The sequence below is a fragment of the Numenius arquata genome, chromosome 6, assembly GCF_964106895.1.
Source record: "Numenius arquata chromosome 6, bNumArq3.hap1.1, whole genome shotgun sequence".
In the NCBI taxonomy this organism is placed as follows: domain Eukaryota; kingdom Metazoa; phylum Chordata; class Aves; order Charadriiformes; family Scolopacidae; genus Numenius; species Numenius arquata.
Genome location: NC_133581.1, coordinates 15,106,614 through 15,235,837, shown reverse-complemented (window position 1 = coordinate 15,235,837; position 129,224 = coordinate 15,106,614). Strand labels below are relative to the sequence as shown.

Here is a 129,224-nt window from a genome sequence, read left to right as displayed (position 1 = left end):
CTAACCTTTGAGAGAGATGCTAAACTAGGATTCTCTGCCCTCCACTGTGGCAATTCAGATGTACACCTGAACATTAACACTGAAACCATAATTTATGTCTTCCAAAAGCCTAAGAAAGTTTGGATCTGGATCACACTCTTTTCTCTTACCTCTGCTTACAGACTAGGCTTTGCATGTTCTGCATTTGTGGCAGGCAAGGATCTGTTATTTTATAATACATGGACAAGACCATGTGTCTAGTAAAAATGAAGTGTTGGGAGTTGAGGGAAGATAGCCCAGTACAGGAACAATGAACTGAGAACAAGGGAGAAGGAATTGGGTGATATACATCCAGTGTTGAGTAAGTTGCTGTAGAAGGTGGTATGAAGTTGTGAACATATAAAGAGAAGCTGAACTGTGGTCCTTATATATAAGACCTTCTTGTTCTCAGGCCAAGCCTCTGCTCTGCTAGATATGTAATTACAGAGCAAAATATTTCTCTCTGCCACAAAGGTCTTGCAACCAAAGAACAAAACAATAGACAGCAAATCAGGCTGTGGATGGCACGCAAGTAATAGTGGAAAATAAAAAAATAAATGTGGAAAATGGTCTGAGTTAAAAACAAGTGCAAAAGCTAGAAAGCTTGGAACCAGGCTATAGTGCAACTGTTATGTGGAATATGCACAGAGGATAACTCTTTGAGTAAATATTAGCAAAGAATTACTGCAGATACTTATCCAGGTCCAATGAAAGTGGACATGTGTGTGAAATCAGCTGATAGTTTTAGCCACTACACACCTGTTTTCTTGGAGGCATTCCTTCAACTGGAAGGAGCAAGGGCAAGACTGAAATGCCAAAACACCCTGCCACAGCCCGTTCTGCCAGGCTCACAACATTGCATAAGACGCTCATAAAAGCAGAAACTCATGAAACTGCATGCAAAATGAAAATACCCTGCAGGAAAAACGTCTGCCCCCTCTGAACATTTACCTCTAAGATGTTACAGTTAAGGCTGGGACCAGGTCAAGGGGAGAAATGAGTAGCATTTAAATCTCTTTACCCTCCAGTTATTTGTGTTCAGTCAGTCACCCACAGCTAACGTTTCTCCTTTTTTTTTCCTCTCTCTGTTCTGACAGATCTTAGCTAGACAAGACATGTACCATTCGTAGAATCAGTCCTTCAGTGAATGAGAAGGTCCATGAGGACCTCCTTCAAGATGTATTCAATGTGTCATGGTGCTGATGGAAGAGGCTCTCAACCAGCTCTCACACCGATAGCCACTGTTTATCGCTGCTTCAACAACCATGTCAACAGAGAGCAACGTTCACAATGGATAATGGTCTTGATAATGGCATTCTTTTTTTAAAATCTTTTTTTTTGCAATAATGCTCTTAAGATTTGACAGTGTCACACAGATCACCAGTTCCCAACAAGTTTGCAGTGTCAACAGAAAAGATGAGATTTGGAGCAGGGAACAATCTCAACATCAACACTTCTAGTCTTCTCAGTGCAGGCTGGGAGGTTGACCCCAGGCTTCCCGGAATTTCTGCTGCAGTGAGTTTGCAGAGGTCAGAGGAGCAGGGGGAGTGTTGGGCTCAGGGGAAGATAGCCAGGTGAGAGGGAAGAAGGAAGCAGTGACTGGGTTGGAAGGAGTAAGAAGAAGGAGAAGAATGTAGCAGCAATGAAAAAGGTTGGAAAATAGCTGCTTTTGTACTGAGGTAGGAAAAGTGATGTGATTTAAGAAAAATAACAGAAAAATCGCTAGTTTTTTTAAGTGTAGTGGGATTGACTGATATGTCTTTAAACATTCAGTTAGAACGTCAGATGAAAATAAGAATTCAAAAGCTACAATGAAAATGAAATTGCTGTTTTTCCATGTAAGGTTGTTTGAAGAGTTGTGAACATGTGGCAAACAGGTGAAAATCTTTTGGAGAAGCTCTGAATAAGTTGCTGAAAAGCTCTTGGATATTGCCGGTTAGCAGTCTGAAACAGCAACTGGAACATTGCTGAACATGAGTTCAGTTCAGGTAAAAAAGATAACAGTATCTGATTTTTTTTTTTATTATCATTTTAAAGGCCTGCAGATTAGAACTCTATAATGCTGAACACCACACACCTAGAGTGAAATTTAGTCCCTCCCTAGTCCAACTCACACTCTGAATAGATATGAATACTAAGAAACAGCAGTCATGTAGTATTTTCTTTACCCTCTTTGTCTGTGGTGGAATTCGGGAGGGACTGCAGACCTCCTAGAGTGGTTACCACCACTAGTTTGCATAATTTTCCAAATTTTTTCTCCTTACTTATGTCCTAGTCCATTTTTCTCATACTATAAAAAAAAAAGAAAGAGGAAAAGTTCTAGTGTTAGGAAGGCTTTATGATTAATTTCTAAAGTTTGGTGCATTACTAATATTTAAGCAGATCTTACTTCAAATTATTGTTGCCCTTCCTAATTACATCTTTAAATATTTCAAAATCACAGATCTTTGGCTAGCAATCAACTACATTTCTGACTGGCTTGAGACTAGTATTCAGCTAGTTGTCCCCAGGCATAAGCCTTGCATATTAAGTTTATGTGTTCCTTTCTGGAGCCCAGTTACACAGCATAATTCTCATTTCAAACTAACAAACAAAAAAACCCTGATATTTCAGAACAAAGCTCACAGGAAAATGTTTGGAGTTCTCAGTATGTATTATAGATCAATAGATCATGAAAGTAATAGACAAGAATTGGCACATATCTTTCCTCTCTTCCCCAGCTTTTTTTATGGTCCCTAGAACTAATCTCAAGACATCTCCTCAAGACATGACTTATCATTTCCCCTCCTAGTCCAGAATTTTTGTGGCAATAACTTCTTTAACAGAGAAGTTTAACAGAGTCTTAGCACTGCTAACTTTGGTTCAGCATTTGCACTCAGCTCCTTCATATGCAATGATCTTGTTCACTGGTGACCAGTCAGCTCTGACAGTACCTTTTGATGGTAAAGAGTAATTATGAGAATGGCTCATAAAGAAATAACTGTTCTCCACCTGTATACAGAGCTACAGTCAGAGGTCACCAATTAACTGCCTGGGATCCTTGTTCTGCTCAGTGGCTTCCTGAAATAACATTATATCAGTTCTAGGATTAAATAAGAATCCATACTCCATGTCAAAACAGGTCTTTATCTTCCTATTAGTGCCATGCATATGGAATTGTGTGGTGGATCATATGCAGATCTCAGAGAGGAAGCTGAGCTTCTGGAAGTGGTTTATCCCTTTAGAATTTGCACTAATCAGCCGTCCCCAAGTAATGCTCTATGGAACAAAAAGAATCATAGACCTTAACAGATGTAACACACCCCAGTTAAGTCCCTGTGATTTCATAGTTGCATTTCTCAAAATCAGAGTCTGTTAGCCAGTAGCTCCTCCCAAAATTCAAATCCAAAGCCCAAAGCTATTGGATAAAACAGTTTACATTCCCAAGGAATCAAGGCTGTACTGTATTTTTGTATTTACTGTGCAGAGGAGCAGAAGCAACACTTCAGCCTCTTAGCTGGCACAGCATCTACTGCTGTCCTAGAGGCTGTGGAGCTTATGCATAACTGCTCCCCATCCAGGCCTACTGCTTGGATTCTGTGTGTATGTCCAGGGTGGAGGGATGGCTGCATCACCAGTATTGGGAAGGCACAAAGCAGGAAAAACCTTAAAGCATGTAAGCCCTCCATGGAACACTTTTTCTTGCTGATGTGCTAAAATAACTCTGAAAAGATAAAAGTCATGCTGTCTACTAACTATGGTTGTTTCACCTGATTTTTGGGAATCAATTGATGATTGTATGACTATCTGCATGTTAAAATTGCATGTTAGAAAACCAGAAGAGACCGGCATGGACACTTCATAGATAATTATAATGGGATACAATATAGAGAAAAAAATTGTCAACTTTTTTTAAGAAACATGTAGACCTGTTTCTTCATATTTTCTTTTTATTTTCTGATATACTTAATATCTAATAAAAACAAACTCATTTCCTCTTCCCTTTGACACACTAATGTGCCAAAGTAAAACTCATATTCTCTATCTAGCCAATGAAAATGTTAGCAGTATGTGGAAAAATAAAGAGGGAGGTACATTTCTTTAAAGAGAACATAAAAAAGGTATAAAGAAAGTAGAGTACACATATATGAAATCAATAAATGTTACAATAAAGGGCTTGAGACAGGTATATGTATATCAGAAGAAAGCAAGCCAGAAGCTCATACAAAGACAAAGGGGCTTATAATGAAGATGGAAAAAAATTAATTGGCATTAGCCTAGAAAATATCAAGTAGGAAGTTGCCTGGTTTAGAATAAATTAAAAAAACAAATATATTTTTTTTTAAAGGCAAAATATGAACATAGGAAAGAAAAAGGATAAAAGAAGCAGAAATAAAGTTTAATTTGAAATAAATTCCTTTGGGAACAAAACTAATGGTAGTAGCTTGTAAAAGACATTATTTTCATATTAACAGGAAGCAGAGAAAAACTAAAAACAAATATATAAAAATAATGTACAGGAGCAGAGATGGTAGTTATAATTATGGTTATTTTTATTTTATAGACTTAAACAATCCCCCATTTATCTACCTCTTTCACCTGATTATTTTTGAAGTACGTAATCATTTTTTTCATTTTCATTTTCATTTTCAATGCTACCATAATGTAGTGCAAGCATGTGCAAGCGCTTCTCCAAATGCCCACTACTGGTAACTCTAACTGTAGTGCTGTGTAGCATTAAAAATGGACTTCACCACCCACTTGGAACTTACACGTCTCAACCTGCTACTCATTTCATGTGCAACATTTCAGTGTACCTGTAACTGCCAAATTCTTTGGCTTTACATCTGAGTTAGATGAGGTGTTGTTCAAGGAAGTATTTAGACTGAGAGCATCCCTGAAAGTCCCCTTTATAGGTTCAAAAGAATGAATATTCACAGCCAATACCAAATAGAGTTTTCCTCCCCATCAATGGAATATGCTTTCTTGCTCTAGGATGTGAATTATTTCCTTTGAAGTCAGGAAACATCAACCATTTACGGTCTGAAAAGGTAGGTGAATGCTGAAACAACAACCTCAAATAAACGTAAACTCTCCCATGGACTGGGAGATCCTGGTTTAATGACTCAACACAATCTTGGCTTCCATGACAGCTTAGTAAGGTAGGTGATATAGGTTGTTTTGCAGGCATGATAGAAAAATGTGTAATCCTCTCTTCACCTCTGTGGCACTTTCCACTTGAAGCTCTGCTCACTTTAAAGTAGGAATCACTGCTGTAAGAAAAACTGTAGTAGAAAGCATGGTGGAAAATCACCTTTCCACCAGATATGTAATAAAGATGTGTAAAGGGTGTCGAATTAACATTTTCCGTACTTTCTTTTCCCTGACCTTTCAGATGTTTATGAAAATGAGAATGGAAAAAAGTAATTTCTCTTGAGTTTTTTAATTTCATTTGGAGTTGGTTTGTTTGTTGGGGTTTTTTTTAAAGTGAATTCATGTTTACTCTAAGAGCCATTTTTATCCTTAAAACTGATTCTGATGAGAAATCTTTGGACTACATTATTGTATGTTATACCTAGAAAAGTAAATGAAGTAGAATTTTTTCCTGTTCTGTCATTTATTTTGTATCTTTTGATCTTGTCTCTGTCCTGGAGATGGTATTACTGTGACAAGTCTGTGGTAAATCACCAGGGTGAGAAAGAAGCTTAGCTCTTGGAATTGAAATTTGTGTTACACCCTCTGTGATCCGATAACAACAAATTTAACATGCAAACCACCACAGAGACATACACATGCGGGTAATCCACTTATTTGCAGACTTGAACAAATATTGACAGAATCAGCATACCTGTGGATAATGACCCACCACACTGATGACAGATCACAGCCCTAACTAGAGCTTGTGCATGAAAATACTGGATGTACAGGGCTTAGCTCTGTTTTTCCAGCAGTATAATGTATTTTCTTCTTTTGGGTTAAAATTGATCAAGCCAAAGGAGCGACAGTAAACTTCCTGGGTCAGGTTTCAGAGGCTACTTCTGAATGCTGCTTTAATCATGTTTGCTACAGAATGGTAACTTCAGGTGTAGCTGTACTATATCTTCCAGTCAGATTTTAGGTGGGCTGAATGACACCCTGGGGGTGCCTCTCTCCACTGTTAATATTAATTACTATTGTTGCATTTTTGCTATATAGAGAAGTTTAAAAATGTAGCACTAATGTTTTTGTAATGGCAATGGTCTGAAGATCTTTCTAAGGTAAATTTTTGGGGAAGCATGGGAAAAAGACAGACATAAGGATAAAAATTTTTAGGTTGGACAGCCCTCTTTCAGTTGGGAGCATTTTGGATACTTGCAGGTTCCTAAATTTCTTATAGTATCTTCCTGCTTTCAGTCTTACTTTTCATCCTGGATGTCCAGCCCCCAAAAAAAGATGTTAAGTCTGAGATGGACCAGTATCGTCATAGTTCAACAGAGGAAAAGAAAGGGAAACTGTTCTGTTATTTTTAGAAGAGAAACTGACCTACCACGCATTCACCAACTGCTCCTTCCTCGGTGTATCTTGCATGCCTGCTTGATGAGGAACCACAGGCTTCAGTGTATCTGGTTTTGAAAGAGTGTATTTTGTAGGTGTGATGCCAATGTGCAGCTATGTACTCAGCATACCACATCTCAAAGCATGGGACTTTCTGAGTCTCTTGCTGAGCATGTCTAAGTTGCTAGATTCCTATTAATACAAGGGCTGCTACTAGAAGAACTGATCAGGAACATAATGCCAGCATAATTTTGCTGATAAGATCTTTCTAGCAAGCAATCCACTCCAAAAAAGAAACAACTCTTCCCCCTCCATCCCCACACCCCAGCCAAAAAAAACACCTCTCCGTCTGCTTGCTTGGAAGGCTCATTTTTTGCCTGCAAAGAACCTTAATGTCAAAGCCAGCAAGCAAAGATACTACAGGTTGATACCCTCCCCAATATATTTTCACTTTTTTTTTTCATCCAAATTTGGGGTGAAAATTTCCTCCAAGCTCATTATATCTTTTTCTTTTAATCTCTAATTATGTTTCGTAGCTTGGTGAAGCGAAGCTAAAATGTCACCTTTCATGATGACAGTGATTCAACTTTTCTACCTATTTGGGTGGATTTGAAGGCCTGTATCCTCCTGATGCCGTTGGCTGAGGACTGCTAAAGGAAGTCTGTGAAGGAAAGTCTTCTCTTATCACATGGCATTTCTGACTTACTAATCTGATTTCAAAGAAGAATTGTTTATAGGAGTTCCTGGTTCATATCCTCTTCCTTGCTAAAGTTGATGTCAAAGCACGTGCAACCATAACCAGATGAGCAAGTTAAGCTTGCTGAGTTCAGATCCAGATATGCTAACAATTTACTGATTTAGCAGCTCTCAGATGCCAACCTCTTCAAAGTTACTGAATCCGACAATCTGACTTCTTCCTGTACTGGTGCCAAAAATCATGTCTGGGTGATGTTCCAACTCAACAAATCTCTGAGTCAATCATTATGTTTATCTGATATCCCTGGCTAGATGAACTGATAAAAAAAACAGCCTGTGTTTTCAACCCTCCACCCGCCCCCACTTCCCATTGCTACTTACATGGTTTTATTACCCACACTGTCTGTCTCTTGCAGCATAGTCCGATCAAGCAAGTGATGTGATGAAAGAGAAATGCAACTCAGACTACCTTTTGTGTGCCCATTCAGCCTCTTCCTGTTAGCAAGGGGGAAGTATCAGCAATGGTAATCTGTTCTCAGACACATCAGAGAAAATACCTGCTTGGGCAAATCCGGGGGGGCGGGGGAGGAGCTATATCGTACCTTTTACAAGATCAAGTGGTATAGTTACAGAAGCTGCAAGCCCACCACACTTTGGATAGAATAATTAGCCATTTCCAGATGTTTTCCTTGTGCCCCAAATCAAGTTTCCAGTTCAGTTTTTATAAGTTCCTGACAACATATAAAGTGTATTACAGGAAATAGACATCTGTGGACACAAAAAGAAGAAAAAATTTTTCATTAGTTTTCTTTTTTTTTTTTTTTTTTTTAACCAGCTATATAAAATCAGTTCCCTAAAATGTTGACTTGACTTGTTCAAGAAAGAGAGGTCTTGGGAAAGTCAATAATAGGACTCTTACTTATTCTTATTTAGTCCAAAGTAGCAAAAGCTCCACCTTCATGATGCCTTTAGTGACTCTATCCAAGCAGTAAGAATCTTTGCGTTTATAACCCTTGGGCATGCCCACTAACAGAAAGCTCCCATCACTCAGGGTTAACAGGGAGGTGAAAATCTTTTGGGAGTCTACAGGATTCAATTCTGCATGGCTGGTGTCAGCACTCAGAGCCCATGGGGTCAGTTGGTCAGCTTGTCTGCTCCCATGGCCATTGGCAAGCCATATTCCTTTATTGTAACACTGACTGTATATCAGTTCCCTGCAAAAAAAAATAAAAATTGTTTCCCTGGAGATGGGCCACTTGCATCCTGTTGGCACAGTCCACATTCACGGTTGTTCCTATTTGGCTCCATTCCCTTGAGAAGACGAGGAGCAGCTGTGCAGGAAATGATGCCCACACTACCTAATGTTTCCTCCTGTACAAACAACTGGTGAGTTAAACAGCCAGGTGCAAGAAATGCACAGTATTGCTGGAATCAATTCTCCTCATGTGTATGACCACATGACACCAAATGAAGGTTGCCACAAATGGTGGGCAGGCTGGAGATGTCCCATAGCTGGGATATGAGCTCCACAGGTGCCAATATTGCAGACATTTCTGAATGACAACTTGACATATCCACCTCTTAGGCAGCAGCCCCACAGAGCAAGAAAAAAAAAAAGGGGTGGGGGAAGGCTGTTATTATCTGAAAATAGGGTTAGTTCCAGTTTTCTACAAAAATGTCAAAAGATTTCAGTTACTTTAATTCCATTGTAAAAACTTTTTATTCATAGAATTGTTTAGGTTGGAAAAGACCATAAAGATCATTGAGTCCAACTGTAAACTCAACACTTCCAAGTACACCACAAAACCATCTCCCTAAGCACTGCATATACACAGATTTTAAATCTCTCCAGGGACAGGTATTCAACCAGTTCCCTGGACAGCCTGTTCCAGTGCTTGACAACACTTTCCGTGAAGAAATTTTTCCTAATATCCAATCTAAACCTCCCCTGGCGCAACTTGAGGCCATTGCCTCTTGTCTTATCACCTGTTACTTGGGAGAAAAGACTGACACTCACCTCACTACAACCTCCTTTCAGGTAGTTGTAGAGAGTGATAAGGTCTCCCCTCAGCCTCCTCTTCTCTGGACTAAACAACCCCAGTTCCTTCAGCCACTCCTCAAGACTTGTGCTCTAGACCCTTTGCCAGCTTTGTTGCTCTTTGGATATGCTCCAGCACCTCAATGTCTTTCTTGTAGTGAGAGACTCAAAACTGAACACAGTATTCAAGGTGTGCCCTCACCAGTGCTGAGTACAGGGGGATGATAACTTCCCTAGTCCTGCTGGCCATACTATTTCTGATACAAGCCATGGTGCTGTTGGCCTTCTTGGCCACCCGGACACACTGCTGGCTCATATTCAGCCGGCTGTCAACCAACACCCCTAGCTACTCTTCCACCAAGCAGTTTTCCAGCCACTCTTCCCCAAGACTGTAGTGTTGCATGGGCTTGTGACCCAGGTGCAGGACCTGGCACTTGGCCTTGTTGAACCTCATTCAATTGGCCTTATCCCATCGATCCAGCCTGTCCGGATCCCTCTGTAGAGCCTTCCTACCCTCAAGCACATCAACACTCCTGCCCAGCTTGGTGTCATCTGCAAACTTACCAAGCGTGCACTTGATCCCCTCATCCAGATCGTTAATAAAGGTATCAAATAGAACTGACTCCAATACTGAACCCTGGGGAACACCACTTGTGACTGGCTGCCACCTGAATTTAACTCCGTTCTCCACAACTCTTTGGGACTGGCCATCTAGCCAGTTTTTCACTCAGTAAAGAGTATTCCCACCTAAGCCACAAGCAGCCAGTTTATCCAGGAGAATGCTATGGGAAATGGTGTCAAAAGCCTTAATAAAGTCCAAGTAACCAACATCCACAGCCTTTTCCTCACCCACTATGCAGGTCACCTTGTCATAGAAGGAGATCAGGTTTGTCAAGCAGGACCTGCCTTTCCTAAACCCATGCTGACTGGGCCTGATCACCTGGCTGTCCTGTATGTGCCGTGTGATGGCACTTGAGGTGATCTGCTCCATAACCTTCCCCAGCACTGAGGTCAGACTGACACGCCTGTAGTTCCCTGAATCCTCCTTCTGGCCCTTCTTATATATGGACGTCACATTTGCTAATCTCCAGTCAACTGGGACCTCCCTGTTTAGCCATGACTGCTGATAAATGATGGAAAGCACCTTGGTGAGCACTTATGCCAGCTCCCTCTTTACCCTTAGGTGGATCCCATCTGGCCCCATACACTTGTGTGCGCCTAAGTGGTGTAGTAGCTCACTAACCATTTCCCCTTGTATTAGGTGGAGTTCATTCTACTCCCTGTCCCTGTCTTTGAGCTCAGGGGGCTGGCTTCCCGGAGAACAACTGGTCTTACTATTAAAGACTAGGACAAAGTAAGCATTAAGTACCTCACCCTTTTCCTCAGCCTTTGTCACTATGGTTTCCCCTGCATCCAATAGAGAATGGAGATTCTCCTTAGCCCTCCTTTTGTTGCTAACGTATTTATAGAAACATTTTTTATTGTCTTTTATGGTAGTAGCCAGATTAAGTGCTAGTTGGCCTTTAGCCCTTATAATTTTCTCCCTCCATAACCTCACAACCTCCTGAGTTGCCTGCCTTTTCTTCAAAAGGTCATAAACTCTCTTTTTTTCCCCTGAGTTCCAGCCAAAGCTCTCTGTTCAACCAGGCCGGTCTTCTTCCCCACCTGCTCATCTTTCGGTACCTGGGGACAGCCTACTCCTGTGCCTTTAGGATTTCCTTCTTGAACAATGTCCATCCTTCTTGGACTCCTTTGCCCTTCAGGACTGCCTCCCATGGGACTCTGTCAACCAGTCTCTTAAACAGGCCAATATCTGTCCTCTGGAAGTCCATGGTAGCAGTTCTGCTGACACTGCTCACCCTCCCACTCCCCCCCTCTCAGCCCCACCCCTTGCCCCCTCTTAACTTCTCCAAGAATCAAAAACTCTGTCATTTTGTGGTCACTATGCCCAAGACAGCTTCCAAACAACACATCCCACAACAAAGCCCTTCTCTGTTCACAAACAACAGGTCCAGCAGGGCATCTTCCCTAGTTGGCTCCCTCACAGGCTGTGTCAGGAAATTATCTTCCACACACTCCAGGAACCTCCTGTTTCTGTTCTGCTGTATTGTATTTCCAGCAGACATCTGGTAAGTTGAAGTCCCCCACAAGAACAAGTGGTAGTGATTGTGAGATTTCTCCCAGCTGCTTATAGAATATTTCGTCTGCCTCTTTCTCCTGGTTAGGTGGTCTATAACAGACTCCCCCATGATATCTGCCTTGTTGGCCTTCCCCTGATTCATATCCATAAACACTCAACTCTGTCATCATCATCATCTAGACAATCAAATACTCCCTAACAGACAGGACTACCCCATCACGTCTCCTTCCTTGCCTATCCCTTCTGAACAGCCTGTAGTGATCAATAGCCGCACTCCAGTTGCAGGATTCGTCCCACCAAGTTTCAGTAATGACAACTGGGTAGTAGCTTTCTAGCAGCACAGTGGCGTCCAACACCTCCCATTTGTTGCCCTTTTCCACTGATTAGTCTGAAATTAATTATATGTGGGGTTGTTTCTTTATTGATTTTTCCATTTGCCACTTATCAGAATTTTCAAAAGGAAAGTGAAACTCCTGCTGTGCCACATCACTATGCCAACACTGAGCAGAAAAGTATCAGGATATAAACCCAAAAGTAGAAGTGAAAATACGAAAGTAAAAGAATCTCTGTCTTCTAATTATTTTTATCCTACAGACATAAAGGCTTGGAGATGTGGAAAGGAAGGGAAAGAATTCAAAGGAGGAAACAAAAATCTGATCACCTGAAACACTCAAATGAATATTTTCTAAGTATGCTTGAAGGAATGAAAGTATGTTGGACTTCTGTGTAAAACAATTGCAGACATCTTATTTTTGATAGGCTTGTATGTGCATGTGTGTGTGCATATTTAAAGCTGTAGAGATTAATATATAAAAAAGTTAATTATTTGGCTCTAGAGAATCAAAAACTAATATAAGATGCCAAGTTTTAGCTGTGTGATTATTATAGAAGGGAGTGAAATTATTTTGTAATAATATAAAACACCATACTATGCCTTCACAGCCAAAGGCATCATCCAAAAAAACTCTGACTGCCAAGACTAGTTTCCTCTGGAGTAGACTGACCACATTCATATTGGGAAGCTGTTGACCTGGATTTATTCTGGGTGCTATATGGAGCACTAAACACAATTATTCTGTGTTTGGTTTAGGCCTTTTTTAGTCTAAAATGCACAAATCAATGAGAGGGGAGAAGGGTGTCTTAAAGCATGATGCCAACCACTTAGTTATGAATGTTGGGCATGGGACTAGGACATTTGATGACTTAAGACCTGGTTGAATAATGCTAAAGGACTATGTATGTCAAAGGGAGTCCTAGCATGGGCTTCTCCATTCTGCCTCAGGAGGGAAGTTCCCAGACGGAGTTATCCCTCAACTCCAAGTTACATGCTGGGTGGAGTTAGTCTGTTTCTGAAAGGAGCCTGGGAGTAAACTGGCATATATGCATCATGAGTGAGCAATTGAAACCAGGATTTAGGAATGAATATGACCGTGTAGAAACTCAGTTAGATTTCTTGTAAGGGAGGAACTAATGTCTGACTTCCCAGGTTCATGGCACCAGGGACATGGAGTAATTAGACTTGCCAATATAGATTTTCAACATTACTTTTTTTCCCTTTCTGTGTTGAATTTTTTGGCAGACTGCCCACCTGCCAACTTTGTTGGCCTGTAGAGTCATATTTGTCTTTAGGCTGAACTGTAATTAAGGGCTTTTCAAATCCATGGGTAGATTTTGTCCAGGCGACAAACACACTGAACCATTAAATGCAGTCTTGTTTATTGCAGTACCTGTCTGCCTGGAAATCTCCATTTCTTTTTGGTCAAACTATGAGCCAATATTTGAAGTAATGTGAAAATTAGATGTTATAGATTCTTACAACAGTTTGCTGCTCTGAATCACAGTTAGTAAAGAAACATACACTGCTTTACTCAAAAAAGGTTGGGTAGTTTTCATCATAAAGTATACGAGATGTGAAGTAGCAAATAGGGAGATATTTTGTAAGATCCAGTTTACTTTACAGTCCGCATACCTGTAGTTTTTTCTAGTGGCTGCAGATGTGGAAAAACATACTAACTCACTAACACAACAGTTTTCAAATGATCAGTTGTCATTCCCAGTCATTTACAAGTTCTTTTCTTTAACTTGCCTGCAAGCTGACCTGAAAACAAGAGGAAATTATTTTTCTTTAATGAGAATGTTCATTTTACTACTTCATGTTAATTTCAATCGTGAGGTGTTTGCAATGTTCATGACTGACAGTGGATTTCAGTCTTTATTTTAGAGATGAGAAAAGTCCATAGTCAGATCCAGCAACCAATTAACCCAAGATGATATACATGAACATGGGATTAAAGACCTCACTGAAATGTGGATAGGTTTCTAAAAGCTGAAGCTATTGCATTTTGGTGAAATATTTCTTGGATTGATCTTTAAAAAACCATTGCATTTCACATAGAGATGGGAATCCTGGCTTTGTTTTATGTGACTGGCTTTTCTGATGATACAGTAGATCGTTACGGTTCCAAGAGCAAGTAAATTGCCTTATCACCACATCAGAAGGTGTTGTCACAGAGTGGTTACATGGAGTTCATGAGATCTTTTTCCATAAAGAAGAGAATAAACACAGACAGGGGAAAAATAACAAGCTAGTGAAAAATAGTTATAGATTCATAAAATGTGACTTCCTTCTTAAAATACACTTACAAGAGTCAGTCTAAAAGAAAACATTGCATTTTATTCACCAACACAGAGAATTTAAAGCACTAGTGGCCAGCTGAAGGTTCTCTCATTTGGAAAATGTCTGTAGTGTAGAAAAGGCAGATCTAAAAGTAAGGTAGAATTCAGAATGACATTAATTGCCCAGCTATATGGACAACAAATGTGTCTTCAGATCTGTTAGGTAAGCTATATACATAATATTTCAGCACATCTGTTAATTGTTAATTGACAGGAATTAGATAGAAACTTAGACTGTGGTTGAGCTATTTTTCACTTGGCTGATGTGAGATTTTTTGCACCAGGGTGTTGAATTTGTTAGACTCTGTAGTAGCTCCTAGCTACCTAACAGTGTAAATTTTAATATACACCAAAGAATAGAAAAGATACTTCAATTTTGTTTATTTCCTGTAATATTAAAATGGAAAAAAAAGAGGCTTCAAGAATGAAACACTGTATAGTCTTAGATTCTTGGTGTAAGAGAAGGAAAAAGGTATTGCTTGTCAGTTTTCTTTTAATGAATAATTGTTTATCATTTAATTTTGCAAGCCTATTTATGTAGATACAATTTATGTATGTTTTCATGGGATAATTACAATAGACCATGGATACTATGGCCATTCTGTCAGGGCCTATAGAAGTAGTTTCCCAGACTGTACAGGGAGTGGGCTTGTACTTACAATGAGAATTCAAGCTCAACAAGTATGAGCCATTGACATAGCCTGCCCAAGTCAAAGTGGATTTCAAAGCCCATGGAAACTCACTGTGTTTGCACACCTAATATCTCCCAGTGAGGTAGAATACCAAGGGCAGGATTTCTCCTCTTGCTGCACCCTCTAGTGCAGCAAGTATGGTGCCATAAAAGTATAAATATTCAGCAACAATAATTTATATTTGGTATGCATCTTAGCAAGCATGCAGGAAGGATATTACATGTTACTATTCTGAAAAAAAAAGGTAGTGCCAGTTTCATTCTTCAAGAATGCTCCCTTTTAATCTTTGACAAATGCATAAAAAAACCCCAACTCTCTTGATGTATCTTTTTAATGACTCTGTACTTGTGACTACCAATAACTTAGGCTTGGAATTTTAGGCTGTTATTGTCTATACGGCTTGAAAATAGTAGCTGGAATTTTCCATGGGCTCTGTTGACAATGGGTCAGATGAGATAGGTCTTGGATGGATGACGGTCCATTTTTATGGTTATAGATAATTCATCACATCATATTTTTCCTTTACATTTTTGTGCATTCTTGTGCCTGTTCTCATTTCCAAATAGGCCTGAAGGTGGAACATGTTATCACTCAAGAAAACTACTTGATATATTAGCAAGGAGTTTTTACTTAAGAATGAGAACAAATGTTTCCTCATTCAGCACTTTGTTATCCTTTTGCATCTGGGAGCACTGGGGACTCCCAGGCACAGCCTGGTTTTGGACATCCTTCTTTAGACCCCAGAAGTAGGATTTAGTTGCCTAAATATAGGGCCAATGAAAAAGCCTTGTGGCCCTTTAAATGGCCTAGGCTACCTGAGAAGCATGAACAGGGAATTTGTGCCCTTATACTTCTGCAACTACTGGTGATACCAGATACTTGAGAAAGGCACCAGGTGCCTGTGTTCGTGTAACTGTATCTCTCCTCTTCCACTGCTAGGGGAGAATAGCAGGATGCTAAGTTTGATGTTGTAAATATTCCCCTGGAGGATCTTGATTCCCTCCATTGACTTTAGAGGGAATGTGGTCTTCCACCTCAGGTGTCTGACTTGCAATCATGAAGTTGAGTTTTGTGACTATTCACTGCTGCTGCAGTGTTTGCCAGTTGGGAGAAGGCAGCAAACCTAGAACCTCATGATCGCTACTGCTGTGCAACCAAGCCAGCTACACCATTGCCATAGCATTCAGCAATGGCTCACTTTGTCCCATTGATGGTGAGGGAAGAATTCAAGCCTGTGGAATGAGGAGGTGAAAGAGAGATTGAATGGGTTGTTTGCTCTTGTCTTACCTTGGTATCACCTGTATTATTTAGCACTGCAAGGGCTATTAACACAGGTTGTAGGACTTCCAGCCAGGCAATGAGCTCAAAATCTGCTTGAAATTCTCCAAAAACACACCCATTGCTTCCCTACTGGCGTAAAGATGCTATCATAAGTATCTGTGGGTTGAGTACCTCTCTCAGTGTAATCTTCTGCATACAGCTTAAGCAACATACCTAAAAGGCTGATCTGCATTCACCTCCTTGGAAACCTGGAAGTTAGGTCATTCTACATGACCATATAAAGAGCTGCCTTTCTGGAATGCTGTTAGCAATGTTGTGGTTTGATGGCAGTTCTCCTAATAGGAAGCCACTGACCTACAGCATAGGTTGAACCATACCATGTAGCAGTCAGGAGATGGTAGATAGCAATTAATGGAGCTAAGGCTCAGAGTTGCCTCAGTGTTGGTAGAAATAAGACTTTACATTTCAGTATTAACTCTCTAAGCCATTCAGTACCTGTACTTCATTATCAGCATAAACCTGGGTAACCTGAGACTGTCCAACTGTCTTTTGGACAATATACTCTTATTTATTATCTCATATACACCAACTAAGTGAAATAATCCTCTTTAAAAATTATTACTACACTGGTCTCTAGTATGACACACTCAGTGATACAATGAACTCCTATGCATATGTCATGAAACAGGGAATTGATTTCCAGCTTTGCTGGAGTGCCTGTGTAAGGACACCGGAGCTTTGAAATCTAAGAAGTAACATTCAAATTAAACTTTTGGATTCTTAGCTGAATGATCTCTATTTTTACTGCACACAATCTTTTAATCAATAATGTCAATGTTGACTTAAGCAGTGCTCCACTACCTGGTCTGTTGAGGGCAGTATGCACAGAATGGGTCTAATGGCAATAAGGTGATAGTTTGGATTCATTACTGTCTAGGAGGGTAGACATTTGTTCAACATAACCTTAAGCTGTTCAAAGCCAGTGGCAGAGAGAAGCTCTTTGCCTAGGGTTTCTGATTCTCCTAAGACAATTCAGTTTCTCTGGTAATACAGTTAGGGATCTGAGGCAGCTGTGTTAACACTGGAGGCTTCCTTTGTAGTGTTTTGGCTTTAGGAGTTTGTGGGATGGTCTTTTGTAGATTTTCACCTTACTTGAAGCTGAAGCTTCAGGTCATTTTGTAGGGGAAGGTTTTTTCCTTGCAAATTTATAATGAACATAATTCATTTAATCTTTAGAATTTATTAATTTCCTGTGTCAGCTGATACCTTCTGTTCTTCTGGTCATTCTTGTTGCTTTGCTGCTTGGAGGCATTTCCCTGTTGCTGTTGCTCCTTTTTAACAGAGCAGTTATTTATCCATTGAACATAAAGTTTAACAACATTTCTGGCGTAAGACAAAACATTACCCTTGATGTGGTTGACCAGACTATTGCATTAAATAACTAAGTGGGAAGAAAGGTGCGAGAAGTCATAGTCTCAGTGTGCCCATCAAACCAGCCTCTGAGGATGTTCAGAATGAACAGTGAAGTACTCTATATGTTAGGGATGCTGTACAATGAAACCCAGCACACTGTAACAACAAGCTGCACACTTCTGCCCTGTGTGTGTTTGGCAGGTTGAAATTAATTCCTGAAAGATGGGTATCTAATTATCAGCACCGGTGAATTAGACACTGATAAGTTGGACCTAATGAGCCTTATGGGTCCCTTCCAACTTGACATATTCTCTGATAAGAAGAATCCCCTTTCTTTCTGCCTTTTATATTTGCATAATTCTATGTTTAAAAGCATTATTAAGGGCTTGAAAGTGAAACAAAACATTTCTAATATGTACACAAGGTGTTGTAACCAACTTAAAAGTTTTTGGTTTGGTTTAAAAAATAATTTCATAAAGAAAATTATTTGCATGCTGATCTTGTGACTGGCTCTTGTAACACAATGTCTTGTTTTCTCTGACTTAAAGCATTAGTAGCTAGATGATGGCACTAGTATGAAAGTATTCTTTTATGAGTGGACTTTGCTAGGATCTTCCTGATGTGTTCAGAGAATGCATTCAGCTTTGCTAAATCAAAATCTCAGCTATGTGGCAATTGAAAATCAGTGGAACTGCAGTTGTTTATGAGAAATTAGGTCCTGGGTTCAAAATGTCACACGTTGCCAAGGCAACAATATCAAATCACGATTAGCAAAATTACTCTGAGCAGTAGACATAGCTTAAAATGAGGTTAAAACAGCTTTTTCTGAAGGTCGAAGAGGGCCACAATACTCACTGGTTGCCTTTAAGTAAACAGCACCTACAATACTTACAATATCTTTAGCCTCTATAATGCATAGCATTGCCTTTGTGCTAGATATCCTATTGACTCTGTGTGACTCAGATTTTATGACCTCACCAATGAGATAACACCCTCATTCGATAAAAGGCTATATCAATTAAGAAAAGCCCTGCTGCCTGATAACCTGATTAAGAGCTGAGTACTCAGGGTGGTGTCGTGAGACATTTAATTTCTAATCACTTCTGGCTTCTCATTGAGCAGCTTTATGGAATTATCCAGCCTTTGGCAAACTTTCGTATGATGCTTATTGCACCTGAAGATAAATTATTCTTTATTTGTTCAATTTGCTGCAAGGTGGGGCCCATCTGCTTGTAGTGATCAGTTTTCTAAAGACTTGGTATCAGAAGGTTCATTTTCCATTTGAGTGTCCTTAGGACTTTTGTATTTTTGCCACCCTTAGAACTCAAAAGAAGGAAAAGAAAAAGTCGAAGTAATGTAGAAACTTGAGTTTTAGGATCACAGATGGTGGTTTATAAGGTTCTGGTTTATAAGTTCTCTGACCAGAAATGTCAGGGATTTATATAAAATTTGAGGAAAAATTCCCAAGTCCAGAAATGGAAGCAAGGTTTTCTTTGTTTACGTAATCTAGTAACTGTAGATCATAAAATATGTTCATTATTCCCATAACTTGGCCAAGCCCTTCCCTCTGTGAAACTGTAGTCACACATCACTATCGCAAAGTAATGGAAAATTTGATATGTATTGTACAACATACTGTTAAGGCTAACGTTCTCTTTTCCAAGGGTGGAAACATCTATGGGGAAAATGCCATGTAGTTTACTTCATAGTTTGGTTCTCCTTTTGGATGTCTAATCTTAGGATCAGTGTTGAACTTGTACTAACACGGCCCTTAACAAAGCACCTGTGTAGGAAGGAGATGTGTCCCTTTTTTTCTGTTTCGGTTTAAAAAAGAAAAGTTTCTGATAGCACTGATGTAGATAGCAGTGAGGTTTTGCTCCTTGGTAACCAGCAGTGTTTTGTGGAGTCAGCAGGAGCTCCAGGTGATTCTGAAGGCCATTGGTGGAGCACTGGGGCTCAGGTTAAGCCTGCCTAACAACATGCAGCCAAACTGGAAAGCAGAGTGCTTCCCACCCCCCCATAAGATTCAAGCCCATTCTGTTTAAAACCTTCCTGTTACTGAGCTGGATTTTGCTGTAAGCATGAGTACAGTTTTACTTCATGAGCTGAGAATCACTTTAGGGAGTGTTTTATCTGATAGCAACCTTTCACAACTATTTTAGAAGCTACTAAACAACATCCCCTCTCTTAAGGAAAGACTGTTGGATCAAAATTTAGTACTTCCAGGACCTCCCTAGTCAATCCAAGTTCTGTGTCTGTTCTTAGGTTAAGTGTGAATTGTTGTTTACAGACAAGTAGCAGTTATAAAAATATATATACAACATTATATAAAATTATACAATAATCTTTAAATATTCTTTGTTCAGACATCAATCATGCCTCAGTAAAATGTTTGAACAGTACATAATTTTATAATAGCCTTCAGAATAATTTACGTGAGAGCCTGAAGACATAAAAGCTGATAGTGCCAGCAGGCCATGAAGGAAAAAAGTGCCTAGAAAAAGCACTTGCAGTGTGTGGAGAGCATGATGTCAGATACAAACTACAATCTAGGTAGACCAGGCAGGGATGGGATCAAAACAGCCACTTGCCATTGCTCCAGAAGTGCAGACCAAGGGAACACTTCTGGGATCTCCAGAAGTGGAACTTACACCACAAATACAGACAGTATGATGCAACAAATATTCTACTGAAAATTTAAGCACCTAAGAAGTGTGAATAACTGGATGAATAGCAGAAGATGCTTACAGAATATTGTGGCTGTTTGCTGAACCTGCTCCAATAGCTCCATAACTCTCTAGTATTGAGGAGCCCAGAACTGCACACAGCACTCTGGATGTGCCTCACCAGTGCTGACTAAAGGGGAAGGATCCCTCTCCCTCTCAACCAGCTGGCAACACTCTCCCTGATGGAGCGCAGGAGGTTGGGAAGACGTAAATTCTACTGGCAGAACATGGATAGGTGAGACAATGTACAATAAAAACATTCTGAGACAGTGGGCAAATGCAGTTGAAAGATAATGAGATAGCTCACATTGCCCCTTCTGGAAGAGACTACCAACCATTTTCTGGACTTTTGGACAATTTCAGTCAAATTTGGCAGATGGCTAGATGTCTCAAGTTTCTGTAAGGCTAGAAAGATTAGTTAGCCAAGTAAAAGAGAAACTTTATTATGCTATCTCTGTTAAAGATCTTCCATTGCAGGAGAAGCTTCAGTATTAATTTACCCTTTATTGCACAGGGAATCAACATGAGAGCTTAATATCGAAATGCTTATACGTTGGAAACAAGGCTTCATAGCCCCACACCTTAAAAAACCTCTGACTTGATGGGTGGATTTTGTGATACTGACTGAAAGCTGTCACATTCATAACATTCTTAGCTTGGATTAATAATGTTGGTGTTCAATTAAAATTCCATTTAGTGTAGCTCAATTAAAGTTTCAGCCGACCAAGAAGACAGAACCCTCTAGGAAACCAGACTTCATTAGGTGCAATGTTTGTGGAACTACTGTTCAGCAGATCTTTTGTCCTGGTGCTGAATGAATCCAGTGTGGTCATCCCACTGTGTGCTACTGTTCTGAGAGGAATGAATGAGCTCCCCTTTTAGCTGTAAAAAAAAGATGTACTTTTTTATGCAATCATGTACTTTCCCATTGTTGTGAGTCATGAAGGCACTTTCAGGTCTCCTGCCCTTTCTTCACCGTTCTTCCCTCTCTCCAAGACTGAGAGCATCCTTGTTGCCCAAACTAGCTCTTGTGTTCTGTTCTACCATTTCTATGTACCAGGATAATGTTCTTGCTTGTCTGTGACTTTGAGAGCTTCACTCTGCTTTCAGATCTTTGTTCCTGGTACTTTAGTTGAACTGTTATTCCCCCTTTATATGTTCAGTCTGAACTTCAAATTTTTCTCGTTTGGCAAACTCTTGTTAATTCTTAATCTTAATTTCAAAATTGTTTCTTCAGTATGCAGTAAGTTCTTCTGCAGTTTTGTCTTTAGGTCACAAGCTTAAAACCAGTGTGTTTAGGAAATTATCATGAGGATACAAAACTTGAAGAATCTTGAAAAAAAAAATACAGTTTCATTTGTTTCTATTTTTTTTCACTATGCATCTTATTTGGGAAACGGTTCAAACCTAAATGCAGTTAAGTTCAGAGTGACTCTTGACAACTGAATAGAGGCATCTGCCATTCCCCTTTTTGGCTTTTTTGTTTGTTAAGCCATGTGTTGAAAAGTGCATTTCTCAGAACCGTAGGACTTTTCAGACCATAGCAGAATCTCTGCACAGCAAGTAAGCAATCATGCAAACCTCATGAAGTTCAACAAGGCCAAGTGCAAGGTCCTGCACATGGGTCAAGGCAATCCCAGGCACAAATACAGGCTGGGCAGAGAATGGATTGAGAGCAGACCTGAGGAGAAGGACTTGGGGGTGTTGGTGGATGAGAAGCTCAACATGAGTTAGCAATGTGCGCTCACAGCCCAGAAGGCCAACCATATCCTGGGCTGCATCAAAAGAAGTGTGGCCAGCAGGTCGAGGGAGGTGATTCTGCCCCTCTACTCTGCTCACATGAGACCCCACCTAGAGCACTGCATACAGCTTTGGAGTCCTCAGCACAGGAAGGACATGGACCTGTTGGAGGAAGTCCAGAGGAGGGCTACGAAGATGATGAGAGGGCTGGAGCACCTTTCCTATGAAGACAGGCTGAGAGGGTTGGGGTTGTTCAGGCTGGAGAAGAGAAGGTTCCAGGGAGACCTTACAGCAGCCTTCCAGTACTTAAAAGGGGGCCTACAGGAAAGCTGAAGAGGCACTTTTCACTAGGGCATGTAGTGACAGGAAGAGCGGTAATGGCTTCAAACTGCGAGAGGGTAGGTAGATTCAGATTAGATATTAGGAAGAAATTCTTTACTGTGAGGGTGATAAGAGTGGAACAGGTTTCCCAGAGAAGTTGTGGATTCCCCTTCACTGGAAATATTCAAGACAAGGTTGGCTTGGGCTTTGAGCAACCTGGTCTAGTGGGAGCTGTCCCTGCTCATGGCAGAGGGGTTGGAACTTGATCTTTAAGGCCCCTTCCAACCTAAACCATTCTATGATTCTATGATTTGCACAAAATCACAAGGATGGGCTTCAAAGTGAAGAAAAGCTCACAAAGTGAGCAAAATCCAGTGCATTACCATGAGCTTCCAAACTGTGGTAAGAATAATAATAATGATGGACCTAATTTAGATGTAAGGATGCTCCCTCAGACCAGTATGTGGGAGAGAAGCGTCTGTGCTTCCTCTTACAGATGTGTGTTGAGACAGAGAGCTGTTGGCATCTGCTCTTCTTCCGAAAATAAGTGCATTGCAAACATGGTCCAAAGTTTCTTCTCATGGACTTGGGACCTTTGGAGGCAAGCTTGGCCTTTATTTGGGCAAGTTTTGATGTTTCTAGTAGAGAGGGAATTGTGGGAACAGCATACATGTTCTGCAGCCTCTGCTGATCTCCCAGGCAGCTTTTCCTAGGTGCATCCATGAACATACCTACCACAACAATCACCCAAACAAGAACTCGCATACACTGCTGTTCACAAAGGTTATGTGTCAGCCCTCCTTGTCTCCCTGCAAACTGGAGTCTCCCTTCCTTGCTGAAGTTAGCCATAGCCATCTTCTGGATAGTATTTTGGCTTTGTCACATGCTCAAAGCCCAATCCTAGAGATGACTTCCTGGTAGTCTTTAGCCTTGTACGAGAAATAGCTGCCCTTTACATGCTACTACCTGAAATTTAAGTCATATTTACCAACATTTTCAGGAAATGTGGACTTCTCTGTATTCCCCATAGTGCACAGGGAATGACTTTACATTCTGTTAGGAACTTAGGTTTGAATGCAAATGCACGTAGGTGAAGAGGTACTATTTCTTTATTCAAATGCTTGATGGTGAGTGGGCAGGATGCAGGCACTTCTGTCAGGTGGAAAAGCCAGCAAACAGACACACCTTCTCAAATGCACGTACAGCTCCTGGAGAAACTGGGAAAGTAGGCTGGGGAATTTTAGCTCTCCATGTGACAGTATTTTCATTTGTGTTGTTCCTGGTATATCTACTTTTCCCTTTCCTCCTCTCTCCTTAATCCACATGCAAAGGTGAAAGAAAAATCTATTCATGAATAATTTATCAAAGTGCTATGTGAGTGTTAGTCCTTCTGGTAGATTTGTCAAGTTATGTGACATATTGTATTGCACCACATGAATTACTGGTCTTTGTCATGCTCCTGGGGGTGGGGAGAAGCTCCTGAGTTGCGTTACCAACACTGTAAATTTTACTGTAGACTGTGTATGACATGGGGATTCAGATTCTCTTCTTGGTTCTGCAAAATTATGCACTTGTAAGGGCCACCTCAGAAAGTCTTTCAGCAGCTGAGAAGGAAGTCTCTAGTTGTGTTTCAGTCACAACAGAAAAGTTTTCTGGAAAATAAAATACAGGAAATAATACAATTTGTTTGTTTTCATTTGCCTGAGGGATTATTTTAACTCCACAGCTTCAGCATGGATAACGTTCAGCTCCAGCTTCCTTCAGTTCACTTCTCTGCCTCCAGTTAACTTATTAAAGATCTGGTGATCATGATTTTCTTTTTAAAGCAGAGCTCCCTTGGCATTAGCACAGTAGAGGAGCATACGGTTTGACAGCCCGTGATGTTGGAAGGTGGGAAGGGGCAAAGGGGAGTGAACAGGAGTTGTTGGTCTTTCTGCTTTCAGACAAAACAGGCAAGGAGCAAAGCATAGAGGGGAACAGGTAACTGAGGGCAGATGGGACAAATTCAGAGGCAGCTCAAAAATTAAGAAAGCTGTTTCAAAACTGATTTGAATTGATAGAAGAGACCAAAATATGTAGTAAATGGATTGTGTGTTTTGCTTTCCCAGAGTAGCTTCAAAATTCTGAAGTTTGCTGTTTTGTAGAGTGAAACAGAGGTCCTTCTGCACACTTGGCTTGGATAACTCTTCTGGGTCACTCATATTGAAAGAAAACAGCAAGTATTTTTAAAAATGATTGCATGGCTTTTGAAGGAAAAGCAGTCTGCAAGAGCTGGACTTAGAATTGATTATGTTTCCTTCCATCTTCCCTATTTTTATTTTTTTATTTTTTTCGTAACTGATGACCTTTGTGAGGAAGGTATTTTCAAAAATGGGTTTGAGAAAGGTAAGCAAAAAAGTTAGAAGTCTGGTTTTCCAAAAAAGGAACTTCTGCTTATCAAAAAATGAGGAAACATAATAGTTAAATGAGTTTCATTTTCATAGAATGGTTTGGGTTGGAAGGGACCTTAAAGATCATGTAGTTCCAACCCCCCTGCCATGAGCAGGGATGCCTTCCGCTAGACCAGGTTGCTCAAAGCCCGATCCAGCCTGGCCTTGAACACTTCCAGGGAAGGGGCATCCACAACTTAATCTACAACAGGGCAACCTGTTCCTCTGTCTCACCACCCCCACAGTAAAGAATTTCTTCCTAATATCTAATCTAAACCTACCCTCTCCCAGTTTAAAATTGTTGCCCCTCATCCTATCACTACACTTCCTCATAAAGAGTCCCTCCCCATCTTTCCTTTATTTTGATATGGAATAATGTCTTTCTCTTTCTTGTAGGAGGGATGTGACTAATACTATTTTTCTTCTTAGTGTAATGAAGCCCAAGATTGTATTTGCCTTACTGATTTATACATAGCTGATGCCTCCATGCCCCTGTATTTCATATAACTGTGACTCACTTAATAAATAATAATAACCTTATTTATATTATTCCGCTCAAATTTTTATTTTATCTGTATGTTTGGCTAAGGAGGTAACACATCGTACAAGCTACCAAACAGAAAACAAGTTCAGCGGATGAAGATTGCAAAAATTACATGAGAAAATAAACACAAGAAACAGAAAGATATGTAAAAGAGGAGTTAAACTTCAGCATGTCTATGTAGATGCAACTCTACAAGCCTTAAACAGTTTGTCCTTTGACTTTTTGTCTGCCATAGTTAAATAAAATTTTTTGGTACATGAAAATTCTGGAGATCCTTCCTGGCTTATATGGTCTCTCTACCTCATTTCTGTCAAAAAGCTAAGGAAAAATGGGCATGCCTTGAAGGACACACCTGAACAGGCTGTGTCTGCAATTGCTGTCAGCTAGTGGAGGACATGGTCTATTAACTCTGTAACTTTAAATGTTTCAAGATATGCTCCATGTCAAAGTTTAACTCCTCACTGGGAGGTCTTGTGAGGGTTTGTTGCTGCTGGAGAAACTATGTAACAGAGAAGTGCAAATTCTTTCCGGGTTCTAGTTTTGCGTTTGTGTGACCAGTAAGGAAAGTTCTGACCACAGCTGTAAAACAAGATATACCCAGTCTCTAATAAATCTTATATGTGTCTTAGAAATTGTATTGACTAAAGAGGTCTGTAATGCTGAGACAAGTAGGGGAGCAACTCTGCCATCTACCCCTGCGATCAAATGTACTCACAAAGCAGTGCTGACAGACTGAAAAGCATGTTAAAATACTACTGAACTACGTCTAGATGGGCAGAAACAGACCAATTATTTATGTTGGAATTTGGCAATATAAGCATCACCCAAGAAACATTAGGGAGCTGAGTTTTAAGGTAAATTAAGGGTAAAAGGAGAAATAGAAATAAGCTTTTCTACTGAAAAAAAAAAAAAAGTGATGATTTGAAGAGACTAGGATTAATTTTTCAAGCTGGGTTTTCATTTTGTCATTTGTTTTTTTTAATTTCCATGTCTTGATAGATTAGGATCTGTGTTTGTAATAAACTGTACGCATGGGCAAAACTTCTAAGGGTTATCAGTTTTCATGCTACTATAATTTCAGTCTATATGCATTTAATCTGCATATTTCTAAGGCAATAGATCATGAAAGGGAATATTTTTTATCCTTTAGCTCTCCAAATTACACATTGTTCATATTTAAAGAAAACTACTCATGTCTCAAAGAGAAAGGAATCCTAATCTGAATCCACAGTCATCTTCATTGCTCACAGAGGGAGATGTCCTCCTTCATAGGTATTCAGTCTTCCATAGGCTGGAACTTCTTGTCTCTTCTACCCATGCTCTGGCCTCCCAGGGCCTTCCTCCCTCTCTGTGCAGTTTGTCTCTCTGGTATATAAAATAGCCCTTCCTCTTGGAATAAGAGGAATTGGTGCTGGCAGACTCCATGTAGAGTGTTCTCAAGTGCTAGCAGTCCGAGAAGACCTTCTGTGATTTCTTGGGAATTGCTGTGAAGCAGTTATGGTTGAAAAGCATCAAGAACACCTTTACAAAGAGAAGCATCAGATTAATTCCAGCAGCCAAGCCTGCAAATCCTGCAAGTTGCCTTTGGCAACGACTGGCCAAGAAACACCTTCCAAGGAAAGTGCAAGAAACCTCACAACAGAGGGCAAAAAGGAATAGCTCACCAATAAGAACAATTTGTGTGTACCTCTTGCAGGCAATGGAGCCTGAAGGTTCATATAATGGTATCTTCAGTATCTGTCTACCAATCAGAGGGACCTGGCCATTCAGTGCATGGGGCTGCAGGGTGAACTAGCAGGTTTGTTTAGTGCTGTTGATGTGGATACAATTGCCACATGGCTGGCCTATGTAAAGGAGCTTCAGTGATATTCCAAAGAGAGGAAAATATATGGATTGAGCAGTAGTGACACAGGGGGTGATGAGTTTGCTGCAGGTTGGTAATTTTGGTGGAGTACAGGGTGATGACTGAGGAAGGATGGAGGTGCAGCATGCTCTGTATGAACCTCTGTATGTATGTCTAATAAACCAAGGGGATCTCTGACGTTTTACCCTGGGGCTAGACTGAGCTAGCTTTGTCAATCTCAGAAATAATTCTGCTACTGTTAGTGTAATGAAACATCTAAATTGAGACTAATACTCCAGCTGTAAGTAAACATGTTGAGACAAAAGCATAGATGTGCTAGTGTTCACGTAAATGGTGTTTTATCAGTTTGCTTAAGTGCTGACTCTTAGCTTGTAAAACACTTGAATTTACTGTATAATATAGTCAGCTTCGAGAAACTGCTTGCAAATAAATCTTTCTGATGAAGACTGATAAGTCTTAGAGCCACAAAACCATTTTTGTTTGCCAGTTAAGATTCAGTGACCTAAAGAAAAAGTAGATAAGGAAACAGATATTCTCTACAAATAGCTTCTTTTTACATTTGGTAATTCACACGTGTTTGAGACAAACACCAGATAAACAGGGATAGTTTCTTTCTACATAGTGCCCAAGGAGTGGAAACAATGTCTTCAAGATTTTGTGCTGCCTTTTTAACCATACCCCTTATTTAGCAAAATATTGCTGATACGCAGAAACCAGCTGCTTTTTACAAAAATGAGAGATCTGAGAATTTAAAAAAAAACATAGAACACGACGATTTTCATTATGTAGTGTCTAGTTTGTCTCATTGCTTTATTTTCAGTTTTCCATACTACTTTAAAAGAGTATTATAAATTACAAAAAAAGTAGTACGCTCAAGTAGTACTGAGTAGTGTACATCCAGTGTTTCCCGGCCTACACTCAGCATATTCACTGTCAAGGCTTCAGGGCCCTCAAGGTCTTGCATGATTCTAAATTAGTGTGTACTGCTGCAACTGATTTATGAAAGTATCTGTATTTTTTACGTAAGCTAAGGATATATGCTGTCATGTTAAGCAGGACTCCTTTCACTTAATGAAACATCTGAAGACAGCTGTCTGGCCTTATGGGTTCATATAAATCTCCCTCAGCCCAAAAACAGAGATGGGCGCCTCTAGAAGATGATTCTTCTCTCTTGGGGTGACAAGGAATGGGAAAGTGAGGTGTTTATGTGATCTTATGTACCCAAACTTAGAAACCCCAGAGTTAGGTGAGAAGAGCATCCTGCAATGTGCTTGCCCTGTGTTTCTGTTCAGTTACTGTGCACTCATACATCCCTTCAGATCAGGACTAAATAATTTTTTCTTGTCACACAAGAGCCCAATAAGGTTACAGAACTGTGTTTTAGTGCCCCCACTGGAGGTGGGGGCAAGAAATGGCACAGTTCTGTGAAGAACAGTCTGATGTGACCTTGAAGATGTGCACATACAAAATGAGAGAGCTGAAATTAGAAGCCTGTGTTAGGCTTTTTAACACATCAGTACATGAATGTAGAAGGTAGTTAACTGGTCATCTAGAGGTAATTATTCACTATATTTAAGGTTTTAACTCTAATGCCCATAGAACTGTGCAAACAGAAACCAGTTAGCATTTGAGAGGCCTTGCCAAAAGCTGTATAATTGCTTGGACAGACAAAAGAAGGTATGAGCACTGAACATGAGAATAAAATAAGTGTATTATGGTTTCCCTTAATATAAGAACAGTCACATGGCTGCCTTTTAAGGAATAATACGAGCAATTAATCTTGTAGTGCATTCATGTGGTAAGATTGAAATCTTTGTAAATTACACAGTAAAGATATTTAGCATCAAACGTCCTTTTAAGTCCAGCAGTATTTTTCAAGACATTTACAAAGTTAATATTTGACATTATGTTTGTAGTGATACTAATAATTTAAAAGTGATGTAATTATAATGTTGACCAACAAAATAAGGAGTATAAAATACAGAACCAAAGCAAGCCCCTTCAAAACAACTAATCAAACAACTCTTCCTTTTCAACATCTGCTATTCTTGCTTCTCTTAAGGAAAAAACTTTGTGAGTAAGAAAAGAAAAACTGTTGTACTATGATGTTACTACTGAAAGCTTCTAGAGTATTAGGACTGCTTAAAATAGTTCCTATTATACTGTAATTAATATTGCGATTGTATTGAAACATGATACTGATTTAAAGAATAGCTTTTTAACTAACCTGTCATTATTTAACATTGTATGCATGTATTTCTACTTCACTGACTTTAATGGTTTGAGTAGTTTGAAAGCCTTATTTAAATGTGTAGCTTCTACTCCACATTTTCCATATTGGTAATCTTGATTTTTGTTAAAGTTGAGTATTCCTGATATCCCTAATATTCAATAGGTATTGACACTGTGACCTTTAATATGCACTTTAACAGATAATTTTTGTGGGCTTTCATGACCATTGTTAATCTGTGTGTGCAGGTAAAATGTTTAACTTGGAAAGTTTAACAAATACCTCTTAACTCAGTTTTTTGACAAGCTCATGATCAAGAATTCCAAACCAAAAACAAACTGAACCATTTTAAAGCAAATAGTATAGTATATTGTTTTCATATAAACCTGAAACCCTTTGGAAAGATCCATCAGTGCCAGAGAATTGGCTGGGGAGCCCTTCTTCTAACAAATCCCCAGGCTTAGAAGCCCAAAAGCACCTAAATGAAAATATCATTCTCAGATATCATTTTTACTGAGTAATGGTGGCATCCTGGGAACAGACTACTGTTTTCAAAACACCATGTAGCTAGCTTACGAACTAAAGTTTTCTTTGCATTTCCACCTTTTTATTCATTTGATCTGTTTGGTCCAAAACTTTCCCTTTGCTCTTTATCAGCATTAACAGCTACACCCAGTCACTGGGCTGATGCCGAGTTATTTTTTGCAGTATTTCGAAGTATTAAATCTGTAACTAGGTATATACAGTAGATACTAACTTGAAGTATTTGTGTTCTGGTGACAGCTGAAGGCAAATATTCATAGTTTAGTTATGTTTGCTGAAAAGCAGAGACAGTAAAGTAGTAAAACTGGGAACAATATTATTGTATTTTATTGTATAGAGTACCTACACTTGGAAGAATATATAGACCTGGTACAATCACCTTCAATCTAATACTCTGATCCTTTCCCTGCAGTTCTCCTTTTTTGATGTTATTTTTAGACTGGGATCATTCAAGAAACAGAGCCATGCTGTCCATGTTGCTGATGACACCAAGCTGTGTGGCACAGTCGACACACTGAAGGGAAGGGATGCCGTCCAGAGGGACCTGGACAGGCTTGAGAGATGGGCCCGTGTGAACTTCATGAAGTTCAACAAGGCCAAGTGCAAGGTCCTGCACATGGGTCAAGGCAATCCCAGGCACAAATACAGGCTGGGCAGAGAATGGATTGAGAGCAGACCTGAGGAGAAGGACTTGGGGGTGTTGGTGGATGAGAAGCTCAACATGAGTTAGCAATGTGCGCTCACAGCCCAGAAGGCCAACCATATCCTGGGCTGCATCAAAAGAAGTGTGGCCAGCAGGTCGAGGGAGGTGATTCTGCCCCTCTGCTCTCATGAGACCCCACCTAGAGCACTGCATACAGCTTTGGAGTCCTCAGCACAGGAAGGACATGGACCTGTTGGAGGAAGTCCAGAGGAGGGCTACGAAGATGATGAGAGGGCTGGAGCACCTTTCCTATGAAGACAGGCTGAGAGGGTTGGGGTTGTTCAGGCTGGAGAAGAGAAGGTTCCAGGGAGACCTTACAGCAGCCTTCCAGTACTTAAAAGGGGCCTACAGGAAAGATGGGGAGGGACTCTTTATGAGGGAGTGTCATGATAGGATGAGGGGTAATGGTTTTAAACTGAAAGAGGGGAGATTTAGATTAGATATTAGGAAGAAATTCTTTACCGTGAGGGTGGTGAGGCACTGGAACAGGCTGCCCAGAGAAGTTGTGGATGCCTCATCCCTGGAAATGTTCAAGACCAGGCTGGATTGGGCTTTGAGCAACTTGGTCTATTGGAAGGTGTCCCTGCTCATGGCAGGGGGATTGGAACTCGATGGTCATAGGATGAATCATAGAATCATAGAATGGATTAGGTTGGAAGGGACTTTAAAGATCATTGAGTTCCAACCTTGTCAGTCTCTCCTCTGTGCCTGGCAAGATCATGGAGCACATCCTCCTAGAATCTCTTCTAAGGCATTTGGAAAATAAGGAGGTCTTTAAGGTCTTTTCCAACCCAAACCATTCTGTGATTCTATGTGGTCGTTTTCTCTGTTTTATTTATTACTGGATGGATGGAAGTCCAAGCAAAACTTTGATTGCTGCTTCATCAGTGACTACCAGTTTTCAGTGAGATGCACTCTTCATGTCAGAAAATGGACACTTGTAATGTTCAAAATGCTGTCACAGACATAGGAAAAAATTTACTTGGCAGTTGCACAAGAATTTGTTTATGACTTAGTAGAAAGGTTGTTATGTATTGACCAGAAAAGCTCATTCCTTTCTTTCTATTAACTGTGATCTAGCACCAGCAATAAATATGTCCTTTTTCAATAGGTTCAGTGCTTCTGCACATCTTCATCCTTCAGACCTGCTGCAATTCTTCTAAGTCAAAATCCCAAATCAAAGTAATGATAATAGACCTTTAAAATAATTTTCCCACCCCCATCCATTCTCTCCTGAAGCTGCTTATTGACAGTTGTCAAATCAAATTACAGCAATTTTAGCCCATTCCCCAAAAAGTTGTAAGATATTGAGGAAATCACACACAGGAAGTGTGTTGCAGGATTGTAAGACCTGGTCAAGATGTTATGGGTTTATATCCCATTTGGATTTAAAAGGGCTCATTCAGCAAGATGAACTTCAGTAGCTTGTACTCTGTGTTCCTTCCTAAGGCATCTCGGACGCTGCTGCAAGTTTTTAGTCTAAAACTGGTGTGGGATACATAGAGTTGCTTGCTACTTCTGTGCTCTAAAGATATATCAAGCATTGGCAGGCTGAAGTTGTAACTTTTTTTTTTTAACAACCTAAATACTTCTAATTGATTTGCAATTGAAACCATCCCAGATGGCAGAACACAAAGCAGTATCATCTTGCAGGTCCCACATGGAATGTATTGACCCTTCTGTATCTTGGAAATGAATGAGGAACTGAAGCTATTTGTTAAGGGTGGGCTGAAAGGAGCGGTTGTCATTGTTGGGTCTGATTTGCTTTTGTGTCATACAGTACTGAAGGGGATGCTAGGAGGGAAATGCCACATTAGAGCCAGTTTATTTCACTCCAACATATACCAATTGATCATTGTCAATCTAAGTCAAGATACTGTCTGGGAATAAGGAAAGTTTGGAAGAGAGGCACCCACCATGTGTGCAAAGCATGTGGCACAGAGCTGACTGTGTAGTCATCCTTTGCTGGAGAGTCTCTCATTCAAAGGTTTCCTTCTCTCTCCAGCGAGGCTTTTTATATCACTCCTTTGTGTTGCAAGGCAATTGATCCGGGGGATGAGGGGGAAGCTTTCTGTGTGATTTTCCAGGTAAAGACACCTTTGTATAGGTGCATGAAGTTCATTGCCCAGGAGCGTACAAAGAGTTGTTATGGGAGGAAAGCTTGGGCTCCCTTCTTGCACATGCAAAGCAACAAAACTTTCATTGCTATCTTGCTTCACTGCTCCTCAGCCACCTCTAGGCTCCTCTCCTCTGCTGCTCTTCATGACTTACCAAGAAAGCTGCGTGTTACCACTACAGCTCACTGCTCAACATTGGTGACCCCTTCCTTGGCTCTGCTGCAGGACCTGTCAGAAAATGTGGATTGCTGAAAGCCACAGTGTCTTTATGGAGATTCAGCTGTGCTAAGGGTATTTTTGCATCTCTACCTTTAAGGTCCTTTTCTACCCCAGGTCGTGGTGCTCAGTTTCACTGATGTACTGGACTTGGGAACAGTGGGAGGAAAAGAAAAGCAGAATATTGAACAAATGTGCATTTAAGTGAGTATAAAACCCGCTGCATCCATCTGTCTACTGTATTTAATAAAACCTGTCTTTTTTCTTCTTGCTTCAGGTTTTTTTTTTTGTGGGAGTTAAGGTCATTCAGTGATGCAGTGTGGGTCCATCTGTCTATTCATGAGCTGTTCCCAGACAACATCTAAAGTCAGTGGCTGATTTCAGTGAAATCTGACAGAGATATGTGATCCCAGAGGCCCTAGAATCTCACAAGCTCTGTGAAAATAGGGCATCAAGCAAAAGAAAAAATGTCCCTATTCCAAGAAAGGCCATTGTGTGAGCTCAACCCTTGTTATCTATCAGAGAAGCCGCGACATAATCACCAATAATGCAGATCTGTATGGAAACAGGCCTTTATGTTCCATAGCTCATGCAACATGTTGGGTTTTTTTCCTTATAACCTTGCTTATCATAGAATCATAGAATCATAGAATCATAGAATGGTTAGAGTTGGAAAGGACCTTAAAGATCATCTAGTTCCAACCCCCCTGCCATGGGCAGGGACACCTCTCACTAGAGCAGGTTGCTCAAAGCCCCATCCAGCCTGGCCTTGAACACTTCCAGGGATGGGGCATCCACAACTTCCCTGGGCAACCTGTTCCAGTGCCTCACCACCCTCACTGTAAAGAATTTCTTCCTTATATCTAATCTAAATCTCTTCTCTTCCAATTTAAAACCATTGCCCCTTGTCCTGTCACCACTCTTCCTGACAAAGAGTCCCTCTTCAGCTCTTCTGTAGGCTCCCTTCAGGTATTGATAGGCTGTTATAAGGTCTCCCCGGAGCCTTCTCTTCTCCAGGCTGAACAACCCCAGCTCTCTCAGTCTGTCTTCATAGGAGAGGTGCTCCATCCCTCTGATCATCCTCGTGGCCCTCCGCTGGACCCGTTCCAACAGGTCCATGTCCTTTCTGTGTTGAGGACTCCAAAGCTGGACACAGTACTCCAGGAGGGGTCTCACGAGCGCAGAGTAGAGGGGCAGAATCACCTCGCGAGACCTGCTGGCCACACTTCTCCTGATGCAGCCCAGGACACGGTTGGCTCTCTGGGCTGCCAGTGCACACTGCCTGCTCATGTTGAGCTTCTCATCCATAAGCACTCCCAAGTCCTTTTCCTCGGGGCTGCTCTCCAGCCATTCTCCACCCAACTTGTATTTGTGCCTGGGGTTGCCACGTCCCAGGTGCAGGACCCTGCACTTGGCTTGGTTGAACTTCATGCAATTTGCACAAGCCCACCTCTCCAGCCTGTCTAGGTCCCTCTGGATGGCATCCCTTCCCTCCAGCGTGTCAACTGCGCCACCGAGCTTGGTGTCATCAGCAAACTTGCTGAGGGTGCACTCTATCCCACTGTCCATGTCACCGACAAAGATGTTAAATAGTACTGGTCCCAGTACCGACCCCTGCGGAACACCACTCGTTACTGGCCGCCACCTGGACATTGAGCCATTGATTGTAACCCTTTGGATGCGGCCATCCAGCCAGTTCCTTATCCACCGAGTGGTCCATCCATCGAATCCATGAGTTTCCAATTTTGAGACCAGGATGTCGTGCGGGACAGTGTCAAAAGCTTTGCATAAGTCCAGGTAAATGACGTCAGTCGCTCTGCCCTTGTCTACCAAGTCTGTGGCAGTATTGTAAAAGGCCACCAAATTTGTCAGGCACGATTTGCCCTTGGTGAAGCCATGTTGGCTGTTTCCAATCACTTCTTTATTCTCCATGTGCCTTAGCAAGGATTTCAGGAGGATCTGCTCCATGATCTTGCCAGGCACAGAGGTGAGACTGACCGGCCTGTAGTTTCCCAGGTCTTCTTTGTTTCCTTTTTTGAATATTGGAGTTATGTTCCCTTTTTTCCAGTCAGTGGGAACTTCACCAGACTGCCACGATTTCTCAAATATGATGGAGAGGGGCTTAGCAACTTCGTCCGCCAGTTCTCTCAGGACCCGTGGATGGATTTCATCAGGTCCCATGGACTTATGCACCTTCAGGTTCTTTAAGAGGTCTCGAACCTCGTCTTCTTGTACTGTGGGTGGTTCTTCATTCCCAGAGCCCCTGTTCTTGCCCTCCGTGACTTGGGCAGTGTGGTTAGGGCCCTTGCCAGTGAAGACTGAGGCAAAGAAGTCATTCAGTAGCTCAGCCTTATCCACATCCTGGGTGACCAGGTCTCCCGTTTCCTTCCGGAGGGGACCCACAGCTTCCCTCGTCTCATTTTTATCCCTGATACATCTATAGAAGTTCTTCTTGTTATTTTTCACATCCCTGGCTAGATTTAGTTCTGCCTGGGCTTTCGCTTGCCTGATCAGGTTTCTGGTGACTCGGACAGCTTCTCTGTATTCTTCCCAGTCTACCTTTCCCTGCTTCCACCCTCTATAGGCCTCCTTTTTGGTCCTGAGTTTGTCCAGCAGTTCCTTGTTCATCCACGCCGGCCTACTGGCTATTTTGCCCGATTTCTTCTTTTTTGGTATGCACCTCTCCTGAGCTTGGAGGAGGCAATCCTTAAATACCACCCAGCTTTTTTGGGCCCCTCTCCCTTCCAGTTCTTTTTCCCACGCTACCTTACCAATCAGATCTCTCAGGAGATCAAAGTCTGCTCTTTTGAAGTCCAGGGTAGCCAGCTTGCTGCGCACCCTCCTTGCTGCCTTATGAATCTTGAATTCTATCATCTCATGGTCACTGCAGCCGAGGCTACCCTTGAATTTAACATTCCCAACCAGCCCCTCCTTGTTGGTGAGGACAAGGTCCAGCACTGCTCCTTTCCTCGTTGGTTCCTCTATTATTTGTAGAAGAAAGTTGTCGTCGACACATTCTAAGAACTTCCTGGATTTCCTGTGCTCTGCTGTGTATCTCCCCTCTTCCAATTAAAACCATTACCCCTAGTCCTGTCACTACATTTCCTGACAAAGAGTCCCTCTCTGGCTCTCCTGTAGGCTCCCTTCAGATATTGGAAGGCTGCTCTGAGGTCTCCCCAGAGCCTTCTCTTCTCCAGCCTGAACAACCCCAGCTCTCTCAGTCTGTCTTCATAGGGGAGGTGCTCCAGCCCTCTCATCATCTTCGTGGCCCTCCGCTGGACCCATTACAACAGGTCCATGTCCTTCCTGTGTTGAGGACTCCAAAGCTGTATGCAGTGCTCTAGGTGGGGTCTCACAAGTGCAGAGTAGAGGGGTAGAATCACCTCCCGCGACCTGCTGGCCACATTTCTTTTGATGCAGCCCAGGATTTGGTTGGCTTTCTGGGCTGCCAGTGCACATGGCTGGCTCATGTTGAGCTTCTCATCCACCATTGCTTATTTTGCCAAATTTTGCATGTATCACTCCAAGCGGACAATGTTTTTTGATTGATTGTTTTTGCTTCAGGTTTGCTTTATCTATACATAGAAGTCATACACCTTTACAGAATGCTTTACAGAAAATGTAGCATGGCTGTAATTTGAGTGGTATACATGTGGTGTCTTCATATTTTTTATTTCTGCACTAAGGGGAACCATTTACAATAGAGTGTAACACCTCTACACTGCTGTAATCATAGTCACACTATGGACTGTACAGGTGCAGAAATGACAAATCATGCCATAGAAGAATATTGCTTATCATTTTTCTTAATTGAAGTGATGGGTATTTTTCCACCCACAAGTCATATGAACTGATTTTTTACTAAAAAGGCAAATTACTTTACATACTTATGAATAATGAATTTTCACCTATCTAGAGGTTGCAATGCAGTTCATTTGGATAGTCACCCATCTGGTGTATCTTTTAACTCCTCACCTTCCAACCTTTGAGCTGGGCAATGGATTTTTATCTTTATTATATCCATAATATTTCCTTTTTATTGGGGAACATATTTCACATAATCCTAGAAAATCCTGAAAATTTGTTCTGCACCACACCACCAATGTAGTCCATGTTTCAGCTTCTATGTAATGAAGTCATATGTACATTAGGCATTCAGATATTCATAAAAAATTCTTTCTAGTGGAGTGATTTAATATAGGGCTTTACAAATTACTCTGTGCTGCTGCAAACCAGATCAGCTAGATTCAGACCTGAGTGTAGATGGGAAATATAACTTCTCCCTTGCTTCTTTTACTGTGCATGACACTTAAGATCATTTTATATAGCAATTATTCTCCCTTTGGCATAGTATTTACAGCATTGACTCATTAGTACCAAGAGATACTGTACCCATGCATGGGGGACCAAAGCCATCAGGCTACAGTTGCCTCAAAAAAGGCAGGGGTTTAATGTGTAGATCTTTATCTTTAGTAACCATAACAAACTTCACTACATTGTATTGCATATTTTGACGTTAACAATATTGAATGAAAGGGTATGACGTAAAGGAGCACCTCCCAATTGATCTATAACAATGATAACAGTTTACAGATATGGCTACTATTTCTAGAATGTAATTAGACAAAAGAAAAAAGGTGGACTTCATCTTACACCCTGTTGGATAACTGCAATGTTTGTATTGGATGCCTATGCCTCCCTTTCCAATGTCTGGACAGAAATGAGCTCTTTTACAGTACTATTCATAAAACACAACTCATAACATAACACAGAAAGAGTGTTGGATGAACTTTATCATAAAAGTTGTGGTCTTAAGGCTCGTGGAAAAGAGATTGTGTAGGGAGTGCAGCACTGCCTGTCCTTCTCAAAGCTGTACAATCTCATTATACTTTTGTCCTCTTTTCATATAATCGAAGAAACTGGAATTAGCTGAAAGCGCAGTTAAAGAAAGAAACTGAGACCATTTATATGCAATTATCTAGTTTGTTCTGATGATTATTTATTTCTCTTTTTTGATGATTAACAGTCTACAGTAAAATTATTATTTTCACAAGAGGTAGACCCAAGATTCATCTTTGTTTGTGGACATACTTATATTTGCTTATATCTTTAACTAATTGCATAAAATCTTTATCATAGTCTTGAAATTATCTCCAAAGCAGTTAAACTTTCATTTCCTTAAACAAATCTGTCAGTAATTTTACCAGGGCATCAGCCTTCCCTGAACGTGTTTCAGCCTCATGGATTTCAGTTAGATCTTGTGAAACATTGCTTGAAATTGATTGACAGAAAAGAGAAACTCCTCTAAGACAGATAATACTGCCGCATTCATTATCTTCAACAAAAAATTGGGTGTTTGAATCCCTTTTCATCTTCCTGATGCATAGATAGCAGATTAATCTGTGTATGGATGCAGACAGAACATCTGCTAACTCCTTTTGGTTCAGTAACATATTAAAAGCATCGATCAATAAGTAGACATGTGGCCTTTGAATGAGCGATAACTGTCAAAAACCGCAAGGCTTTTAAAGGCACTCTACAATAACAAATATCTGAGAGATATGTTCAGATGTTGATTGTTAAGACCAGACCATAAGATCTTTGTTCTGGATACCTTTCCATTCGTGTGTGTTTTTATGAGTTTCCCAGTGTTATGAAGGACATGAAGTATTAATAAAAACATTACTAAAGGAGAACTAATTATACTTTCAGGAAAGTAACCTCAGAGAACAATTTCATATCTGAATTTAGCAAAGATTTCTGATATTTTGCTTCTTTAGTTTTCATTGCAACAAGTGTGCATGATATCTGTGATTCCTGTACTTACTTTTGCTGGGTACTGATAGTATAACTTCAGCCATTTTGTATTTGAATAACACCTTTCAGAGACCCTTAATAGGTGACATGAACAATTCAATAGGTGTCTCATGTTTTATCCCAGCATTAGACCATTGTTTCCCACCCATCATGCATATCATTAGGAAATGATGTTTTGCTGAAAGAACGATTATGCAGATAAAAATTGATGATCAGAGGTAAATTCAGTAAAGGAGAAAGTACTAATCACATGGTGATCTGATCCCAGTTTTGAGAAATTTTTATGGCTGGAAAACTTGCTTTATATGTTCAACTAAACATGGTAGTATTATTACCCAGCTCTGTATCACCTACAAATGGAAATCACCTATCCACACAATATTCTTGAAACAGCTTGTGAAGGCATAGAGAACGAAAGAACCTGAATTAATGTGAGATAGTGTTATGTGCTTGAAGTGCAGAGAATGCTGCGGGTTAGCAGAAACATTTATTCCATTCTCATTCTGCTTGATTTTTGTCCTAACTGTCTAGCATTACAAACAAACAGGATTAAGGGAAGTGAAAGACCAGCATTTTTACGTCCAGCTATTTCAACAGTAGAGATTATCATTTGGGAAAATTTTTCTGGAGGAAGCCAATACCTTGCTGCTTTGCCTAAAGCTTAACCACTGTAAATAGTGAAGTAACCCAATGAATGCATTCAGTGAAGAATTTGTGTACGTGTGTTCTTACCAGGGTTTACATAATTCTGCTATGTCAGTAAGCTGTAGCTGTAATAGAAATTACATTGTCTCTAATGTTGGCTTTAGGCCCCTATCTGCCTTTTATCTCAACCTTAAGGTTTTTTACTTGACCTCAAACAGCAGTGCAGCCTGACTGTGGTTGGAGATCTGGTCACATCCACGTAGCAGACTGACCTGGATGCCACTGGCTTTCCAGCCAGTGTCTGCAGGGTTGGAGTCCACCCATGTGCAGATCTTAACACAGAAAGCTGATGGACAGGAATTGCACAATGCCTTGTTCCTGGCTTCTTGACCTGTCAGCATACCATCTCCTGCATTCTTCATGGAGTAGTGAGAGGTATGGAGGAGAAGCAAGTGTCTGCAGAGATGTTCTTCACAGGAATGGAAATCCCATGGCAAGGTGATGCACCTTTGGCATCATCTGGCCTTCACTGGGAATCTTGGTGCTGACAAGAAATGTACGTAGTATGTTCAAGATATAGGACCTGATGTAAATGGGCGGGGGTGGCTCATAGAAGGCAAAGCAAGCCAACTCTGAACATCAGGAGAGACAACTTCTAAGTGTTCTGTATTCTTTGGCAGTTGCAGAAAGGGTGTGCATTGAAACCAGGTTTTAATCTACTTCCAGAATAAGACTGAACAGTTCTGGCACAGAGATTGTTTCTGGTCCTGTGTTTGTAAATCAGTGCATGTGTACTTAAAGAACATAGTAAAACAGGCTCAACTCTTTGGGATAAGTCAGGTCTTTCTGAACTTGTAGCAGGTGCAGCAGCACCCTGTTCTCGGTTGTGCAAAATGAGTGTACTCGGTGAGCAGCAGCTCCTAGGGTTGATGGACATAGGGACTGCTGGAAGCCATGTTATCAAGAAAGCAGTGGAGGTATATGGGAAATTTAAAACTAAATAAAGATGATGAGGGTAGTGGCAAGACTCCTTGGGAATGTGACAGGCTTTGAATGAATAACCAGTTTCTTTCATGATGTCTGTTTTTTCCTAAAAAAGAGAAAGTAGGGGATGGGGATTCTTAGAGACCTTGCCTGTCTTTTACAGTATTCCTTTCTTTTAACTCCTGGGCTCCCTGAATTCCTACTATACTAGACTCTAACCATGTAGGCTACAGCACCAGCTTACGCCCTGCTTTTCAAAGGGAATTAATTAGCCAGGCTTTTCAAATGTGTTCATACAATTCCTAACACAAAGTTAGAAGTGGTATTTCTAACAAGTTAAAATTTACATTTGGATAATACCTTTAATCCAAAAGCATTCCCTAGAGGATTCACCAGTACACGTATGCCAGAAGCAGCATCATTTAAACAGAAAATGACTCCAGAGAAACACATCATATAATTTCTCATTCCTTGGGCAGAAATATGTAGAGATTTAAACTGCTTTCCACAGACCTCCCAGGAATTTGCATCTGTCTTAAATTTCATAGCATAGGAAATATCATAAAAGGCAACTACCAAAATGATACGGAGAGGGAAGTAAGAGCTTAAAGGACACATTGACGGCTCATGTCCTCATCAAGCCTAACCACCTGTATTTAGCCAGTATTACTGTTGCGAATAAGTTTGTGTCTTATCAGCTTGACTGTAAACGTTAATTAAACTGCTTTCTGAATTTGGTATCTTTCCAAGAACATGTATCAAATAATCTGTAGTGGCTAGCCTGTTTGCTACAGGTAATGCTGTGATACACAAGAAAAGACAAATCAATCAGGGCACAATGAACCTATCGGAAATCTGCCAAGAAAAGAGGGAATAGGTTCCAGTTGCATAAAATTTCCTCATGTTAAAGAGAATATATGCTTAAAGACAGACTTGGCATCACACTATTTCATGACAAACCTCAGAATCCTCTGGTGCCTGTCTTAAAGCAAACATAGCTGATCTTGAGAGGTTGCATGAAAAATCCCAATTTACCATTCAATTCAGTGATAACAGGATAAAGCTCTAAAGTGAGCATGGAGCTGTCAATAAAATAAACAGTGCTATGAAGGCAGAATACCTCATGGAAACACTGGAGCAGATGTCTGCTTGTCACTATGACTGCATAGGAGAGATGGCATAACTTTCAAATGTCACTGTGCCCTACTACTTTTTATTTTTCCTAAAAACCTTTGCCTTCCCTTTGAATGGATATCACATTACAGGCACAATTTTGAAAAACTGCTTTCCTAGAGGAAAGTCACCTGGAGTTTCATAAATCAGGAAAGCATAAACAAAACAGCCTAGCCAGAGCCTATAGCTTTAAAGACATCCATTATGAGGAACAGAGCAAAGGATGAAGAAAAGAATGGGATGTAGCTTTTGCTAAGTACATCAACTTTGATGAATTGCACCCGTACCCGAGAAAAGAGGAGAAACCTCCCAAACCCAAAAATGCCTTCCAATACACTTCAGTGAGAAAAAAATTCCTCTCTCTCTTTAACTCTCCCTGTGAGCAAACAGAGAGTATGGCAGCTGGGTACCTGTGGGAGGAGAATGCCACAGGACCACTGCTGTACCCTCTTAGCTCTGCTCAATATCCAGGACTTCAGAGTCTGAAAAACACACTTAGAAGCCAAATCGTGCATGAAAAGGCATGGAGGAAATGATTGCTACCTACTCTGTCCTTCAATACCTTTCTTGTCCCCGGGGCTATTGCGAGGATGGGGGAGGTATCACAACTGTAAAATCTGTTTCCAGGATTCCTCCTCCGAACTTATTTCAACCCTTCTATAGGGATCAAGCTCCATCTTCAAGTTATTCAGTTTTCTAATAGTGTTTTGGAAGACCAGTGCCAAATCCAGTACTTTCAAGGTCATGACCAGTTTATTATTTTGCCTACTTCAGTTTCCAGTTTGTATCATTCTCTTTGCATCATTGTTCTCCTCACTTCAGATTCAAACCTTTTGTGTATAGAAAAAAATGCCATAACCCCCTTTGAATCTTTGGCTAAATAAGCTATGCTCTTTTATCTTATTTTAATCAACTGCTTCATGGTCCTTACTCCTTTTGAGCTAAAACGACTCAGGAAAAAAGAAATCACATGCTAAAATACAGTTATTTTATAGAAAAAGGGAACAGATCAGACAAGTGAAGGTTTGAGTGAAAGAATCTGCAAAAAGAAATTTAGCCATTTATATTTATATTCACATATGTATATGTACAAGTGCATTTATGCACAAATTTGTTTTTCTCTCCATATAAATAGAGATTTTACACAATGAACTGTCTGAATTGTACAGGAAAACTATGAACATGATGTCTTAGTATGACAAGGAATTATGTACATTTATAATACTCAAAACCACTGCCTAAATCTCCTTTACCCTTCAGTAATTTCTGTCCAGGCAGGAGCACCTAGTCAAGAATTTTCTGTTTTCATGTGCAGTGAGAAAATACCTACATGAGGTAAAACAATGTTTTTCTTTCTGGACTATGATTGAAAATCAGAAATTTTGCTGAGTGTCTTCACAGGAATGGCATTAGTTCAGAGCACTTAGGTTTTTCTTTTTTTTTTTTTTCTTTTTTTTTTCCAATTCTGTCTTAACCCACACCATAGCCAGGAGTGCTTGAATCTGGGTTTTGGTTATGGGTAGGTTTTGTCTGTTCATTTATTTTGTTCATGGATCTTGTTAGTGCAATAAGCTAAATGAGAATAAACTCTTCCCTTTCAAACGTGTCTGAAATCTAGATCTGAATTTATTTTATGGCTGGAGCCCTTTCTTACCTTCTTGCAGCTGACAGCTAGAGAGTTAGCTCTCTGATGAGACCCTGCAGACATTCACTGTGTCTGACACGAAATAAGTGGTTTTCACAGGAATCTATGTAATCCCTATAGTGACTATTTAGTGATTATACAGTGATCTACACAAGCTCCTAAGTCTAGTCTATGCATATTACAGGGATCTAAACAAATCAAGAATACCAATATTAACTTTAAAGCTTTGTGCTTTGTACTTTGTACTTGCTCAAAGCCCCATCCAACCCAGCCTTGAACACCTCCAGGAATGGGGCATCCACAACTTCTCTGGGCAACCTGTTCCAGTGTCTCACCACCCTAACAGTAAAGAATTTCTTCCTGATCTCTGATCTAAATCTTTCCTCTTTCGGTTTAAAACCGTTATCCCTTGTCCTATCATGACACTCCCTCATAAAGAGTCCCTTCCCACATTTCCTATAGGCCCTGTTTAGGTATTGAAAGGCTGCTATAAGGTCTCCCTGGAGCCTTCTCTTCTCCAGGTTGAATGACCCCAATTGTCTCAGCCTGCCTTCATAGGAGAGGTGCTCCAGCCCTCTGATCATCTTCATTATGTTTTATGTTATGGGAAAATATCAGTATAAAATAAATGGACTGTGTTTAATATTAAGAGAAATGTATTTGTATGTTTGCTTGTATGTAAGGGCATTTCAATGCATTAAAACTATAATACTGTAACAAATAAACTGAGAAAAAAATTTACTTTTTTCACCTTTTGCCACATCAAAGAACTCATTTTAAGCCAACCTGGTGGTTCAGTATCTCCTAGTTTGGTTTTCCCATTGAAATTCCAGCAGCTAACCTTGTCAGCTGTGTCACTTATGAACTTTCATGGTTCAGAAGGTATCAACAAAAGACAAATTGCTGAATAGGAGCTCTGTCTGTCTGTTAAGGAAAACTGAGGGATGAAGATACAAGTCCTCTTTATCCAAAACTGCATGGCTAGTATTCTGCACAAACAGCTGTGTTAGTGATTTGATTTTATGACAAGCAAACAGTTCTTATTAAAAGGGATTTATTAATAGATGTAAGAGAGCCTACCTTCTGCTTTCCTGCAAGAGTCAACAATGCTAAAGCATAATATTGCATAGACTTTATTACACTCTTAACTGGCATTTGTCTGATCTTTGCTATTCACATAAGCTGCCTGATAAGGTACCATTGAGGCGTGTAACTTGTTATAAAAGCTTTATCTTTTTTCACTTGTAATCTTGTTATGTCACCATCAGATAGACTCTGAAACGTATTTATTGATTCCAATGCATTTTCTATGTCTAGTGTAACAAAACAATATGTGTTTTCTTGTTGGAAAGATAAGAAAAAGCTTCTTACATGGTTACCAGTTTTCCGAGAGCCCTAGTGAGAATACACAGGCATTTAGTAATTTCCAAAACATGCTATTTTTCCTACACAATTAAGCATCATAATTTTTGCTACCTATTTAACATCAATTTATTGCTTAGATATTGTCTGTCCCATTCCCCCCAATTCCTAACACACACACGCATGCACACAGAGTGGCCTAACTCCTTAGGTAAACTACGTTACCATTCAGCCAATTCAGCCAAATCAACATCCTCTTCATATTTTTCAACGAAATCTGCAAAATACCTCTGATCATACTGAAATTTAACCTTTTAAGATTTTGTTCAATTCCACGCAGTCCTTAGCATCTGCAGGACTAGGACTTTCAGATGTGGAATTAACCCATTCATTTCACATAGCCTTAGGTTAGCAGCTGTTCCAGCAGATTTGGGGGTATTTTTTCTTTTAGACTGTTACCTCCTATTATGTTTAATAGAAAATAGTATCCTGCCTCTTAGATAAAGAAAAAGAGATATCCATTGGTTAAAATTTTTGACTGCTCTGTAATCAGAGTTTTGCTGTTTTACCTTCCCCATCTCTTTGTGGATTTGCTAATCCAGCTCCTTAGTGGTGTTATAACAGTTCCAGCACAAGTTGAGACTGTTTGAGGTAAGCAACAACTTACCCCTTGGGCTAATGTTTTCATATAAATATTTGGAAAAATTATTTGGAATGAAACAGGTAATATTATCAGGAGGAATAAGCACCTTGGTTCTCTTTAGCTAGCTAATCTGTCACTGTTAAGCCATTGATGTAACCTGCTTTCAAAGTTTGAAATAGCTCCCATGACAACTTGCCTTAAGCTGTAAACTGGATTGTTTTGAATACAGGGAAGAAAAGCTGTAAATGTATAAAATCAATGAATCCTGGCATTCCAATGGTGTAACATTTTCCAGGATTCTGTTTATGTCATATTTTTAAGCATCCTGACCAGGAAAAAAAGTATGATTTATGGTACTTTAACCCTGAGAGCTGTCACATAAGTAGCCACTATGAAGCTAGCAATATGCTGTGCATTTTAACTACTTAGGCTATGGGGTAGCGTTCCCTGGGGTAAAAAAACAACCTCCCCAGTCTACAAGAGATCATGTTTCCTTCACATTTGTTTTTCTGGGATGTGTGTCTGATGGATTTTGGTATAACAGCTGACCATTGTCCCTATTCTTTTTCAACACCAGACCTGACTACTCTGAAGTCATTCCTGCAGTAGAAGCTAAGGATTTCTTCTTGGCAGAACTGTCTCCCACAGTGAGCTCCATATTGCTCTTTGCTGATGCTGCTCAAGGCTTTTCAATCCCCTCTGTATCAGTAGGATTTCCAACCTTGACCTATTGCTGTAAGACTCCTGGCCTTGAACGTCCATCCAGTGAATGTTGCTATGCTCCCAAGTGGGAGCAGAAAAGTGATCTTAAAAATTAAGGAGATGCCTGCTAGGAAAATAATTCTGTATAGGGACATTCACTAGTAAGAGAAACCTGGTACTTACAGCTCAGTAACTTTTTCCTCTCTCTTGTTCCTCACCAATCCCTATGTAAAGGCAGGATGGGGGATAGGAGGGGTGTCTTCATGAAGATTAGGTAAGGTAGGATAGGAAAGGTACTCAAAGTGGTAGAACAGACCACGCTAAACCTCCACCTCCCTGGCCAGTTATAAGAATGGATTAGGTTTAAGTTGAGTAACCCAGATCATCCCTTTGGGGTTACCTCTGGCTCTGCTTCATCCAGTCAGTCAAAGCAAACTTGTTAGCATAGACTTGAACAAGTTTGTTTTTAAACAGGTAACAGTGCCCCAAAAAGGAAATCTTCTAGTCTGAGTACAGCTCTGCAAACATACAACCATTGCTTCATTAACGCGGAAATGTTATCTAACTATTCCGTTTTATTTAACTATGACTTCATCTCCCCCCAAAGGGAAGTGATTAACATTCATCAATGCACATTTAGTTTTGCATAACAATTTGGCGATCATATAAAACTATTGAATTATTTTCTTAAGTTCTGCTTAATCAGGATGTTTTTAATCTAAGAAACAAACAAAGTCAAAGAAAGAAGTGTTCTTCTGAAACTGTAGCTGAAGAAAAAACAAAATCCTAACATGTAAAGATGGTAGTTTAATAATACTGTTTTATAAGTCCAACAATTTAACAACACCCTATACTATTATTTCCCCCATTGAACTAGGGGAAGTCTCCCTGAGGTCTGTAGCTGTGAACTACTGCCTAAGGTGTGACAGCTGAGCTGCTAGCAGTTTCTTTCATGTCTAAGTGTCCTTATAATACATATAATAGGTACTGTCTCTTGTTTCACAGGACTATGACACAGCATGTGTTTCCATCATGCTACGGTACAGTATGCTTCTCCACCAAGCAGACTTGTGCTCCAGCTCTTCTTCTTCGGCATCTGCCTCATGTGAACATAGAAACAGATGGAGCAAAGATCTACATGTTATTGTACATGAGGTATCACAAAATTTGTGACCAATGTTGCTATTATGCCCACCTATGATTATGCTGGGTAGGTCAAGCAGCAGGTTGTATTGTCTCATTGAAAGAGTTTAAATCAGTGTTTCTATGGAACTGACCTGCTGACTGCCTTCATGAAGAATGCAAGCACTTAGAAATCATCTTTGGTACCTTGGGAAGACGCAGTCATCTAGAGAAAGAAAAGGCATGGTTTGGGAGAGAAAAGAGATTGAAAATGAGGTCTACTGGTCCACAAGTAAGTGAAGACACTGTTAGGTATTGTTTGGTGCTGGAGAATCTTCATAACTCTTTTTCTGGAGATATTTCTTCTAGCTGCACTCATTTGTTTTTTGTAGAGATACATTTCTTTTTACAGATAGTTCTGCATAGCAACCACTGTTGTATTGACCAAATGGATAACGTCTTTCCTAGAGGAGGAATTTAAGAGGATATTAATACAATGTAAAGCCATTTTTAGTGATTCACTGTTAAGATTGGTTTTCCTATGTGTAACTGAAGGTGCTTGGGTTACCTTTTTAAACACTCACCCCTTTCAACTTCAGCCAGTCATCTCCTACTCTCATCCATGATTAACAGAGCAGGAAGACTCAGGTTTACATAAATCCACCCAGCACACTTCTCCCTTCCCATTCCTACAACTCTAATCACAGATGTTAAACATTACAGCTCTAAACAGCTCTAACCACACATGTTAAATCTTCACTGAATCATGTATCAGGAGGAAGATTAAACAACCTCGGAAGTTTCAGTTTACTTGGAGTTGTTTGGAGCAAATTGCTGAGATTTTTTTTTTCTAAAGATGTGACCAGACTCTACTAATCCCAACTGCCTATAACAGGAAAAGATTTGACTTTCCTCTCCATGTGCAAACCATTAATCTGGAAAACAATGCCTCAATTCTTAACATCTCTCCCTCCTCTCAAGTTGCCTGTTGCCATTTACTCTTCATTAACTCTTCCAGGTCTACAAATGCAGTAATCTTGGGGCTACAACATTTCTGCTGTGACCGTGGGCTGTGAGGCCACGTGCTGTTCCTGCAATTGCATCACAAGCACATGATATAGGAAAGAATGAGTAGAGGAATGAAGATAAGCAGTGGGAGAGGCAATTCAAAAGGAGCTTAGCCTCTGCAATGCAAAGCCATATCCTACTATATTCTCTTTTGGAGGAGTTGTGAAATAGGGAAAGGTCCTATATAGAAAATCATAATGCAGAATTTGAGCAACTTGAAGTTTGGCTGGTTTTGGTTCCAGTATCTGGTTTGAAAAATGCCTGGAGTCTTTCTGATTTGCTTGAGGGAGAGGACAAGTTCTGTTTTTAGGCATAAGGAACAGTGTGTGTACACGAGGTCTGTGTTTATTTAGTAACTGAAGATGGTGCATAGTGAAAGCTAGTCTAATTACTCTCACTTAGAACTTTATGAGTTTTAAATATTCTCCTTCACTTTCCTAGAGAGAAATCCCAGCTGATACAAAAGAAGATAATCTATCTCATTCCAGCCTCCTTATTCTTCTGTAAAGATGGAAGTGACCAAAACAACAGGAATGGCCGCTGAGGAACCACAATTGTTTGGGGAGGGTGTGAGTCTCACAGCATATAAAGGTAAAAACCATGCATGAAATGAGTTGGGAAGGGCACAGCACCCTGAGGAGCCTTTCATTTGCAGCATAGTTTTGAACATCCTTGAACTGACCTGTTTACACCAAAGATGGGTGGGTCCTAATCAAGGCAAGGTCTTTATTCAAGAAGAAAATTTTATCATGTTTCACTTTAGGTCTAAGTTCCACTGACTTCATATAAAGTCTCATTCAACTAATGACCAAAAAAGTGATGTTTTAAGCTTTTTTACCCGTGTTTATATTATATTCCACTGACTCTGCTCTTTTTGCTCTGATTTTCCTTTGAAAAGAACACTACAAACCATTAGCAACTCTGGTTATCAGCTGTGTTGATGCTGTTCTTGGCAATGAATGCAGGGAGACTGGAAAATGATTTTACTGATGGAATTTCCTCAATACTTTTGGCATCAGACACAATGGAGTGAACATGACTGACGTACTAAATTCACTGGGATATTTGTTTAAGACCAACCCTCTATGACTCCTGAATGTGCCTCAATCAAGAGGGATGGGCTGGAAGCTCAGTAATTAGCTTTTTAAAGGAAAAATGTCCTTTTTTTCAGGAATATACACAGCTTTAGGATCTATAAAGGCAATAGGCTGACAAAGTAAGGATTTTTCATTATTAGGACAGACATGGTCCATCAAACACTCAATACTTCTGATACGGTATCAGCACAAATGCAATCAACTTCCTGGTACTCTGTGTGTTTTGAAGTCACAGAACTGCATGCTGTAATCCTTTAAGAAACAGAGAAATTGCTCTGTGAATATAATAGGATTGAATTTTTTTTTTGTCTTAAATCTGTTTCTACCTCCTCCTCCTACCTGTTGCTTCTTGCAAAGGACTGGCAGCTACAGTTCTGGTTTCAAAAGAAAATGGCATAAACAACTATCAGTTCGAGACTGGTCCTAGACCAGACTAAATGACTGAAGTAACCAGTTTTAATTTACTTTCCTAAAAAAGACTGGAGTTCGGAGCAGCAGAATTTTCCTGAAGCAGAAGAAAAAACATGAGATGTGTGTAAGAGGTTGAGAGGTATTATATTATTGAATGTCTGAGGACAGCAAGAGAGGCAAGAGGAAGTAAATTTTGGCCATGAAGATACCTGTTTCTGACTACAAACTAAACTAAGATCAAATAAAATTTATTTGGAGGGCAGTGAGTCAATGATTAAGAGATCAGCTGCAGATAAAAGGTCCTGTCCATACTGAAGTGGAGAGGTGCAACACTTAATTCCCCAGGAAGCCAGACTTTAATGATCTCTCCAGAAGTACTAACCAGACCTGTCCAGGGCCACTAGCATCCCACCACACATGTTCCTTCTAAAACTGGGGTAGCATCTCTGCCTCTTCTTCCTACTCCTCCCTCCTCATGTTGCCTGACCCAAATCTCCCTAGAGAAGAGGATACCAGTTTAGAAAGGAGAAATTTCCCCAATTTTCCAGTAGCCAGGATTCCTACAAGATGTGAGCCAATGTACAGGCAGCAAGTCCATAGCTTTGGCTTCAGCCATTCCACAGCAGTTTCCATCTGCATGTGCCTAGGCTTAGGGACATACAAAGTACAAGAAAAAAAAAAAAAAAGCTGGGGGGGTGTGGAAGTCTCCATGCGTGTGCATGCTGTCAAGTCGGTAGCCAGATGTAATTTGGTGAGTGGTAGACATGGCCTACAGGACTGCTAGAACATTGTGAATCCAGGCAGTGACTTGTATTGCTTACACCTGGAGCTGCCAGAAATTAATCCACGGGCTGGAAGAAGGTCCTTGGATAATCTTGAACTTTTTGCAGCTCCCTCCCTCTCCCTCCCCACCAAACACTCCTACCACATGCAAATAAGGCAGCTGAGGTGCAGGAATCATTCTCAGAGAGTGCTCCCAGCTGGTGAGGGAAAGGAGATCAGGCAATCCCTGCAGGCTTTTGCGATATCCTTCAGTATAGACTCCTCCCACCCACTTCCCTACCATGTAGCTTTTTGAGCTATCTTAAAGAGGAAATGTGTTGACGAGTTTTAGCAAAGTCTGACTGGGATTGCTGTAAATCTAAAGCACCCATTGGGTTGGAGGTCCTGCAGAGCAGATGGTGACACTGGGAGTGGTGATGAAAATGCAACACTGGAACTCTTTCACTCTTTCTGGGAGAGAGGTTGTGCCAAGAACATGTAATTGAGGGACAAAGGGAAAAGCCAGCATTAAAATCCCCATCTACTCGGGGAAGCTTAGAGCCAAATGGGCTCATTGTAGTGCCCAAATACATCAGGCTGGGCACCACCTAGTTCTGTGACAGATGCACTAATTCAAAACACTGGGCTTCTTTCTTCTACTTGCAGCAAGTTAAAAAAAAAATAACCACATGAAGAGAGTGACAAAATGCCAACACTGACTTTAAAAGGCTGTAAACATGGAATAGAGAGGTTTTCCCCTCTGCTTACACGTGCTAGGAGCACTATGTAACTTTGTTTTGTAAGAAACACACCGATCTCCTGACACTGAAAAAAAAATAGACGTTGGCTGCAAAAATTGGAGAGCCAGGAATGTATTATACAGGAACGGGTCTTGCCAAGGTAAGCAAAGTCCAAACAACCCACACTTCCCAAATTATCTTTCTTTCCTGCTTAATGCACTGTAAATGAAATTCAGTTGGACTTTGACACTACTGTGGGCTGGATTCAATCCCATTTACATAGTGCATAGATAGGAACAGATGGTAAAATGATATTGTTTGAACAAATAGCTCACTTCCTTTGCAATAATTCTTATGATTGTTAACATATTAATAATTATAGTCATGCATTGCATGTATAATAGTGCCTTTCTTCACCAAGAATCCTAATGCTCTTATGAAATAAAGTGATTGTACTGTGTATGCTATCTTAACTGAAAACATATCCGACACCACAGCTCTGCCTGTAAGTCATGCTTTAAAACATAAGGAGCTTAACTTTCCTACCAATCCATTGCATTTTCAGTACCATTTTTATTGTTAAATATGCCTCTGCTCACTCCTCCACAGAGCTTATAAAATGCTTTCTACTAAAATAAACGTGTAAGAAATCTGCAGCGTTAGGCAATCCTCCTTTTCTATTCAGTGCTGCAGTCATTCGAGTTAAGTTTGATTTGCCTCGATTTTCGAAAAAACAAGACAAAAATCAGTGGTGGAAAAAAGCCTCCTTAATGAACAATATTAGTATTTCAATGGTTCCGTTCAGCCATTACTGTTGACACTCTGGGTGTGCAGAGAACATGAGGTAAGCCCTCACTGCTCAGTCTTGAGTGAAGAAGGAATGTGCAGGCTGTTTTTACTCAAGAAAGGTATGTGAGGTTAACCCTGGGAAAAACACTCTTAAAAGTAGCTCATGCTGCTTAATGTCATTAAACTATACAGCCTGAGAATTTAGGCTAGGTATCTCAATTAAAAATAAACAAAACCCCCTACATCTTTATGTATATGAACTAACAAAAGTTCTCCTAATTCTTGATTCAATAAATCCAGCCAGGCTTGCAAAGCTCGTATAGTTTTTAGGTCCACAGGGACAGTAACATCAGAAACTGAAACATATGGAGGAGTGTTTAAGGGAGCTTGGTATTTCTTTAAATCCAAAAGTAAAAATTTTCCAGTAGAAACTTAATATGAATGATTCTTCTTTCTCCTACTGCTCAAGAACTAATCACAGATGCTTTGGAGGAATTTGTTAGGAAATGGACAGTGAAATGCTTTCCATGATGTATGGCACATAGCCATTGTAAATAAAGTGTGTCCCATCACTGCCTTCACAACCTCAATAGATCTGAGCAATGGGGATAAGAGCACAGAATCTGTGCTACTGTCAGAGAATGTTGAGAAATTATTGTTTTTTGTTCTCTCTCAGGATCTATATTATTATTATGATGATCATTCACCAATGTAGACAGTAGAAGTAGTCAATATTGGCACTGCTCACACATCCAGTGTCAAGATTTAATCACTCTCTATTCTTCTCAGTGTAGATTTTTACTTGTGATCTTAGAGTTAGTAATGCTATTGTACCTATTGGCCCTTTTAATTGTATCTAAAGATCAGAAAATAGGGAAAAGAGAAAGAATGGCAATCACTCATGATGAAACATTGTCAGAGGAAGAAGCCAAACTGTATTTCTGGAAAACAAAGTCTGGAAACTATTTTTCAAATCAAAACAACCCCCAAATCTCGTTGGCCAAGCATGGAAAATGCCTATTCCTTAGGTAAATGTTTGAATAGGGATGGAATGAGGGAAAGATGGTGTTAGCTAAAATATTTTGTGCATTGGTGATATAACAAGCTTTCTTTTCCAGACAAATGTAATAACAGTGCAAGCCGCAGGAATGCCCTGCCCTGTGAGTCAACAGATTGACAACATAGCATTATTTGCCAGTTTAGAACAAGAAGCAGCAAATGCTTTGGCTACAGGAGCTAACATGGGTAAGCAAAATAGAAATATGCATGCTGGAATATATCCAGGATTCCAGGTTGTTAATGCTTCTACCTTTATGAAAAAATCTATAGATACTGTAATGCCCTTGAATAAGGAAGAGTTGTGTTGTCTGAGATTCCAAATTATTCACAGAAGGCATATGGGGACTTAACAGCAGTAAATACATGTCTTTTGGGTCAACAGTTATCAGCTTTTGCAGATTATGGAAAAGGTGGCAGTTTTGTGCTTGATGCTCTATAGAGCCAATAGCACAGCCCTTGTCTTCCAACTCTTCCTGCCTCTTTTAAGCATCTCATGCTAGGACTTACACTCACACCCTGTGTGACCCTGTTATCCCAGAATAGGTGTACTTTGTAGATGAAGGTAATTCAGAAAAAAAATCTTTCCGAAGCTGGGAAGAGTGTCTTACTTGAATTGGCTTTCAGCACAGACCACTCTTAATTCCCAAATAAGAGCAATCACCCAGGAAGACAATCAATGACCAGTAGCACAGTTAAAATTTGTACACCAACCCTTAATCCAAATTCACTTCTGTAAGGAGATAAGCTTTCAGTAAGTTCACTAGTCAGCCAGTACAACTGGAGAAAGCAGAACAGGAGGTGTGATTTCACTACAGAGTTTATTTTCCAGGATTTACATTTAAAGCCAAAAGCAAAATAAGACAAGTGCTCTCATACTAGTTTCCAACAGAAACATTTCTTTTTTAACAAGCCAGTATTTGCTGTTAAACTTGATCAGAAAAATAAACTGAGAACCAAGACAAAATGACTGCAAAATTATAAACAACCGTTGAAAAGGACAGTCTGAAAGTAAAGGAAAGGAAAAAAAAAGTAAGGAACCTCACTAGGCAGCAGCTTTTCCAAAGCCAGTTGTGTCACTAGGGGTGGTTTTATTGTATACTTCAACCAGTCAGGATGTTGGGTGATGTGCAATACATTTGACAAGCTTAGAGGCAAACCTTCCAACTACTATCCTACCATTTGGCTCTGCAGAGACTCATCCTTGGTGGGTCATCAAAAGAAACTGAATTCGTCTAAAAACATAAGGAATCTTTAGTAATGTCACTAGAAGAAAGCATGAATGCATCTAGTTTTAGCTCTTTTCTTGGGAAGTTTGTTGCACAGGAGCATTTTCAGATTGTGAACCTAAGTTACAGTTTAAAAAGGAGGAGATGAGTCCATTTTCTTTGCAACTAAGTTTCTTCTTTAAGTCTGGGTCATTTTTACAGGAAAAGTGTTCCATATCTAGCAGACCTGGAATTGTCTCATTACTGCTTTATTAGCAGGTTGAATGAATACATTAAAAGCCTTTTGCATCAGTGCCTTTTTGCAGTGTTGGCCCTTGTCATCTTCCCATATATGTGATTTGAGCAACAGGCCACAGGACTTCTCCAGACCCCATATAGATCATCTGCTGCTTCCTGGGTAGCTCCTGTCACTTACACTGAAATTGTATATTTTACTAAACTCCTAAATTTGTTCACCTTCGGCGTGTAGCTCACTGGTACACGGTGAAAAAAGACTCAGGGCTGGACATCGATAATACAAATGAAGTCTGTAGTGCCTTAAAAGCCATTTTAAAGCACTTGTTCAGTTAGAGAACGTATAAGTTTTGTCTGGAAGCACTTTGTCCTGTTTTCAGAAATAAAACGACTTTAAATTGTAGCTGCTTCCTTGTAATTAACTAAGCACAAAAGCTGAACCCATGGAAATTGTACAGTAAACACTACTGCTTACTGGTATACTGGAAAGAACAATGAGGGCACAGGCTCCCATTCTAAAACCTAAGAGCAACACAATATACTGTATTTTGGGGTGATTCCATTGTGCTGGCATTTGATTTAGGGAAAAATAGTTGCTTTTGCCAGCACAGAAACAAATTTTTGCCTGCCATTATGTTTGGACCCCTTTTCACAGTGTTTGCTGAAGTCTGCCTGGTCAGTTAAGCAGGAGGTTAGCTGTGCTGCAGCAGACATGTGGAAAGCAATTAAGTGATTTATTACTTCTATTGAACATGAGTTTTGAAAAACAAACGTTGTCCAGTGCAAGAACACCACTAGTGACACACAGCAGTTTGCTTCACTAATGTTTTCCTTTGGGATCTCCCAAAGCATGGCAGAACACCACTGGAGTAACAAGAGTGTCCCACAGGATATGCTATCCTGAAGAGAAAATATGGCTGACCTAGGACGAAGGAGGCACAGTCACCTTTTTTTTCAGTATGAATATCCAAGAGAGTCTGAATTTGTGGCAGTGAATTTCAAACAGCATCTGAATCATGAACACAGAGACAGTCTTACAAGCCTCTACATCTCCCTGTCAGACACAGCAAACAAAAGCCAGGTCACTTGATTTAACTTCAGGCTTTGAGATCGGCATGCTTATGGTGAGGAAAGGATCATGGATAAGATAAGGTGACATTCAGTGACATTGCTGCAAAATTGTAATAGAAATTATAAAGCTATTGCTAAAAACCGAGGGTGGGAGCTGGGTAAGGAACACTAGCCCCGGACTTAAGCTACGTTAAATGCTTTGGCAAAGGTCCTGGACATGCCATTGCAGCCATGATTTATGTCAAATCGTGTACTGAAAGCAAGAGGATTAAGTTTAACTTGGCTCTCTGTACAGAAATACGCCAATGGCAGGAACATGTTGTTCAAACAGGCAATATGGACGTTAATGTGCACTAAAAGCATCAACATGGTCCTCCTGATTTGTGCCACTGAAACTCATGTCCCTGGTCTACCCATGAAATTTGTTAAGAACCTTGAAGTGGACGTTCAACAGATTCCCTTCTTATATATAGAAGGAATCATATCAGGTAATCTCTAAATGTATTGGTCTCTACTTGAAACCAAATAGGGGTTTTTGCCTTTGCCATTCCCTAAGAAAATTGTTATAGGGCCTTTCACGTTTGATAGTTTACAAACTACATCTGATTTCAGATTAAGGAAGAAAAAGGAAATACCTCTGTAAAACACATTGATTATTCCAGTCTTCTTGTATTGACTTTCTGAGTGCAGACGATGTGTGCACCAAAATATACAATTCGGCTCTTTATCCTTCACCTGAAAAAGCTCTGTCAGCATCAGATCTTTTTGGTTCCCAACAAACATTCATATTACAGACAGAAGGAGTATGGTAAGTAGGAATTAGGAGAACTATAATACACGATACATGAAATAACAGGTTTGTTAAACAATCAAATGGATGTAGTACTAATAAATCTAATGCTTTACTGTAAACAGAAGAATAAATATCTTCATTTCTTTATTGTCTCACTAAAGTTCTGTTGACTGCAATTAATTTTGTTCTGGCTTATATTGGCCAAAGTCAAAGTAGTAACACCTGCAATAGCAACATAGGATTGTTTCAAGGGTAACACAATCAGCAGTACATAATATTTTCTCTATAAATGCATATGCTATGCTAAAACTGATGTAAAGCCATCCATAATAAAATGTTCCATAACCGATGATATAAATGTATTGAAAGAATGCCATTAGTAATATGACTGCACCAGACACTGGTGCAAACAAAAGAAAAAAAAAATGTTATCAAAATACATAGTAGGAAATTATAAATTATATCCTAAAAAATAAAAGAAAAAACAATTTAAGAGTAGTTAATTGTAGCCATAAAGATTATAAATAACATTCTCATCATGGTAAATATTCTGACATTTAATGAAAGAGAAGGCCATCAAGTAATTTATCTCCAGAATTGGTTTAAAAAGATTTTTTTCTCCATGTTTCCATTAAATGCAAAAATAATTTCCAGTACAAGAAAACGTTTACCGAGGATTGACACATGGACAAACTGTGGGTTTTTTTTCCTTAAAATTTCACCTTTGTGGATGCAGTTTAGTTGAATCCTCCATCAAAAAAATAAGAAAACATCTTGCTACTTTTAGATGCAACATAGACTTTTGGCTTTTAATTTGTTCTGATAATAGCTTCATTGTATTAATTGTGCTATCTAGATACTGTAAAGGAAAGATCAAGACCTGCCAGAGTGAATGAACTGGCACTTTATAAAGCTTTCTTTCTGGAATGCCTATAATACACCTGGTATAATTTAAACACCAGAGCACACAAAATATTATGAATATAGCAGTATAGTAATCTAATCTAAGTCAAACAGCTTTAAAAAAATTCACTTCTGGATTTTGGCAATATGTCACATTTAAAAATACTGTAAAAAGGTTCAGACTAAGGTTATTTTCTGACACAGTATTGCAAATCTTTGCTCAAAGAAAACCAGGATTTATGTAAAATAAATAAGATGCCACGCTGAGTATTCTTAGTGAGCCCAGGAGTAACAATGTCACTGAAGGGGAAAGACATTTGCAAGAGGTTTCTGTTCCAGTGATGCAATTATGCATGACATTTTTTACAACAGAAATTACTACAACTTGCAGTTACTTTGCTAACATTTTTGTGGGACAAAAGCCTGTAAAAAGGCTGACACCAGCTGCAAGTTAAGCAACTAGAAAGCCACCTGGTGTGCCCTGGCAGGCTAGAGACAGAGGCCCAGAGAAGAAGCAAGGAGGAGTTTTCACTGGTGGTGGTAGGCACTGGAGTGGTTTCCTCTGCCTTACAGGGATGCAGAACACTGCCATACTTTTCACTGGTCTTTGTGTTTATTAAAAAAAAAAGCCCCCAAAGTAACCATTACCGATTTTCAGTTTGGTGAAAATAACTGCTGTTCATTGCACATTCTCTTAAAGAGCATGTCTCTGTAGAGAAGAACGTGTAGAATCATTCATAGAGTGGTTTGAGTTGGAAGGGACCTTCAAAGATCACCTAGTTCAGCCTCCCTGACATGGGCAGGGGCATCTTTCAATAGATGAGGTTGGTCAAAGCCCCGTCCAACCTAACTTTGAACACTGCCGATAATGGGGGATCCACAACTTCTCCGGGAAACTTGTTCAAGTGTCCCACCACCATTATAATTTAAAAAATTGTCCTTATATCCAATTTAAACCTACCTGCTTTCAGTTTAAAACTGTTGTCCCTTGTCCTGTCACTACAGGCCTTAGTAAAAAGTCATTCTATATCTTTCTTATAAGCCCCCTTTATAGTTTGAAAGGCCACTGTAAAGTGTCTGCAGAGACTTGTCTTCTCCAGGCTGAACAACCCCAGCTCTCAGTCTGTCTTCACAGAAGAGGTGCTCCAGCCCTCCAGTCATCCTAATGGCCCTCCTCTGGACTTCCTCCAACAGGTCCATGTCCCTTTTATATTGGGGGCTCCAGAGCTGGACAGTACTCCAGGTGAGGTCTCACCAGGGCAGAGTATAGGGGCAGAATCACCTCCCTCAACCTGCTGGCCATGCTTCTTTTGATGCAGCCCAAGATGTGATTGGCTTTCTGGGCTGCAAGCACACATTGCTTGGTCATGTCCAATTTTACATTCACCAGTAGCCTCAAGTCCTTCTCTGCACTGATACTGGGAATTGCCCAATACTTGTTGCAGCCTGAAGTAGACCCTCTCAAGGAAGAATGGCTCCTCTCCTGAGAGTAACTGCACAGGCTTAGATGGGAGAAGATTTGGGAGGGAAAATGGATCTAGACAGTGTGAAGTGAAAGATAGTGAAAGATATGGGATGAGCCTGTAACTGGAGTGATAACAGGGAGAGAAGGAGCAGTGGCTTCCTGCAGCCAAGAGTAGACCCAAAGCCGAACATCAGAGGCAAGGGAGAGTAGGAGGCTTCCCAGGGACCCTGAAGAGACCTGGCAGTGGTGCTGGCAGGGGCTGGACTGGGGGAAAGGACTAACTATTCACAAACACAGCTGACAGGGGACATAATTAATCAAACCTTTTAAACCCAGATTTGCCCAACAGCTCTGCAGTTCCTCTGCTGAGTCATCATGTTGCACTATTTTGTACTCTAGTAAAATCCAGCTGTAGGGACTGGAAGTATCTGGTATTTTTTTGGCATGGGAGAGCCCTTTTTGCTTTAAAAACATTCCACTTCAGTGAACTGGCTGGCTGGGGATCCTTGTCACACCACCTTTCTGTCACATCATAACACCACTTTCAACGTTAGCTTGTATCAAATGACAGGTTGGGTTTTTCACAAAGAGCAAGGGCTTTTCTCACTTTTGGATTCTGCTGGTGTAAGCATGTATTTCACTCAAAAGGACAGTATGGACCCATTTTATGTCTATAGCTGTAGTGCAGACTGAATACTCAGTTAATTTGCATTTCCTTTAAAAAAAGCTTTGCAGATGAAGCAGGAACTGCTGGTCCAGTCAGAATCCATAAGCAACAAAGATTACATATTTCAATGTTTGCTGTGTTGTTTTGACTGTGGGAACAAGGAGAAACAGTTCTTAATTACTTATAACCCCTTGCATGCATTATTAACAGAGTATTTTGTTCAAATAGTTGGAGCCTCCAGTGTTTTACAAGCTCCATGTACAAAGTATTCATCTTTGCTGATGATAATGAAAAACATTGTTATTTGTTGTTTTGTTAGGAGACTCTTTCCCAGGCAAAGCAGCCCACCTTATGAGGGAAAAGAAAACTAAGAATGTAGTTCAGTTTTAAAGCTGTAATGAAAAGCTGTGATTAAAAAAAAAAAAGATAACAGACTATTTTTTTATCAGAAGTGTGATACTATCACAGGATAAATATCAGTCAGGTAGACCTAAGACACAGTGGCTACACTCATATCCAGGATGCAAAAAACCTCCTTTCACTGATTCTCACTAGCAGTGAAAAATCAACATAAAAAAACAAGAATCTTAATTCATTAGTTATTAATAAAAACATGTCAGGGAAATTGACCATGCTCTCAAGCATTGCTCTGAAAGCAAAATATGAGACTGCTGGGAAAGCTTTGGGATTTTTTCCTTGTGGTTCTCCCCCCTCCCCCCATATTTTTTTCAAGTCATCAAGCTTGAGGGAAAGGTGAATTAAAAGGCATAGCTTCTGTTCCTGACAGAAATATTTGCATGACAAGTAGTTGAATACCTAATTATCCAATTATTAAAGTAGGATGTAGAGTGAGAACGTGCCTGAAACTGCTTTTCCTTCTACGAAGGCTGTAAGGGTCATTATTATAGTCTAGTCTGAGCAGCACAACACAGGATACAAAAATGTCACCCAATCAACTACTTGCTGCTGGAAAGGCACAGATGTCTTTAGGAAGATGTCCTGTGCTATTTATTTGATGCTGGAGAAGAACAAGCATCCACACTGGGTGCCACAGAGGCTATTCTGGTTCTCAGTAAACAGCCTCCAGACAGGCACATCACCATATAAAGCAAGCATTGCAGGCTATAAACATTCTTTGAAGGATTTTCCAAACTAGCTACTTAGGAAGGATATAATGAATTGTAGCAGTTCCTGAAAATTTTCCCTGGGGTGGCAGTAAAGAAAGATGGATTTATATCATATATTGCATATGCAGGAAAACTTTTCCATGCCTAACCTGAAATAATTGCATCTGAAAAAGCCAGAGAACCGGCTTTAAGAGCAAGCAGAACGTGTAAGTGGGCAAGCTAGAAGTAAGTAGGGGTGCTCAGGGATGTAAAGGTATCTGCTGTGGTCCTTGAGAGAAATAGCCCTGGGGAAAAAGCTAATTCCAGGCCATAAAGTAGCAGCTGGTATGGCTACATTGCACTTTGGTAGCCTTTTGTTTATAGAACATTGCTCACTGAGGGTCAGATTAAACTCTGGTTTTAAGCCAGGTTTTTATGGCATTAAGGGAAATGTATCAATTGATATAGAAAGATGTCTGGATATGCAAAGAAGTGAAGGCAAGATGTTGTAAAGGAGTGGCAAGGGTCTTGCCTTATGATTATCTTTAAATAACAGTGTAGGGAGTGGTGGTGACACGGAAAAAATAATTACAGAGCTGGATCACAACAGGATTTACTCACTTCTTCAGTGGCTTTCAGAAATTCAAGCTGAATCTAACTTACATATAAGATACATAGGAATGGCAGCAAACTCCCTGCCTGCTAAGCTAGCCCAATTTTAAGCTCCGTGTGATTTGCTGGAGTCATGCAAAGGAACATTAATGTAGGTCAAAATATGTCTCACTGTGTGTCAGGGTTGAGAATGAAACCAGTTAATAAGGACTACATTTAAAAAAACAAAAAAGAGTAAAGGGAAAATTCACATGACCACTACAAACCTTAAAAATAAATGAGATGAAGCTTTCACCAAAGAACATATAAAAAATAATGAAACTATTCTCAGTATCATTCTTAATGAAATCAGCTTGAAAGAGCCTTTCACTGAAAGTCCTGAGGATGGCTGCAATGTTCAAGGCATGACATAGGGTTGGCAGAATTTGTGGTAAATATCTGGAATTTCCCATTAAAAATATATAAAATTGGCACTTGGGATCAACTTCTTGCATTGCTTTCAAGGATTTAGATGACATAAGGCTGTACTTACCTTTGACTGCCTATGAAGTCAAAAGAGGGAGAGGTGGGGGCATTTCCAGAAGACAAGTTTTTTTTTCTTTTTTTTTTCCCCCATATGTTTTTCAAGTCATCAAGCTTGAGAGAAAGGTGAATTAATAGACATAGCTTCTGCAAGTAAGATTCATAGCAACTTTCAGTAACTACACAGAAAGATGACGGTGCCTCAAGTCCTCATTTATACATATATTTTTTTTAGGTAGATGGGATGAACCAGAGCCTACCCACCCAGTCGTCCTTGATTTCTTTACTCATCAACAGGAGAACTTGCTGGACTGGATTCTCTGGAGGATCAGTAGTTAAATAACTTTCTTTCCAACAAAGAAGATATTTTAAAAATAGATTTTCACAGAAAGCAAGCTCGAATGAAATAGGGATATCTATAAACAGAGGCACCAACCTAAAGTTACAGGAAGCCAGTCAACTGATCCCCTTTGAATTAAAAAAAAATAATAATCATTAAATTGAAGCCAGTGAGTATCAAACTGCCTTAGAGACTACTGATGAAAACTGGGTCTTCACACCTAGAGAAATGTAAAGTGCATAAGAAATTACAGCCTTTTGTAGCTTTATGATCCGGCCTGCTTTTGACACAAAGTCAATTGCCTGGGCACACGCCGATAGGGTTACTTTCCTGAGAGAGGCATTGCCGTTTTCAAAGAATTAAATGGATGTGAGAATGGTCTCGTACAAGGTAAACTGAGATTCCATTGTTGCCTTAAAGGATCTGAATATTCAGATCCTTTGAAGTGTAAAAACCAGAAAGATTTTCACAACTGATACCATTGTCTTTGGAAAATTGTAGCAGTTCTTTCTCCTCAAGGATGTTTGGGATGCCTGACAAAAGTGAGTGTAGCCACTTCAGGTTTGAAAATAGCATATTATATACTACTGCAAAAAGGCTTTATGAACTTAAGTGTCACAATCACATAAAGAAGCAAAGGCCTACATTTATCCTTAGATCAGAAAGGAAATATAAACAAGCCCAAGAATATGTATTTGACCATGCAAATTATTAGAAGAGTCAGGCACAGCTCTCAAACCACCCAAGGCTTGGTCTCCCCATTACCTGCAAGATGATCCATTGAATTTGCCAGATTATTTTCTTTTCCGGTTCATTACTAACCAGATAATTTTCCTGAGTGATATTTAGACAAATTTTTTCATGTTTACATTGCAACTTTCTCATTCTAATTGTTAAACTGGTACGCTGAAACAAAATAGGTGCAGCATTCTTTTAAACAATCCCTTCTGTATTAGAGGGCATTTACAGTTCACAGTCTTTGTTTTCAGCTCGAGATTCTAGATACCAGAATATATTGATATCGATACAGTGCACCGTAGATAGTACTAGAGGTCCGATTCCACAGCCAGGGAATCCACTCAGTGGAAAAGTTTGTAAAAGAATAACACCTCTCACCAAATAAAAATACTGAGTACACCTTTAATTTTCCTCCTTGCAAACACCAATAATTGGTGACAAAAGTCAAACAAAATTTAGCTACGTCAAAGTAGTGTTGGGAACTGACCTTTCCAAGCCACAAACCAACAGGCAAGTCAGTTCATCTCGTAATGGCAATCCAGGCTTAGTGAACACCAGTGACATGATAAAGTTTCTTAGGACTTATTCACCTGACACAAGGCAGTATCTCTAGCAAATATTTATTTTAGCAATATAGGACAGTACTTCCTGGTGTGTTGCCTCAGAACTGTTCAGTAAGTGGGAGTACCATCCTTGCATGATAAGAAAAGAATGGCTACAGGCTGAAACCAGCTGAGCCCCGGCCCAACTGGCTCAGCTGAAGGCTGGTTCTCCTGGGGTTACCCTATTGAATTGGATGCAGGTGTAAAGAATTCACGCAAAAGGAAGAAACAGTACTTGGAGCAATGCCACTGATTTTTTCTTAAGTTATGCCAGGGAAATGTTTGTCTTGTGGAGACAAAACACTAACTGGTAGACATGGCCTGGGGGCTAACAGAGGAGGGCTTGACTGTGCACACCTGAGAAGCAACCACATATCATCATCAGCAGGATCATGGTCAAGTATTCACAGGGAAACTTTTCCTGGAAGTGCTGCCTGTGTTCAACTTTGCCAGTTCTGGTGGGGGTCTTGTGACAACAGCCTAAAGAAGGACACACAGACTTTAGCTGCAGCCCAGCTTGGTCTGTACATGCGGCAATGCTGCTGCATGCAGAGGCAGAGCCACTCAGCAAGAATGGCCAGCTTGCAAGTAGGTCATTATATCTGTTTGCTTCCAGGGTAACGTTTTCCCAAGACTGAGCAGCTTTCAGGCTGATTTTTTGTTTTGTACATTTACATGCGTATGGGAGAGGGAGGTGTGTGGGGGGGGAGGTGTTTTACCCACTGACTGTCTCTAAGCTGGGGAAACTGGAAGCTCTCATTAGAGTCTTTGCCATGCTGGCTGCATCTCAGCTGAATAGGACTCTACACCTGTGAACAGAGGACAAATGAGTTCACTTTGATTCCCAGCCACTGGAGCTGTAAATAGTATTGCACAGTCCAGTTAGATGCTGGACTGAGAGAGTAAATGAAGTGCCAGGTGTAACTGGGAATGGAGAAGTAGCATGTGAGGTTTCACATGATCCTCTGTTCAAAAGCACTCTGGAGGTGGGAACACGCTTTTTGTTCCAGCATTTCACTTGCCTGAAAAGGAAAATGCATGCCAAAAATGAACAGGAAAGTATACCTTTAAATCAATGTCATTCTCAGTTTCTGTATTAAGTCTCATCATCACTAACACACATAGGAGAACAGAAATCTGAGTACACCTGGTAAGATTAGGTTGTGTTTTATGACCTTCTCCCACCTGAAGATAATGCAGAGATGGGAAAGGTTTCTGATCTTGTTCTTGCTAAACCATCCTACTGAGAATGATTGATTTGCAGGGTTTACATGTGTGTGTGTGACTACTTACAGAGTCTGTTTACTCTTCTGATAACAAAAGCACTCAAGAATGATTTCTTCCCCCTCAGGGAAAAGCAAGGAGGAAAGAAAGGAATGTCCTTTTTTGCTGCTGTTCTTTGCATTGTAAAATCATGTGCGTACTTGATTTGTATCAGTAAGAATGTTTTCTGGGGTAATGTGAAATTTGTACATGAGCCTCAGTGTCAAGCAATTACAACACATGCCTTCTAAGGGAGTTGCATTGCACTGACAGTTAACTGAATTATTTGGAGATTCCTATCATTTATAATCAAACAAACTGGTCCACTGACTAGTGCAGAGGCTGGGAATAAGAGAGTTAGGTTAAATTCAATGATCCTTATAGGTCCCTTCCAACTTGAGATATCTTTATCAACGACCTGGATGGGGGGATTGAGTCCACCCTCAGTAAGTTTGCAGATGACACCAAGTTAGGTAGGAGTGCTGATCCACTTGAGGGTAGGAAGGCTTTACGGAGGGATCCGGACAGGCTGGATGGATGGGCTGAGGCCAATGGAATGAGGTTCAACAAAGCCAAGTGCCAGGTCCTGCACTTGGGTCACAACAACCCCATGCAACACTACAGTCTTGGGGAAGAGTGGCTGGAAAGATGCCTGGTGGAAAAGGATTTAAGGGTGTTGGTCGACAGCCACCTGAATATGAGTCAGCAGCGTGCCCAGATGGCCAAGAAAGCCAACAGCATCCTGGCTTGTATCAGAAATAATGTGGCCAGCAGGACTAAGGAAGTGATTGTCTCCCTGTACTTAGCAGTGGTGACGCTAGACCTTGAATACTGTGTTCAGTTCTGGGCTCCTTGCTACAAGAAAGGCATTGAGGTGCTGGTGTGTTCAGAGGAGGACAACAAAGCTGGTGAGGGGTTTAGAGCACAAGTCTTAGAGGAGTGGCTGAGGAAACAGGTTATTCAGTCTGTAGAAAAGGGGTCTGAGGCGAGACCTTCCCACTCTCTACAACTACCTGAAAGGAGGTTGTAGCGAGGTGGATGTTGGTCTCTTCTCCCAAGTAACAGGCGATAAGACAAGAGGCAATGGCCTCAAGTTGTGCCAGGGGAGGTTTAGATTGGATATTAGGAAAAATTTCTTCATGGAAAGGGTTGTCAAGCATTGGAACAGGCTGCCCAGCGAAGTGATTGATTCACCATCTCTGGAGGTATTTAAAAGACATGTAGATGTGCTGAGGGACAATGGTTTAGTGGTAACTTGGCAGTGCTAGGCTGACAGACTTGATGATCTTAAAGGTCTCCTCCAACCCAAATGATTCTATGATTCTATGAGATTTTCTATGATTCTATAATTCATTACTTCAGCACAAACACCTTGTTTGATTTTGTTGTCATATTTCCTAATGATAACCTGCAGTGCACATATTTCCACTGCGATTGTTCGGTACACCCAGCATCTCTTTTATTTTTTATGAGGAAACAGAATAAAAACAAAGGATGAAATTCACCTTCTCTGACTTCAGCTGTCTAAGCACAGGCTCTCAAAATACCCAGTGCTAAGAAACTGATAACTCAGGCTCTTCTACACCAGTCTTAGGCTGAGACAAATCATTCCAGAAAGGGGCTGAAGAATTGGTTAGTTACAACAATCTGAGCTGAATCCTGCAGAGGCATAACATGGACTGCCTTATTGTATCATAGTGATGGCCCAATAAGCATGGGACTTTTGGATGAGAGGTGAGAAAAACACATACCATTCAACAGCTATGCCTATTCAAAGTCAAGGATTCCATCAATTTTAGGATCAGTAACGTCATAATGAAACAATATTCACCTGACACCAGCTGAAATTATTTATTATGAAAAAGAATTAAATTAAAGATTACTTGGGGCTCAATATCTGCAACATTTTAAAATGGAAAGCTAAAGGTTAATGCACTTCATATCTACTTGCTCAGTTCAAAAGCATTCCCTTCAAAACACTTCCCAAAAGCCCCCACACAACAGGCTGCAGCACCTCGCACTCTAAGAAAGTCCTCTCTCAGGTCACAAAAAACCAAAATTGCTCAAGTAGCAGAATCATCCTCCTTCCTTGCATACTCTGAAGGTATTGTTGGACCATTTTGACCCCTGTCCACATAAGTTACTGTCACCAGTACCATTGGATGTGCTAGCTGGGAGTCAATAGTTTATAATACAAATCATAGTCATGCAACCAGTAATGAGACTGAACATCACTCTCTCACCTGACACACAGCTCAGCATTCGATTGCAAATAAAAAAGAAGGACTCATAATAAGAATGCAAATATAGTAATTTTGTAGTGTATACGTAAAACATGTTTTTACACTCCTGATGCAGTGCTTACTGTGCAGAAGGAAAAAAACATCTTTTGTTCTTCTAGTCACACAGTCACAGTCAAAGTAGGTGCAGGACCACTGGGGAGAAGAATGCAAAATGCCCCTGAGCTGAGTCCTGCCTCTCTGACTAAACTGCAGCTGTGGAAGTGATTGTTGTTTCCTTTCTAAGAAAAATGAATTGATGCGTGTGGTTATGGTTTTATATTGTACACTTTCTTCAGACAGGACTTTTGAAAGGCATCAGCTGTCTCTAGAGTTTCTCATTTATAACCTTGGTTTATATACCACTGACATAAAAGACATTAGCCACCTTGCCCCATTAGCAGCAAAACTGAAACAGGAGAACAAGTCCTCTTTGAAATGCAGTTTATTCTACAAACATTTAGAGTAAAATATTTAGCTAATTTCCATAACTGCATATAATACCAGAAGGAAAAAGCACAAGAGAGAAGTATGGGCATTTGAAGGTTACTCACAGATGCTTTCTAAACTACTCGCTTGCTAAGGAACCATTAAATGGGAGCTGAAATATTTCCTTTAGTTTACAATCATGTTCTCCTCTTTGAGCATTTTGTTTCCACGCATCCACATTCATCTACATGCACATATGTGAATTGGACTGTCTTATGCTCAGAGCAAACCAGTTCCACCTTCACTTCATGACTCCTTTTTTCATGGCAGCAAATGCATTTCTGTTCCATTTCACTGGCCTCAAAGGAATACCTACAGAAATGAGATATGCACATCAGTTTGCTGCCTATTGTCTTCCCAAACTGATCCATATTTGCTGCTCCAAATGGAGGTACTTCTAAGGAGCAGAGAAGCAAAATTTCCTATCACTTTTCTGCTTATTCATAACAGTCTTTCCTCAGGATGTTACTGGCCATGCAGGGCCAGATCGTCTGACATCAATGGGGAAAATTCCAGTAACTTCAGTGGATTTTTGGGTTAGGCCCATTCTGGCAAAACAGAAAGGAACAATTCATGCAGAGACCAAAGAGCAGGAAAAAACTCCACTAAACACCAGAGCTGTTAAAAAACCACATAAGGACATGTTTAAAAACAGGTAGTTAATAAATATAGCTGATGTCTTTTCAAAGGGTCCTATTTTCCTAAGATAAGGCACTCCTGTGACACTAAGGACATGTAGTCACACATTTAGTCATATTGGTAATGACTGCTGTTCTGCACACCCAGTTTCCCAACCAGATCCTTCTAAACAGTGGGAAGGGGACAACAGCTGCAGACCATTGGCAAAAAAGAACCCAGGAAGACCAGACATGGAAGAGGACAGAGAAATGTTTCCTACTTACACAGAATATGTACTGCAGGTCCCTTCACAAAAGGGCACTGGAACTGGAGCAGCTGACTTGCAGTTGTTGTGAACAATATACTGCTCTTTCATACTGCGTTTGCATTTATGCGGCAGGTCAATACCTGTGTAGGAGAACACTTCTGTTAGACTTCTTCAGACGGGGGAGTAAAAGTTTTGAAAGGTATCTGCTAGGAAACCGGGGGCTGACCATCCTACTAAAGCTTTTTACAGTTCAAATGCATAACCAAAAAACCAAATGGGAGTGCAAAAAGACACTAATTCAACAAAGCAATTTTCTGCTGGTCAAGGCACTTTTCTATTTGTGGATTAGCTTATATGAAGAGTTATGTATAAGTGCATGTAAAGATGCTGTTGAACCATGACCTAAAGAAGACATGAAGGGTTTGGGTTTTTTAAAATTGCTATAAATGATGTTTATTACTGTATAACAACCTATGATTTCTGGTTGGATGCTACAGAAAAAAGACCCCTTTTTCCATGCAATTTCCAGATGAAAGAATACAGAAAATATTTTCTACAAATTTTCTTATCAGAAGTATACTCCAAACTAACAGTATTTCAGTTATTTAAAAACACAGAAAAGGAGATCAAAGAATTTTAGTTTCCCCACTGGAAGACATTGAGGCAGATTTTTAGCCTCAGCTGTGAGTGGGTTTTTAACCTCAGCTGTAAGGTACAAAACAGCTTTGCTGCTGTAAGAACAGTCTTCCAGTCTGTAGAAACTGCAGACTCTCAAGTGCATGCAGAAACAGAACTACAAGCAGGGAGAACTTAACAGTATTGGAATAGGGAATCAGTGATCTAATGCACTCACATGTCTTACAACAGCCATCTGAAGTCACATCAATTGTCCCCTGTATTGAAAACAAACATAACCAGAACAGTTCAGATGCACAGACTGCTAAGCAGCTAATAGCAATGATGAGAGTTCAGGTATGTTCCCTCAAGTCTAAGCAACACAGATTCTTCATAAGACTTATTTGTGTACCAACTATACATTATAAATACATTTATACATTATAAAACTGCTTAAAAAATATCCAGCAAGGAACGGAGTGAATTTTCTTAAAATTATGTATCGTCTCAGGCCAAGTAAGATGTCCTGTAACACTTGCCTGACCTTACATAGGTCCTATTACAGAATGATATGGGTTTGGAAGGGACATCTGGAGATCATCTAGTCCAATCCCCTTACCAGAGCAGGTCCACCTAGAGCAGGTTGCACAGGAAGGTGTCCAGGCTGGTTTTGAATGTCTCCAGTGACAGAGACTCTACCACCTCTCTGGGCAGCCTGTTCCAGGGCTCTGCCACCCTCAAAGTAAAGAAGTTCCTCCTCATGTTTAGATGGAACTTCCTAGGATCAAGTTTGTGGCCGTTACCTCTTCTTCTGTCACTGGGCACCACTGAAAAAAGACTGGCCCCATCCTCCTGACACCCACCCTTTAAGTATTTATAGGTGTTGATCAGATCTCCCCCTCAGTCTTTTCTTCTCTATACTAAAAAGACCCAAGTCCCTCAGCCTTTTCTCATCAGAGATGTTCTAGGCCCCTAATCATCTTTGTAGCCCTTTGCTGTACCCTCTCCAGAAGTTCCCTGGCCTTCTTGGACTGGGGGGCCCAGAACTGGACACGGTACTCCAGATGCAGCCTCACCAGGGCAGAGTAGAGGGGGAGGATAACCTCCCTAAATGCTGGCCACGCTCCTCTTGATGCACCCCAGGATGCCGTTGGCCTTCTTGGCCACAAGGGCACATTGCTGGCTCACGGTCATCCTGTTGTCCACCAGGACTCCCAGGTCTTTTTCCACAGAGCTGCTCTCCAGCAGGTCAGCCCCCAACCTGTACTGGTGCATGGGGTTATTCCTCCCCAGGTGCAGCACCCTGCACTTGCCCTTGTTGAATTTCATCAGGTTCCTCTCTGCCCAACTCTCCAGCCTGTCCAGGTCTCGCTCTATGGCAGCACAGCCTTCTGATGTGTCAGCCACCCCTCATGGTTTTGTATCATCAGCAAATTTTCTGGTGGTACATTCCATCCCTTCTTCCAGGTCATTGATGAATATATTGAAGAGGACTGGACCCAGTCCTGACCCCTGGGGAACACCACTTGTTACAGACCTCCAACTAGCTTCTGTGCCACTAAGTCACAATCCTCTGAGCTCTGCCTTTCAGCCAGTTTTCAATCCACCCCACTGTCCATTCATCTAACTCACAATTCCTAAGCTTACCTATGAGGATGCTCTGGGAGATGGTATTGAAAGCCTTGCTGAAGTCAAGGTAGACAACATCCACCGCCCTCCCCTCATCTATCCATCCAGTCATGCCGTAGTAGAAGGCTATCAGCTTAGTCAGACCTGATTTCCGCTTTGTGAGTCCATGCTGACTACTTCTGATAGCTTTCTTTTCCTCTACATGCTTTGAGATGGTGCCCAGAACAAGCCATTCCATCATCTTTCCAGGGATGGAGGTGAGGCTGACCGGCCCATAGTTTTCCGGGTCCTCCTTCTTGCCCTTTTTGAAGACTGGAGTGACATTGGCTTTCCTCCTGTCCTCGGATGCCTTGCCTGTTCTCCAGGACCTTTCAAAGCTGATGCAGAGCGGCCTGGCAATGACTTCTGCCAGCTCCCTCAGCACTCGTGGGTGCATCCCATCAGGACCCATGGACTTGCGGATGTCCAGTTAATTGTTCTCTAACTTGATCTTCCTCAACCAAAGGGAAGTCTTCCTTTGTCCAGACTTTCTCTTTTACCTCCGAAGTCTGGGACTCCTGAGGGCTGGCCTGAGCAGTGAAGACTGAAGCAAAGAAGGCATTCATCATCTCCGCCTTCTCTGCATCTTCTGTCACTGTGGCACCCGTCACATTCAACAGCAGGCCCACATTTTCTCTAGTTTTTCTTTTGCTTCTGATATACTTGAAGAAACCCTTCTGGGTCACCTTGGCATCCCTTACCAGGTTTAATTCCAAGGAGGCCTTGGCTTTCCTCGTTTCATCCCTTCATACTCTAACTGCATTCTTGTAATCTTCCCAAGAGGTCAGCCCTTTAATTTATTTATATAATCTTATTGAAGCAAGCACAAAAAACCCAGCCGTAGAGAATGACAGCTGCTCCTGGAATTGAACAGCCTGACCTGCGCAGAACCTTCCCCAAGGGTAATCCAAGCCAATGGCTGTCTTCGTCCCTGCTTTGGTTTTTGAATCTGCTGCAAAACCCCATCAGGCTTCTGAAAGTTACTGGAAACCACTAATTGCTGAAATCCAGGGCATGAATGATACCTCTTGCTCATCCATGTACCACTTCTTTGCTTACTGATGCACGACGTACGAGAAGAGACTGTGTTCATTGGTTTCCCCAGGGGTCGATGGTTAGTTACCATTTGCTCAATTGCGTTTCATAACACTGGTGTTTCTCAAGTGATGAAAAATCTCACCTTGCTATTGCCCCAATACTCTTCTCTTTCCAGTTCTAGTGTTTATCCCACAACAAGTAAAATGTGTGGGTTGTTTGCAAATAGTTTGTTTTACTTCCATGGGACCCTTCCTTCAGGACTGAAAAAGCACATTTCCTTCAAACAAGGATGATCAGTTCAGAAAGTTCAAGAATTACTGAAGTGGCTAATTCAAAACAGTAAAGAAAACTCCCAGACCATCAGTAGACCTCATTCCAGAGGTTTTTTTTCTGGTTCTAAAATACTTACCGGGACACAGTTTGATTCTTCAAATGGCAGGCAGACCTTTACTGTACTAGTCAAGGAAAACTGGCCTGCTGATTCAGTGCATGTGTACTGAGTACAGTTATCATATGGAGCTTTATAAGTCTTTCCAACCTGAATAAAAACAGGAAAAAAACCCAACCAAATATAGTATAACAATAAAAACAGAATAACACAATAGTAATACAGTCAATTTGGAATAAAATATACACAAAAGAAAAATAATTTTTTCAAAGGATTTAAACACTTTTTTAATAGATGGAAGAAAAACAAAGAGTGTGAAAGAGGAGAAAAGTCTTCATAATAGAGGTTAATGGGTAAATGCATAGTTTCATCATGGAAACATAAAAATTGTATATTGGCACACAAGAAGCTAGCTTGCAAGATAAATTATCAGGGAATAAATGGATGAAATAGAAAAGATGCAGAACACAAGAGCTGCCAGAGAAGCAATAACATGTAAGATAATAGTCAGTAGTTGAGATAGCGTCATTAATTGTTCACAGGAGGAGCAGGCTGTAATAAAACCAAAGAGCTAGCCGGAGGCTCAGCCTATGTCTACACAACGCTATGCTCACAAGACATGGTGTATTACCTGTGTGTGTTACCGAGTCACTACACTACAGCAGCTATGCCACTTTTGATTTCTGCCTTTGCAAAATCAGATCTAGTGGTATGGCTATATCGGCTCACTCACACTATTTAGCCCCATATCTCCAGGGCAAGATGATGACACTGTTTCCAGATCAGAGCAGTATGATGTGAAGCCAGCTCACGTATCTCTGCAAGAGCAGTATTACACAATGTCACCATCCCCTCCAAATTCTTTCTCTCTGCTGCATGTCAGGAGGAGGGGCGGTAACGTGATTTCTGTTCGTGCCAGAAATGCATAATTTTCAACACAGTGGTGCCAGTGAGATGCGCACAGCAGAGAGCAGCTGTATAAACATCTGCATTTACCTTGGAAATAGAGATATTTTTAAATCTCCTAAAGGTCTTCCCTAGGTCAAAATCTACAACACCATTTCAAAAAATGCTGGGGTCTTTATGATACAGCAGCCTTGTGTGCAGAGCCAGGGAGTGCTTACCTCAATGGTCACATTGCCAAATGGAAAATTTGCCACACATGCCACTTGCTGGCACTGGCTGCAGCACTGACCCTCCTCTTCCACATAGCGGAAACCCTGTGGGCATAAAGTTTTCATTTAGCCATGCTGCCTGATGTATGTACTTGGTCTGATATGATTATCCATAAGAATTGCTGCTGTCAGATATGTGAAGATCATGCCTCAGTTATTTTCTTCCCTATGTTTTAGGTATCCATTGGTCTCTTGGTAGGTGCGGGTCTGGCTGGCTTCAGGAAACAGGATAATGGTTTTATCAGTTTTTAGGATTGGTGGTGGGTCTCGCTTTCTCTGGGCAAGAATAGAAAAGAAACCACTCTTTGCTTACATTCAGTAATAGGCTGGACAGTTTGGTGCACTTCCAGCTCATGAGTACTGAGAAGTGTCTACTGTGCAGTTTCTTTACAATCTTAATTTTTGAGCTGACAATGGGCAACACCAACAGAATGGCACAAATGTTTTCTGTTAGCAGTTGGACTTGTCTTTAACAGGTTTGCAATCATTCTCTCTCTGGACTTCTTTCCAAGGCTGACCTCTTAAATTTGCCAGAGCAACAATAACCAGTACCCTAAAAAAGACTTTACAAAAGATCTAATAAAAACTTATATCCTGCTGTCATTCAGTGAGGAAGCAGTTATACTATCCCAGTTTTTCAGTACATCTCCTCAACAGCCACTGTTCATGTTTGGGGAGGCTGAGTGTGCGGTACTGACCTGCTGGCAGGTGGTTTGGCATTTCACTGGAACACAATGGATGCGGTTAGTCTGTGTCACAACGTCCTGCTCATCTGTGCATACACAATCCTCGCAAGAGCTTTTAGGCACCATTGCCCCAGGCTGGAAATATAGAGGAGAGAGAAGACAGGCCATGGCAAGAATTCAGGGAGTTCTGTAATAAAGATACATCCCCTGGACTATCAAAAATGAATGTTTATACTTGGGGTTGATTTTTGGAAGAACTTCCTGAAATGAATACCTCCAGATATTTTAAACCTCCCACTGTCAGTATCACAAAATGAACACAAGGCTGACACTCCCTAGGGCATCCGTTGTCTTAAATGAGTTATTATGTTATTTCATAAATTCCATGCATCAATTTTCTCTCAGTTTGACCTAGTAATTAATCTTACAAAATCCAATGAGATTTAGAATTTGTATTCAATCACAATTCTGAATTCTTGACTCTAAAACTTACTGGTCTCTAGCATTACCTTTTCAGGAACATTTCCAATAGTATGTAAGACTACTGGGGAAAAATTATGGGCCATTCTAATCCTGCTTTTTATGTGAGTATTTACAATAACAACTTCAGAAAATTCTGCATTAATCTGTGGAAAGAAGAGTCTGGAGGAAGACCTACCTTAAATTCAACTCCTTCTGAAACACATACACCTTTTGGTACTGTAAGAAAAAATAAAATTAGATGGATATGCTAGGAATGATGTAAACAGTTACTGTACTCATCTCTGAGTTGTGAATGACTTAAAGTACACAAAAAATACAACTGGACTTATTCACTAGCTTTCATATCTCGCATAAAATGGTGAAAAAAGTAACTAGTATGTGGTGCTAATTTTTATTCAGAGGCCCACATGTAACATCTGGTAAGATAGTATGCATGAAGTAGGGGATAATTCTATATCCTGGTATTTTCCATATAGAAAAATCTATTTTCCTCATGGGTTTTTACGCATGATTGAAATTAGCTGAGATTTTCTTTACTATTAACCACCTTCCTGGTAACAGAGCCAATTGGAAGCTGAGTTAGGTATGTGAATCTGGAAATACAACTTGGCAGCAGAGCTTTGGGATGGGTTCAACGTAACCAACCTTCAGTATCTGATAAATAAGTTAACTCACTGAATACTAGCCACAGAGAACCTGCACCAGTTACTTCACCTCCAAAAACAATAAAACACCAATTGTAATGGCTGAGAGGGAAGGGGAGAGGCTGCTGCTTGCAATTTTGACTCATTTATAAAAAAAGAAACAGTCCAAGGAATAAATAAAACACCTTAAGGTAACACGGTACTTACTACAGGAAAAGACAGGACAACAACCATCTTCAGATATAGCAACCACTGGTTGGAAGCCTAAGTCACATGCTGTTTTGTTGATAATGCAGGTTTTTATATCACATTCTGCAATAGGCAAGAAAGAAAAAGTAAGCCAAAGCATCCTGTCCAGCAGTGTTACTTGCAGACCAAAGCTTGAACATCCAAAAAATTGGGTACAAATAGATTATTCTTCACCCACACGTTTTTGCAGTTTGGGACATGTTCAGGTGAAGTAATTCTAAGCTTGCTCTGCTGTAAAGCTCTTCCCTGGACATATACTCTGGCTTTTGTTGCTCCTTCTCTTTCCCCGCTGGATATCATCTCTAGAAAAACTAAACACCCTCATGTCAGAGAAATGACAGAGAAACAACTTGGGGTAAAGGTAAATGAGTCAGAGAGTGAAAAACCAAAGAGTCAGTAGATGAGAGCCAAAGGTGTAAAGGTTGGGACATGCAAGGCAAAGCACCTTGACAGTGCCCACTGCTCCCTCAAGGCATCCAAGGAGCCTATTGGACTGCTGCCTGGAAGCATGAAGGGATGAGGAGCAGAAAATCATCCCCCCACCATCGCCAGTATCCCCTGTCCTGCATCTTCCTATAGGTGCTGGGAATGGCCAGGGTTAAGAGCAGGCTCACAAGGAGGTCCTGTGGGCATTTGGGATGCGAGGGTGCAAATGGAAAGATGAGGGCAAACATACATCAGGAATCTCCACAGGAGGCCTTGGAGGACCCTGGAAGATGAGCACATCCTCCCTTACTGGATGGATCTCTGTGCAAGGATCATCCTCTCATCTCAGAAGGCACAAGAGCCAGAGGATCCTATGAAGCACCTGGTGGTCCCAATGGTCCATGGGGGATTTTCCAATGTAAGTATCTGGCCATGGTCATGGCACTAGTTTAGAATAAAAACTGGACTAGAGGAGGTCTCTTCTGATAGCAAGAGCTCCTGGCACGTAGATGGAAGAAATGACCACCCCAGTGTGTTTATTGGAATCTGGTACCTGTGAGGTACCAGATCTCACTTGAGGATTGCTGCTAAAGGCAAATGATGCTGCATTATGACACCTAAATTAAATACTCACCACAGACTGTCTCTGTGCAGCATGGGTCATCCAGACGTGTTTTTATTTTGCGTACAAAGCCCTCTTTAGTGCAGTTGATAGGTGGAGATTTAGCACAAGGGCGGGGGAAGCAAGAGATATTCAAGGTTGCTTCATCACAAGCACAGTGTTGACAGTCATGCTCCCAAGTCTCTCTAGGCTGTGAAAACAATAGGGATAGTAGTTCAGAGAGCAAAACCAGAAGCATTATATTAATGAATGCCTGCTGCAAGACAATGTAGGGCTGGGTTGTGTGAATGTATTATGTAGGAAAATCAGAGTTCACATCCCAGAAGGAGGAGAAGGAGAATCTGTTGTTTTATTTCCTACTGTCATTGCGATTCACTGGTATTTAAGGTTAGAATTAAAAGAAGTGCATGCAGTTGTTTTTACAGGAGATCACAGCACTCAGCTATAGCATAAAGACAGTATTTTCTTTTTTCTTACCTGTTTTACTGACCCATCTTTTGCAGTGCAACCTGTAAAATGAATTACAGATTCCTTTAATGATAACTTTAATGAACTTTAACGAACCAGGGAAAACAGCAGGACAGAACAGAAGGTAGGTCTTGAAATCTGAGAGACAGTACAAAGAGAGTTCCAGAGTGCAAAGTCATAGGTCGTGCCCCCAAAACATCTTAAAGATCCTCCTCTTTGTTCTTTTGAAAGTTGCATTTTCTGCACAAGGGCAGGCAGAAACTCGCAATCTAAGACAATTCCAGCTTAACTAGAAAGGGTCAGTATCTCCCCCATTTCCTCTGTACCCAGAACACTGTCCTTTATGTGCACTTCCAGTCAGGGTCTTATCCCCACTTTCCATCCCACCATTTACATTATTTCTTACCACAGACAGAAACACAAATGCCATCATGATCATTCAGCAGAATTTTTCCATCAGGACAGTAGCATCCCTCAACAAACACTGGTGTGTTATTTTGGGAGGGGAGGGTGTCCATAATGACTTCTCTGCACAATTAGAATATAAATAGGAACAAATGAGAGGCATAAATGTGTCCCAGGGCACCTAAAATCCCAGGAGAATCTGAACTTCCAGCCTTCCCCAGTGATTTTCCAATTATGGACTTGAACACTGCCTTAGGAAATGACCCACCTGCTGAAGCAAGTGTTTCTTTTTGCTTCCCCACATGGCTTGTATACCTGATCCTGAGAACAGTTGGCCTCTGTGGAGCATTACAACACACAGGTTAGAAAGCCCAGACCCATGTGTACCCTTCAATGCACAATAGATGGACTACACATGCTAACGCAGATCACCCCACGGGTCCACACAGCACAGGCTCTTGCCCAGCGAGGGTGACCCTGCAGCTTCAGGAAGAGGGGATCAATGGATTCAGCAAGGTACTTACGACAGTACTAGTAGTGTTTACCTCTGAATCACTAGGTCCCCCTAAGCTGGGCAAAGCACGCAGAGAGAAGCTGTGTGTTGCCATCTAGTGATGAAGCTCTAGGTAACACACAAGGCTCCTCAGCTGAGCTGCTCATGAAAGACTATGGGCCTGTTTCCCACTTGTTTTGCACCAGTTCTGTACTGGGACAAGCTTTTTGATTTGTTCCTGCTTTTTCTCAGGTCCAGAGCAGCCCAGGAAAGACTGAAGCCTCAAACAGGCACATAGGTGAGGGAAGAACAGACTGGAGTCATTTCACCACCAGCAGGTCTTTCCCAGGCTTACCGCACTGCCCATTCGTCTGTCTTCTCCAGTCCACACAGACCCCATGGAGCCCACACAAGGCTGCGTACGTCTGCATGCTCTGGCACTCGGTGCTGGGGTGCTGTTCTGAGCACCCACTGGCCACACATGCCTCATAGTAGGGCTGTGGGGGGACCACGCTGTGGCACTCGGTCAGGTTCCTTTGCAAAGCAAGCAGAGAGACATGGCATTTCAGTTCCTTGGGCTACTTCCAAGGAAGAATTCAACTCAGAACCAAACCCATCCCTACCCAGGAAAGCCTCAAGGTAAAGATGCAACTACAAATTGCACCGATAGGTAACATGCCCACACAGTTTAATTGAGAAGGAGCTTTACCTCCCATTCTTTACAATGCTTTGAAAGGAAGAAATTTTATGTTTGACTGATACCTGCAAAAAGTCTCCCGCACAGCTCATAGCTATAATTCTGTATGTTGACATTTTTATGTGAGCATGTTTGACAATCCTGTTTTAAACCACAAAATTGTTTTAAAAACAGACACACATATTGGTTTACTATAATCTGACTCTGTTCGTTTTCATCCTGAGCTTTCAGATACTGAATTATAGCTAGTTCCTTGTTGGCTTCTCCAGAACTGACAGGTAGAGAGAGTGCCAAGCAGCAGACACTATTAAGGGAGTTTGATGATGCAGCTGAAAAACATCTGTCAAACTCAGCAATATTCACACATCAGTTCACTGTTTAGTTTTTCAAGGTATGCTAGACTTCATATTTTCATCACGTCCTGTAAGCTGTTCACCCAAGTCATTTAGTGAAGCACAAAATTATCTTGTGGACTTATTTTTCTGGTGCTTTTGGGAGTTGTCTTACCAGATGATTTTACACAGATTGGAAGGCTCACAATGCTGATGATATTCAGTCTCAGCTGGTTCTGAGACACCTGGATTACAGTATCTGTTGGTAGGATCTGGCACTTTCCAATCTAATGCCATCTCTTTGAAGGACTCGATAACCTCACCATTCCTCTTCATAGCATCATCAGACTTCTGGTTGGTGCAGGTACCTGGTAGCAATATAAAGGCAAAATGACAGTTTAAGGACAGTTGATGCTGATGAAGCTGCTATTAGAGAAATCTGGAGAGAAGTTCTCCTCCTCGTGGGAAGGCAACAACATGTGGGGTCTTGGATGAGTTCACAAGAACTGTTTCTAGGAAGAGACGGCTAGAAGAAATAGTTTGGCAGTTACTCATGAAAACCAGAGTTGATGCATTGGTTGATGCTGCTTTTCTCCTGGTGGATAAAGCAACTGAGATGGCTCTGTCTAGCACAGAATGCTGCAGATTTCATACATTCGCATATTGAGTAGATATGATCTAGAGGAAGGGCTTAGAATTTCAAAAGGAAGTAACTACAAACTCTGTCTCCTGACAGTGTCTTTCCATCAAATAGAGATTAATTTGTTAAAATTTGTGAGAAATAGAAATCATTGGAGTTCGAAGCATTTAGAGGTGTTTACAAGGGGATGAGAAAAAGAAGGAGGAAATTTTATTACTGTCATTCGAAATTCATTACAGCCTTCATTACTGTCAGCTGATGAGGACACTCACCACACAGTCCCATGGTATCATTATAAAACTTTCCGAAAGGGAGTTTTATGTAAAATGCAAGTCGACTGTAGGAGACATAAACTTCTAATTCAGGTATTTCAACTATGACATAAAGGCCAGAACTGGTTATCCTGATACCATTCTTGGAAATGTCTGGAACAACTTTCTTATCATTAAACAAAATCTAAAAAGAAGAGAAACAAAATGTCTCTATGTAAATCCTCCTGTTTAGTAACACATGCAGTTTGTGCAACTGGAAAATAGAGCAGCACAAATTCAGACCTCAGGCACACCAAATGGTCTGCCAAAGGCAGTCCTTTAAGCAGTTCTCTATGATTTCCTTTTAATATGTTGTAATTTATATTTGAATACTCATGTCAGGAAGGAAAAAACAACTTTCAATCATGTGATCATTTCCCAAGAATATAAAAATTTTTATTGACACAAAGGAAAAAAAGAGAGAGAAAGCCATGTAATTGCATTTCCTACCCATTCCATTTTTTACAAGCTTCATCCTTTGTTGTGACAGGATATTTGGCACTATAGTAATATAACTACAGCAAAATAAAATAGAGAATTCATTTTAACAGAATACTTTACCAAGTTTGTTTCTTTTCCATGTTCCATCGCTTGTGTCAGAATAACAACAGAGTTGTAATGAAAAATGAGAAGGGACATTGAACAAATTGCTCCATCGATGGCACCACAGTAGTAGTTGTCTATGTGAATCCAGAAGTTGTTAGAGTCAGGCTGAATTGACTTTATGAGGACATAGGTGCAGTTTTCTTTAAAATGGTAATATGTTCCATCAAAAGTCACATAGTGCTCATTTCCCCATCCACTGCAAATACCTGGAAGACAGAGTGACAGACTCCAAGTTTGGCTTCTGAGCTTCCTGTAAGTACAAGCTGGTTTTAACTCTTCTACTAGTTTTCAGTGAGAGCTGAAACAACCAGTTTGATAAAGAAAAGTTAGCTTAGCAAGGACACTCTTATCTGCACTTGACAGTCAATGTTTTAGATGGGACTTCTGCTCTGTTACATCCTACTAAATTCATATGAATGTAATATAGATGTTGACCACATAAACTTATCTTTCCTGAGGGCCAGCTGAACATAACATAAATTTCAGGAATTCTCCTGACACAGTACTTACACTGACACTGAAAGACTTCACAGCAACCAGTTTCATCGTAGTGTTTCATGAATGGGAAACCATTAACACAGAGTTTCAGTTGCTGAGGAGGGCAAGTCATGCTGGACAGTTTAATATTGTTTCCTTCTCCCAGGCAAGTAGCAATCTGGCAGTTTCCAAAGTTCCATGTTTCATTAAACTATTGATGGATTGAAAAAGAAGAGGGGAGGCACATAACAAACCAATGTAACAAAATCTTTAAAATTACACCCAGCAACTATGCTCCATTAAGTTAATTGACTAGCGTGGCATTATTTGCTATCTATTATTTCTCTGAAAATCAGGCAATGTGAAACACATAGCAATAAGCAGAGCATTCATATCTACTTCTCTTCTACAACATTTTGTATAGGACTCAATATTAAGGTCCTAACCAATTATGATGATAGAACACTGCCAGATGCGGTTTCCTAGCCTTTCTTCAGCTTAGGTAGCTCTGCCTACATACAATCATTTAGGTGTTTCAGGTGAATAGACTAATCTTCAACTTATTCCCTCATTTATTTGGGGGCTTCTGGTATACTTCTAAATCATTTAATCCTCCCACACCTACAGTCCAGCTGTAGTGGTGGTTACCATCTTCAGAAGAGAACACCAAATCTTGGCTGCAGGCAATGCTGTAGCTGAAGAAACACCTCTTCTTTCAAGTGTCTCACCTTTCTGGGAGGAATGAGCCCAAGACAATCGCTCACAGGAGGTTTTGTGGAAGCAGGAACTTGGCTAGTTGCACTCTGAGCAGATGTTGGTGGACAGGTTTCAGAGCCTGGATCACAGACCTTGAGGGCCTCAGTATGACCAATTTTACACTCTGTCCAAATGAATTCAATCTGACACGATGCATTGCAAACGGAGTAAGCACAATGACCTGATATATTCACTGGCAGAGAAACGTTTTGTCCTGCAAGGCCAAAACCCGACTGTTAGCGCTGGACTGTGCACGAAACTGTCTTCACAACTCTCAAGGTCTATAAATCACAGATTGGCCAAATACTCAGCCCTGCATTTAATTAGCTGGATCTGCCTGTACCACATGGCCATGTTCAGGTGTGACTGTCCATCTGCAGCTCCTTGAATTCAGTGACTGAATTTGAGCTCAATTCATACAAATGGCAAAGGCTGAGGGAAGGCCACAGGCGGCTAATCTGCAATTCTGCTCTTAAGTATATAACAAGGGTTGAAAATGAGTACAAGAGGAGAGAATACTGAATACATCACTCACTGCATCTGGTCTTCACAAAGACCAGGAGATAGGTGGTTCAGGAGCTACTAAGAGATGAAGAAGTCTCCTCTGCTTTTGGAATATGACTGCAGATTACAAACCCGTGTTCAGCAGTTTGGGATTCAGGGTTTGTGCTGAAGTTAGCATCTGCTATAAACTTCCTTACACCAGGGTTATCCAAACCAGGATAAAGTTATAGAATATGGGAGAGTTGTAGTTCCTAAGGTGTTAGTTACATTTCAAAGGTGTAACAACTTGTGGTAATGTGTGACTGCAGCAGGCTCAATGAGCACTTGCTGAACCACCATTATCTAACAGTACATTTTCCCACATCGATGGTGCAGAAAAAAAAGAAATGCTTGGTTCCTCACCCATTTGTATCAATTGTCCATTGTCTTTGCAGAAGCAGGGAGTGGCTACCATTGACGATGGAGGTGCAGATGTTACAGGTTGCATATGTCGTTCTGCAGGAAATGAAATCAATTATTATTCATACCCTCTGCTACTCTACTTTCAAGCCCTGTGGCATCTGTTACATTCTATACAATCACAAAAAGGGGAAAAAGTAATCCTTTTTGTACCCTCACCACATTCATTACAGGTACACACTAAACCCATCTTCTTTGTATTTATATACACTCCATTACACTATATACTATTAGAATAATACACACACTCCCCCTTGTAGTTAGGTTCTTCCTACATAGAATACAATAAACCACCCTTAAATGTTGCTTACATTCCAATTTAAGGTTTGTTTTAACTTTCTAATCCTGCAGGACTTCACCTGACTTTGGAGAGGTAATTTCCAGTGGGACTTCATTTTGTATTTTAATGCCTTGTTGTGAAGAAACCGTTGGTTTAAATAAAGACAGATCATTTAGATGTTTTACTATGGCACCTATGGTTTGCTTTCAACAATCCTTCCTTTCGTAGCTATTACTCCATTATACTTCTTTTATGACCTGTTAACACATTTAGTAAATACTAAACACACGGGCTCACGATCAAGTCTTTAGTTCTTCCACTCACTTGAGTAGAGAAACTATCTTTTAATTTTCCTTGTCCACATTGTATGATTTTCTACCAGGATAATACACATTTTTTTTTAGCCATTTGTTTTCTTTGGTATAATCATGTGGCAAAATCCCACCTTTTCTTTATTTCTTTTCACTTCCTATTTTCTGTTCATTTGCATCCCCTTCACCCTGCAACTTCTCTTTTGGAAAGGACTAAACTTCCAGGCAGCTTTCTTTTCTTGCTCCACTGACTCATTTGAGTCTGACTTATTCCAACACATAAAACAGTACAATAAGAACCATAGTGTGATATAGGTAATGAGAAGGAGAAAAACAAGGTTTAGAAGTATGAAATATTAAGACTAACACCACCAGGGTGTCAACTGTAGTATGCCCAAGGTAAAAGCTGTAGTGAAAAATGGCCAAATTTCCCTATTGTCTCTTTACCCCATTAACAGTAAGAATCTATAAAAACTACACTTTTGGTTTCCACCATGAGACCCAGACACTCTGACTCCTCATTCCTGAATCTTCTTCAACTGCATTACATCCTGTGCTTACCCTTGACATGCAGTAGGATCCTTTTTCAAGATGGGGGATTCTTATTACCGTTAAAGGCTTTCATAAAATCACCACCAAAACCCTTACAAGTCCAGTACCTTGAGCTGGTGTGGATGGTGTTCTGCAAGGGATGAGTGTTTTAACGATCTCTCCGTTAGGGCCGCAGACAGCATCACCACACTCAGTCCCATCTACTTGGCTGTATACAGTTTCATTTAAGGTGTAGGTCTTTCCATTGTAGCAGCAAAGGCAATCTGAAGCACCAAAAGAGCAAATGCCGTGGTAACAGGGGACACTTGTAGTATAAATACAAATGAAAAGAAAACCAAACTCTGGATTTACCCTTCTGTAGCTCATATCATTAAACACGAATTACCTGGCTGAAAAGCTTTCTCAGTCTCTACTTGAGAAGTTGCACTGGGAGTCTACCTCATTCATTTAAAGTGTGTTGGATTTTTGTTGTTGCTGGTGTTTCTTAGAGTTAGCTCGCATAGAGGAATTACTGGCTGGTGAAAGCATCAGAAATGGCACTATCCTCACCCAGCATGGAGCACAGGTGCATTCCCTCTTGGCAGGGAATGTGACTGGGATTATTGCCTTGCTGACTAATAAAACATTGGTTCAGAAGGTGTTGCACAGCCATTTCCATCCACTATTGAGGAACATGCAGTTATAAACAATTTCATTTAAATACGTGAGAAACTCTCAGTTAGGGGTCTGCTACAGGCCACCAGATCAGAGTGACAGGGAGGATGGGGCCCTCTATAGGCAGATAGAAGCAGCATTGCGCTCGCACACCCTGGTCCTCATGGGGGACTTCAACCACCCCGATATCTGTTGGAAGGATAACACGGCAGGGCACGTGAAATCCAGGAATTTCTTGGAATGCGTTAATGATAATTTTCTTCTTCAAATGATTGAGGAGCCAATGAGGAGAGGAGCTGTGCTGGATCTTGACCTTACCAACAAGGAGGGACTGGTGGGGAATGTCAAGTTCAAGGGTAGCCTCGGCTACAGCGACCACAGAATGGTAGAATTCAAGATTCATAGGAAAGAGAGGAGGGTGTGCAGCAAGCTCATTACTCTGAACTTCAGAAAAGAAGACTTTGGTCTCCTGAGAGATCTGATTGGCAGGGTAGTGTGGGAGAAAGAACTGGAGGGGAAAGGGGCCCAAGAAAGCTGGTTGGCATTCAAGGATCGCCTCCTCCAAGCTCAGGAGAGGTGCATCCCAAAAAAGAAGTCAGGCAAAATAGCCAGCAGGCCTGTGTGGATGAACAAGGAACTGCTGGACGAGCTCAAGATGAAAAAGGAGGCCTATAGAGGGTGGAAGCAGGGATGGGTAGAATGGGCAGAATATAAAGAAACTGTCTGAGTGGCCAGGAACCAGATCAGGCAAGCAAAAGCCCAGGCAGAACTAAATCTATCCAGGGACATCAAAAACAATAAGAAAAACTTCTACAGATATGTCAGGGATAAAGGCAAGACTAAGGAAGTTGTGGGCCCTCTCTGGAAGGAAACGGGAGACCTGGCCTCCCAGGATATGGATAAGGCTGAGCTACTGAACAACTTTTTTGTCTCAGTCTTCACCGGCAAGGGCTCTAACCACACTGCCCAAGTCACGGAAGGCAAAAACAAGGGCTCTGCGAATGAAGAACTGCCCACAGTAGGAGAAGATCAGGTTCGAGACCTATAAAGGAACCTGAAGGTGCATAAGTCCATGGGACCTGATGAAATCCACCCACGGGTCCTGAGGGAGCTGGCGGATGAAGTTGCTAAGCCGCTTGCCATCATATTCGAGAAATCATGGCAATCTGGTGAAGTTCCCGCTGACTGGAAAAAGGGGAACATAACCCCAGTATTCAAAAAACGAAAAAAGGAAGACCCAGGGAACTATAGGCCAGTCAGCCTCACCTCTGTGCCTGGCAAGATCATGGAGCAGATCCTCCTGGAATCTCTGCTAAGACACATGGAAAATAAGGAGGTGATTGGAGACAGCCAGCATGGCTTCACCAAGGGCAAATCATGCCTGACAAATTTGGTGGCCTTTTACAACACTGCCACAGGCTTGGTGGACAAGGGCAGAGCAACAGATGTCATCTACCTGGACTTATGCAAAGCATTTGACACTGTCCCACACAACATCCTGGTCTCAAAATTGGAAAGTCATGGGTTCGATGGATGGACCACTCAGTGGATAAAGAACTGGCTGAATGGCTGCACTCAAAGGGTTGTGGTCAATGGTTCAATGTCCAATTGGTGGCCAGTGACGAGTGGAGTTCCTCAGGGGTTGGTACTGAGACCAGCGCTGTTCAACATCTTTGTCAGAGACATGTACAGTGGGATAGAGTACACCCTCAGCAAGTTTGCTGATGATAGCCTATCAATACCTGAAGGGAGCCTACAGAAGAGCTGAAGAGGGACTCTTTGTCAGGAAGAGTGGTGACAGGACAAGGGGCAATGGTTTTAAATTGGAAGAGAAGAGATTTAGATTAGATATAAGGAAGAAATTCTTTACAGTGAGGGTGGTGAGGCACTGGAACAGGTTGCCCAGGGAAGTTGTGGATGCCCCATCCCTGGAAGTGTTCAAGGCCAGGCTGGATGGGGCTTTGAGCAACCTGCTCTAGTGAGAGGTGTCCCTGCCCACGGCAGGGGGGTTGGAACTAGATGATCTTTAAGGTCCTTTCCAACTCTAGCCATTCTATGATTCTATGATTCTATGATTCTATGACACCAAGCTCAGTGGCGCGGTCGACACGCTGGAGGGAAGGGATGCCATCCAGAGGGACCTGTACAGGCTTGAGAGATGAGCTCGTGCAAATCACATGAAGTTCAACCAGGTCAAATGCAGGGTCCTGTACCTGGGACATGGCAATCCCAGGCACAAACACAGGTTGGGCGGAGAATGGCTAGAGAGCAGCCCTGAGGAGAAGGACTTGGGGGTGTTGGTGGATGAGAAGCTCAACATGAGCCAGCAATGTGCACTGGCAGCCCAGAGAGCCAACCAAATCCTGGGCTGCATCAAGTGAAGCGTGACCAGCAGGTTGCGGGAGGTGATTCTGCCCCTCTACTCTGTGCTCGTGAGACCCCACCTGGAATACTGTGTCCAGCTTTGGAGTCCTCAACACAGGAAGGACATGGACCTGTTGCAACGGGTCCAGCAGAGGCTCACGAAGATGATGAGAGGGCTGGAGCACCTCCCCTATGAAGACAGACTGAGAGAGCTGGGGTTGTTCAGGCTGGAGAAGAGAAGGCTCTGGGGAGACCTCAGAGCAGCCTTCCAATATCTGAAGGGAGCCTACAGGAGAGCCAGAGAGGACTCTTTGTCAGGAAATGTAGTGACAGGACAAAGGGTAATGGTTTTAAATTGAAAGAGGGGAGATTTAGATTAGATATTAGGAGGAAATTCTTTACTGTGAGGGTGGTTAAGCACTGGAACAGGTTGCCCAGGGAAGTTGTGGATGCCCCATCCCTGGCGGTGTTTAAGGCCAGGCTGGATGGGGCTTTGAGCAACCTGCTCTAGTGGAGGTGTCCCGGCCCATGGCAGGGGGGTTGGAACTCGATGATCTTTAAGGTCCCTTCCAACTCTAACCATTCTATGATTCTATGATTCTATGTTTCTATGATTCTCCAGGTTTTGGAGAATTTACATTCAGGAACCCAGGGGAATATATCTATTACTACATCAAAGTCAGCAAAACTGAAGATATGATTTCTACTGGGTCACCCTGCATTTTGAGATGTGGCTCCTTCCAGATACGGGAATGAACTGGTACCACACCTTAAGCAAGTGTGTCCTTTAAGAACACAAACATGTCTCTCATAAGCTAGCTGTCTGGGTTTATTATGAAATTAGTGGTCAGGAAATAGCACCTCTACAAGATTTGCCCTGTTCTAAAAGTGCTCATTAAAACAGGTACCATGAATGGCCTGCTTTAGACTACTTTCTGTCGGTCTTCACTGACTACCATGGAAGTGTAAACAGGGACAAGTGGTATTTACCTGCATGAGATGAATCCCACATTTCATTGCCTTTCTTCTTCCTCCCTATGATTACCCTTTAGACAGTTCTTCAGCTCAAAGGCTGCATTTTGCTTATCAAAGTATATCTGTACTGCTGTGCATCCACCTATTGAACTAGCTAGCTGGAGTCCTATTACCAATATGCCAGCAGTAACGTATGATGTTGGGCTGTTTCATTCCTATCATAATCACTCAATGAATGGTGAGGGTGGTGAAAAATTACCTCTGGAGTCTTCAGTACATAGTTTCTCTTCAGGATCACTGAAGATAAAGAGAAAAGAAGACTTGCTTTATTGACTTGAATCAGTATGTGGAATAACAATGTCTGCAACGGTATCTACTTTTACATAAAAACCTATTCCCGGAGGATTTAATGATAATTGCCACTGCTTATGAATGTAAACCAAACATTGCCTAGCTTGTCCTTTCCAGTCCTATTCTACCTCTTTCACCATAAACTGACCTACCATGAAGTGCAGTTGGGGAGTGAGACGCACTCCCTGCTGTCCTCATCAAAATATGGCTTGTCAGGACTACACTCTGGGTAACAGCCTAGAAAGGTAAAGTAAACAAAGCATTCTTAGTCTGCTTTACATAGATCCAGAGAAAGCACATTAATATCTCTATCAAATGCAGATTTGACCCCAAACTGAATGCAATTCCAGTATGAATGTGCTTTGTACTACCAAGTATTTCTCCACATCCTTTTTCCCTCTTTTCCAAAAGTTTTAATTAACTCTGTCAACAGATAATTACTCTTTGCAGATTTAGACTGAATGACCTTTTTATCTCTGACCAGATTTAAAGGCAATAGGCAAATCATGCTATGAATGGCACCATCACATGGGGAATTAGCCCAGGTGAGGCATGGTCAATGAATTTCTGGGGCAAATGGTATATCCTTTCAGCAACCTTGACGCTTAAGACATTTAAAACCAGACCAATAGCTTCAACTCCCATAAACTACATCAAAGTCAACTAAGAATTACCTTCTAAACTGTACAACAAGTTCCCACATTTCCCTTGCGGGTTCCTGCAGGTCTTTAGACAAGGGGCTCCACAGGGTTTATAGAACCACTCGTGTTTGTCAGGTGGATTGTAATAATCACAGAAAACAGCTGGAACAGAAGAATAAAAAACTTCCAAGTCTCAGACACCAGGCAGGGGTTATTTTCTAAATCTTGCAAACAAGAGCTTGGTAAGTCACACATGCACAGTGATGTCAGAATTTTGCTTTTCTTTATCTCCCATGTGCCTGAGCTCATGGATTACTGCTTTTCTGTATGCATGTTCAATGCAATACTTACGGCAAATGGCAGGCGTTCTCCAGTCAATACAGACACCAACTCTGCTACAACTTCTTGAATAGGCAGCAACTGAGGTACAAAAGCACTCACAGTCTCCCACACTGTCACAGCCACAGAAGTCAGAAATACAAGATTCATAATACGGTATTGGGTTCACCTATTAAAATACCAACAGATCTGTTACCACAGATGTACCTGCTGTACAGTGTTTTAATGAGAGAAAGGGCTCTGAACTTCTGCCATCCGTTGGCAGCTTCTTCGGCAGAACCAGAGTGAGTCTGTGACAGTCTGGGATTGACGTGAAGGAGCTATGATATTTTAAAACTATTTTCACCTGCCTGGTAGAACAGGACTCTAAATCTTCTCATTCTCATGTGTGCAATACTGGCATTTATGCTCAAAATTTCTTTCCAGTGTAATTTCTGCAAGACTGAACTACATTGCTTTGTGTAGCACAACTATATAGTGTGTGCACTAACTGAAAGATAGTAATCAAATGAATACAGAAGGAAATCCTATTTCCACTGAACTTCATGTCTGTTGTGTTTTAACCTGTGCCAGCATGAACTAACCAGAAATTAAGCCAAGTTCACTGTTAAAATGGCATATTAAACTGCACTGAAGCTTTGTATAAACATTGCCATTAAGAATTAGTAGCCTTGTTTCTGTTTAGATTAATTTGTGTCTAAAAAGTGAGGTTTTGAGAGAAGTAGCCCTTGCACTCAAGGATGCTTTGTAACAGTGTTTAATAGTAAAAATTTGTGTGCAAATATGCTGTACAATAGCAACAAATACCTAGTGTGAAAATACTGAGGATGAGAGAACAGGATTACCTTACTGTGACAGGCTTCAAAGATGTTACTCTTAATGATGCTGCAGTGCTTCTGTCCCAGGACAGACTTAAAAGGCTGATCAGCACACAGGTCTGTCATGTTTATATTTGAGCAGGTGCTTGTTATTTTCCAGCTGTTTCCAAACTCCTGGATGCTCATCTCTACGGACTGTCCTCTGGTTGTGAAGTCATTCCTTGAGCGGCCATCAAAGTCCCCACAAAGACCACACACTTTTCCCTGGGTAGTTTATGTAGGCACAGTAAATGGTTTGGTTATTTTGAGTGCAGCCCACTGTTTGACAGAAATAAACTATAGGACAGGCCAAGGCAAAAGAGCTGCAAATTTCTAAACAGTCACCAAAATGCAGCTTAGAAAAAGCTTGACTTCAAGTGACAAGATCACTCTCTTAGTCCTCCAATACTACAAACCAAACACTTTTCCAAGACCTGGTTTTCATAAGCTTTTAGTTTGTGTAACTTTTAGTTTGTTATCATATCTTCCAGTCCATCCTATATGTACCTGGAAAGATGGTGCCACGTGAACAACAACAGTAGTCTTCTGGTCCCACATGAAGTTCATCCCTTGATTTGTTTCAATCACAATATAACCTCCTCTGAGATCCACTTTGTAATTCTTCTCAGCTCCTGGATCAGTGGATATCTCCTGAATTCTTCCTTCCAAGAGCCTGATTTCTCTGCTCTACAAGGAATAGATACATTACATGGAAGGGAAAAAAATACAAAACTTAGTGTAACAGCATTGGTATTCTGCCACTTACCCTTCATCTTATCTTTCTGTAGTCTTTATACTACACCCTGGTCTATCGCTAGACATGCAAGTCACAGAAAAGACCCACTGAGTTCAATGGGAAACATCTGCCCTTACGTGACAAGTCTTACCTCACTGCCACAGAAATTCATAGAATCATAGGATGGTTAGAGTTAGAAGGGACCTCTAAAGGTCACCTAGTCCAACCCTCCTGCCATGGTCAGGGGCACCTTCCACTAGAATAGGTTACTCGAAGCCCTTGAACACTTCCAGTGATGGTGCATCCACAACTTCCCTGGGCAACCTGTTCCAATGTCTCACCACCCTCATAGTAAAGAATTTCTTCCTAATACCTAATCTAAATCTATCCTCTTTCCTTTTAAAATCATTACCCCTTGTCCTGTCACTACAATCCCTGATAGAGTCCCTCCCCACATTTCCTGTAGGCCCCTTTTAGGTACTGGCAGACCACAATAAAGTCTCCCCAGAACCTTCTCTTCTCCAGGCTGAACAACCCAAACTCTCTCAGCCTGTCTTCATAGAAGAGGCGCTCCAGCCCTCTGATCCTCTTTGTGGTATTTGCTCCAACAGGTCCATGTCCTTTGTATGTTGGGGGTCCCAAAGCTGGACGCAGTACTCCAGGTGGGGTCTCACGACAGCAGAGGGGGAGAATAGAATAGAATAGAATAGAATAGAATAGAATAGAATAGAATAGAATAGAATAGAATAGAATCAAATCACCTCCCTCGGCCTGCTGGCCACGTTTCTCTTGATGCATCCCGGGATACAGTTGGCTTTCTGGACTGCGAGCATACATTGTCCTCATTCTAGATGAAATATGTTCTGGTGCCCAGGCAATTGGCTATGCTAGAACACCCCTTGCCACGGTGCTTTGTTTCAGCATCCCCTCACCCCCCACTATGGGAGAAATCTCTTTTGTGTATACTTCTGGGAAGTGCTAAGCCTGAGTTGGAGGGAAGAAACTCTTACCGCTGTAGTTATATCTGCCTTGTGCTCAAACCATTGTAAAGAAACATGCTCCTCTAAAAACTTTACCATCACTCCTGTAGCACTAGTGTTGTAGGTGCAAACACACGCACGCATATATACATAGAGTGCTGACTTCCTGCATCTATCCCCTCACCTGAAGAAGTGTCCACCCCTGTTAAAACCAAGTACCTAGACCTTTCTCAGCTTGTCTGCCTCTGCTTTCTGACTGTTTGACTTCCATAGGTACTCTCTAGCAGCAACTGAGTTGGAATATAAGGGGATACTACACTAACTGCTTCAAAATCAAGACTATTGCTCCTCAGTTATAACCAACTCTAGGCAAACCTCAAAAATCAGTGTGATCTTTAGGGAGCAGATGGAGAGTGACTTTCCACAGGCGTTGTTCTGAATTACAATTCGGAAGGTGCCAGCATCCATGTTATTGGGGCAAAAATCCTTAAAAAAATGGATAACATTGTATTAGATATTTTGTGGTAACTAGACCAGTCTTAAATATTTTCAGGAGTTCTAAATTAATGACACTCCAACCTGACTTCTGCTACTTTGTCACTTTCTTATTCACCAAAACTCTGAGCATTTTAGAAGAATCTGGTGGCAGCTGATCTGGTGGCAGGTTCATACTCAACCAGGAATTTCCAAAAGAAAAGCAAGGAAGAAAAAGAGCTTTTCATAGCACCAGTCCTGCACAGCCAAAAAGGTAAAACGTCTCACTGAGTACTGTTTCATTACTCGCAATTATGTTGTGTATATATGAGACTCACACATTAACCTCTACGTGCTTCTGTCACAACAAAAATACTGTCAGTGTTGGATGGCTGAGATGATGGCTTTTTAACACCCACCAATTCCTTTCCCTTACAGATGCTGGAATTATAGCCAGGAGTTAATTGCTTAGGATCACACAGTGTGCTCTTGTGTCACTTAGGGTTATTTGCTTTGCTTTTATATGGAAAATCTCACTCTATCTGCTCTATGTGCAAGAGGAGGGGAGTAGGCTCTGCACAACGATGTTGACTATTTTGCATGGGATAGCCCTTTAATTGCTTAGAATGAACCTTACTGTGTAAGCTGTGAAAAGCATATGGATAGGAAAGTGAAAAAAAATTATACCTGAGCTAGGATATAGTCACAGTCTCCCAGGAAATCAAAATTCTCCCCATCAAAGCTCATGTAATGCCCATTTCCATACACAGTGCAGGTTCCCTTGCAGGGATTGTCTGTGCAGTTCCACCGCCTTTTGTTACAGGTGCTGGGAGGAGAAATGCAAAGAATTACAGTCTTTGTATGAAGCACAGTTTTTCCCTTAGCCCCAAACAGGGGAAGAGTAATTCAAAGATTTGTCTTTTGCAGTACTTCAAAGAAAGCAATCGTCTCTCACTCTTCCAGGCTTACCCTCTCAACTGTTCTGAGACCATGCTATCAGAAGGCTTACTAATCAGAAAGTTCGGGTTTACTGCCAAGACAAGGTTGAACTTTGTCTATTTTTATTTTATTTTTTCATTCAAATATCTTTTGAACCAGTAAGATCATTAAGATCACCCTGGCAGCAGACAGTGGGGATTTTGGAGGTAAACTTAAGGTGAAGAACTGAATATTTCAACCATTTCTGAATTTTAATCTGTGAGGCACCATGTAGTCAGTTCTGTTCCTGACTACAGTGGTGTGAACCAATATTATCCCTGTCTTCCCTTGTGTATTTGGTCTGGCTGAGATGGAGTTAACTTTTCCTCACAGCAGCCCTCGAAGCCATGTGCTTCATATTGGTAGCTAAAAAGGTGTTGAAAACATACCAGTGTTTTGGCTACTGCTGAGCAGTGTTTGCACAGCGTCAAGGCTGTCTTCTCCAATGTTCCCCCCTAGTCTGGGGGTGGGCAAGATCTTGGGAGGGGATATAGCCATGACAGCTGACCCAAAGTGAGCAAAGGGTTATTCTGTGCCATATGATGTCTACTTAGCAGTAAAAGCTAAGAGAAAAGAGGATGGGGGGGGACATTTGTTATTACAGCATTTGTCTTCCAAAGCAACTGCTACGTGTACTGAAGCCCTGCTTCCTGGGAAACGGTTGGATGTCACCTGCTGATGGGAAGTAGAGAAACAAATCTTTTGTTTTCCTTTCCATGCAAAAGCATGGCCTCTGCTTTTGCCTTATTCAACTGCCTTTATTTTGACCCATGAGGTTTTTTATCTTATTTTCTCCCCCCACCGTATCCTGCTGAGGAAGGGAGTAATAGAGCAGCTTGGTGGACACCTGGCATCCAGCCCAGGTCAACCTACCACACCTTGACAAACTTTATCTGCAGTTCAGGGGGACCACACACAGAAAATTCTAGTTGTTATTTCCTTGACACAGAGACCACAATTTTTTTTTCCATGTGTGTCCTGTTCTCATAAGAAAACAAAGCTTTCACTGCGATAAAACCTTGTAATGGCCTCTGTGATACCAACAACTGCTTATCAGGGTCTGGCTTCACATGTTAAACCTGATTGCTTGTACCAGTGGTGATCAGGCCAGAGCGTTCCTGGTTTTTATTTCCTGTGCATGCTCTTGGCAGGACTATACAGTCTCATCCTATCTAAATAATGGGTAAAGATTCAAAGCATTTTACCCACCCTGATCAGTAATAACAGTGAAGTCTATTGCAGAGTTACGGCAGCAATTGGAGCAACTAGAGCGTTCATTTATCTTATTTGAGAACTACGCACCCAGGAACACTGCAAGTCACAGGAAGATTGTTGTTATTCCTCCCTCCTCTAAATTCAGTTATTTTCTGGAGTTCCGCTGTGCCCAATGGACACAGACTCAATTCCGTCTTGTAGAATGACCAGCCACAGATCAACCTTGCTGAGGTTGGTCTAAAGCTGGTGTGGAAGCAGTTTGAAGAAAAGGATGGAAATCACTTGACAGAAGATCTTGTACTTGTTCTCACCAAGTGCAGGCTCATGCAGCATGTTGCAGAAAGAAAAATCAGAGAATCACAGAATGTTTCCTCTTTTATTTTTCCTAGAAGCCTGATGGCTCTAACGATGAAGAGGCAGGCTTCAAATTTACATCCTGACTCACGGGCACACTATGCACTGACAATTTTAACAGCCTTTGTTATAAAACAGGACTCCCTGGTATAACATACCATGTGTTGCAGTCCACCTTGATGGTTTCCCCAGGTTTATAAAAGCGTCCTCCATGAACACATGGGCATTGATCTTTGGGAATACATCCTCCACTGCCATCCAGTACCAGCCCATCGGGACACACGCAGCCAGAAACACATTCTGTGACATACTGCATATATAAAGATATAGCACAAAGCAACTTGTTAATGCACAGAAAGTACAGGGTGCTAGCTCTGGATGCCAAATTTTTGGATTATTTTAAAATCTCCTAACTGTAAGTTAGTGACAATCAAACTACAAGTATCACAGCTATGTGGGTAGCTATAGCTGCTGTGTTATTAGTAAAGGAGTTGGTCTGTGAACGGTGTAACATGTTGCCATCAGCATTTGTTAAGGACAATCATACATGCACAATCATGTTGCCCCATGCTCCTGCTAGGAGGTGAAGTCCTTACACAGTGCATGTCCTGCGTCTTACAACTTTTCTGACACTCTGATCCAATCGCACCGGGACCCACAGAGCTGCAGTTGAAGTAATACATAGGAGCTGGGCAATCTATAGGAGGAAGAAAACATTTTAGGAAGGTTATTTAGTGAAAGCAATGAAGATGCTGTCAGCAATTGTAAAACAGAGTAGAGCATTTCAGAGTGTAGCATGGGTCTTCAATTTACAGTTTGTATCAGCTTTTCCTTCTGCCCACCATCAGTGTGGGGAGAAGGAGGCAGATAACTTCTAAGCTTTGGGAAATATCTTCCTCTTTTAAATAATTCAGCAAGTCCGGTTGCATTTTTACACAGACAACTATTACCAATAACCAGCACATTTCAGGGAGAAGGCAAAAATGTGTAGAATACTAAAATGTTACAGAAAGTGAGAGATAACACAGAAAAACATTATAAACATTAGCTGACACTGTAATGCCATTATTTAACAAAATCTCACCTTTTACCAGGACAGTTTCTCCAAGACAATCTAATCTTCCTTGAATGCATTTGCTAAAGAGATTCCATAAAATGAAACACATCAGCTCTTTGCACATTTTTTTCTCACTTGATAGAAAGGCAAAGCTTCCCTAGATGCACAAATAACAAATTCCTACCAAAATGAATATTTGGTATATTATCAGGTTAACAGACATGAATTACCATCCCCAGAAGGAACATTAGGATACCCAGCTCATCTGCCACAGGTTCACTGTGTGTTTTCACTAAATCAAGTTTTTCTTAAGCATCTATTTTCCACGCTGTGAGATGAGACTAATACTGTCTTAAGTAAGAGACCTCTGAAATTACTAAATGAATCTGTGTTTACAAAATAGTCTAGAATCCTCAGAAAAAATATGAGAGTTCAAAGAGAGAGAGAGAGAATAAATAGACATCTAAGGATACAAACAAATTCCTTAAATAAAACAGCCTTCCTCTGGTATTTGTTTGCATTGCTGCCCTGAGCTGGTTGAACATGAGAAAATGACAACAGTTTTCACTGCAGATGCAAATTAATTATGTTATTTTCAGTATTTTCCCCAAAATATATTTCTCTCTTTTTAAAAAACTCAGTTTAAAAACTGAGATTTGGGGTTTTTTCCTGGACCATTTTTATTTTTTGAATGATCTGCATGATCGTGTATTGCAGGGTGTTTTTACTTTGCTTTTTCATTTCAAAGCCAGAAATTTGCCCGAGCTCCCTGTCTTCTAGAAAAGTTGCTCCCACTGTATATGGATATTTTTTACACAACAATGAACTTTGCATAAAGATAGATTATAGATACTTAACATGTTTTCAGGTTCTTGTTTGCTAGTAGGAAAGTCGGATCTTAATATTTGCTGTGGCTGCACTTCCTGCCAGGGGAATATTTGCATTGGTACAATCTAGGATAAATTTGTCATTATTCCTTACACTAAAATGACACCATTCAGGGATTAGAGCAGGGACTTCCCCAGTGAGCCCTGATGTCACCCAGGTATGCAGCATTTGCATCATCGGAACAGCTTACCACATCAGTTTGTCCTCTTGGAAGGAGTTGCCAGGCTGAACAATCTTGCCTTTGTAGTAGCAAGGACAGTCATCTGGAGTTACACATTCCTCCTCGTCATTGAAGTAGGTCCCTTCAGGGCAACCACAGCCCTCCATAGGAGTGATCTGAACTTTACACAGTGGATCAGGTTCATCCAGCGAGCGGCAAGACTGGTTACAATACTTCACGCTGTAGTTATAAACCATAGTCTCAGGACACTCCTCAGAGGGATCTTTGCAAGAGAAATAAAATAGATGTATGGCCTTCTCTGTGCAATCATCGCTCATGCTGCTAATGCAGTTTTCTGCATGTTGGTAGCCATAAATGCGTTTTTTTTTAAACTAGAAGACCTTGTCTCTCAGTGATCTGGGGGAAGTCTGCTCACATAGCCTAAACTACATGACACTGAATACAGAAATACTCAGCAGGGTATATCTTGACTGAATAAGGGAATCAGTATTAATAACTAAAAATTAAATGTGTACAATTTCTCTTATGCCAAGAACTAAACCAAATAACTTCTGACTTGTCCTTGTAGTTAAAAATTAATTTTCTGTCCTTTACTAATGATTTCTTTGGCTGGGAATAATTTAAGAAAGGAACATATTTTGTAAGGGGTAAATTTTGATGTTAAATGAGCAGTGCCAAGGAACTCTGCTAATCATTTGATACTACCAAAGAAAGTGTGTTTGAATTCTCATAGATGTCTTGAGAAAAAATCTTCATGTTATCTTCTGGAGAAATGAGAAACAACAGTTTCTAAGACCTCTCAGTGGACCAAAGAGTCAAATACCAAAATCTAAAGAGCTCAATTGGCTCTGTAAGACAGTGAAAAGTTGGGTACTTTTTACACCCTACAAAGAAACACCTTCAAAACTCTGCCATAAAATCTGCAGTAGTGGTCCATCGGGACGACATAAAAATTTGACAGGAAATATCACCCACATTAAGGCTGTGGTTTTCAAGAAAGCCTGGCAGCCAGGATCCTCTGAAACTCAGAGAACTGGTGATCTAGTCATCTTGGACCTCTTTCTAACTCATCTGCAGATTTAACCCTACAGCTGTTTTTCTGATACACATAGATGTACTAGAAGGTATGAGGAGTTGTTCATGGGCAATTGTGCTAATCAACTTTGAAGCAATGTTATCACCATATCGGCAATAGATTTCATGCTTAAACAAAGCCCTGTATGGTTTTCTAGTCCATGACCATAGTACACTTTCTTAGATTAGTTAGTGTGCTAGGTTTGTGTACACATTCAAAACCAACACCTCCAGCAACAAAAACCGGTTGGTTTCCTGGTCTTAGCTGGAGCAGACACAATATCCCATGTATAAATCAGGCAGGCCATATTCTCCATCTTTATAGGCATTCTATGAAGATGCAGCAACGGGTAAATCAAAATAGGCCAAATAAGAAACCTATTAATAAAGATGTTGAAAATGAGTTTACATCATATTTACCTGAATGGGTGTCTCAATGTTAGTTATGAATGCAATAAAATAATGTGTTTATTTTCTCCCTTTAATTTTTCATAAAAGAAAAGGATCAATTTTAGTAAAGCGAGATCTAGTAAGAAAAAGGTTATTTGATTGCAATACTCATGGTCACTGATTTGTAACCTTAGATTACATACATCACAACTGAAGGCATGAGTGCAAAGAACATGAGCATACCAAAGATAGCTTCAAGCTAGCTTGCACAAGGAGAGCTAGAAAAACAGTTCCATGATTTAGCAGAGGCTACTAACCCCAGCGGTTTTCTGGATAACCAGTAACTCCAGTAATGGTTCAAGCTTCCACTAAAGATTGTGTCGCATACATGCACTGCCAACAGTTAGCTGGTAGGATTTACTTATTTCATACACTCTACTAACTGCAATGTAGACATCCCCTTAGGATACAATCAGCCTTGATTATAACCAGCCTTGGACGCTGCCTGCAGCCTGGCAAAGCTGAACACAGCTGCAGGAGCTGGAAGAGCCTTTTCAACCCCCACGATGGGACCGACCACTGAAAGTGACTGTTCTGGCCCATTTATTCTTTCACTTATAGATAGCACAACCTTCAAACTTATCACAGGCATGTTCCCAAAAGATTACTTATTCTTAAATAAGGCCTAAAATGATCGTGTTGATTAAGCCATTAGCATTTTTTTCCCCAAGGTTACTGCACTGTTTGAGTCAATTTACCTACTATGTCATGAGTCCCCAGATTTCAGTCTAACCCATGCTGCAAACCAGTCTTGCTTTGGCATAAAAAATGTCAGTAATTCTATGTTGATAACAAAACTTTCAATAAACAGGGACTGTGCCTAGGACATACATTGACATGATTCTAGGATAATTTGCTGTGGACTACAGTGTGTTCTCTTTGAATTATTTCAGCACAGGTTTGTTAAATTTTTCTTACTGCAATCTTAAATGCCTTCAACAAAGCACCTTATCAGTTACACTGTCTCTATTAAATATCCCAGCTAGTCTTTAAGTCAGGGAATTAAATAGATCATAGCTTCATCAAAGCTGCATAAAAAGAATTGTTGTTATGTTTTCTATTCAGATGTGTTATTAGTCAAGAAACCGATACATGTATTTTCATGTTGATATAGGCAGATCTCACTTGAACTGTCTGATTGTTAATGAAAATATGGAAATGTTGAAGTAAAATTCAGGAGCCAGGGGTTTCTGAGTTTTATTCTCAGCTCTGATAACATCTCATAATAAATTATGGCAGTGCCAAAGAAAAATATATACATATGTGAAGACACAGAACCTAGGATTTAGTGACAATGTTCATGTCCAAGCAACATTTATTCATTTCTTAGTCCTGAGCTGAAAGTGCCTTTAAACATGTTCACATTCTCAGATACCACTGAAATATACTTATTAAAATACATTATTATTTTACTGTAAGATGGAAAATTGCAATCGAGAGTGATATCATTTGTATGGGCAATGTCTGAGATAAGAAGGCTGAGATGAACTGCAAAAAAGGTATCACAATTAAAATACATGGGGACGTCCATGTGTTCAAAACTAACCTAATTGCAACTACTTGTTCTGATTTGATTAACACATCTTATGCTCTTTTGCTTCTCTGAGTACTGTATTCGCTTAATATTTCACACAAGGAACATGCATTATAAGAGCCTGAAGTAGACATGAACTGATTTTGCCAGGCAGAAGTATTTTATAGAATATACGCCTATTCTATTTTTCAAAGACTCACTAACTTGATGACTAAGCATAAAAGGTACTGACAGCCACAGACTGGGCTCTCCTGAAGCTGTTCCCCCATAACCCAAGGTATTTTAGGATGCATACCACAGATGCCCTGCCTCCAGCCCTTCAGGGTCACGCCTGCTGCAGCACAGTCTCTGGAGTAAGTAGAGAGTACACTGCACAGTGCAACTTCACTCTTCTCAGCATTACAGGTGTCATACATACATTTCTAGAGGACAGAAAAGGACATGTGCATTATTGTGCCCGGCTCACAGAAGAAACGGTGAAACATATAGCAATTCAAAAAGTAGTCAATGAATATATTTTTGCAAAGGTATTATTACCAGTAAAGCTTAATTTGTAATATCCCTAAGAGAAAATGTATCCTAATAAAATATTATGCAAACATGAGAAATAAGAGGTCAATTACTGTCATGAAACTGCAATGATGATATGTCTAACACCCATGAATAGATGAATAGTAAGAATGATAAGGGCACCTATAGTTCATTAAAGGACTAAGAAATGTCTATACCAGCCTCCCATGAGATGTGCTATCTAGGACATGTCAAAATGTATGCAGAACTGAAAATATTGCACAGCAATGACTGGCACTTGTGTATCCATCTAGTGTGTAGATAAGATACACCAAATTAAATGACAGGTGCATAACAGAAGATGGTTTAATAGGGAATCATATGTAATGACATCTAAAGAACAAGTCAGGTAAGTATAAAGGGGATTTAAAGATCAAGTTATTTCAATAGGGTATCTGGACAGAAGAACCCAGATACAGCCAGTCACTCAACAGCAGTAGGGTCATACTGCATAGATGATGACTTATCCTGCCATTACTGATGTTGTGGAAAATGTTTCCACAAATCATGGTTTAAAATCTGATGAGATCAGCAGGAATAACAGACATATCCATAAGAAACTAGTTATTACTTTTCCTTAACTGAAAATTGCAAATTCATCTTTTACTTATAGTTAACATGAATTCTCAAGCAGACATATTTTCTGAGGGAAACTTGGGAGAGGTAAAGGATAAGCCATATTTTTTAAGGTACCTGAAGGTATATTAAATTTGGGGCAAAATTTCAGGCTCAGGTATTTTATCAGTAAGTTGTATCACACACACCCTTTACATAAATTTTCTGCTTGTTTGCAGAAACTTCTTCACAATTCACATATATGGGGCAACTCTCTAGCTTAGCTAGCTTCCTCAATAGCATTATAAATCTGTATAACAAGAGTACTTATGGGCATTCTAAATACAAGGAGACTAACATGACTACACAGTAATAAATGGGATGTAAACAATGTAAATACAGTATATGTTCTCCCCTTAGACATGAAGTTTAAACAAAGTCAGAGGGGCTGAAGAAACTCTCGGTTCAATTCCACATAGAAACACTGATTTGGCTTTTCAGAGTGAACAGTTTTCAAGAACAGTAAACCCATTTTTTTCCTATTTTGCTTCTGGATCATGCAACAGAGCTGTCAGTGGTGGCAATCACTTAATTATTTTCAGGGCTTCAGCCAAAATGGCCCACTGTATCTTGCATAAACTCTCATTTTGTTATTTTTCTTATTAGAGTTAGTGAAATTCTTTGCAAACAGGCATTACTGTAACCTATTTCACTCCCCTAGGCCAGACTACCTTCATGGCGGATCAGTCTTTAAAATAGATTAAACCGTCCATTTAGACCAGTGCCTTACCTTGATGTACACAGAAGGGTCTACAACAGAATGGCAGGCAGCAAACACACTGCTTGTGTTAGACAGAAGTGCACACCAATGCTGGGCAAATTTTTCTGAAGTGGGAAAAAATATTATTGTCATAGTCACTTAAAGCACGTTACTATCTGAATGAATATTCTTATCAGGTACCACACCACACAGAACTAGAATATCCTGAAGTGTCTGGATAATGCCAGAAAGAAATATGGGATATTAATATATCAAGGTGATAAGCATAGTTGGATGGATGACCAACCATTTCCCTAAAAGAAAGGTTTCACTTTTCAAGTACTAACATTATGACTGGATGGATTTTCAGAACATCTGCAAAACCTCCCCATTTTCATAATTGTCCATCAAACTTTCCTAATTCTTTACAGTCAGGCAGTTCTGTGTAGTCAAGCAGCAACATCAAGCATGTAATAATCAGTGAGCTGTGTGGCTATGAGCTGCAGCTTTAATTACATGTGGCAATACCTTGGACTACAGTCTGAATCCTACATATATCCAAACCCAGTCAAAATGAGAAACCATCACAGCTGTAACAATCTAGATTGGATGAAGATTTTGCCCAAATATTGGCAACTAAGTATGATCTGCCTTAAACCTAAATTGTTCTCATTGATGCTGTATGTGCTTTTTAAGTCATCAGTGAAGGTGGTGTTGGCTCTTTCTCCAGCAGAGCAGTCTTTTTGTTCTGAAAGCAAAACTGTCACCTTAAAGACCTGCAAAACCCAATGTGTTCTCTCTAGTAAGAGCCTCGAAGGCATTGGCTTTTGATGTTTATGAGATTTCTAAGCTTTTTTGGTTATCCATTGTGTGAAAATTATTTAGCACTGATAATCCAGGGATGAAAAGCTTGCTACCTTTATCCACACTGTTTGAACAAGGATCTTCAAAGCTGTCATCAACATCAAAACAGCTGGCTCTGATTTTCCATGAGTTACCAAAAGCAGAAGCTGAATCTTCCACAGCTCCAGTGACTGTCCTGAAGTCGTCAGTCTGGATGTTATTGAAATTGCCACAAAGACCTTGTGTGGGTAGCAGAAATTAAAAAAAAAAAAAAAAAAAAAAAAAGCATAAGAAAAGAAATCACTACATGAGTGGAAAAATCTAGATGAACGCTCTTAGCTCTATAATAGACCTTGACTGAGAGAAGCCCATTTTCCTTCAGAGACTTCCTGATGTTCCCACAAATCAGACAGGACCCTCTCTTTAGAGTGCAATTATTATTTTTCTGCATTACAGTAGCACTTAGTGATAGCACAGAGATTGGAAGCTGCTTAAATGTGCTTCATTAAGCACTGGCAGACACAGAAGTGCCTTCCCCAAGGGCTTATAAGCAAAGGAAATCACAAAAGCAAAACAAAACAGGTCAGAGACACATGATGTAATCCCATCACACAGATAGGAAACAGAAGCACAAAAAACTTAAACAGGAGATTGGTGGCAAAACCAAGAAAATAGTCTGCATCTCACAAGTCTCTGATGAAGGCCTGCTTCTACAAATAGAGTCTAAAAGACTTGCACACACTAAACATCACAGAGATGATCTAATTTTCTTCAGCAAATTGAAGGGTTTAGCCAATACTTTGTTTCAGGAAGGCTATAGATTTAATCAGGGGTTCTAACATACCAAAGTCAATATAAAATCAAATAATTTTTTCACTTAAAGTGATAGACAAGCAGCTATAACCCAGTTTAAGAGCAAACTGAAAAATCATGATGTGTCCTACCAGATGTGCGATTCTGATAAGAATCGTCAACTGTTATGGAGAGCTGCATTACAGGTTTCATTTGCACTCGAATCCGTACTCCAGTTGAGCTCAAGATTTTGATGAAAAATGTAGAGGGTCTGAAGATGGTGATGCCATCTAAAGAGGAAAAAAAAGAAAAAAAATGTCTACACCTGCAAATCTTTACGAAGCTGGGTAAACAGGAATTTCCATTTATCAGTGCATCGAGTATAATGCAGGAATTCCCGGGGGGTCCCAGACCTAGTAACCACCTGAGTCAGATGACCTAACAATGAGCAGTATCGTGTTCCTTTCAGAGGAAGGAGCAGGAATCTTTCTGTAAATAGATGTAGGCTAGTCTGAGTAAGAAGTGAAGAAGGACATTTACCTTGGCTTACTGGCAGCTTCACAATGAAATTGTTCATGTAGATATTTCCACAGGAACATATTTTTATAGTCTGTGGTGAAAAAAAAAACAAAACAAACCCAAAAAGCCCACAGTAGTCAATGCATATGGCATGAGACAGACAACAGCAACCTGACAAGCTTCATCAAGCATTAAGCAGTGTCTTCAAAACATGATCATCTCTGGGGTCAATGTAAGTCAGTGTCTGGATGCCATACAGTAATGTAGAGAAAATCTCCAGGCCATAACAAAAAATAAAAAATGATTGAGTGCTTTCACATATCTAAGAGGTTAGTTATCTTTTTGAGAACTGCACATAAGATGTTTGGATCCATCTTATTAGAAATGTAACATACCCAAAATGAGACATATCTGACTCAAACTTCCTCAGTAGTCAATGGAGGGATACAGACACCTCCAGAAGAACTCATACTGCAGGTCAGCTGACCCATTCTTTGAAGATCCCCATCTTCCTTTATTGACTATAGAAGGAGGTTAAGATGTTGGATCTCCTAACAAGCTTAGGACTGGACCAATTAAATACCAGGTGGACAGAATAAATCTGTATAAATTTAGGAGCGCATAAATACCAGCCCTAACTCAGCATCTACTGAATTCAGTTTGCATCATGGCATAATCTTCAGTAGGAGAAGCCTCTGGTCTTCATTTGGAAAATTCAGGTACTTTATTCATTGCATTAGGAAAAACCTCAGAACTCAGATCTGTTGTAAAAAGAAGGGGACCTTTCCTTGGAGAAATCTCAATCTTTCAAAAAGAAACAAGTGAAAAAGTTTGATGTCATGAAAGAGAGTCAACAAAGATAATTTTTAGCAATCTGCCTCTAAAGAAAATGGAAAAGCCAGAATCCAAAGAACTGGAAAGGAAATAACTCTTGTAGAACAAAACCAATATGATGGACCATGTCATCTGCTGATATTAATCTTGGGGCCTCAGGACTGCAATAGATCAAAATGAGTCCACTGTGTTAGAGAAATCCCATCTTTGAACCTAAATAAAAGTGACATATTGTGTGTCATTAATTAAAGAAAGTTACTTACAGTTTTTCCTAGTGTGACTAATACATTCTTTAAGCAAGTCATTGTCTTTGATGTCCCACACTGGATGATCTCTCCAATCACCACAAATGTGTCGTCAGTATTCTGAAAAGACATGAGGAAAGTGATGTGCAGACATTGTTAACATGTTACAGGCAGGGAGCTAGAAGAAAAAAAAAAGGTGTCTCTGAAAGGCTAAAATGGAATAATGAAATAACTGGGGCATTTAATCTCTAACTGCAAACTGCTTTATTTCATTGCCAAAATCAATAATGTTCACTGCCCCTCCTCTGCACTCTGTTTCCCTGCTATCAGCCTGTGTGGATCACATCTTTGCAGAGAGGCACCTGGAATTAAATCCTTTTGCAGGAATTTTTGCTCATCCACTTCCTTTTGACAGTCATACATGAAAGATTCAGGAGAAGTGCTTAAATCCACATTAATGCATCCAATAAGAAAATTAATTCATTAAAAAAAAAATATGTAAAACTACATTGAAGCTTTGAAGCTGCAAACTTTGATGCTAAGCATCAAGAAATTGACTTGCAATCCATTTCAAAGGGAAAAATTTAAAGTGTTTAAGACTGAGCATGTGTTGAAATGCCATGCTGGATTGTTGCCAATTTAATTAAATTAAGCCATGTAAAGCTGCAGCACAGCTTAATGCATCATGCCACTCAAGAGATTTAGGAGTGAAATGTGATATTGTTCATACCTTAGCTAAGACATAATGGCAGTTGCCATGAAAATTGAATCTTTTATTATCAAACGTTGTTATATGGAATCCTCCATCTATATTGCAACTTCCAGAACAGGGAAGAGAGATACAGCTCCAGTGGCCTCCTTTGCAAGTGCTGTACAAAACCCAAAAAGGAGCAGTTAGAATAAACATAGCTTAAAAGGAGCAAAGGTGAGATAACATCTATATCTGAATCTGCACAGATGACACCCTTTTGGTCTTTTTAGCTTTCTTTGGCTGCTTATTAAACCCCTGTAGGAAGAAGACTTTATATTAGGCCCTTACAGTGTGAAGGTTGAATGCCTCTCAATGAGAGAGTTAACTGCACTGGGCTTCGAACTACCTCCTTCAGAGAGACACTGGGTTGATCAAGCAAAAAATGTTTTTTGGGGCCTAAATTGTTTACTTGACTTTTTAAAGAAAGAATGAACCTCTTCAAGCAGGATTTTGCAGTATTTTATGCTACTGAGCCAACTGTTCAGCAAGTTGCTAATGCAACATTTCAGTAACTAGTTGTTGAGGACCTGAGATAATGAGCAGTTAAAATTCTTAGAACTGTGCACACAAGATGAGAACAGCTTAGCTACATTAGCTCCGGCTTTGTGAAGACTAAGTGGGGATGTGGCTAGATGGGAACCATCCAGAGCCCATCAAGTTCAGTTCCTCAGAATTGCAGGTTTTGAAGAGCATTTCCTCAAAATGCAGGAAATATTCTATCCAAATAGGTATGCAGAACATCTGCCCTACTCCACCATGCACCACAACATATTTCATTCCTCTCTATAGTAAAGGTTAGGCCTATGGTCAAGTAACGATGCTGTGTCACAGGAGCTCAAATAACATATATGACTGTTCATTCACTAGATGGATGTGAGAGTAAGAAATAAAATTGTTTTGAGAAAAATATCCTGAAGTTGTATCACCTTTTACTAGTGCAGACTGGAGATGGGTCCAAGCTACAGGGTTTTTTCCTAAATCAAATCATTTTCAAGGATTGGGAATTTTGAGATCCAGGCCTTGAAACAGCCTTTTATAGATCTAGACGTGGTTGGAAATGTAACTCATTAACTCCTTGCTTGGCAAGGTATGACTCCTGCTGGCAGTTGCAAGTGAGGGCAGTAACTACATGAGGTTGAGGACTACCTCTAAGTTTTCCTGTACTGTTGAACTTCAGACCCAGGTTTTTTTAACATTTAAGACAAATGTTATGAGTAGGGAAAAAAAGGAGAAAATAATACAATGCAACTCAACAATGCTCTGAAATAAATGCCTCTGCCTTATTAGTGCAGTCAAGTTCACAACAGTACCAGTTTTGGCAGGGAGTGGAGTAAGTCCCTCCAGATGAGTAGACTTTGCCTTGAAACATACAGGGGCACCTGTTTCTGGGGATGCACTTTTTGCCACCGAGGTCATCAAGGATAGTTCCTGTTCAGACACATTAGGTAGTTAATATTCCTTTGGTGAGTCTGGGAAACACTGTCAAGGAAGATTAGAGTAAGGAAAAAACTCTGGAGTATTCAGCATTTCTGTAAATGAATCAGATATGTTTTAAGTAAAACACTACACCAGGCCCTTTCAGGTGTTAATGGGTGGAAAAAATTTCTTACTAGAGCTTAAATGAAAGCACTGCAAAACCCAAAGAATATCTCTGTATGTTACTGGAATTTGTCACTGTAAGTAGGATTATCAAGTGCCAGATTGCAAGCATGTGAGCCAGTTTCCATCCTTTTCTAACAGTGAGTCTAAGAGAAATCAGACCCTCATCTCAGCCTCTACTTCATGTGCACAGTTACACATGCACCCTGGCAATGCATTTGTATTATGTGTGACTTAAGCTACAGCAAGATCTAGCCTCATAACAGTGGGGCACATCACCAGATATCTTCACCTGCATTCTTACTGTCTAGAGAACACCTCTCCTTTTTTCACATCTGTACCATTTTCTCCCGTCTAGTCTTTAGAAATCTGGCCCCCGTAGAAATCTCTCCCCCCTCCCCGGCAAGTGTCAGGATCTTGAATCTTTAGAGATCTGGTTCTTCCAAGAAGAAAGTTGTTAAATTCTGCTAGAAGAAACATTTTATTCATTGGTTTTAGTATAAAATGTTAAAGAAAAAAAATGGCACTAACTCAAATGGAACAACCTCCCTTTTTTTCCCTTGATATGTGTGACCAATTGGAATAAGTAAACTGCCTTACCGGGAGGACAGAAACAGCCATCCGTACATGGCGCTTTACAAATCTTGCTCCTTTCTGGGTCAGTGCATGTGTCAGCACAGGAGTTTCCACATTCCATGTACTCCATATTGTTTGGGCATTCCTGATCTGCAAGACCAAATGAAAATGGGATACGTTAATGATGTGTTTATAAGAGCTCTCAAATCATTGCATTGTTACCCAACCCCTTCTTCCTCCTTTCCCTCATATCTTGTTTGCAAAACTTTCTATCTAGAATTGTCATGTTTGTTTAACCTCTAATGAAATTTTTATGGTCACTTTAACTTCATCTTTGGAGAAAACAGTACTGCTGGGAAATACGAGTTATTTCACGTTATTTTACTAGCTCAAGGTTGGCTGAAGTCATGATACTAGCAAGGGACACTGGAATCATTTATGGAGTCATAATAGTTTATTTTTGCCTGAAGCATCAGTCATTCTGGCATTAATTTTCTATCCCAATCCACACCAGCAGTTTGGGAGAACTACCTGTAACCTTCCCCCTGGATTTACAGTAATGTCCTGCTTGGTAGCTGTGACAACTGAATATGAAAGCACAGGATAAGCTAAGGGCAAACATGTTCGATTTCTCAGTGACTTCTCATTAGATGTCAACATTCAAAACAATGCTATTTATGAGTTAACTGTGCACAGTAAAATTTAAAAAAGAACTGGAGAAAACAGCCATAAGGAGGAGGGGGGCAATATTAAGATATAATTCTAATTTAAGGAGAAAAATCAAGTTAAATTTGCAGAAGCTTTTCCATTAACAATGTTTCTGTCAAAGTATTTCTACAGATTGATTCACAGTAGCTCACACAATTCCTAGCTTTGCTCTGCTGGGGTCAGAATACAGGTGTATATATCTAACCTGAAAGAAATCTCCAGAGCAGTGGTTACTTACAGCAAAGTTCTTTGGTTCTCCATTCCCCAGGGTCTCCTTTCCTGAGGACACAGTCTCGAGAGTACTGGTTTAAAGTGCTGCATATGCAACTGGAAACCAAATCAGAGTGAGAAGAATTAACTGCACAGTGGCACATATCCTCAGCACAGGTATCTATGTAGTCATCAAATGCAACCACTTTGGAGCAGTTTCCAAAATGGGACATAAGTTTCTTGCATCTTTTTTTCTGTAAAAAAGAAAAGAAGGAAAAGAAAAGCAATATTTGACATTTTACCAACTTTCAGGTTTATGGATGTGCATTTCAATTTTTGATGACACAATTCCAGCATCACAGAATAATTCAGGTTGGAAGGGACCTCAGGAGATTATCCAGTCTAACTTTCTGTCATGAGATCCTTTTGCTTGGACTGGGAGCTGTCATTCAGTTGTGCATTTTCCAACTATCTATTTCTTTAATGCTATAATAGGATATTCTTTCATCTATAAGATCAACATTCTGATCAGATTTATGGGTAGACTCCTGAAAAATGAGGTTCAGTGCATGCTCTGCGATTAATACGTGTTTCAACACAGTCTCTCCAGGGCTGTAGTTCAGGAAGGTTTATACTTCTTGGCCACAAATACTTACATATTTACTGCATCTATTGTCTTCCCTCCTAGGATGTCTTCCAGTATGGTCATCTGGACTCACATCAGCACACTTTTCTAATGGATCCTCTACTTTGTGGAAGTTCCCAAACTGCCTCGGATGCATTTTATACCCTGCAAAATCCCCAGATGCATCTGAGTAATTTCCTGCAATTCTTTAGATCAATTAACGGGCTATAAAGATGCACTTAATCTTCGGGCTCTAAGGCAGTATGCTCTTCACTAAATGCCCCAAATTTAGCCACGGCACGCACCTTATAGAGGATGACAGCCTGATATAACTTCTGTTGAGCTAGAGCCAGGAATCTGGCACACTTGTATCAAGGCTTGCTCTCAGCTTGGACATTTATAATCACAAGAGACTCTAGACCTTTCTATTGCACTTCATCAATTCCAAAGACTTCTGTTCATTATGAGTGTATTTGAGCTCAGTTTTGTATTTTCATGTGTAATGGTCATAAATTGTAGTTTGCCTTCTACTATTACAACCTAAAGTACAGCCTTAGTTGCATATGTTTGTAATCATCTGGGAATCGATTACTTTTTACATGCTAGAGAAGATGGGAAGAGGGAGCAGGAGGAAGACAGGCACACAATACATGAGTGTAACCGATACACTAGTTAAAGAGGTGTATTTTCCCAAAGTATTACCAGAAACTTGATCCTGGCTGTGAGAAATCTTTCTGAAAAAGTTAGAAATTCATATATTTTTATGGAGAGTATGCATAAACTGCCATTCTCCAATTTTCTTTTCTTTTTTTTTTTTTTAAAGGTTTAATAGACACATTTCTGACCAGGTCTGTCCTCCTATACTGGCTCAGTCCCTTAACTAAGTGCGGGCCTGAGAAAATGACCTCCACAAAAGCATTGTTTTCAGTTGCTTTACAACTAACTTTTCTGGAAACAGGAAACCTTCTAAAGCCCTGAGCTCTTGGAGCCACGTGTTTTGCCAAGGAACTCGATTGGCATTAAAGAGCATTAAGAATCAAGTTTCAAGAAGAGCTACTCATACAGAAATGGGATTTTTCTCCTGATAATTTTTTCCTCAAAAGAAATCTTGACTTTTATATGCAGTGGATCTCAGCCTACACAGGCAGACTGACTGCTGCCTGCTCAGCCCAGGGAGACAGATGTGTTCAGAGCAGAAAGAAGGGATGTGGGAGGCCACCTGGTCCCCGGGTGTAGGAACCTGTTATCTGTGAAACCAGATGCATAAAATAAGAGACTATTTTTCTTAGAGCAAAGCTTCTCACTAGGAAACTGTTTCTTCAGAAAAAAATTGAGCCAGCTTTAGTTTTTACTTATTGTCTTTGTGAAGTAAAGGGCAGAAACACGACTAAGATGCAGCTGAAAAGCTTAATATGAAATATGAAAACGAACCCCAAATCTACCACTACACTTGGTATTTTTGACCAAATCAACAGACAATAGACAACAATATTTTTCTGGTGACTTAAGAAGCCCAGGTATTGCATGAAGGAATGACAATGTATCTTTGTCCTGTAGATAACATCCCAGGATGCAGATTTCTTTCCACTCATATAACCTGCTGCAGGACTGTAGCCTCAGCTGTTTGCTGTCTTAGCATCTTTCCAGTTCAGTGCAATGTCTGAAGGTGTCAGTGGATGGCACCACGTTTCTGCAAAGATGCTCAGTGAAATCTCTAGCTCGGTGATGACACTTTCATTTCATTACAGGGGCAAAAATAATCACACTTGTTATCCGACTGCAAAATGGTGAAAATGGAAGGACAAAAAATACACTCATGCCTCATTTGAAACTGCAAGTTCCTTTAAGTTTGCTACTGTCTGTGGGAAACCTGGCAATGTTGCTGCATGATGGCCAGGCAACTAATTTGGGTCAAAGATGTCTGCGAGTCTTGCAAGTATGCAAACAGCAGAGGAACCCGAATCACCCCAGAACCTCTTAAAATACATCTCCTGTATATAGAAATGTTCATGCATTTCAGAGTGTCTATCAGGAAATCTGAAACCTTGCATAGAGAAAACCAATACAAAGTTTTGTGTCACATATTAACAGTTCTGTTCTATGTGGAATATGCTATATTCATGGCCTACCATCCAAAATCAAATCATTCTTCTCACTACCATCATAGTTTCCACACAGACCACATATTTTCTCTTTATATGTTTCTTCCAGGTCCAGCTATAAAACAAAAGCAAAGAGGAAACTCAGAATTTAAAGGCTTTTCTCCTCAGCAGCAGCACATGCTAGAAAGCGGTTCACAATAGGAAAGCATAGGAGCAGAAATGCTCATTACCAATTTGTAGCAGTCTCCTTTTCTGTTACAAACCTGCCATAGAACTTACCTGCAGACAGGCTGAGTTTAAGTGGGAAAATAATCATCTAACAATTGTCATTCCTACTGACTAAACAGCTAACCAAAGCATGCTGAATGCTGGACTAATCCTTGGAGCAGTGTTTCCCAGTATAGAGACACTGGTATATAGACATGCGATAGCTCTTGCAAGGTACCACAGCTCCACTCTGGGCAGGTCAGATAACTGTGCTCACATGCTGGATGCTGCGAAGAAGCAGCTTCTGGTCAGCTTTTAGCTGTTATCTAAGGCTTTCTAGTCCATAAACTAAATGGAAAACTTTATAGCGTTTGTAGGGGTGGGTCTGTCCAGTGTAACTCGTTCTGCCCATACTCAGGGGTGATAAAGAGCCAGGTTAGCATACTGTTGCCTTGCTAGGTAGAACTATTGCACCTAATCACTCCTACATGTTTCAGGGGTAGTACTGGCATCACTCAGGTCCACCAAAAAAAGGCAATGCTTTCTGCACAAATGTGTCACCCTAAAATTGGGTCCACTCTACAGGTGGTGCCTATAATTCTTCAGGTATTAATTAGTACAGGGGAAGGTGGGAAGCAAATAATTCATTACATCAGAATTTGAATACCACTTGATTGCTTCCTGATTCTTTTTCTCTCTATTCACCCTCTACCCTCTCTCTGTCTCTCTGAACTGCAAAACATGACACCTTTCATTTATTTAATCTTGGTCGTGACTGTGGAGGTTAAGTGTTCACGCCCAAGAGTGTAAATACACTGTTGCAGAAGGGCATATTTTGGACGGATGTATTGAGGGGAACTGCCACACGGCAAGGCTTTGGAATAAGAGAGGCCTAGGTCTGAACTGGCCACACAGATTAGTTTCCCATACAAGATGTGCACCAAGGCAGAGGGTAACTAACAAGTCAGAGCTGGAGGGACAAGCTGTACTGCTGCCAGTCCCCCATGGAGGAAGGAAATAACTGCGGAGGTACTATCTCCAGGGTTAACAGTGGCACCTTTTGTCACATAATATTAGCTTGGAATGCCTGGGTGTTATGACTTTGTGCCCCTGCCCCATGAAAGTATTACCTAGTTTGATATGTCCCTTTTAGCTTACAGATACAGTGATACCTCTGCCCCACAATGTCTTATATCAACACAGTGCTTGCATCCAGCTCTGCTTTTCATCATTGATGAGGTTCACCAAGAGAAAAACAACTAACTGGCTGTTCATACTAGGAGAGTGTCAGCCCAGTTCCACTTGAGTGTCAGGCCCAGCTTGGAAGTGACTTGGAAGTAAGCACAGGTGTCCTCAATCAGGATGCTCTTCAAGCTGAAAGGCATGGGGATCCTGTAAATTGGAGGGAACAAAACAGATTGCATTGAAAAAAGAGACTGATCAAATCCTCTCAGAGATATAGAAGGAAAAACTAGAGTCAAAAGGAGCTAAATAAGCCACAGGGACATTCTTTTCAAGGTCAGTCTTCATTCACACAATGCATTAAACGTAGGTATGATAACCTTGTCCAGTGATCTTAGGTATGTGACCTTTTACCAACCTTAATCCACAACACAATGCATTTTGGTCATGAGTGTGTCAATACTACATTAGCCACTTGACTGATACCAATGCAGCTCTGCTTGTTTACATATCCTGAAGACCTAACCCATAAGGTTATAAGGAGCAAGATCACAATACTGGGAAAATAGCCTTTCACATGAGGATACTGCAGGTTCTCGTCAACCTTCCAGGTTATCCTTGACATCTGGGATTCACAGAGGTGTGAAAAGAGGTCTGTTTTGTTACTTGTGTACTGACATGATTCAGACCTACATTACTTTTTCATCTCACCTGAAAAACTTAGAAAATCAAAAAATGGCTAAAAGGTAGGATATTACTTGCCCCTTTGATTTAAAAGATACATCTTGGCTTAGCTACTATAATTAGAAGTGCTATAGATGCTATTCTATATTTGGTTGTTTCTAGAAGGCTGTCAAGAGAAGACAGCCCACATGTTTGCAATTTTCTCTCCAACGAGATTGTGAGGGTTTTTCCTAGAGTCAAACTAGCCTTGGGCCTTCATACCTATATGCTGGGAGCAGGTCACTGCACTTCTCATGAGGGCTGCCCTTGAAATTGTACCTAACTTTCAGCTACTGTTGCATATGAACTTTTACTTATGGAGTATTTTTACCTTTCTATTTGCAGTTTGATTTCTGGTTCATTTCAGATTGAAATTAAATGTGTGGATTTTGACTTCTGAAACTTCTGTCTTTTGTGCAACAAGGCACCAAGGCAAGCTGTGACCTGCAAAGCAGTGCAATTTTCTAGACTAATTCATCTGGAAACAGAAAACTTTTTCTAAAAGGACCATCTGTTCCTGAACAGCAATATGCAACAGTGGGGTTTGTACCACAGAAATAATGTTTTGAGGAAAAAAATACAAAGTTTCTACAAAATCAAAACCTTCTATAAATAAAGTGTTGATTTTACCTCTTTCCTTCCACCCCTCCCTCCCAAATCAGAGCAACATTAAGGAAATCTATACCTTCTGTTTTTATAGCATTCTCATTGCCTTCTGCTTAACATGTTGTTGTTAATCCCTGGGAGAATGTAGTTTACATGCTTTTTGCCTCCTTAACGCATATGACATGGGATCTTTGCAATACCATGTTCAAAGTGCCATGAACTTACCATACACAGCCATTTGCATCTCTGCAGAACAGGACCACTTTCTAGACAGACCACATGTTGCTAATAAAGAGCAATAAAGCTGCTGCACAAGGAAACAACAGCATGGTCTTTACTCACTTGTTCCCGTTCACTGTGATGCCTGTCTCCTTCACCTCCAAGATCACTCCATCAATGGTGGCAGTGAAGTAGATCAGGAAGCTATTCTTGTCACTGCGCCTGATTTGGATGTTAAAGTCCTGGTAGCTGTCATTGCAGTGCGAAGCAAAGACATATGTGCAGGTTCCAGGAAAAGTGAACTTAACATGGTCAAATGTATGAAAGTGGAAATTGCCCCAGGTGGCACATTCACTCCTACTGACAGTAGAGACCTGGACTAAAGAAAGAATCATAGGAAGGAAGCTAAGAAATTCACTCCACGTGAGGTGCTTTGCTTTTTTAAAATAACAAAACAAAACATTAAAGGAGAGATATCGAAAGTCAAAAATGTTAACCCCTAGAAGATACTAGCTTGTGGGAAGGAGTTTAATCTCACTGAACTTTTGAAGTCCATGCCAGAGATACCTCCATTGTGAGTGGATGAGCCCAGGCTCTTTGAAGTTAACAGTGAGAAGGAGAAGAGGTTCAGCCTCCCTACCTTACATATCTACCTAGGAAGAAGATGCTCCAAGACTGCATGTTTCTCTGTATTCTCTATAAAGGTTGCTGAGGGTGCCAATGTAGATGGCACCCCTGAGCATTTATATGGTAGATACAGTTATACTGTAGATATCTAAAGTGAAGTGAGGGGAATCTCATCCTGGCTGCCTAAATCTCATTTCTAATTTTGAAATCCTGTTTCTTAAGACAGGCAAGACCTTGGTCCATGCTCTTGAATTGAGTCCCTTCCAGGAGTAATCACGGGTGGCATGATTATACAGCAAAATAGCAGTTGTTGATCTCAGCAGTTGAGGCTGCCACCAGCTTCAGCAGTCGGCTCAGAGCTACTTGTTTTTCATCTCAACAAAAACTCATGTCTTGGACCTCTGAATTGTACATCTGTCGAAGGTATTGATATGTACTTTAAGTGCATATAAGGCATCACCTCAGAAAGTAGTATTCATACCACCAAGCTGCACAAAGCCAATATGAATCACCTTGAACTTAATAAGCTATGCTTGCTACAAAATGCTTTTAGCATTTCTTCTAGGCCAATCTGAAAGAACGACAAATGAAAATGGGCAAATTCCTTTGTGTTGTTTATGTAGCACATTTAGAAAAATCAACATAACAACATCCATCACAGATCAAATCAACAACAGTCATTAACGTACTCAGTGAACTCTAAAATATTATTAAATATTCCTACCTAAGAACCAGCAGGGGAACACTGAAAAATTCAGATCTTGATATTAGAAATGTGCAACACAAACTCAAGTGCCAGTAAGTCCTTACAGAAACAGCTGTTTAAAGAGACTGTATCTTGACATAGAAGTTTGCAGCACTAAAGTGGAGTAGGGTAATTTAGCACTTTTCTACACAATAATGAGGGGAAATGAGAAATTTTGGCTATCTTTGGAAGTGGAGCTGCCAGAATTACTAAGACAGCAATAACTGTCACATAAATTGTTTGTGTATTAAGCAACTGGAAAAAGTCAAAGACATTCAAAACCAAACCAGGAGGTAACAGTGCAGCAGACCACAAAAAATGTGATTATTCCTAATGCAGTATTTCATACTGATCAAGCCTAGCAGGCATTATGGTAACATACTTCTATAAAGAATATATGTGAAATGTGTTGAAAAGGATGTCACCACATTTTTACAATGTAAACTGCATCCAGAGAGTCTCTTGTTAAAGATTATTCACTTAGGACAAAAAACAGCTGATAAACTACCTAGTAGTGAAAGAGAAAAAAAAAAAAAAGAAAAAAACTTAAATGGTTGACATTAAGGATGAAAATATACGATGTTAAACAGTATCTGGCATGCCTACAGCTCTTACATGAATATGTTGCACATTTTCATTTGACAATTCTATTTGTCACCTACGTAGAGCAATATGTGAGCAAATCATCTGAAAATTAGATTTTTTTCTTACCTATCTGAACTGGTTCTTTGCCTTTGCAACAAGTCCAAAGTAGGTAGAAGATCCAAAATGACCTCCCCTTTTTTATTTCCATCTTGCCATGAAGGAGTAACTTGGAAATCCTTCCACAGAAGTGTTTTTTTCTTGGCTTATAGGCAGATTTTTATAGTCCAGGAATTTGGCATGAGAACAAAACATTGATGGCAGGGTCCCTGAAAGGTGGAGCTTCATTCAATTTTCTTTCAGCGGTTCATGTTTAGCACCCAGCAACCTCCCGTCTTCCAGACAAGACAGGTATCCAGTTCTCTCTTGCTTTGTGTGGAGGCAGAGAGCTGCCCTCGTTTTATTTTCTTTTTTTAAATATAGGTTCACCCACCCCCCACACCTACAGTGTTGTTTTTTCTTTGGCAACAGTAGTTTTTCTTTTTCATAACATCTGATTGGTAACAAACAATTATTGCCCTCTTTCAGAGCTTTTCTCTGGCTTGCACATCAGCACAGTTCCCCAGCTCCAGAAAAAGTATTTGTTGCCTCTGCTAGTTTGATGGTGACTTCTAAATGTTAGAGCAAAAATTACTGTAAGGTCAGGCATAATGTATGGTTTATTTAGAGTAAAAATTTTTCGCAGGAGAGCAATGTCCTTTAAGAAGTGTATCCAAAATACCTTACAAAAAAGGCCAGAGAGTTACTGCTTCAACAGACCAGGAATGACTGATCCACAAAGTGCAAACCTCTTGCCTCTACTGCACAAATGGGATCTAATTGCACCAGTCAGACATGGGAAGTTAATTTATTCCTTATGCACACAGAGGTGGTGGTTTCTCCAAACAGCATAAAGGAGCCCAAATCTCACAAAAAAGTAGGCCACAATTCATTCCTTCACCTCCTAAATTACGCTACTGGAAAAGGGTCCCTTGGTGGTATCAGAGTGCTTTAATACCCTGTCACATACCCATGCAAAAATCCAGTGAGCTCAGTCATGAGATCCACACATTCCACTGTAGGACAGTTCTTAGATATCCTGCACAGATGTTTGATGCCGGTAATTTTAAGGTCTCTTTTAGAGATTTACTTGTTTTGAGGGCACAAGCTGACCTAGCATTTCCTCACCTTATCTGTGCCATGAGGGAACTGCCCCAACACAAAGGAAGCCTCTCATCTAGTCCCAACAAACCAAACAAGGATAACAAACATTCCCACACTTTCAATGGCTCCATGTCCCTTTGGGAATACACTAGTGCCAGAATGATCGCCAGTAGTAAGGGGGCACAAATACAATTTAAAGTGGACTTAGGTTTCAGCCTTGTTGCAAGTCCTCAGCTCAACTCTGTCCATGAACTCATGGACATGGAATATGCCTGCCTTTTTATCTGGCTGGCAGGCAGCAAGCTAGTCCTTGAGAACTGTCTTTCTCACTAGTTACCAAGCTTTCCAGCATTTGCAAAGTTAAGTGTCCTAAAGATGGCCTACTGCTTCTTTCAGCTGTTCCCCCTACACAATTATGAGTTGCTTACTAAGTGGCTTACAGATTTTCAGGTACAAACATCTGCCAGATGAAGATTTGCTGCTGCTGTTGCTCTCAGGAAAATCTTGTGCTAGTGGGTGAGAGCATTGTGCAGTACATGAAACATGAGTTCATGTTACCCCTTTCCCACTGTCCATGCCCCATTAATTCCATTGTCAGTTGCACTTGAGGCAGGGCACTACTGGAAGGTAAAATGTGTTCTTGAAGCCCTGCCATTTTGGCTGGAATACAGGGCTGACAGTCTTTACTGCACCAGTGATAGAAGAAATAGGTTTCTGCTGCTTTTTCTTTTAATTACAACACATCTTCCCTGTTCATCTCTACCCAAATAGTTACAAAGTAAACCAGCAAAATATCTAGCAGATAAACTGAACCACAAGAATATGACATTGTAGATATGAGGTTTGTCTGAAATCAAATAGAGTGCAATAGTAACACCCAAATCCAGCAGATTCCCATGGTAACTTTTCAGACTGAGTTCTTGTCCAGGCCACAGAACAGTGTTAATGGCAGGTGTGGGGAAGGGATATGAAGCCCAGGAGAAAAAGCACACAGGCCAGTAGATCACAGACACTGACACTGAGAGCCTAGTCGAGGATAAAGATGGAAACTGTACCCTATTAATATTCCCAAATCAAGGCTAGTGTCAAAATCCAAATGCAGAACTCCACTGAGATAGTCCTTTTTTTTAAAAAAAAATCATGGTCCTCTTCCTTTCTCAATCCCACCCAGGAAATCAAGGCACCTATTTCATTCGTATTGGTATGAGAGCAGAAAGAAGAATAGGATTCTAGGAGTATGATTACTGACCCTAGAAAAAAACGCCTTTATTCCCAGTGGGCAGCACAAAAGCAGCAGGAGCCACATATGAACTACTTGCCAAAGAAAACCTTCAGGTTGAAGTAGTCCTTAGATGGCAGACACGGTGAGGCTGTCCCCTACAGTATCCAGCTCTTTGTCTTCTGCATGTGGGGTGTTCAGGGGAGTGCCAGGGTGGGCAGGAGGGATGAGCTAAGGCTTGATTTCCCCCTGCAAGCCCCACTTAGCACTTAGGGGTCTGGGAAGAAAATGAACAGCACATGTTAAAACTGTGTCCAAGGAACAGACAGAATAAAAGAAATAATTCATTGAACCACCATCCACTTATGCTCCACTCAGCACAGAAAGTAATATCAGTCATCTGGGATCCTCCTCTGAGAAAAGCAAGAGCCCATCTCTTGGTACGCAGAGAAACAGGAAACCCAGTCTTCTTGCTTTGTACCTAGCCGTTTTCTTACCTCTGCTTGTCTGCTCTGTCATTTTTGCCATTTCTTTGCCATTTCTTGGGGAGTAGAGTTCCTGTCAATGACTAACCAGACCTGCTGCTTCTTCACAGAGACTGCTGGCTACACTCCTTAGAAATCACTGGATGCTTCAATCCCCAGCAATGATTCCAGGGCTACTGACAGGGGAAGGATATTTGGATTCAAACAAAGTTTTTACATTCAAGTGTGGCAACACTGAGTTTTTCAGAAGAAATACATGGCAAATTTTCAGAAGAAAATTCCTACTGACAGGGAGCTTGTGAATATGTTGATTACTTACCACTGAATCATTGCTATTGCAGGCATGCAAGCTATAACTATTCCCCCTGCAGTGACATACTAGGATTAATAACTCTTCTCTTTATTGGGCCTTGCAGCATAAGAGGCCTTCACTCCACTGCAGCTGTACTAGCAAAAAGAACAATTCCTCTTGGCCCCTTTACAAGCCATTTCATGGACCATTTGCCATTAAAGGGTATGCGATTTTAGTAAATACAGTTGGTAAATATTAACTCAGCTTCTTTATTGCCACTGACTCACTGGAGATAAGCTGTCATGAAGCTAATGTTATACACCAGTGACTCACATCTCATATTTTTTGATAGAAACTTGGTGAAGAGGCACTTAAATTGGAAACATATGGTGAATTAATGCCATTCATAACCAGCTACCGTACTGAAGTTTGGCAGTTGCATTTGTATCATACCCTTCTGTGAAAAGGTGATCCCATATGTACTGTAAAGCATTAAGGCTACCAAGACTTTTGTAACACACCATCCTGGGTCAGTCCAAGCACTGGTTGGGTTCAGCCTGGAAACCCTCTAATATACCAATTCATTTCAGGCAAAGCTGGTACTGTGTCTTAAAATGTGAATCCATTATAAATGGTATTTTACAAGCACTGTCTAGATAATAACTCTAGAGAAATGCTGTGTACCTCATTAACAAGGTAAAGTTAGCTAGGAAAACGGTTAACTTGCATTTGGTGTCAAGCTTTCTTGTGCCAACAATCCACAAGATAAAAACATCTGAAGTGAATTTGGCAAAATATTTTACATAACTGATGGTTACAACACTATGTTGGACATTCTGAATTGCCAGAACAACTCAAGAACAACATGGTTTATTTTTTTTTATCCTTGGTGTAATCTCATAGAATTTAGGAAATTCACATCAAAGACTTATTTGATCCATCAGATTTACATCTGTCACACAGTTTGAATCGGCTGGCAGTAAGTATAAGGCGCCCTGTAATAGGCAGAGAAAAAGCAGGGAATGGATCTCTGTCATTAATTGTTGATTAAAATACATGAAGAATGTCTTCAGTATTTTAATTTTGATAGGAGATGTTTTCTTACATTTTGCCTTAAAAAGAACATAAAGCTCCTTAACCTCTCATATTGCCACAGGGTTCCTTGACTTTTCCTGAACTAATCAAGGGCATTTGTTACTCTTATTTGCAAGAAAGAAATCAGTTCAGTTGCTCTTTTCAGGTTTTCCTCTCTTTTTTCTTTTTTCTTTTTTTTTTTTTTTAAAGAAGATGTAGATCTTTACAAGGAGTAATACTCCTTGTAAAGGAGTATTATGTATGTAAAACTCCTTTACATACAAGGAGTAATGACACGGCTGCTTATTGTTTGTGCACACAGGTCTCATTGACCTATTGGCACTTCGTCACCTAAGAAAGACTCCCTGAATTGAAAGCCATCTCATGAGGAGGTTGGGCCCTTGAGCTTTCTCTACTTGAAAGATTTTTCTTTAAATAGCCTTCCTCGTGAAAAATATGGAATAGCAGAACAAATGGAACCCAGGGCCCCATGTGGGGAAGGATACTTCTGCTTTAAGAATGAGAGCTTTATGGGTTTCAGGCTAGAGCAGATTCCACACCTTTTATAAAAAGCAATTTCTTATTTCATGGATGCCAAGATAATTCAGAAGAGGCCACTGCATACTTAATACTGAAGTCTGTATAACCCTGAACCATGGTTACTGTATAACCCATGTCCACCATGTAACCATGTCCACCATGACTGAAAGTTCCTGCAAGCCAAAAGAAAGGCAGAGAGATGGGGCAGAGAACAGGTTGAGGTGAGAAGCTAAGCAACCTTGGCCTGTTTTTTTCCCTAAATTGGAGTCACACTATGCCCCTATTATGGACTTATCTAAAATTCTGTCAGAACATTTCTACTAGAGTAATGAGATTGTGATTCTTCCAACATGAACCGTGATATTTCCTAGTAAGCAGCTAACTTTTCTATGTCATCCAAGTTTCAGAGCTTGCCTTGCCTTGAATGCTGTAGCCATTAAAACCAAAGCAGCTTTGTAGGTGACTGAATACCAATTTTCTTTTAAATTCAAATGACAAACAAGAGCGAGGAAAAACAAGACCAATGGGACCAGTCTGTCCCCAGGCCTCTGCTTAGCATGTTGCAGAAGTTAGAATTAGTCACCCAATAGCTGCCCTTAGTGTGCTGTGTTCAGTTTAGGCTCCCTGTGTTTTTTCAGAAGAATGAATTTACAGCTCCCATAGATGCTGCAAACAAAGTGCAAGAAGTGCACAGCTACGCTAGTCCAAATGAACAGCCTATTGAAATTTCACTGCTGTGCTAGGTCACAGGCACTGTGTGAAGCCATGTTACTTGATCACAGTTCCTGTTGCCTTTTGTTACTACTTAAAAGAGAGCTGCATGAAGCAAAGGTGCTCCTTCTCAACCCCAGCTCTGCTATAGTTTCCCTCTACTTGATTTCTGCCAAATAGGGTAGTTGTAGGTTCAAATGGTTGCAGTTGCTTCACTTATTATCTGAGGCTTCTTCTCGACTTAGCTCCCCACATACATGCTAATCTTTGCACAACTTGAAAATCTGTGATATTTCTCTTATCATTAAGTCAGATTGAGATTAACGGCCTTGGTATGGTCAGGTGGTAATTTCTTCTATGTGTAAAGATTCGCATTTGTGTGACTAACTGAATTAGGCTCTCATGACTACTCCTGTTTAGCCTTCAAAGCAAATGAGAAGATTTTCACTTGTCAAATATACCATCTAATATGACCAGGAACAAATTTCCAGAGTTATTGTCCCAAGCCACTGGAAGGTCTGTGATTTCCTGTAACAAAAGAAGGTCAATGCCAGTTGGGAGAACACGTTTCTTTGTCAAATGTGGAGAGGCATAGCAAAAGCACAGCAAAAGGTAACATCAAGTGTTTTCTGTCTTTAAACCACTATGCAACAGAAAGACGTTCTGATATGGAAGTTGTTGCACTAAAGCAATCTCAAAATATATTATGAGTTCTACTATATTTGGAGAGTTTTCTCAAAGTCTTGGAAAGAGGAAAAAAATTACAGGTATTTTTCACTGTTCTAGATACAAGTTTGTGAAAGGAATTCAAGCATTTTACATGTGAATACTTAAAAACTGGAACATTAAAGGAAATTCAGTTTGAACATGTCAGATTTTTAAAGGGTGATGCTGAAAAAAAACTTACAGGATTTTCTATATTAGTAATGGGAATATTGCTTACATAGCCTGGTTGGAAGTCAGTCTAGGAGGTTGCCAGTTAAGAATATAGTTGTTTGTGGTAGCCTGAAAAGATTGAGTTAATTTAGAAATTTGGCCTAAGAAGGGGGCTGCTTAACTCAAAGAACTTGTTCTGGCTTAAAATACCCATACTCCTCAAAGCTTCTGTTGTGAGATGAAATTTCAGAAATTGTGTATCAGTGTTACAGTTACTTAAATGTATTTCAGGTTTTGTGGGACCTAAAGTTCACAAGAATTTTCTTTCCTATGATCTTGGAGTTTGTAAGCCTATTTTTGCCTCTTTTCCAGTATCTGAATTTGCTTTGCTACACGAGCTCAAACAGTGTATAACAAGCACAGTAACTACATGATTATTTACTTAGGGCTTTGCCTTTGGTAAAGTCCTTTCATTAGGGCTTATGTGTAGGGTTGCATGTTCTCAGTTCAGTGAAGTGTGGTTTAGCAAAGTACAGTCCAACAGTAAACACACTGAAAATTTTATCTTACCCTTCCGCTCCTACAACACAAAATGATAATGTCATAATACATAGTTACATCACTAAACAAGGAAGTTATTAGATCAGAAATCCCTACCTTGTATTATTTTGAGGAGGGTTCTTCTTGGCTTGCATGTGGCTTTTTTTTTCCTCCCTTCAGAATCCCACATGCCTCACCTCAGGCAGCATGCTTCACCTGCTGCTCAGACAGAAGCAGTGATTTTTTCCAAATTGTTAACAAGCATTTTCCTTTCTGCCTCTGGTATTTTCAAAACACTTGTCCAGTAACGCTTCATAAAACAACTGTGCTCACTTTATCAGCAAATCTTCTGAGAACTCCTTTTTTAACTCCAGCTGAAATTTCTCACTGTATTACTGTAGAGTCACATGAACAACACTGAGTCTACAGTGCATCTTCAGATAATTAGGAAGAAATTGTCTGAGCTTCAAAGTAGCTTGGAGAAAACTACAACTGGGAATGAAACTCATGTACTTCCACAGATAAGGTGCACCCTACAATCGCTTTGCTTCCAGGGAAGCATGTAACCTACCATAAGAAAGGATACTTGTGTGTATCCCCCACAAATGGTCCACAACACAATAGGACAATGACAAAATCACAGCCACTGGCAACCAAGGCAATAATCATGCTACAGGAAAATCCCAGCTCCAGCCTGTACTTTGGAATTTCAGCCTGCCTATATCTGCCCTTCCTTCCCCCAGGGAAAGCAACAATAATGCCATGATTTCTTTTTTGTTTTGTTCATTCTGTTCACCAGAATGTCCAAACAGGTTCAAGCATTTCTTTGAGGGCCTCAGGGATGTCTTCAAATCCCATGCTTAGAAGAATTCTGCTCATCTCTTGCTTAGGGATAATGTGACAAAGTGAGATAAAACCAAGCAGCTGTTGGAGAGCAGAAGCTAGGATCCTGGCTTTCATGCCTTCAAAGGCTGTGTGGATAGAAGTCCTACTTGCCTCCTACTTGCAAGTTGCTTCCTCCTTTTTCAAGCAAAACTAAAACTTCACAGAGTCACAGAATCACAGAAAGATATGGGTTTGGAAGGGACCTCTGGACATCATCTAGTCCAACCCCCCTGCCAGAGCAGGTCCACCTAGAGCAGGTTGCAAAGACACATGTCCAGGCCGGTTTTGAATGTCTCCAGAGTTGGAGACTCTACCACCTCTCTGGGCAGCCTGTTCCAGGGCTCTGCCACCCTCAAAGTAAAGAAGTTCCTCCTCATGTTTAGATGGAACTTCCTAGGGTCAAGTTTGTGGCCGTTACCTCTTCTTCTGTCACTGGGTACCACTGAAAAAAGCCTGGCCCCATCCTCTTGACATCCACCCTTTAAGTATTTATAGGTGTTGATCAGATCTCCCCCTCAGTCTTTTCTTCTCCATACTAAAAAGACCCAAGTCCCTCAGCCTTTTCTCATCAGAGATGTTCTAGGCCCCTAATCATCTTTGTAGCCCTTTGCTGTACCCTCTCCAGAAGTTCCCTGGCCTTCTTGGACTGGGGGGCCCAGAACTGGACACGGTACTCCAGATGCAGCCTCACCAGGGCAGAGTAGAGGGGGAGGATAACCTCCCTAAATGCTGGCCACGCTCCTCTTGATGCACCCCAGGATGCCGTTGGCCTTCTTGGCCACAAGGGCACATTGCTGGCTCACGGTCATCCTGTTGTCCACCAGGACTCCCAGGTCTTTTTCCACAGAGCTGCTCTCCAGCAGGTCAGCCCCCAACCTGTACTGGTGCATGGGGTTATTCCTCCCCAGGTGCAGCACCCTGCACTTGCCCTTGTTGAATTTCATCAGGTTCCTCTCTGCCCAACTCTCCAGCCTGTCCAGGTCTCGCTCTATGGCAGCACAGCCTTCTGATGTGTCAGCCACCCCTCATGGTTTTGTATCATCAGCAAATTTTCTGGTGGTACATTCCATCCCTTCTTCCAGGTCATTGATGAATATATTGAAGAGGACTGGACCCAGTCCTGACCCCTGGGGAACACCACTTGTTACAGACCTCCAACTAGCTTCTGTGCCACTAAGTCACAATCCTCTGAGCTCTGCCTTTCAGCCAGTTTTCAATCCACCCCACTGTCCATTCATCTAACTCACAATTCCTAAGCTTACCTATGAGGATGCTCTGGGAGATGGTATTGAAAGCCTTGCTGAAGTCAAGGTAGACAACATCCACCGCCCTCCCCTCATCTATCCATCCAGTCATGCCGTAGTAGAAGGCTATCAGCTTAGTCAGACCTGATTTCCGCTTTGTGAATCTGTGCTGACTACTTCTGATAGCTTTCTTTTCCTCTACATGCTTTGAGATGGCACCCAGAACAAGCCATTCCATCATCTTTCCAGGGATGGAGGTGAGGCTGACCGGCCCATAGTTTTCCGGGTCCTCCTTCTTGCCCTTTTTGAAGACTGGAGTGACATTGGCTTTCCTCCTGTCCTCGGATGCCTTGCCTGTTCTCCAGGACCTTTCAAAGATGATGCAGAGCAGCCTGGCAATGACTTCTGCCAGCTCCCTCAGCACTCGTGAGTGCATCCCATCAGGACCCATAGACTTGCGGATGTCCAGTTTACTTAACTGTTCTCTAACTTGATCTTCCTCAACCAAAGGGAAGTCTTCCTTTGTCCAGACTTTCTCTGTTACCTCCGAAGTCTGGGACTCCTGAGGGCTGGCCTGAGCAGTGAAGACTGAAGCTAAGAAGGCATTCATCATCTCCGCCTTCTCTGCATCCTCTGTCACCATAGCACCCGTCACATTCAACAGCAGGCCCACATTTTCTCTAGTTTTCCTTTTGCTTCTGATATACTTGAAGAAACCCTTCTGGGTCACCTTGGCATCCCTTACCAGGTTTAATTCCAAGGAGGCCTTGGCTTTCCTCGTTTCATCCCTTCATACTCTGACAGCACTCTTCTAATCTTCCCAAGAGGTCAGTCCCTTCTTCCACGCACTGTAAACTTCCTTCTTCTACTTGAGCTTTTTAGAAGCTCCCTGCTCAGTCATGCAGGTCTCCTGCTTCCCTTGCCTGATTTCTTGCTCTTAGTGATGCACCAATCCTGAGCTCAGAGAAAGCAGTATTTGAATATCAACCAGCTCTCTTGATCCCCCCTACCTTCCAGAGCCCTAACCCAAGGGGTTTCTCCAAGCAGTTTCTTGAAGAGGTCGAAGTTAGCCCTCCTGAAATCCAAGGTTTCAATCCTACCTGTTGTTTTGTGCATGCTACCCATGACCCTGAACTTTATCTTTTCATGATCACTACAGTCAAGGCTGTCCCCAACCTTTATGTCCTCCACCAGTCCCTCTTTTTGTTTTTCAGAACTAGGTCCAGTAGTAGACCTCTCCTTGTTGGCTCCTCCGCTACCTGAGTCAAAAAATTATCATCTATACACTGGAGGAACCTGCTGGACTGTACATACCTGGCTGTGTAGCCTTCCAGCAGATATCAGGGTGATTGAAGTCCCCCATGAGAACCAAGGACTGTGATTGGAGGAACCTCCTAGACTGGAGTAGTAACTCCAGTTACTAAGTAACTGGAGATGAAGAAAAAGAAACAAACCAAGAAGAAACCCTTTGTCACCAATGAAAGTGGGAGGCCAAACAGAGAGTCTAAGAGGAGATGAATACAGGACTCAGGCATGGAGACATGACAGTGTTTTAGCCAGTCCACCACCCCATTGAATTCTGCTCAGTGTCTTGCTACTGCTCCCTTCTTGCTAGGCTCCTGAAGACAAGGAAATTCCTGGAGAATGGAGTCATTCTTGGAGGACAGAGTCAAGCCCATTCCCTCCCAACACCAATGCTTTTTATGAAGCTGTCAGTGCCCCTTGCAGTAGCTCCTGTCTGTGAGACAATGGGATCAGAAGGTTCCACCATCTCCTCTGAGCCCGTAAAGGACTGATATTGCCTCGTGAGAGATTTCTTCAGTTTTTCCCCTGGGTTTTCCAGATGAATCTCTGCTTGTGACCTGCAGACCCGACAGCTCTTGCTCCATGGGATCAGATACGACAGGTCTCCATTTACTTCCAAGAGGGATATGGGAAGCAGCAAAAGCACTGCTCGCTACCACTACTACTCTCTTTGTAGGGATACACAGTTAAAGCTTCTTTCCTTCCTTTCTCTCCAAAAAACTATTTGTGGATTTCTGTGCTGGAAAAAGTTTAATCTGTTAAATTTTGTCATCCAGTTCCAATGGAAATACAAGTGCAAACTGAACTGCAAAATTCTATAGTGACTAAGAGTGCAGAAAGGGGTAGAGGTTTGACATGTACAGTTTGACCTAGAACTGCAAAGCACTTTTAAGTAAGACTTCTCTGACAGTGCCCACTTGGGAGCCTACTTACTGGCAACACTTACCCAGCAACAAAATTGAAGGGACTGCTATAATCTAGAGCACTGTAAGGAACACCATCCTGTGCATGCATGTAAATTCCTGACAGAATTTTTTTTTTCAGTGCTTACTAAAAGCATATAGGTGTCTGGGGGAAATACCAGCATTCACTCTTCTCTGAGGAAAAACCCTCTACTTGATGAAGTACAAACTCCTTTTCAGAGGGAGCTTGCTTTTTTTGTGTTCGAAGTCATTTTACGTTCTTAGCCATAGACTGCCCTGCAGTGGTGAAGCCAAAATCTGCAGCTTTACTGACTTTTATACACGATCTTTTAACTTTCTTATTTAGAAGTAGTTTGCCCATCACTAGACAGAGGGACAAAAGGGACAGAGAGAGCCCATGCAAACTACAGAACAAATGAAGAAAATGAAGCTAGGGAGATTTTAGTCTTCAGTGGGATATTTTATCTCTTTTTCATAGGAAACAAGGCAGACTTGATCACACCGTGTATCTGTTTGTCTCCAGAGGCTATTTGCTGACTTCAGCCAAATTTAACTGCAAAAATGAAGATCTCAAAGACATTTAAATGTCAACAGATTTTGAGAAAAGTGTTTTTTGCAAATGACTCAAGGAAAAGTATGGCTGTAGTGTCAGCACAGAAACTGTTAGACAACAAAGAATCCACAGAGGAGAGTGACCTTGTAAATGCCCCAAAAGAAAAGTTTTAGTCACATCTCACAATGAAGATAGAAATAGAAATCCTTAGAAACCCATACTAAACCAGTCTTCATTAGTTATGGAGCTTGCTTTGTAAACTGATGTAACTTCCCTCTTCATAGATCAGTTACTTCTGTTGCTCCACAGAGGGGAGTATCATACTATTCTAATCATAGCACTGTAAAGATGCGAAATTTCTGGAGTTTCATTTTCTGCGCATTCCTACAGTATCTGCATTCTAAGCTGCAATACATAGCAGGGCTAGTAGCAGCACAAAATGGTGCCACCAGTTCTTTAGGTAGCAAAGATGCTTGTATTCAGGTTGGCTGAAGCAGTTACGTCCAAGTTCTCAGAAGGGTAAAACACAATTAGTGCTCATTAACAGAGACAACATAATGCCCAAAACATTTTTTTCACACGACAGAAAGTGTGGATTACCCTTGTACTTCAGATGATTCAAGAGAGATGTCCACCTCCCAGCTAATCTCCTCCAGGTCCCCTTACACCAAAATCAGCTTAATGGGCACTTTAGAATGCAATTCAGCTAACCTCCTTTGGATATGTCCTTTGTTGTGGGACAAATGAATGTCAAAAATGTCTATTTCTCTCCATTTCCTGTAGAGGAAGCCTAGGATTACTAGCTCAGAGAATGGCATCTGTTTTACAAACGTTGGGATTTGGAGACCTCTTGCTATAGTACATCACTCAAGCACTGCAAATGAACTTCATATTCTCATAGCTGAGAGACTACTTTCTTAGAAAAAATGCATAATTGTGATGAAATGAGACAGTTCTAACATATACAACCCTGCTAAATTGAGATCTATTCCTGAACTAGAAGTTTCTCCGAGTCATCTGAATGACTTCATGATGCATTACTCATCTTTGGCTTTGTTCTGGCAGACAGCATCAACTTCTGTCCCACCTTATACCTTGGGTCCTCCAGATATTTCTGGATCTTTCTGATATTCCAGTTTTCAATGAGCCAGAAACTGATACCCCAAAAATTTAGGAAATATGTCAGTTGACTTCCTATAACTTGAAAAGGAACTTCTCTTTTAAAACTCAGGCTCATCAAGACAGCATGTGAATAAGTACAAACCCCATGCTTTTTGAAATGTGCTTTTAAT

The 129,224-nt window shown here is 40.7% G+C and overlaps 1 protein-coding gene across 1 annotated transcript; it reads right to left on the bottom strand.

Moving 5' to 3' along the window:
• Positions 1-67,366: 67,366 nt before the first annotated feature.
• On the bottom strand, positions 67,367-116,293 carry LOC141465159 (mucin-5B). The gene is made up of 47 exons (XM_074148390.1): positions 116,212-116,293; positions 114,252-114,507; positions 112,676-112,790; positions 111,219-111,306; positions 109,121-109,254; positions 108,493-108,718; positions 107,571-107,696; positions 106,682-106,799; positions 105,351-105,489; positions 104,639-104,740; positions 103,563-103,632; positions 103,175-103,312; positions 102,305-102,469; positions 101,418-101,512; positions 99,798-99,924; positions 96,454-96,706; positions 95,403-95,455; positions 94,915-95,015; positions 94,477-94,628; positions 92,459-92,597; positions 91,673-91,783; positions 90,089-90,268; positions 89,570-89,806; positions 88,737-88,893; positions 88,419-88,547; positions 87,897-87,981; positions 87,653-87,690; positions 83,508-83,663; positions 82,201-82,293; positions 81,267-81,508; positions 80,572-80,749; positions 80,017-80,267; positions 79,417-79,600; positions 78,680-78,872; positions 77,831-78,009; positions 77,251-77,320; positions 76,984-77,105; positions 76,587-76,618; positions 76,122-76,299; positions 75,020-75,124; positions 74,344-74,384; positions 73,698-73,820; positions 72,949-73,044; positions 71,846-71,974; positions 68,969-69,008; positions 68,132-68,255; positions 67,367-67,541 (listed from the first exon to the last, which is right to left on the bottom strand). The coding sequence occupies exons 1-47, from the start codon at positions 116,291-116,293 to the stop codon at positions 67,367-67,369; spliced, it is 6,327 nt and encodes a 2,108-aa protein (XP_074004491.1).
• Between the last annotated feature and the right edge of the window lie 12,931 nt (positions 116,294-129,224).

Bases quoted from the DNA above. Each gene is read 5' to 3' on its own strand.
- LOC141465159 (XM_074148390.1), bottom strand. From the start codon at position 116,293: ATGGAAATAAAAAAGGGGAGGTCATTTTGGATCTTCTACCTACTTTGG. The intron at 88,548-88,736 runs GTAAGTATTGCA...CTTCTGTTCCAG, and splicing joins GAGAACGCCTGCCATTTGCC to CTGTTTTCTGTGATTATTAC. The intron at 73,045-73,697 runs GTCAGTACCGCA...TTATGCCCACAG, and splicing joins GCCAAACCACCTGCCAGCAG to GGTTTCCGCTATGTGGAAGA.